We start from the raw sequence: 144,179 nt of genomic DNA on the forward strand, positions 1-144,179 counted from the left end.
GGCGTTACCAATATAAAAACCTAAACAGCCTACTTACATTTGAAACTTGTGGTCCGCTGTGAGCATTCGTGGAACCCATCGTGAGCACCTATTTGAATATCCTAGAGTGTAGATCACTGTAGACGCACTTCCAATACTGACCGACAACTGTAGAGCCAATTGTCGAGTTGTGGTGCGCCGGTCGGCGCGAATGATGGCATCCGCACGATTCAGCATGTCTGGAGCAGTGGCTGTGCAGGACGATCCGAGCGTGGCTGATCATGGAGCTCTGTTTCTGCATTTCCTGAGGCTGCAACTTTCTTTACCCATCGCCCAACTGTACTCCTATCAACTGCAGCATCGCCATACACTGCACACAAACTTTATGGATGTTCACCACGGTTTCTTTTCCTGGGCACAAGAATTCATTAACAGTAAGCTGCTTGTAACGTGAGTCGTATGTAGACGCCATTTTGACGCTGTACTATGGCTCTGCTATCTGCCAGAACGCTTCGAAACTTCACCGGCGCACAGAAAAAACATCAAATATGAAGCACCAACAAGGACCTTTATATATGTATATTAATTTTTTTGAAAAACGTGAGGTGTTTCTTATTGAACGTCCGTCGCATTAGTCTAGCACCTATCATATAAAAACCGGCTTGCACATTTTTCGTTCACTTAATCGAGAAGACGGCGAATAAAGTGTATTTCTTGCTTCTAGTCCACTCCATAACTAACCATTGCTGCCTATACAATATAATAAATAGAAATGAAATGAAGAGAAACATGATTTGATCCAGCTGAAAAACTTCAAAGCGTTGTGCTCCGTGGAGACTGGCAGGGATGAAATACATTGGACTAAAGGTTATCTACAACTTGCACGGAAACTAGACTGCCGTTGTAAGAGTCGGAGGAGGTATAAGGGAAATATTATTTGAGAAATGATGAGATATGGTTTTCACCCAGTGCCGATGCTGTTCAGCTTGTACTTTCAGCAAACTTTAAAAGAAACAAATGGAAATTTGGAATGGGAATTAAATTCCAGAGAGCAAAAGTAACAAAAAAATGTGTTTGGTGTTGACATTGACAAGTGTTTCAAAAATGGTTCAAATGACTCTGAGCACTATGGGACTTAACTGCTGAGGTCATCAGTCCCCTAGAACTTAGAACTACTTAAACCTAACTAGCCTAAGGACATCACACACATCCATGCCCGAGGCAGGACTCGAACCTGCGAGCGTAGCGGTCGCGCGGTTCCAGACTGTAGCGCCTAGAACCGCTCGGCCACTCCGGGTGACCTGACAAGTGGTACTTGAAGTTCTTGACAGTGATGATTCTGTTAGAGACATTTCCTTAGAATTGTCCAATGCGTCACACTGTACACGATAAAACACTATTGAGGAAACTAAAAGGGCTAGGTATAGGAGGGACAAAGAATGACCAGCTTCAGTCTCACTTGTAGAGTAGGCTGCAAAAGACGAGATAGTACACACGTCTGCAGGTGATAAATCTTTAGGAAAACAACTGTCAGACAAGAAATATACAAACACAAGTGTTCCTCAGAGTAGTGTATTGGGTTCAGAACTGTACGTAACATAATACACACACACACACACACACACACACACACACACACACACACACACACACACAGGTGAGACAAAACGTTATGACCACTGGCCACCGCAAAGTTGGAAACTGGTGGGGTTGTGGGCACATGACACGGTTATAAATATATGTAAGCAGAGCAGACACACCCTAGCGAATATATTGGCTGCAAATTGGGAGATTCAAGTTACTCTTGACAAAGGGCAGGTTATTATTATGCACAACATATGAATCAGTATCTCTAAAATGGCAAAGTTAGTCGAATGTTCACGTGCCACTGTCATGTACATCTAAAGAAAGAGGCAGAAGGACAGTGAAACTCTCCCCAGGGGCTAAATGGTTGGACATCCATTAGTCTTCACAGGACATGGGTTTCGGAGTCTCACCTTCTCTGTAAAGCAAGTCAGGTGGTGATCTGTGGCATCTCTACCAAAACAGCACAATGCTGGTGCACTCACAAGTGTTTCAGAGCACACCGTTTGTTGTATACTGTTGAACTTGGAGATCCGCAGCAGACCACTCCCTGTTCACAAGTTGACCCAACCACATCGTCAGTGCGACTGCAATAGGCATGGGACCATCGTGATTGGACTGTCGATCAATGAAGACTTGTCGGCTCTTTGGGTGAATTACATTTGTATGGTGCCAGAATAAATGAAGGTCAATTTCGCACCTTGCATAAGAGTTTTATGCATCATAATGGGAAGGTGAATATGACATGTAATTTACTCCAGCAGTAATCAGTGGATTTGCCTACAAGTATGTAACACCAAAGAGATGACAATCGACAGTATTAACACATTGCTCCTATATAATGCATGTCAATGAGCAGAAGGTGAAACAAGGAGCGAGAGGAAACGTTTTGTGTGGAAGCAGGTGCAGGCAGAAGCAAGGCCGCACGATGGGAGACACTATGAAAAGCTGTTAGGCCCATGGCCGGAGTCAGCGACTGGACAGGTGACGCATACTGGAGAGCAAGTAACAGGCCGCCAGAAGTAGGTCAGTCGATGCAGTTTAATGGTAAGGTTCCTACGATTGGCTGAGAGAGTTTCAACAAAAAATAAGAGGAACACTCTTATTGGCCAAAAGAAGCCATGACGTGGAGTATGAAAGAACCCAGGTGGGGAGACAGTTTGGCTTTGAGAAGGACAAGAGCAAAATTTTTGGGGACTCTTCTCTGAACTGGCATCAAGTGCAGAAGTGGGTGCATAATGCTCTGTACAATGGAGAGGGGAAAATTGTGTGAACGCTGCAATTACTGCAGCTGCATTCAGCTAGAAATTAGCTGTAGCGTTGTTGAGCTCCAAATGTCGAGAAAGGAACCCGCCAGTTAGTTAATTGTTCTTGCGAGGACTTAGAGGGCATTTTAAAATTCATGCTACTACAGCCATGCGCCTGCATGTCGCCATATTCCAAGACTAGGGATGAGTACATGTTTTCTCACATAGCGAGAAACATAGGGAGAGTTTCTGCTGGAAAAGTCAGAACAGGCTTAATTAGTTTTTAAAGGAATTTCAGAGGACAAGAGCAGCTATGAAGACGACAGCTCATCACAGCTAAGGTAAATACTGTGAGCAGAGGCGTAAACTTGTTGGTTCACCAGCTTGTGTCCACTCCAACCTCGAGCGACCTTGAGTAAGCTTTTGCTCAACTTGTCACAAAACTAACCTTCCTCCATACACTTGATTGTCACCCTAAATAGTACCGAACCTTGAACCAGAATCGGATGATTTATCATAGTACTGCCCAACATCATGACGTAGTCATAAGAATAATTCTGTAAAGAAACTTCTAGTTAAAATTTACTATTATTGTGTTTAGGATTATATCACTTTCCGAGGACAACTGTTGTAACATTGTCACTTTGTAAACTGTGTAAATGCGTGTAGTTCTGTGATAAGATTGCAACATTAAACCAAAAATATTTTCAGCTTGCACAGTTGTTCTTCTGTCCTCAAAACTTTACACTCTTTTGCCACACTGGGTCGATGGTCGTCTCCATAAACGTCTTCATCAAAGTGACCGGTGACTCAAAATGTGCGGTGTGCCATGGACTCCGGCTAACAGGAGCAGTATTGTAATATTGGAGACATTCTCCTGACTTGCATGGGACCTGTGGTAGTAATCGAAGACACACTGACAGATGCGAACCACCTGGATCCCTTCATGATTGTTGTCTTTCATGACGGCGATGTCATCTTTCAGAAGTATAATTGCCATTGTATTGGAGCCAGAAACGTGATACATTTGTTTAAGGAGCATTGTAGTGAAGTCACGCTGCTGGCTCAGAAACCAAATCTGGCTGATGTAAATGCTATAGAACCCATCCACACTATGTGATTAGAAGTATTTGGACACCCCCAAAAACATACGTTTTCATATTAGGTGCATTGTGCTGCTATCTACTGGCAGGTACTCCATGTCAGCGACCTCAGTAGTCATTAGACATCGTCAGAGAGCAGAATGGGCCGATCTGTGGAGCTCATGGACTTCGAATGTGGTCAGGTGATTGGGTGTCACTTGTGTCATATGTCTGTACTCGAGATTTCGACACTCCTAAACACCTCTAGGTCCACTGTCCCCGATGTGATAATGAAGTGAAAACGTGAAAGGACACGTACAGCACGAAAGTGTACAAGCCAGCCTCTCCTACTGACTGAGAAGAGACCACCAACAGTTGAAGAGCGCCGTAATATGTAATAGACAGACATCTATCCAGACCATCACACAGGAATTCCAAACTGCATCAGGATACACTGCATGTACTATGACAGCTAGGTGGGAGATGAGAAACTTGGATATCATGGTCGAGCGGCTGCTCATAACCCACACATCACGCAGATAAATGCCAAACGACGCCTCGCTTGGTGTAAGGAGCATAAACATTGGACTATTGAACGGTGGAAAAACGTTGTGTGGAATGACAAATCAAGGTACAAAATGTGGCGATCCGATATCAGGGTGTGGGTATGGCGAATGCCTGGTGAACGTCATCGGCCAGCATGTGTAGTGCCAACAGCAAAATTCTGAGGCGGTGAAGTTATGGTGCAGTAATGTGTTTCATGGAGGGGCCTTGCACCCCGTGTTGTTTTGCGTGCAGCTATCACAGCACAGGCCTACATTGATGTTTTATGCACCTTCTTGTTTCCCCCTTTTGAAGATCAATTAGGAGATGGCGATTGCATCTTTCATCACGATCGAGAAACTGTTCACAATGCATGGCCTGTGGCGGAGTGGTTACACGACAGTAAAATCCATGTAATAGACTGGCCTGCACATAGTCCTAACCTGAATTCTATAGAACACCTTTGGGATGTTTTGGAACGCTGACTTCGTGCCAGGCCTCACCGACCGGTATCGATACCTCTCCTCAGTGCAGCACTCTTTGATGAATGGGCTGCCATTCCCAAAGAAAACTTACAGCACCTAATTGAATGTATGCCTGCGAGAGTGGAAGCTGTCATCAACGCTAAAGCCGACACCATATTGAATTCCAGTATTCCCGATGGAGGGAGCCACGAAGTCACTTTCAGCTTGGTTCCGGATACTTTTGATCACATAGTGTATGTCACTGTTGTGCCCCATCACCGCTTACGTAGATCTGTTGCCCATAATTTATGTGAATTACATGATCTGTGCGAAGACATCTAACGCCACACATCTCCACGAACTTGCCAACAAGCTGTCGAACCCCCCACTCACAGAAGCAGTGATATTTTTCGTTCCAAAGACGAGAAATCAAGTTTTTAAGCTGTTGGGAGTGATGTTTTTCTTATCAGCGTAAATGACTTTCTAGTCAGTGTAACAGACAACATCATCATAGTCACTGATAAAACATCAGAACTCTTATTACAGAAAGAAATGAAACCTTCAAGGTTGTTTGCAACTAAACATTGTGTAATGATTAACGTAGAACATTATGGAAATCGAACACTATGCACCTGTTTGTGCTACAAACAGAGAAGCATATGTATCACTTTAAGTATGGATGATAAATGTATAGATTGAGAAGTAAAAACAAAGTGTTGAGGGAAGAACGTTGATTGTCAGCTAAAATGGAGTGAACAGAGAAACATAACGGCAGAAATAATCTCATCAGCCTGTTATACTCTTTGGATGTCAGCATCAGTTCGTAACAGCCGTCAGTGACAGAGCACCTCGAGTTTCTGCTGATAATAAGGAGAGTACACCGTTCGTTTGGTACATATTTTTGCGAGCTTCAAACAGGAGCGAATTACTTTCCGTTATCTGTGTAGTTTATTTTTGTAATTTCTTGCGTGTTTGAGTGATTACTGGGCACAACGTTTTATCTTAAAAACAGTGTAGCTTACAGTACAGCCATTCTTATTGACACTTGTATCGTAAAGGATTTTGTTTGTTTCAGTTAGAACAGCTCACTGTCGGTTACACTGTCAGTGACAGAGTACCTCGAGTTCCTACACCATTCGTTTGTTACATATTTTTACGAGCTTCAAATAGGAGCAACTTCAGTAATGGATAGGAACTGTGACTACTGTGTGCAGATAAAATGGTTCAAATGGCTCTGAGCACTATGGGACTTAACTACTGAGGTCATCAGTCCCCTAGAACTTAGAACTACTTAAACCTAACCAACCTAAGGACATCACACACATCCATGCCCGAGGCAGGATTCAAACCTGCGACCGTAGCGGTCCCGCGGTTTCAAACTGACGCGCTTAGAACCGCACGGCCACACCGGCCGGCTGTGTGCAGATATGAACTGATTAGGTGACCCTTCGTTCACAGCTCCAGGTGGTGTTGGCTTCCGTCACACAGCTTGAGGCTGCTGCCAAGGAGCATCACTGTGAGGGGCTGGACGCAGGGATAAGATGGACGTCGAGCACGTCCCACGTATCTCCCCCGATCGGTCCACTGCTTTGGCTGACCCCTCACCTGCGGTCAAGTAGGGGATAATTCCGAAGTCTGGCATGTAGCGAAAGACCTTCCTAGGGGCTGATCGTAGGACCTCCCAGGTTTGTTTGATGAACGGTTTTCGGGCGTTATCTGTAGCTCTAAGCTGGATGCAGTCGTCCACACTGTTCCATAGGAAGCTTCTCGGCCTGCAAAGTCTGGGCATCCACAGAGGGAGGGTTAGCTGGTAGTTGGGAGCTCTAACGTTAGGCATGGAATTGGGCCCCTTAGAAACATGGCTGCCAAGGAGGAGAAGGAAGCCAGTGTGTACTCCATGTGTGTACTGAGGGGAGACATTCGCGATGTGGAAAGGCTGCTTCCGGATGCCATGAAGAGTACAGGGTGCAGCCAGCTGTAGGTGGTGGCTCATATCGATACCAACGACGTGTGTTGCTTTGGATTGGGCAGATTCTCTCTGGCTTAGGCCAGCTGGCAGGAATGGTAAAGACTGCCAGTGTTGAAGCTGTACAATCCATCCAAGCTCTGTTTGACTCAATTTCCAGGCGTATCAAGGCCCTTATTACGGCCAGAGGTGGTTCTTCTGGGTACTGATTTTTCAGGATTTATGCACCCAAATTGCGTGAAAATGTAATATGTCAGTTCTAGTATAGTATATTTGTCCAGTGAATACCCGTTTATCATCTGCATTTCTTCTTGGTGTAGCAATTTTCAAGGCCAGTAGTGTATTTAGTTTACAAACCATATAATATATGAACCCGTCTTGCCTCTAGCGAGTCCAATACGTGAAGTGCAATTAACAACGTTTCAGCTGTTCTTCTTTTTTCTCGTTACAGTAGGCAATGAAATAAAAGACCATAAGATACACAAACACTCCTTTTTCTTCCGATACGGCTTCCGTGGTGCGAACGGCAAACACTTGTCGATACCGTTCGACCATCGCGTCTACCTTGTGCTCATGACTCGTTTCCAGCCTGTACCCACAAATATGTGTCGCGCAGTATGTACGTTCTCTCTCACTTATTCTTGAAATATCGTGTGTTCGAGGCGGCAGAAGGACGAGTGGTTCTAGAATTTACGCGGAAATTATCGAAGCACTACAGTACGCTAATGGCTTTGTTTAAGTAACCATCCCGGAATCTGCCCTAGCGATGTAGGAAAAGGTTAACCCAAATCAGGAAGTCCGGACGGAGAATCTCCATCCTTGAAAACAATAGGTCAGCGTCTTAACAGCTGCACTGCCTCATTCAGTAATTCCCCCTTGTATAATGTTCTTCGATTTACACACAATGTGTTTCAGGTAGCTTCTACATCTACATCTACATCTATGTGATTACTCTGCTATTCTCAATAAAGCCAGAGAGTTCAATGAACCATCTTCAAGGTGTCTCTCTACCGTTCCACTCTCGAACGGCGATCAGGAAAACGAGCGCTTAATTTTTTCTGTGCGAGCCCTGATTTCTCTTATTTTATCGTGATCATCATTTCTCCCTATGTGCCAATGCAGATGCATTGCCAATAGAGTGTGGCTGCCAACAGAATCTTTCAGAAATCGGAGGAGAAATCTAGTGACTGGAATTTCATGAGAAGATTCCGTCGCAACGAAAAGCGCCTATGTTTTAGTGATTGTCACTCCAGTTCACGTATCATGTCTGTGGCACTGTCTCCCTTATTTCGCAATAATAAAAAACGAGCCGCCCTTCTTTGAACTTTTTCGATGTCATCTGTCAGTCCCACCTGATACGGTTCCCACACCGCGCGGCAATACTCCAGAATATGGCGGACAAGCGTGGTGTAAACAGTGTCATTAGTAAGCCTGTAGCACCTAAGTGTTCTGTCAACGAATCGCAGTCTTTGGTTTGCTCTACCCACAACATTATCTATGTGATCGCTCCAATTTACGTTTTTTGATTGTAATCCTTAAGTATTTAGCTGAATTAAAGCCTTCATGTTTGTGTGACTTATAGCGTAATCGAAATTTAGCGGATTTCGTCTAGTACTCATGTGGATAAATTCACACTTTCCTTTATTCAGGGTCTATTGCCACTTTTCGCGCTATACAGATACCTTATCTAAATCATTCTGCAATTCGGTTTGGTCATCTCGTGACTTTGCAAGGCGGTAAATGACAGCATCATCTGCAAACAATCTAAGAGGGATGCTCAGATTGTCTCCTACGTCGTTAATATAGATCATGAAGAATAGAGAGCCTATAACACTTCTTTTGGGAACGCCGGATATTACTTCTGTTTCACTCGATGACTTTCCGTCTATTGTTACGAACTGTGGCCTTTATGACAGGAAATCAGGAGTCCAGTCGCACAACTGAGGGGATATTCCACAGGCACGCAGTTTGGTTAGAAGACGCTTGTGAAGAACGGTGTCGAAAGCCTTCTGGAAATCTAAAAATATGAAATCAATTTGACATTCCCTGTCGGTGGCACTCATTACTTCATGATTATAAAGAGCAAGTTATGTTTCACAAGAACGATATTTTCTGAATCCATGCTATGTGTCGATAAATCTATTCCAAGTTCACTACAAGGTAAACTACTTCTGACAGCAATAAATACTTCACCACCAACTGTATTTAATCAATACTTTCTGAACAATGTTAGATCATTTGAAAAAATTTCGGCTAAACTTATTTGAGGCTTTAACCAGCTTTCTGTACCAATAACTATTTGAACTCCAACTGCCAGTCTTGCTTGCGAGATTAAGGCGGAGCTCAAAATCTGCAGCATGATCGATAGAACCGACTGTGGTCCTTTGCTGCAAAGCCAAGTGGAGGGTCTGAATCAGAGGCTCAGGCTGTGACCGTGTAGGCTGCAGATTCCTTGACTTGTGCCATCAGGTGTGGGTTTCTGGGTTCTGCTTGATAGGTCACGAGTCCCCTGTACACAGGAAGCAGCTACACCGGCAGCGGAGGTGTGTGGAAGGGGCTGGGTGGTTTTCTAGTTAGACGGTCTCAGGGAAACACAGAAAGGCCGTCCATGTAAAAGGGGGCAGGTAAAACACACAAAGGTAGTTGTAGAAACGATCGTAGCTGTTTTTGGAAAGAACCAGAGCTCGAAGCCCTAATGGAAGTCCTTGGAGCTCAAATAGTTATTGGTACGGAAAGCTGGTTAAGGCCTCAAATAAGTTTAGCCGAAATTTTTTCAAATGATCTAACATTGTTCAGAAAGTATTGATTAAATACAGTTGGTGGTGAAGTATTTATTGCTGTCAGAAGTAGTTTACCTTGTAGTGAACTTGGAATAGATTTATCGACACATAGCATGGATTCAGAAAATATCGTTCTTGTGAAACATAACTTGGTCTTTATAATCATGAAGTAATGAGTGCCACCGACAGGGAATGTCAAATTGATTTCATATTTTTAGATTTCCAGAAGGCTTTCGACACCGTTCTTCACAAGCGTCTTCTAACCAAACTGCGTGCCTGTGGAATATCCCCTCAGTTGTGCGACTGGACTCCTGATTTCCTGTCATAAAGGCCACAGTTCGTAATAATAGACGGAAAGTCATCGAGTGAAACAGAAGTAATATCCGGCGTTCCCAAAAGAAGTGTTATAGGCTCTCTATTCTTCATGATCTATATTAACGACGTAGGAGACAATCTGAGCATCCCTCTTAGATTGTTTGCAGATGATGCTGTCATTTACCGCCTTGCAAAGTCACGAGATGACCAAACCGAATTGCAGAATGATTTAGATAAGGTATCTGTATAGCGCGAAAAGTGGCAATAGACCCTGAATAAAGGAAAGTGTGAATTTATCCACATGAGTACTAGACGAAATCCGCTAAATTTCGATTACGCTATAAGTCACACAAACATGAAGGCTTTAATTCAGCTAAATACTTAAGGATTACAATCAAAAAACGTAAATTGGAGCGATCACATAGATAATGTTGTGGGTAGAGCAAACCAAAGACTGCGATTCGTTGACAGAACACTTAGGTGCTACAGGCTTACTAATGACACTGTTTACACCACGCTTGTCCGCCATATTCTGGAGTATTGCCGCGCGGTGTGGGAACCGTATCAGGTGGGACTGACAGATGACATCGAAAAAGTTCAAAGAAGGGCGGCTCGTTTTTTATTATTGCGAAATAAGGGAGACAGTGCCACAGACATGATACGTGAACTGGAGTGACAATCACTAAAACATAGGCGCTTTTCGTTGCGACGGAATCTTCTCATGAAATTCCAGTCACTAGATTTCTCCTCCGATTTCTGAAAGATTCTGTTGGCAGCCACACTCTATTGGCAATGCATCTGCATTGGCACATAGGGAGAAATGATGATCACGATAAAATAAGAGAAATCAGGGCTCGCACAGAAAAAATTAAGCGCTCGTTTTCCTGATCGCCGTTCGAGAGTGGAACGGTAGAGAGACACCTTGAAGATGGTTCATTGAACTCTCTGGCTTTATTGAGAATAGCAGAGTAATCACATAGATGTAGATGTAGATGTAGAAGCTACCTGAAACACATTGTGTGTAAATCGAAGAACATTATACAAGGGGGAATTACTGAATGAGGCAGTGCAGCTGTTAAGACGCTGACCTATTGTTTTCAAGGATGGAGATTCTCCGTCCGGACTTCCTGATTTGGGTTAACCTTTTCCTACATCGCTAGGGCAGATTCCGGGATGGTTACTTAAACAAAGCCATTAGCGTACTGTAGTGCTTCGATAATTTCCGCGTAAATTCTAGAACCACTCGTCCTTCTGCCGCCTCGAACACACGATATTTCAAGAATAAGTGAGAGAGAACGTACATACTGCGCGACACATATTTGTGGGTACAGGCTGGAAACGAGTCATGAGCACAAGGTAGACGCGATGGTCGAACGGTATCGACAAGTGTTTGCCGTTCGCACCACGGAAGCCGTATCGGAAGAAAAAGGAGTGTTTGTGTATCTTATGGTCTTTTATTTCATTGCCTACTGTAACGAGAAAAAAGAAGAACAGCTGAAACGTTGTTAATTGCACTTCACGTATTGGACTCGCTAGAGGCAAGACGGGTTCATATATTATATGGTTTGTAAACTAAATACACTACTGGCCTTGAAAATTGCTACACCAAGAAGAAATGCAGATGATAAACGGGTATTCACTGGACAAATATACTATACTAGAACTGACATATTACATTTTCACGCAATTTGGGTGCATAAATCCTGAAAAATCAGTACCCAGAAGAACCACCTCTGGCCGTAATAAGGGCCTTGATACGCCTGGAAATTGAGTCAAACAGAGCTTGGATGGATTGTACAGCTTCAACACGATACCACAGTTCATCAAGAGTACTGACTGGCGTATTGTGATGAGCCAGTTGCTGGGCCACCATTGACCAGTGTTTTCAATTGGTGAGAGATCTGAAGAATGTGCTGGCCAGGGCAGCAGTCGAATATTTTCTGTATCCAGAAAGGCCCGTACGGGACCTGCAACATGCGGTCGTGCATTATCCCACTGAAATGTAGGTTTTCGCAGGGATCGAATGAAAGGTAGAGCCACGGGTCGTAATACATATGAAATCTGTTCAAAGTGCCGTCAATGCGAACAAGACGTGACTGAGACGTTAACCAGTGGCACCCCATACTATCACTCTGGGTGATACGTCAGCATGGTGATGACGAAAACATGCTTCCGATGTGCGTTCACCGCGATGTCGCCAAACACGGATGCGACCATCATGATGCTGTAAACAGAACCTGGATTCATCCGAGAAAATGACGTTTTGCCATTCGAGCACCCACGTTCATCGTTGAGTACACCATCGCAGACGCTCTTGTCTGTGATGCAGCGTCAGGGGTAACAGCAGCCATGGTCTCCGAGCTGATAGTCCATGCTGCTGCAAACGTCGAACTGTTCGTGCAGATGGTTGTTGTCTTGCAAACGTCCCCATCTGTTGACTCTGAGATCGAGACGTGGTTGCACGATCCGTTACAGCAATGCGGATAAGATGCCTGTCATCTCGACTGCTAGTGATACGAGGCCATTGGGATACAGCACGTCGTTACGTATTACCTTCCTGAACCCACCGATTCCATATTGTGCTAACAGTCATTGCATCTCCACCAACGCGAGCAGTAATGTCACGATAGAATAAACCCCAATCGCGATAGGCTACAATCCGACATTTATCAAAGTCGGAAATGTGATGGTTCGCATTTCTCCTCCTTACACGAGGCATCACAACAAAGTTTCACCAGGCAACACCGTTCAACTGCTGTTTGCGTATGAGAAACCGGTTGGAAGCTTTCCTCATGTCAGCACGTTGTAGGTGTCACCACCTGCCCCAACCTTGTCTGAATGCTCTGAAAAGCTAATCATTTGCATATCACAGCATCATCTACGTGTCGGTTAAATTTCGCGTCTGTAGCACATCATCTTCGTTGTGTAGCAATTTTAATGGTCAGTAGTGTATATTGCAGACGTATTTAATAGAGTCTAACGGTAGGCGAATCAGTTGACTTGGAAATATTTGAATATTAATGTGAGAACTAGTGAATAGGTTACTTGTGGAAGTTGAAATATATCATGACAGAACTAGAAGTATTCTTCGAGTACTAAATTATTTCAGAAGTAGAGAGAGTCTTTTAAATCCCCTTAACGAGCAGTATTCTTCTGAGAAGAAGTTTTCGGAATTCGACGTAGCCGGAAATCAAGAGAAGAAGATCGGCTGTGCAGATCAAGCAAGTCAACTGATGTGAAAGAGGTGTGAATTCTGCAATCCAAGTTCACATCGCTTCGGGTCATGTAAAGCGTTAGTCTACCTGTGCTATCCCCATAAAGCATGTTGTGTATGCTCTGTGTTGTATACATTGTCCTATTGATATACATTTATAAGCTTGACAAATGCTATCTTATTGTGAGATAATCCTTGGATGAATAAAGATAAATGAATAAATGAAGTTATCCAGTTTTGCGGCAACGGCAATAAGCAAGGGAATCGGGAAACTTAAAATTTAGCTATCGCTTACTTTGCGATGAGGAGTCTTATTTGTAAGTTTCTTTAGGTCTAGTCAATTCAGCTTCGAGTCATATTCGGATTTGTGTTATAAAGGTTAATTCGCAATTCGCCAGAAAGAATTACGATTAGGTATCGGCCGAAAGATAATTCATTTTTATTATAGTTTTTAGGAGCCCTGTAACAGACTGGTGAGTATCTGTAGTCGATAAAAACGTAAAACTATTTTGAGGAGGCATCTGTGGAGAAAGCACCTCAAACAAAATAAAACTATTTTGAGAGGCATCTGTAGAGAAAGCACCTCAGACAAATTAAAACTATATATATACAGTGGCTGACCGAGGCACACATTCGAACTTACTGCAGTCCAACACTGAAATAGGATTACAGATTCACAAGTGAACCTTTCTTTATCTTCAGACTGAACACTACACAGTAACGATAAAAGATATATGGCACTAACTTTTTTTGAACCCTTAGAACTACAATCACTGAAGTGCATACTACCGCAGATGCGTTGTTACAAATGAGTTAATACGATCCGTTATCGATAATCATTGTTAAGAAGAAGGGATGTAGTTTGCAGATTCATAAAGCATTAGCTCTCTTTCTGTTTCTTGACTTTGTGGATAATAGTACGAAGTCAGGCTATTTTCTCAGACACCATTGCATGTAGTGTTGGTCACTGACGAGTGTTTGCAAAGGGGTAGTGCATACCCTTGGTCTACCATTACTACTGTTAGTATGAGTCTAGTTTTTGACATGAAAAGAGAACGGCTTGTAAGCCATTGCATGTTTGTCAGGAATAAAAGATAATATTTATCGGAGAAATTGACCAAATTACACATTACATGGAGAAAATAAAAGGGGAGGAAGCAGAATTATGAAATCATTTTTGAATCTGAATGATGAAAGCGGACCGGCCGCTGTGACCGAGCGGTTCTAGGCGCTTCAATCCGGAACCGCGCTGCTGCTACGGTCGCAGGTTCGAATCCTGCCTCGGGCATCGATGTGTGTGATGTCCTTAGGTTTGTTAGGTTTAAGTAGTCCTCAGTCAAGGGGTCTGATGACCTCAGGTGTTAAGTCCCTTAGTGCTTCGAGCCTTTGAAACCATTTTTTTATGAAAACGGAGTGATTTAAGATTGTTTTACCACTCACAGAAGATTAGTATGTATCTATTGACAATGTACGAAATATGAATGACATTCAGCTTTGTAATGAAACAAACCTTAGCACGTAGCCTATTCAAATATGAGTGTTACTACTGAAACGTCCCCTTTGAACAATTATACACGACTGTCCTTAAACTGATTTTTTTTTTAGCGCAACGCAATCTGACTTTCAAAATTCCCTACAAAAGAATGGCCCTGACTATTAAACTATACCTTTCACAAATCACTTACCTCACAAAAATCTTTGCTGCTCAAGCTACTGCAATACAGCGAGCGCCACTACTACCAGCTAAATAAAAGATTCAAACTAGGGAAGGCACTAACTACTGATAGGGATAGTTAGCAAATGAAAGATATTAATAGAGAACAAACAATGTATTTACCTTAATATCATCATATATCTAGCAGTTCATGACAAATTTCAAAACTTCGCCATCTCTCTCCCCACATCCACCACTGCTGGCGGCTCACCTCCAACTGCGCAACGCTACGCGCTGTTCACAGCCAGCTGCCTAACACTACAATGGCGAGTATTACAACAATGCAAAGCAGACACAGACTGCACACAGCACAGCCTGTGATTTTCGTACAGAGTTGGCGTTACCAATAAAAAAACCTAAACAGCCTACTTACATAGCCCCCATGCTCCCCACAAAAAATTTTACAAATTTTTTTTTTTGGGCAGTGGCCAATAATGACTTGATAAAATTTTTCATAATTACAATAACAAAGAAATCAAATGCACACACTTATTGATACAATGTTGGTCAAAAGCTAAAATTTTCTCACAGTCCATAAAGATAGTCCTGATCATTCATCATAATAGTAATTACAGGTTTTTTTTTCACAAAGTCTCATTAGTAAAAGAAATTGCACACAGAAGTAGTGGATTTCCATGCAGCCTTGAAGAAGTAGTGTTGTCCTTCCAACGGAAAGACAGTGCTGACTCTTGACATGCTGACAGGTAATGGGTCACAATGGAGCAAACCCACAGCAGAGTCATTCGAAGTTTTGAAGAATATTGGTAGGTAGGTCATCACAGAGCAGACCCACTGGAGTCCTGGTAGAGATTGTGGTATTGGTGGGCCACCAGAGGTGCAGACCCACTGCAGTCCTTGTAGAAATAATGGTATTGATGGATCATCAAAGATGTAGACCAACTGTAGTCCTTGTAGAGATAATGGTACTGGTGGGTCATCAAAGATGCAGACCCACTGTAGTCCTTGTAGAGATAGCCAGCAGCCATCTGTTGTGACTGTGCAGGTGCACAATCACCATTGAAGAGTCTTGTGGATAATATAGCAAGTCCATAAACCACCACTTGTGCACTCACAAAGTTTTTGGAATTGTCCTTAGAACCAGCAATGCTGTTATCCAGTCCCTTGCTGAATCATTAACACCCGTGCAAACACTATCAGTCCCTACTTCTCACATATTGTCCACATACTATGACCAACAGAAACGTGTGCAGTGAACTGTAACTTAATTTGACGAACTGGTGTCTATACAATTATAAATTTACAACATGAAAATAAAATTACAAAGGTACAAAATACATCATTAAAGAACATAACAATACAGATAACATTTGTAGTACAGGCTTTACAAAAGAATCGAAATAACATATACGTCAGTGTTACAGGAATTATGACATGAGTACATACATAAAAGATCAGAATAACTTTCGAAACATCAACTTCACACATGAGCATTAACACAAAACAGAATAAATAATGTCTAAACATCTTTACAAAGTAAATAACACATTATTAATGCCAATTGTACACTCCTGGAAATTGAAATAAGAACACCGTGAATTCATTGTCCCAGGAAGGGGAAACTTTATTGACACATTCCTGGGGTCAGATACATCACATGATCACACTGACAGAACCACAGGCACATAGACACAGGCAACAGAGCATGCACAATGTCGGCACTAGTACAGTGTATATCCACCTTTCGCAGCAATGCAGGCTGCTATTCTCCCATGGAGACGATCGTAGAGATGCTGGATGTAGTCCTGTGGAACGGCTTGCCATGCCATTTCCACCTGGCGCCTCAGTTGGACCAGCGTTCGTGCTGGACGTGCAGACCGCGTGAGACGACGCTTCATCCAGTCCCAAACATGCTCAATGGGGGACAGATCCGGAGATCTTGCTGGCCAGGGTAGTTGACTTACACCTTCTAGAGCACGTTGGGTGGCACGGGATACATGCAGACGTGCATTGTCCTGTTGGAACAGCAAGTACCCTTGCCGGTCTAGGAATGGTAGAACGATGGGTTCGATGACGGTTTGGATGTACTGTGCACTATTCAGTGTCCCCTCGACGATCACCAGTGGTGTATGGCCAGTGTAGGAGATCGCTCCCCACACCATGATGCCGGGTGTTGGCCCTGTGTGCCTCGGTCGTATGCAGTCCTGATAGTGGCGCTCACCTGCACGGCGCAAACACGCATACGACCATCATTGGCACCAAGGCAGAAGCGACTCTCATCGCTGAAGACGACACGTCTCCATTCGTCCCTCCATTCACGCCTGTCGCGACACCACTGGAGGCGGGCTGCACGATGTTGGGGCGCGAGCGGAAGACGGCCTAGCGGTGTGCGGGACCGTAGCCCAGCTTCATGGAGACGGTTGCGAATGGTCCTCGCCGATACCCCAGGAGCAACAGTGTCCCTAATTTGCTGGGAAGTGGCGGTGCGGTCCCCTACGGCACTGCGTAGGATCCTATGGTCTAGGCGTGCATCCGTGCGTCGCTGCGGTCCGGTCCCAGGTCGACGGGCACGTGCACCTTCCGCCGACCACTGGCGACAACATCGATGTACTGTGGAGACCTCACGCCCCACGTGTTGAGCAATTCGGCGGTACGTCCACCCAGCCTCCCGCATGCCCACTATACGCCCTCGCTCAAAGTCCGTCAACTGCACATACGGTTCACGTCCACGCTGTCGTGGCATGCTACCAGTGTTAAAGACTGCGATGGAGCTCCGTATGTCACGGCAAACTGGCTGACACTGACGGCGGCGGTGCACAAATGCTGCGCAGCTAGCGCCATTCGACGGCCAACACCGCGGTTCCTGGTGTGTGCGCTGTGCCGTGCATGTGATCATTGCTTGTACAGCCCTCTCGCAGTGTCCGGAGCAAGTATGGTGGGTCTGACACACCGGTGTCAATGTGTTCTTTTTTCCATTTCCAGGAGTGTATTTGAGGATAACAATATTCCTCATCATAGTGAATGTAGCTTAATATTAAAAGAAGAAAAAATTCTATGAAACTACACAGAGACAGGAAGAAAACAAATACACAAGGGTACACAAACATATAGTGGGATAACACAAAAGGGAAAGGACAGGGTTTGTTTTACTGCAGTATTTTGCATGGAGATCTCCCTTTGTTCATCATTATTCCCAAAAAGTCCTATCTAAGCCTGCCTTCTGTATTTTGTTCATATCCTCTGTCAATAATAGTTTTTCTCCACTGTACAGTATCCTATTTCTTATAAATTTATAATAGTTAGTTTCTTATATAGTGTACCCCCTCTTAAGCTAACTTAAAACTACTGAGCTCAGATGCTAAACTAAGGGACGAGGCAATGCAGCAGCACATAAAACAATTAATATAAACAGCAATAAAAAAATTGGAAAATCGCAAAGCAAGCTACAGTGAATCTAAATTACCAAGCAATTCAACATTACAACTAATATGAGGCAATGCGCAGCAAACAAAAAAATAAATCTGGCTTAGCAGAGTAACACAAATTAAAGTTCAGTAGCACTATGCCTGGCAAACAGCAGCTTATATCTAAACATGACATAGCTCAAGCAGAAAAAATATTATGGTAAAGATAACAATGCAGATAAGGGAAATGTATAATCACATCTTAATGTCTAAGTAATTAAAGTGGTGCACCACAACAACTTATTGTGAAAAAAATATTACCATGTACTTGAAAAGAAAATTATGTGTCCAGTTACTGTTACTAGTCCCTTCTTATTGTTCTTTCCTTTCCAAGTGCTCCTTTTTTTAAAGAATGTGGATTACAAAATTATCATTTAATAGATCTGTTGACAGAAAGTGTTCACATTAGCAAATGCATCTAACTTTATTTTATAAAACTAATGCTGTAACACAGCTGGAAAACAGGTATCAAATGAAATAAGCAATTACGCAAACCAAAGCATACAAATATCATTCAATAGTCATGTGACATTTCATAAGTCAGTAGCCCTCAACTCTCGTAGAAAGACACTTGTCATTATCAGGTTTGCAGATGTAAGAATATTTCCCATCAGTTTATAAGCATTTCAGTAAGTAGCAGAAAGTAGGCGCTCCACAATATAATCATATGTTTCCAAGTAATGAGCGGGTCTTATTTGCGATGCTTTCCACAAAGGAATGTCAATAGCGAGGTTAATGGTCTCTCCCTTTTTTTTTCTCCACCTGCGCCTCTGAAAGGCTAATGGATTTTTTTTTCGGGCGGCCATCGCCCAGGTGGGTGCCCGCGACGCATTACGTGCAGGTGGTCACTTGACTTTCTTACGGAAATATTTACGACAGCAGTTTCCGCTACAGTGACAGTCTCACATAAAGGTATTTCACAGGTCAAGAATTAGCATTGCAAATCTGTAGAAAGAAAATCCTATAAATATAAGTGTCCAAATAAAATATTCGTCAGCATTGTGATACAGTCATGAATTTACGCACATTTCATAACTCTTAAAGTACGATTCTTGGTTTCCAACATACTTCTTATTCCTCATATATGGTAGCATCATCTTATTGATCATAAACATATCTCAACAGCATAGTACACATCGCCGTTGTAATAATAACATCATAACACCTCAGTCAAATCTCAAAAACGTCGTAGCTTTCTGCAATAATTTCAAAACCTAAAAAAAATTCTCAGCTCATTTCAATAGTGTCATCTACCTCGAACGTACTTTAAAATCATGCTCCCTTACCAAATACATCATTCAAAGCTCTCATAGTATCACAATGATTCCGAAAAAAAAATATGAACAGTTTACAAAGTACAGACAAAATACAGTTTCATAAGTGTGAAGTTACCCAACTGTGTATTGCGTAAACATGTGTCACTGATATAGTAAAAAAAATGTTTATCTCTCAGTTAAATGATCAGATAGCTGTGTAATTTGTGTGTTAGAGAAATATGGTACCAATGTGTAAATTTGTATAAGCAAATACCATATTAGCTAGGGCTCCTTGTGCCTGCCAAACACATGGTACACAAAGTAAGCGTGTACCCCCCCTGAGGATTAATGTAATTATACCCTCAGGTGTTACAGATTACAGCAATGAAATGAAATGTATCACTGAAAACCTTTGTATCATTGTACTTCAAATATCTTTAAAAATAAATGTTTTAAGTACAAAATTAATGACTCAAATGCGTGTCCTGTAGCGCTAAATGTGCGTCTTACTGTAAGATAATTCTGTGGAAGTGTCGTACTTATCGTCCTCCGAAAGCTAAGTTCTGCAGAAGTCAATTTACTTACCTCATGATTAACAAAAGTGAAATGCTTTATGTATAGATATCTTAGTTATTACGCTTATTGCCATGATGAAGAAAGTACTGTGCTGTAACGTATTGTGCTACGGAAAAGGCAATCTCATTGTAGCTATACCACAAAAGTTACTACTAAAACATGTTTTACTTTGCAGAATAAAACAGAAAAACTGTGCAGAAATAAAACAGAAACACTACAAAAGCAACATTGTAAATTGTCACTCATTAGAAGCGTCGTGATAAAACCGTGTAGTTGTCACTTAAACTAACCACTGTGTCGTCTGGTATCTCACAGAAAGTACATTAAACCCAGAATGTATTTCCAAGTAAACCAAAATGTTGCATTAAAATCTCATTAGCAGTACTGGTAAATGTTCTAAGTATGTGAGCCTTATAGTCGTTACGTAATCGTGCAACTAACAAGCAAGAATGTACAAATACAACACTGTGTCGTCTGTTCACTATAACAATGCATTCGTAATTTCTGTTTAAAAATGTTCTCTAGGTTCTAGACTGGATATTTAACTTCAAACATTGTTGTATGTTAACAGTTTCTTAAGTCTGACACAGCATACTTGTAATGTAAAGTGAAAAGTTTTATGGCAAAGACAAAGTTAAAAAGCAGATTATCTTTCAATAAACGGTTTTACATGTGAAATGTGGTGTAAACCTTTACTCTTCCTAGTACGCAGAGTTTCAACTTCAACGCAATTATCATGTGGTATACGTCGGATTCTGTAAGGTCCATTGTAAACTAGAAAGAATTTGTGACTCAAGTGTTTCTTCTTATGTGACAATGAATGAGCTTTAATGAGAACTTTCTGACCAATATACAATTTCTTTGCATTTGCTTTACCGTGTAGTTTTCTCCTTTTGTCTGCTGCAGATTTTATATTTTTAAGAGCCAAATCAATTATGTCTTTGTGTCGAAGTTTACGTGTATTCGGGAAAGGTACAAGCTCTCTGATTCTGTTCGGTGGTTCTTCATTCTTCAGTACAAGAGTAGGTGGTAAAGCAGTGGAATCATGAGGCATTTCATTCAGCACGTTTTGAAATAAGTGTAAATATCTGTCCCAATGCTGATGCTTTCTGTGACAATAAAGCCTGCAAAGCTTATTGATTTCTTTCATAATCCGTTCGGAGGGGTTACAATGTGGTGAGTACAATGAAATAAAAACAGGTTTGATTTTATGGTTGCGAAGCATGCGTGACCAAACAGCAGATCTAAATTGCGGTCCGTTATCTGAAATGACTTTAGCAACGTGGCCAACTTCACGTAAGAAATTTTTAACAAAGGCGTTGGATACAGACCGTCCAGTGGCTTTACGTAACGGTGTGAAAGAAACAAATTTTGAAGTAAGTTCAACAGCGACTAGAACGTACGAAAATCCATTAGATGTTCTGACAAGCGGTCCCAAGAGATCAACAGCAGCAAATTCTTTTAATTTAGAAGGAATGATAGGAAACAACGGAGCACGATGTGAGACAGTAGATGGTTTCGCCTTTTGACAAAGTTTACAAATAGACAAGACTCTTCGAATTCTCTTTTCCATATTGTTAAAATAACAAGTCGTTCGAAGAATATGATAACATTTTCGTGGACCAAAATGTGCGTAGCTGAAATGAATGTACCAAATGAGCTTATTAACAAAATCGTCAGGAATGCAAAGTACCCATAGCTTGTCATCAACAGTGCAGCGTTTGAACAGTATGTTGTTTCTAACCAGATAATAATGCCGAATCTGTGTGTGTGTCTTTTCATGCCTTGGAATCTTTATCTTGTTCATGAGCAATGTCCTTTAAAGATGTGGTGATGAAGTTTTCAAAGGCGACTTTCTGAATGTAAAGAATACTGAAATTTTTCTCGAGGTTGCCTTCTGTGGTACTTTTCTCAAGCCCAGCCGGTGCGCGTGACAGTGCGTCCGCAACAACGTTCTCCTTGCCGGGAATGTAGACTATTGTGAAGCGGAATTCTTGCAGAATCAATGCCCAACGTTTTAACCTGTCATGATTTAATTTTGGAGACATAAGAAATTGTAATGCACGATGATCACTGTATACTTTTACGTGCTTACCAGAAAGAAAGAAACGGAATTTGTTAAATGCCCAAACGATAGCTAAAGCTTCTAATTTAGTAACGGAATAATTTTTTTTCAGATTTTGTTAGCACTCGGCTAGCAAAAGCAATGGTTTTCTGAATGGTAGTGCCATTTTCTATGGCTTCTTGAAATAAATGGGCACCAAGACCGACTTTAGAAGAATCCGTGCTAAGGCAGAAATCTTGTGACAGATCTGGATGAGCTAAGATTGGCGCGTGAAGTAACGCTTCTTTCAAAGAATTGAATTCCAACTGTGCTTGTTCGTCCCAGTTCCAAATAGTATTTTTTCCAGTGAGAGAACAAAGTTTTGGTGTAACAAGAATTTGCATATTCAGAAAACGACGGTAAAAATTTACGAGATCTAGAAAACTGCGGACTTGTCTTTTTGTGGATGGCACTGGAATGGCTCTGATTGCTTCTAACTTTTCAGGATCCGGCTGAATCCCTTCAGAAGAAATAATATGTCCCAAAAACTTCACCTTTGTCCTACCGAATTCAGACTTTTCCAAGTTAACTGTAATTCCAGATTCTGCAAAAATACGTAACAAACTGTTGAGGATGCGATTATGTTGTTCTCATGAAGCTTCTGCTATCAGAATATCTTCCACATATAAGGTGATGTGACGTTTTAAGAACTCAGGTAATATGGAATTTAACCCACGAATGAATGCTGCCGAAGAAATGTTCAAACCAAAAGAAAGTTTCCGAAACTGATAACAAACGCCGAAACAAAGGAAAGCTGTGTATTTTCTACATTCTGGATGAAGTTCGATCTGATAAAAGCTGGATCTGAGATCAATGGAAGACAACACTTTTACACCATTAAAATTTTGAAGAAGTTCTTCTAACGTTTGCGGCCTGTCTGTTTCAGGAATAATGATCGTATTGATTTGTCTCGAATCTAAGACAAGCCTGATCGATCCATTTTTCTTCTCAACAACATGTAATGGATTGTTGTATGAGCTTACTGCAGGCTCAATAATGCCCTCATTAAGCATAGATTGTATTTCTGTTCTAACACGGTCCCTATAATGCGCCGGAACTACGTATGGTCTAACACAAAATTTAGTATGCTCACGAACACGAAATTGGTATTGAAATCCCTTGATTGTTCCTGTTTTATGAGTAAAAACTGTGGAATGTTCTTGTAAAATCTCAAAAAGGTCCTGCCTATCAGTGTCATTACAATTCTCAATTGTTTGAATTTTATTCTGAATTAACTCATTAATTTCAAATATGCCGTCGATATCATCCCTGTCAGTTCTTGCAGAGTGATTGTTAGTGTCTAGTTCCGTAGAAAATTCCGAATTGTTGTCCAACAGAAGGTAAAGCCGATTAATTTCCTCGTCATGGTTTGAGAGCCAATCTTCAAGTTTCAAAGCTATTGACTTACCTTCTTTCTCTAAACTTATTTCAGCATCGTGAAAGTTTAAGATTGCTTTGTATTCATTCAAAAAGTCTACTCCCAATATAATTTCCGTCGACAATAATGGAAGAATGAGAAAGTTCATAGAGAAGCTGTGGCTTTGACAAAAGAATTCTAAATTGGTTTGTTGGCGTACATCTACACTTTTTCCAAAGATTGCACCTTGTAATTTAACCTTACGTAAGGGAAGTGTGGGGAAATCATTCGATTTGTTGCATTTGCTAAAGGCTGTTTCACTGATTACTGAAATGGGACTGCCAGAGTCAAGTACTGCCGTAAATTTTACGTCATTTACAGTAATGTGAATCACAGGATATGCAATGTTGTTATGTTTTACGTCGTGTTCCTGGAGTAAGATGTCCCTAATGTCTTCCATTTTTACGTAATTACTAGCTACGGCAGCTGCGTCGTTAATGTCATAAGAACGTTTTGTGGCTGCCAGCGGTGTGAGTCATTGCCTATTGTCTCTTTGTTGGCGCGCGTCGTTATTGGGATTTGGAGACCTAACTTCTACAAATTCACCTCCTCGAGAGGGCCCTGCTCTGTTTGAATCCCGCCAGTTCTGATGCAATTCAGGTCTGTCGTTAGGATCACATCGTCTGTCGTCATGTCGGTAGTTCCTGTAGTTTCTTTCTTGTCGGTTAAGTGGTGGAGAATTTCTCCCTGAATCGTAACTGCGCGCTGAACTGTTGCGTCTGAAGTTATTCTGTCTCCCTTGATAATAATTATTTTGGTTCCCATATTGTCTGTTTCTCTGATTGTCTCTGTGATAGTCACTACCGCGGAGAGGTGATCTTTCCCTGTAATTATTACTACTCTGCCAATGGTCGTCGTACGGGTGGTGTCTATTTTGGTCACGATTTGCGTTGTAAGAATAGACCAGTCGTGTCTGGTTATTGTTTCTGTCGTCACGGAATTGTGACGGATGTGACCTGTTATTGTTGTGTCCTTGTTTTCGCGTTCCGCGATTATCAGTGTCAATTTCTAGTTCTTGTAACAGTCCCTGAAAAGCTTCAATCTCGTCTTTGCAACGTCCTGCTAAAATAATACGCCGTAAATGTTCAGGTAATTTGATTAAGCAAATGCGGATGAGTTCTGAGGAGCTGTATGGGTTTGACAGGTACTGATTCTTGTGCAACATGTCTTCAAAATATTTCACAAGACTGGAGAATTCAGATTGTTCGAAATGTTTCATCACTATGATACCATGTTTTACTCGGTCTTGTGTGGCTTGAGACCAATATGCTGAGAGGAAGGCATGGTAAAATTCTCCTTCACTGTGGCAATCGTGAATGACCGATCGCATTCTTACAGCTGGTTCATTCTCTAAGTAGCCACACACAAATTCTAATCTGTGTTCCAACGACCAGTTGGGAGGAAAACAATGAGAGAATTGATGGAGCCATGCTTGTGGATGAATGTCGTTGCCAGAATTCTTAAATGTTTTGAATTTACGTGTAGTAATGAACAGCTTATAGTCAAAATCATCATGTCGGCGAGTCGCATATCGGTCATTGTTAGGTCGTGTCGGCCATTCCATCTCAAAATTCGGTGCAAATTGCCAATTTCTTTCATAACTTCCGAAATGCCCTGTGTTATTATTTTGCGGCTTTTCCGTGTTTCTAAGTCCCTCTTCCCGTGTTGGAGCGCCAGTGTCCTCTGAAATACGTAATTCTTGTATTACCTGTGTCAGCTGATGTTGTACTTCCCGGATTTCTCTTTGGTGTTGTGTATTAATTTGATTCTGATTTTGTTTGAATTTTCTTATTTGTTCATACTCTTCTGTGTCAGTGAAGGCTACGGGTCTTGTGTCATTCAGATCATCATCTACCTTTGTAAATAAGTTAGTGACCTGATCCGAAAGTTTGGCTACTTTCTCCGATAGTGTACTTATTTCTTCAGTGTGTTTTTCTGAACCAAGTTTCAGAGTATCTACTGTGTCCTTAAAGTTTTCCTGAGTTTTTGCAAGATGCGTAACCAAATCGGTAGATGCAACTGAGTCAAATTTAGCTTGCAAGGTCTCATGATTTTCATGAACAATAATTTGCAGTTCTTTTATGGCTGCTTCGTGATTCTGTAATGCATTTTCATGCCGCGAAAAAATAGGTTGAAAATGCTCACAGATTTGTGTTTTTACGTCATTACAGACTTTTTGACATTTCGATTCAATGTTATGTAACTCAGTAGTTAAATCTTCACGTGTTTGTTCAAGTGTTTGTTCCAATGAGTCTAACTTTTTAAGATTTTGTTCCACTGTGTCTAACTTTTGAAGCTTTTGCTGTGTTTGTCTCTGATTTTGTTCCATTGTGTCTAACTGTTGCTGTGTTTGTCTCTGATGTTGTTCCATTGTGTCTAACTTTTCAAGCTTTTGTCCCATTTGTTGCATTAATTGTAATAACAATGCACTGGTGTCTGAAACATGTTCCTCAGTGCTTTTCGGCAGTGAAGTTGCACCGGCAACATTCACATTTTGACAAGTGGAAAATGTGTCTTGACTCATTTGAGAAAACGGTGGGAACCCAAAACCTGAGTCTGCAGTATTTGCAATATTGTGTTCTGTCATTCCCGATTCCTGAGGCGAGCTGTTGCCGACCAATCGATCGATAACGCTTCCCTGTTCACTACCTGTTTCACTGTCTACACCATTGTTTGCCGCCCGCTCCATTTCCCTATGCGCAATTACCAAATTACTACTTTGAACATTAGTTAATTCATTACTCTGCGGCGCTAACACACTGCTTTCGTCTTCACTGTCATTTCTCAGTTTACTTTGGAGCCTAGTATTACGTTTTTCACACGCCATTATTGTCACAGTATTTCACACGATAACACAGAAAAGCGCAATTTGAAGAGCAAAATAAAATAACATAGCAATGGAAATAATGTCTACTTAATTGCCAGCGCAGCTGCGAAATACTTGGTGCAAATCTACATGCATGCCACAACTGTTTTACTGTACAACAATGAAAAACTACAACTACAAAGGAAATTCTCTCTATAATTACGCGCTAGCAATAAACAATAGCTACACTAATTACACAAACTACAAGAAAAAAATCAGAAGATTCCAGTGAGGTATCCTAGGCTAAGGGTCGACATATGAAACGTCCCCTTTGAACAATTATACACGACAGTCCTTAACCTGACACACAATATTTTGTTAGCGCAACGCAATCTGACTTTCAAAATTCCCTACAAAAGAATGGCCCTGACTAACATTAAACTATACCTTTCACAAATCACTTACCTCACAAAAATCTTCGCTGCTCAAGCTACTGCAATACAGCGAGCGCCACTACTGCCAGCTAAATAAAAGATTCAAACTAGGGAAGGCACTAACTACTGATAGGGATAGTTAGCAAATGAAAGATATTAATAGAGAACAGACAATGTATTTACCTTAATATCATCGTATATCTAGCAGTTCATGACAAATTTCAAAACTCCCTCATCTCTCTCCCCACATCCACCACTGCTGGTGGCTCACCTCCAACTGCGCAACGCTACGCGCTGTTCACAGCCAGCTGCCTAGCACTACAATGGCGAGTATTACAACAATGCAAAGCAGACACAGACTGCACACAGCACAGCCAGTGATTTTCATACAGTGGTGGCGTTACCAATAAAAAAAACCTAAACAGCCTACTTACACTACCTTTATTGTTTTTTATTTTTGTTGGTGAGGTTCAAAAATGTTTGAAACAGTTAAAATGCAGGAAAAAGGGAGTTGTAGCAAGGTTGATAGGAGTTTATGACTCATGGACTGCCGTCCGTCGAATGTTTCGGGATCAATCTGCACGCGACTTACCAAGCAGTTTAACAATTCGATGCACCGGAGTTTGTGGAAATTTGATCAGTAGCAGACACCTATCAACGAAACGCAGGACACCCCAGGAAGTTCTTAAAGGAACGACGCTGAGGTACAGCAAAGTGTCGTGAAAAGTCCTCCCAAGTTAATGTTACCATTATGATTTGAAACTGGAACCAAACCACATTCAGATCGTCCAGTCTCAAATAATGGACCAAAACTTGTTAAGAGTTCAGTGTTGTCAGATATTTAGCTGAACTTATGAAGTTTCGGAATGGCTATTGGAAGGTATTGGAATACAACGAAGGGAATACATTTTTCCCAAGTGGATTTTTGAACGTACATAGCACCATTTTTTTTTTTTTTTTTTGGTATTGAAAACACTCTTCAAAATAGTCAAAATAGGGAATGTGAACGGGACTCCATGAAGTCGACTGTGACCGCCCTTGAAGTAATACGGCCCTACATCTTCCACCTTCTTACAGTGAATGCAGACGTGTAATGACAGATCCTGCATGAGTAGACGCGACTGATGAAATCTAGCTGTAAATACAACTCATGGGTTTCTTCCATTACATGATGTACCAGTGCATTACGCACGCACTGTGGGTGGATATCTTGACCAACCATTTCCCAGTAGATGGATGAGTGTTAGTGAAGCAATTTGCTGGCCTCCACAATCACCAGAGTTGAGGCCCTGTCACAACTGATTGTGGGGCTGGTCAAAGAGCGTGTGTGCAACTGGAAAATTAACATTATTAAGGATCGGAAGGATTAGATACAAGAAGTGCTATTTTCCATTCCCTGTGAAGTCTGTGTGTGAATTTTATGCGGTATTGTTAATTATTGGTCTCTATGTGATACACGTGATAATGTAGTAGTTTAGACCACTATGTAAATTTCAGATTACAACAAATTACATTTAGAATGAGTTAGATATATATTTCATGACCAGGAACACATGTACCATTTGATCAGTAACATCTGGTGTTTCCCCCTCTTTTGCTCCACCTGTTCCTCTCTCCTCTGTCCAGCTCTATCTGCGGCCCTCTAAATCGAACCCCACCCCGTAAATCTCCTTCTCATCCCCTCTAAGCGCAAATCCTCTTCTCGCTTGTCTCCAGCCATCTCTTACTCTTCCTTTTTTGTCCATTTGCCTCTAACCCTCTCTCTGACCACCTCTTCCTCCCCCATCTGTGACTATGTACTCTTTCCCGTTCTCTGTCTGTCCATAACCTTCTCCTCCAATCTCTCTCCACTTTATCAGTGGCATCCTAATAGTACGTTGCCAGTTCCTACTCTTACAGTATTGCTTTCTTGATAGTAAGTAATCTGTGTAACAAGTTTGTTTTAAATGGATCCAGGGATTTCGGAAAGGCTTGCCGCCTATGTCCTTACACATGTACGCACACGTTACATGTATTTCACATATATTTAACACATTTTACTCGTATTTGTACTCGTATTTCACAAGCATCTGTAGCGAATTTTTCCCTGTTGTTTCCTTTTCCCGCAGCACAATGTTTGTGAGATTATATCTCACGAACTGTGCGTCGTACAATGATATATTTTTGCATGTGCATTGGGTGTAATATGTAACACTGTCTGCAAAATGTAATCAAATAAAACTCGTAGTAAAGAAATAATAAATAAAAAGGTCATGCCAGATACGACAAGCTACTGCGTGAAGACGGAAAATGTAATAAGCGATGAAACGTTTTATCCTTTCATCGTCTTGTGATGCGCTTGAATGAGAAGAAGTCTCGTAAATGTTTCAACCTATGTGTGAAGTTGGTGGCAAGACATTAAGTGTTCTCATTCACAAAAACTTGGTGAATATAGTCTGGCTACTCGCGCGTTCTGAGCTACGCTCCTTTTCCACCACCAGCCTCACACTTTTCAGAGGTAGACGGGTCTTACACCGCCATAATACAGACATTGAGTGGTCCGTATACCACTTCGGTTGAATTCGAGACACTGGCTTAGGAGATGAGATGATAGAGAACCTCCTTACTTCCATACATACATCCAGTTTTATTCATTATCCAGTCACATAATAGCGAACACTGTCAATGCTTGTCCTCAACATGCAATAACTACTCGCATACACCAGATGGCAGCACTAGCAGTGGAGGGAATAAAGTCGAGGAAACGTGGAAAGTAGTGCAGTCATCGTTATAAGACAAATTGTCTGAAGTCCTATAGGACATTTGTAGTGTCCCTTAGGCGATTTTTACGGATAGTGCGTGTGCAATGAATGTAAAAATAGTGAATAACATAAAATAGACAAGACTTAAAAGACATTTGTGGAGAACCATATTAGTAATATTTATGAAAACCTGTAACGTAAATACTCTAATGCGGAAAAGACTTTATCGCCGATGATTAATATCGTAGTGAAAAATATAGCGAAATCAAACATTGGTATCTTTGTGTAATTATATATACGATGGACAGAACATATCTTCTTCTTTTGCTCATTACAGATGGTGGGTAGCGCTTAACGCTTTCAGATGTGCGTATTGTTTTCTCTCGTAGACGATGTTAAGATGTGTATGTAAAGTATTGCTTAAAATATATGTATAAAAAGAGCTCATGTTATTATTTCAAGGTAATATAAGCACCTCATCTCAATCTTTCACTTGCAGAGAAAGATTAATTAGCATATTCCAGATGTTACGACGCCCAAAAGCCGTTATCGCTGACAGGCAACAATTGGCCGCCAACGCGGCAGATTCAAATACTAAGTTATTTTGCAGATTTCATTCGTAGCAGAGGCTACTAAATCATTATTTACTTTGAAATTGAGGACTTCAGTAATCCGATTTTTAAGATTTCAGATATTTTCAGCGATATCAGTTAAGGAAGCTGAGTGAACTCTGGCCTGGACTTCATTTCGTGAAATTATTAACGTGTAGCGAGCCTAGCGCCCATCTAAAATAAAATCAAGCATTTCTTTGGCCTGCTACAATGTATTCAACTTATATTAGCCCCGCCTACGTAATGAAAATATTTAATGTTAAAGTCTTATATTACGTAGTTTAATGTAAGGAGCCAACATAAATGGCGCCCAATATAGGGCTCGAGGGAAAAAATGGTAGTCATGGATACATATGTATATTACTTAATTGTGCATGTACAGGGTGGTCCATTGATCATGACCGGGCGAAATATCTCACGAAATAAGCGTCAAACGAAAAAACTACAAAGAACAAAACTTGTCTAGCTTGAAGGGGGAAACCAGATGGCGCTATGGTTGGCCCGCTAGATGGCGCTGCCATAGGTCAAACGGATATCAACTGCGTTTTTTTAAAATAGGAACCCCCCATTTTTTATTACATAGTCGTATAGTACTGTAACGTTCCCTGGCAGCACACACACTGTTAATAAACTGAAATGACGTTTAATTGTACCATGTACGCCGCTTTTAAGCAATTCGTATGTACTGTAATTGTTTAACAAGAAATTTTATTTAATTTTGTATAAAGGACGTTGGTTATTATTTTAATATTTTCTGTAACAATATTCTCGATGTATTTATGATTGTAATATTTCTATACTCATAACGTAATTACAAAATATGTTAATATCTGCGATGAAAAAATGTAAAATATAGCCACAGAGGAAAATAATGTTGTAAGATTACAAAGAGATATTAATAACCAGCAATAGTATAAATAGCACTACATAATGAGCATTCCAAGGAACATAGAATAAAAGGTGCATTCTTTGTCGTCTTCCTCGAGAGCTGAGAGAGAGAGGAACCAGTGACGTAGCATTATATGCATGAATAGACTTCTTTTGTCTGTATCTGTCTTTAGCCGCCATTAGAGGAGAAATTACAAAGGTGTGTAATTTTAATTATTGTTGTGGTCTAAATACATTATAATTTATCAAAATTGTGCATTACTAATGTAAATTAGCTTACCCATGTCATCTATAATATTTCTTTAAAGAATTTTCAGCACTTTTAGCGATTATCGTTGGTGTTGCTGGGCTGTGCCGCGACCGAACGATTTGCAGCGGCGGCACATTTAAAAAATTGTTCCGCTCTAAAATTAACCAAACCCGTAAATCGGGAGCAGGTAAAATCAGCAGTGAATTAGGAAATATTTTTCTTTTACAGCGATCCTGAGGCTGACTGAATTTATTACTGGTTTTACATTTGTGCATTCATAGGCGGATAATTAACGTTGAAGTTGTTAATCTGTTGGTTCTTTCAATTTCTAAAGCAAATAACTTAAACGATAGTGAAGTGTGTTTTGTCAATGATAATTAAACGTTCAGGTCGGCTTGGCTTAACCATTTTATGATAACAGAGACAGTCTTGTGTTCCATAGTTAACGCCGGGAAAGAATTCAGTAAATATTTAAAAACCCACTGCATTTAGAAAATGTGTGCCAAGGCCGAAATACGTAAAAAATTTATTTTAAATAATTTTCAAAGTCATAAATGCTATTAATCAGTTAGTTTGCATTTATCAGCATGAGAGGGTTGCTAAAGTTCACGTAATTTTAAATGTGCTTAATTCTGTCTAAATGAATTTTTATTACCACATGTAAAAAAAAGGGTTCTACAACAAAGTTCGTACTGAAAGAGTAAATAACAAAAATATTTAAAGCCATTTCTTCCCCATTTTCATCCATTACCCATGAGATAATTAGGGAATTATTGTAGTCGAACTTTGTTGGAGAACAATTAATAATTTTTTCATCTATTGCATGTATTGCCTAACCAATATTGTGTGGTAATTCCTGTATATGATTTTTTGCATGAGAACACTATATACCCAGAGGCAAGCTGAAGAAGAGAGCTCAGTATATCAAAAAATTAATTACCTACCACAATACCAGGGGGCAGCTGCACCGAAGATAGATCACCAAAAGGTAAAGCTACAGTGTAGTTGTCCTGTGTGTAGTAAAGTAGCCTCAGTGCGGTGTTCTCGGATCATTAGTGGTGTGCTTGTTGTTAGTGTTTTTTTATATAACAGGACATTTGAGTAGCTAGTCATCGTAGTATATAATAAGTGTGTTTCAACAAATGACCATTTCTTGTGTGATTATGTCAGTGAAACCTGAGTGTTTTGATATTTAGTTTAGATTTTGTTTCTTTTGTTGACTATAGTTAGATTGTGTGGTCAGAAAAATATAAACATGGATAATGAACAACAGTCAGCAATCAGTGATACCGAGTTAGAAAGTGGGGCACAAAGTAATATTAGTGGCGTAGTTCAGGAAGTACAATGTGAGAATCTGGGGGCAGAAGGGCAAGAAATGTTACCACTGCCAGCCAGTGATTCAGTTGCAAGTAGAAATACTGTGCCACCCACACGCACTAGACACGGACCAGAGAGTGGTGAGGTGTCAGAAGTGCAATCTGTAAGAGTTATGTTAGAGCGCATGCTCAATTTCCAAGCTACGTTTGTGCATGAAAAAGCAGAGCGTGACCAGAGATTGGTAGCTGAATTTGCACGTAAGCAAGCAGAACACGATAAGGAACGTGATGCTATGCAAGCAGAACGCGATAGAGAACGAGAAACGGAACGTGATGCTAAACAAGCAGAGCGTGATCGATGCCAGCATGAGAGAGACTTGCAGTTAATGCAATCTATGGAAGCTATGCAAAGTGAGATTGTTAGTTTGAGACAAAACTATGAAACCATACCCAAAGCGGTGCAAGAACTGAGCGAAAGAGTAGATAATATCCAGGTGGCTAACCCCAGTATCATAGATGAAATCAGTGTACTGGCTAACAGGATGGAAAAATTAGAAATTGACACAAGTCAAGCAATAGAGCAGAAAATGTCCGAACAGGCGAATAAAATTGAAAAGGAATTTACGAACTGGTTAGAGGCAAAAGACACCGACCTTAATCAAAAAATAGACGAGAAGGTGCACACCGAGAATGAGGCTAAAGACTTGGGCTCGAGTGCGGAAGTGCAGGACCTAAGAAGACACTGACATTCCGCTGTGGCAGCGGAATGTCAACCGTCGTCTTGCGGAGCTGGAAAGCAGCTTGTTGCACGGCGACGCACAGGCGTGTGTTACGTTAGCCAGGTCCAACAATGATAGGCATATAAATACATCAGTGAAAAATTGCGACTGCGAGACAGAACAGGCAACCAATGTTAGCGAAACAAACAAATGTCACTCCAAAATAGTGATTGAAGAAAGCCTGATTAAAAACCGACAGTTTCAGATCTTTACAACGGAGAAGAAATCTGTTCGCCCTGTAGTATTTATCAAGGGATTTAGGAACATTTTGCTTAGTGCTTGGAGTCATACACAGAAAATACTGTACGTTATGTCTTACATACAAGGAGATGCTGCATTATGGGTGTGGTGTCACCGCCAGACGCCACACTTGCTAGGTGGTAGCCTTTAAATCGGCCGCGGTCCGTTAGTATACGTCGGACCCGCGTGTCGTCACTGTTAGTGTTTGCAGACCGAGCGCCGCCACACGGCAGGTCTAGAGAGACTTATTAGCACTCGCCCCAGTTGTACAGCAGAGTTTGCCAGAGATGGATCACTGACAACTACGCTCTCATTTTCCGAGACGATAGTTAGCATAGCCTTTAGCTACGTCATTTGCTACGACCTAGCAAGGCGCCATAGCATTTGATAATTAATATTGTGAAGCTTGTTCAGTAACGAGAGATGTTCACCAATTGTGGATTAAAGTTAAGTTTTATATCAACTACGTACTTTATTTGCTACTATTAATTCCCTTAACTGTTCCAGACCTCGCGCCAGCCTGCGTGAGCTTAAGCGTGTGCCTTTCGGCTTCCTCTCATAGTGATTTGGCTGTCTTGCCAAGTCACAACAATGGGCAACCGAAGCAGCTGACAGTTGCGACACATATGAGCAATTCGAAAATGCATTCTTGGCCAAATATTGGTCAACATGTATTCAGGAGAGATTACGGAAAGAGGTATATAATCCAGAGCCGTATTCTCCACGATTAGGCAATTGAGAAATACATTAATAACAACCGTTACTGGGACGAGCAGATTTCATCCCGGGATTTGATCAGACTTTTGAAATCACACTTGCCGATACACGTAAAGGAAAAACTTATACACGTACCGGAGAACGACATGGAACATTTCTTGTCTGTTCTGGACTCAATTGACCTGATTCAGGAGGATGTTAAGGCAGCCTCTGAACAGGCTAGAAGTAACGGAAACGGTTACAGAAATGGTCGAAATAACACGCCTCCACCAAATAATGGAAACGGCGGAGGTAACAATAGGAGACAAGATTATGTAGAAAACGGGAATAGAGGTAGAGACCGGAACGGCAATAGTCCGCCGGTGAACAATGACCGGAAAAGGAGGTTCGATGACCGATATGAAACAGGCCCACCAAGCAATAGTAGATGGAAAAATGCCAGGGGGCCATGGAACACCAATACCTATAACTATGCAAACCGAACTTGGCCACAGAACCAGAGGCCCAGTCCGGACCGGCAAAACAGTGAAAGATATGACAATAACCAACCGCCACCACAAAATGCGCCAATTGCGCAACGGTGGCGGCCGACGCAACACAACTTACACATAGTGGAGGTCAGCGACATAGAGCAGCCACACCCATCCACCAGTAATAATCCAACTAACTAGATTCAGCCGAGATACGCTCTCCATCGTCGGCTGAGGTTTGGAGTGAGAGCAGCCCGACACAGAACAAAACATCGGAAGTCTGTATCCTCACGTATAATGACGGGGTACAGATGGGACATGAATTAATAACTGAACCACCCACGTGCATAAAGGAGCACAAAGACAAAGTACAAGCGATAATAGAGATCAAAATTAACAATATTGATGTGCAAGCAATCGTAGATACAGGTGCTACTGTCAGTGTCATGAGTATGGACTTATTCAGAGTACTGGGGAAAGAAAAGCGTATGCTGACTTCTCCTGTGAACAATTGCAAAGTCACTGGAGCCATCAGTGCACAGCGACAAATAATTACATTCCAAGTGCGGGTAGAGATGTATACAGGGGGAGAAGCCATAGCGTGCTCGTTCCTGGTAGTAAAGGGTTAAAGGTAGCCTGCATTTTGGGGGTAGATTTTTTGAGAGAAAGGGACGCAGTAATCTACCTCTCTCGGGGAAAATTAAGTTTGATGAACACGGGTAGGAGGATAGAATTGTCCATGGTCAGATCTGGAGAGGTACCTGTGCCTAATTGTAATGCTATTAACATAAAATGTAGGAATCAGTGGATACTACATTTAGACAATCATTCTGTAGGACAAAATCTCTATTATCAAGACGTACAAGGTGATCAATTAAAAGCAAATGTGGACGTACTTGTGAGCAAAGTATCACAGTCCGAAAATTTGAACTCAATGCAACAGCAGGATTTGGTACAATTATTATCTGACTATGCAGATGTACTTTCAGAACGACCAGGAATTGTTAAGGGATATCAATACAATATCGAGGTGAAGCCTCACAAAACCTACTGTCGAGCCTCATAATCAATTCCTTGGTCCAAGAAGGAGATAGTAGCTAAAGAAATTAGAAAGCTGATCGAATGGGGAATAATAGACCCGTCTTTGTCCCCTTATAGTAGTCCTTTGGTGGCGGTGGCAAAAGCAGACGGACAGGTACGGTTAGTATTAGATGCAAGAGACATAAACGAAATTATTGTACGTGTCAGGACTCATCCGGAAAACTTAGATGAGCAAATTCCAAAATTCCATGGAGTGCAATATTTGACATCTATTGATATGAAAAGTTCATTCTGGCAAATCCTATTCACACCCGAATCGAGGAAATATACTGCATTTACATTTGGGGGAAGGAGCTACCAATTTAGGGTACTACCTTTTGGCCTAAGTGTAAGTGCAGGAGTTTTCATAACAGCCCTCGACGCGGTTTTGGATCCGGATTTGCTGCAGAGGGTAACAGTGTATGTAGACGATCTGGTGATTGCTACTGCCACCTGGGAGGAGCACGTAGAGCTACTGGGTAGAGTCTTAGAAAGGTTTAAGCAAGCGGGAGTAACAGCGAATCCTGAGAAATCCAAATTTGGACGTAATCAGATTAAATTTCTAGGTCACATAATAACACCACAAGGCATCAAACCTGACAGCAAAAAACTTGACGCAATTGGTGGGTTTCCGAGCCCGAGAACTAAGGAACAACTAGAAGCGTTTATAGGTGTTGCATCCTTTTTAGATAGTTTGTTCCAAACCAATTAATGAATAACGAGTCGTTATTGAGCGTAAAAATGCGCACTGGGTGTGGACAGAAGAATGTCAACACGCATTTGACACTATCAAAAACGCCTTGGTGAATGCAAACATACTGCGACACCCAGACAAGACAAAAGATTTTTTGCATAGCGACAGATTCGTGTTCATACGGTCTGGGCGCTTGTTTGTTTCAGAGGGACAGGAGCAACGACAACACAACAATCAATGTAATCGGTTTTGCCAGCCGCACGCTAAACAGCTGTGAGAGAGCAAATTCCGCTACCGAGTTAGAGGCTCTTGCAGTGGTTTGGGCGGTAAAGAAATTCAACTATTACGTCCATGGCAAAGAATTCAAAGTATTCAGAGACCACCAGGCTCTGAGCTATTTAATGTCTTGCAAATTGTACCATACCCGCTTGCTAAGATGGAGGTTAGCATTGCAGGAATATAAAATTAAGATTATGCACATAAAATGACAAGATAATGTTGTAGCTGACGCCTTGTCGAGGCTCCCACTAGGGCTATCCATAGTGTCAAAGATTTTAGAACAATCGGAGGAATATCGAATACTCTTAGTACAAGATAAGGTACATAGGAGGGACATTTTACATATGTGTAAGAATATGTCTACATTGCAGGAAACTGATACGATTTGGCGAGATGTCATTAGCAAAATTAAAGAAGGTACCAATCTGAAAAGTGTGCAGAACTTCAAAATAGCAGATAATATTCTGTATTATAAAACAAGTGTGTCAAATGACCATGGAGTCGTGTGTATACCGCAACAGGCTATCCCAACTGTAGTGCGGCACACGCACTTAGCATGAGGTCACGTTGGGATAGGCAAAACAATAAGGATTTTATCCAGATACTGTTACTTTAAGGGAATAAGCCAGCAGACTCGCACCATTATCAGGACTTGTCCTCTGTGCCAAAAAGCTAAGTTTCAAAATAAATCCACAAGGTTTGAACTGCACCCTATAGTGCCTCAGCGGCCACTTCAGTTAGTTTCTATAGACATAGCAGGACCCTACCCTCGAGTCAGGGGTGGGTTCAAGTACATTTTAGCGGTATATGACATTTTCTCTAAATGCTTAAAAATATACTGCCTTAAATCAGCCACCGCTCGTGGAATATTTAAATGGTTAGGGAAAGAATATTTTACACAGGTGGGTAAGCCTGAAGCGATAATATCAGATAATGCTTCCTATTTTACAGGTCATACCTAGAAGAACTATTTACACGAACAAGGCATAAAGCACGTAATAATATCCCGTTTTCATCCACAGGCAAGTTTAGTAGAAAGAACATTTGGAGAGTTAAATAAATTTTTCAGGTCATATATCGCTTATAAGCACACAAGATGGCCAGATCTGATATCTAAACTTTTGGAAATTCACAACGCAACCCCGCACGCCTCTACGGGGCATCCACCAACCGAGATTATAATGAATAATAATAGAGTACTGAATGAGTGGCTGCCACCTTTGCCTGAGGTCCCAGTCATTCCTGAGCCTAAGGAAGAGAGGATAAGAAAAGCAGGGTGCAACCTTACCAGGTGCGCTCAGGAAAGGAAAGAAATATATAATCGACATGTGATGAATAATCAAAAACTTAGTGTTGGGGACTTGGTGCTCTTACGCAATCATCCTAAGTCCTCGGCACCTTTGAAACAAAATAGCAAGTGGCAATTGGTGTACAATGGACCGTTTAGAATAGTAAGTGTGCCACATGAGAGTACGGGGACTGTATCCGCGTAAGGATGTGAAAATATTCCTACGTAAATGACTAATAGTCCTATGTGTTACGTGTAAAAAGGTACACCATCCTTTTGGAAATGAATGAACATTAATGATGTGTGATCTGTAGAGATAATGTACTAGTGTAGAAGTATTTAGTTATAAGAATATGATTGACTTTCTCTTTTGTTTATGATTATTTGTGTTATGTCTTCTTTTTAATTAGTGTTAGCTTAAACATGCTCTAAGTGTCTGCACAGATAACCTGATTAGTGCAATTATTTGTAGTGTTAAACTGTGACAGAGATCAGTCAGGAGGAACATTTTAATAGTGATTAGTTTGTGTACTGCATGATATTCTATATGTGTGTCAAATTTGAAATACTTCTTGGTACAGTCTTTTCTATTATATATATATATATATATATATATATATATATATATATATATATATATATATATATATGTATGTATGTGTGTGTGTGTGTGTGTAGCTGTCAGATTGACAGGTTCGAACCCAGAATAATATTAATAATATGAGACCCTGAGAACTTTATTTTCAAACCAGTATTATCAAAGAGAGTAATGCACCCAGTAGTGACCCGAGGGCACCATGGGAGGCAAAGTTATTGCAAATTTAAGTAACGCAAAGTTATGCACAAAGAAGCTTCAATTGAAGCATGTGCAGATCGAATCAGTAAAAAGAGCTAACCTGATACAGTCCAAGTCAATTTTAGCCTACAGAGACTACACTGTAGTTACGCAGGACCTTGCAAGTAAAGTGAGACATAATTTCAAAGGAGTTATTGAACAATATGCCTGAATCCGGCTGGAATGCACAAATAAAATCTACTCGAACATAAAAATAGATGATTTTTGGACAAACTAATGCGAAATTTTAATATTTGTTACAATGTACGCAATTATCACACACCTTGGTAAAGAGCGAACAAAGAAGTTACGATTGTGCTGTTACAAAAAATTTCACAACGGACATTGTAATTGAAAAAACTTAAACAAAAATGCAGTATTGTGTGGCAGAGACAGACAGTGACTGTTAAAACTGCAGCAATACGTCACGAGGTTGTTTTGAACAAGCAATAAGAAACTGTATCATCGCCGTGTGTGCAAATGGACAAGGAACTAACACGACACGAACAGTGAGCCGATAATAGACGGTGGACCAAGCTAGTGTCAAACTGTAACTTGTATTGTGCGTGTGTACAAAAAAAAAAATATTCTTTGTGTGAAGGGACGCCAGGAAAGTGCATTGACTACAGAGATACATTTTGTTTTAAGGTGAATTCTTGCGTGTGACTAATGACAAGTCATGACATGGTGAAAAAATATTGTGTGCCCATAAGACGCGTTACTGTGACAACGAAACATTGTGCAAACCAGACTAGTGAAGGCCTACTGAATAATAACTGCCAATAACTGTGTGCGTTCTTTCCCATAGCAGGAAAAATGCCCATTAGGATAGTACACTGTTTGTGAACTTGTTGCATGTTTGCTGGAGCACTGCAAGAAGATGTCACACGGGCGAGCTGATATACAACGCACATCCGGCTACTTCAGCCATGCAGCGGCCGCAGCGACCCGTAGCACGTCAGACAGCCACACGCCTCTCCGCGCCGTAGCTGTCAACACCGGGGGCGGTGACCTACACGGAGCCGACGCGCCGCGCCGAGCACCGCTCAACAATCACTCCGCACCGCTCACCAACTACAGCATTATTGACATATTCCAAAATATTTACACAAACTGCATAACATGTCAATGTACTCGATTTTTGACAAACATTGAACACTTATTATGTATACCCGTAAATTGACGAGAGAAAATGAACGCTAACAAGTGTAGGAAGTGGATTTGTAAGACGTAGGTAGTGAGAACATTATGAAAGTGACGTTGTACTAAATGATTTCAAAAAAACTAAGTGATATATCCTAGGACAAGTGACCGTGCAGTATATCGCAAAATGATAATTACGAGTTGTTAAACTCACACAACAGCCCATCGTTGAACTGTATGTGACTGTGATATTATGTAACCGTTGAAGACAAACTGCTAAATCATTTCAAAACAATTACTGTTAAAGAGACAATATTAATCATGAACCAACTGGGATAGCTGTGCTCCGGCACAGTTTTGCCCAGGTTTCCTGTCTGTCTTCGCCCAAATAAGGGAGCCATGAACATATATAACCCTGGGACTAATTAAAAGAGCCATTCCATAAAAAAAAACAGAATTGTAAAGAACGTTATGGCACCATTGTGTCAAAGTATAGAAACTCTTTGCCAAATGCTGCCAGGGGGCAATGTAACGTTCCCTGGCAGCACACACACTGTTAACAAACTGAAATGACGTTTAATTGTACTATGTACGCCACTATGAAGCAATTCGTATGTACTGTAATTGTTTAACAAAAAATATTATTTAATTTTGTATAAAGGACGTTGAGCCACAGAGGAAAATAATGTTGTTAGATTATAAAGAGATATTAATAATCAGCAATAGTATAAACAGCACTACATAATGTGCATTCTTTGGCGTCTTTCTCGAGAGCTGAGAGAGAGAGGAGCCAGTGCCGTAGCATTATATGCATGAGTAGAATTTTTTTGTCTGTATCTGTCTTTAGCCGCCATTAGAGGAGAAATTATAAAGGTGTGTAATTTTAATTATTGTTGTAGTCTAAATATACTATAATTTATCAAAATTGTGTATTATTAATGTAAATTAGCTTGCCCATGTCATCTATAATATTTCTTTAAAGAATTTTCAGCACTTTTAGCGATTATCGTTGGTGTTGCTGGGCTGTGCCGCGACCGAACGATTTGCAGCGGCGGCACATTTAAAAAATTGTTCCGCTCTAAAATTAACCAAACCCGTAAATCGGGAGCAGGTAAAATCAGCAGTGGATTAGGAAATATTTTTCTTTTCCAGCGATCCTGAGGCTGACTGAATTTATTACTGGCTTTACACTTGTGCATTCATGGGCGGATAATTAACGTTGAAGTTGTTAATCTGTTGGTTCTTTCAATTTCTAAAGCAAATAACTTAAACGTATAGTGAAGTGTGTTTTGTCAATGATAATTAAACGTTCAGGTCTGCTTGGCTTAACCATTTTATGGTAACAGAGACTGTCTTGTGATCCATAGCTAACGCCGGGAAAGAATTCAGTAAATATTTAAAAACCCACAGCATTTAGAAAATGTATGCCAAGGCCAAAATACGTAAAAAATTGAATTTAAATAATTTTCATAGTCATAAATGCTATTAGTCAGTTAGTTCGAATTTATCAGCATGAGAGGGTTGCTAAAGTTCACGTAATTTTAAATGTGCTTAATTCTGTCTAAATGAATTTTTATTACCACACGTAAAGAAAAGGGTTCTTCAACAAAGTTTGTATTGAAAGGGCAAATAACAAAAATACTTAAAGCCATTTCTTCCCCATTTTCATCCATTAATTTTACATAATAAATATTTAATATATATATATATATATATATAAATATATAAATATATATATATATACATATATATTCATTAAAGTACGTAAAAAAACATGACTGTTTGAGTTGGACCACTTTTTTTCGCTTTGTGATAGATGGCGCTGTAATAGTCACAAACAGGTAGGTTTTTTTAAATTAAAATACAGAACGTAGGTACGTTTGAACATTTTATTTCGATTGTTCCAATGTGATACATGTACCTTTGTGAACTTATCACTTCTGAGAACGCATGGCCGGCCGGTGTGGCAGTGGGGACTAGGCGCTTCAGTCTGGAACTGCGTGACGCTCCGGTCGCAGGTTCGAATGCTGCCTCGGGCATGGATGTGTGTGATGCCCTTAGGTTAGTTAGGTTTAAGTAGTTCTAAGTTCTAGGGGACTGATGACCACAGATGTTAAGTCCCATAGTGCTCAGAGCCATTTGAACCATTTTTTGAGAACGCATGCTGTTATAGCGTGATTATCTGTAAATACCACTATAATGCAATAAATGCTCAAAATGGTGTCCGTCAACCTCAGTGCATTTGGCAATACGTCTAACGACATTCCTCTCAACAGCGAGTAGTTCGCCTTCCGTAAAGTTCGCACATGCATTGACAATGCGCTGACGCATCAACGTTGTCAAGCGTTGTCGGTGGACCACGATAGCAAATATCCTTCAACTTTCCCCACAGAAAGAAATCCGGGTACGTCAGATCCGGTGAAAGTGCGGGCCATGGTATGGTTCTTCGACGACCAATCCACCTGTCATGAAATATGCTCTTCAATACCGCTTCAACCGCACGCGAGCTATGTACCGGACATCCATCGTGTTGGAAGTAGATCGCCATTCTGTCTTGCCGTGAAATATCTATTAGTAACATGGGTAGGACATTACGTAAGAACACAGCATGCATTGCACCATTTAGATTGCCATCGATAAAATGGGGGCCAATTATCCTTCCTCCCATAATGCCGCACCATACATTAACCCGCCAAGGTCGCTGATGTTCCACTTGTCGGAGCCATGGTGGATTTTCCGTTGCCCAGTAGTGCATATATTGCCGGTTTACGTTACTACTGTTGGTGTATGACGCTTCATCGCTAAATACAACGCGTGCAAAAAATGTGTCATCGTCCCATAATTTCTCTTGTGCCCAGTGGCAGATCTATACACGAAGTTCAAAGTCGTCGTCATGCAATTCCTGGTGCATAGAAATATGGTTAGGGTGCAACCGACGTTGATGTAGCATTCTCAACACCGACATTTTTGAGATTCTCGATTCTCACGCAATTTGTCTGCTACTGATGTGCGGATTAGCCGCGACAGCAGCTAAAACACCTACTTGGGCATCATCATTTGTTTCAGGTCGTGGTTGACGTTTCACATGTGGCTGAACACTTCCCGTTTCCTTAAATAACGTATCCGGCGAACGGTCTGGACACTTGGATGATGTCGTCCAGGATACCGAGCAGCATACATAGCACACGCCCGTTGGGCATTTTGATCACAATAGCCATACATCGCACGATATCGACCTTGTCCGCAATTGGTAAACGGTCCATTTTAACACGGGTAATGTATCACGAAGCAAATACCGTCCGCACTGGCGGAATGTTACGTGTTACCACGTACTTATGCGTTAGTGACTATTACAGCGCCATCTATCACAAAGCGAAAAAAGTGGTCCAACTAAAACATTCATATTTCTTTACGTACTACACGGATATGTAATAAACATGGGGGTTCATATTTAAAAAAACGCGGTGATATCCGTTTGACCTATGGCAGCGCCACTAGCGGGTCAGCCATAGCTCTATCTGGTTTCCCCCTTCAAGCTAGACGAGTTTCGTTCTTTGTAGTTTTTTCATTTGAAGCTTATTTCGTGAGATATTTGGCCCAGTCACTTTCAATGGACCACCCTGTATACTAAGACAATACAAATTTTTATTTCATGTATAACCGGTACGAACGTGTGTACCAGAGAAGAACCTTGATAGACCCTGAGAGGATAGAGAAACACATAACAGAAAAGACAAAAGTAAGGGCCACTAGACATCAATTCTTGCTGCATAGACTTCGTATCATCAAAGTACAGGAAAGTAGGTGGCACATGGTGCGTAGTGGAGTAGGAAATAGTTTGTGTTTGTGAAAACAATAGTTAAGCAAGTGATAGCAATTTGAGTTTAAAGATATTAACCATTTTTTAGAAAACATAGTCTGCTACTGTAGATCAGAACCAGTATTTGTAGTAAGTAGCTATACTGTAAAGCAGTAGCCAGTCAAAGTGTATACTGTTAAGGCGTGCGAAGCAATTTGTGTGAATTTCTTGTTAATATGAGTAAAGTTGGCCGACTTATGGAGCCACAACAGTATCAGGATACAAATATGCAGGATATTGTTACGTTATTAAGCGATATTGATCGTGATAAGGAGATGGTTGGTTGGTTTGTTTGGGGAAGGAGACCAGACAGCGAGGTCATCGGTCTCATCGGATTAGGGAAGGACGGGGAAGGAAGTCGGCCGTACCCTTTGAAAGGAACCATCCCGGCATTTGCCTGGAGCGATTTAGGGAAATCACGGAAAACCTAAATCGGGATGGCCGGACGCGGGATTGAACCGTCGTCCTCCCGAATGCGAGTCCAGTGTCGATAAGGAGATGGTAGACGTCACTAGTAACCATTGAAATGATAATGGTGATAAGCTATTTTGAGGGGAATCACCAAGATCTAGTCAGTACAAGGAAGTACCAGAACAGATAACCGCTACTAGAGCAAGTAGCAGTATCACAATGAACAGATTAAAGACGGCGCCTGTGTGTTCGCCGCTACCCAACCCGTTCGCGGAATTACTCAGAAAGTTAGAAGAAAGGGGTAGGTTAAGCGAAGAAGAAACGAAAGAAAGAGATAGAATCATGGAGGAACGAAAAAACCAGTCAGTTAAATAAATAAGGGAACAAGTCGAAGAAACAGACAAAGCATTAATAGAGGGAGAGTAAGCATTAATAGAGCGCATAAATGAACAGTGCGAAAAAGTACAGTCAGAGATAAATGAAATGAAAACGGAATACACCGAATTGTCGAACATAGTCAGCAACACGGCACAAGATGTGCAAACGTTGCAAACAGCACATACCGTTATAAAAGACGAGATCGAACAACTTACAAACCGTATGGAAAACCTTGAAGTAGTGTGAAAGGAAACTATAGACCAACATTTAGCCGAAGAAGCTAAGAAACTAGAACAGGAATTCCAAGATTGGCTAACTGAGAAGGACAGTAAGATATCGGAACAAATAGAGAATAAAGTAAAGGCTGCTATGCAGCAGGTAACCAAAGGCGTAGCTATTTGTAAACAAAACGCAACCGAAGAGCGTCAACTCGCAGGCGAAAAAACTGAAGCGAGCTACAAATCTCCAAAGCCACTGGAGTAATTACATTAGAGTGGGCAAACAGTACAACGTAAATTTCGAAACCCTGTGTCGAAACAGTAGAGCAGCTTGTGTTTTGTAATAGTATAGACCTACATCACCTTAGTGTATAAATATTGTTGTAAAAACACAAATGAGCGCGAGACCGCCAATCATATCGCAGAAAGTATGAAACTCTCACTTAGGCGTCTTTGTGTGCCACTCACACTTTTACTACTCACAGTTAAATTTTCCATTGTTTGTCACACAGAGCAGGATGCAAAGTGACTGGTGCCACACAGATCAAAAACTAACTGTAACAGACTGGAGGATATAGCACAATCGTCAAGTATGGCAGTTTCTCATCAAACATTCACAAGTTAACTGGATACATCTCATAGTAAGTACACTTGATAGAATTGGAAAACATTTCAAGGTAACTGAAATGCAGAGATAGGTATGTTTCCTTGAAATATAAAATCCAGACTAAAATTTAAAACAATTCATACAGTGTAATGCCTTTGTGATACCTATATCATGGCAGATCTGCCTCTACATCACTTATAGTTCTTGCTAAAGAAGTTTCTTTGAGGTACAGGTACATGGAGTTCCCTCAAGTACTCACAGCAAGCAGATGTATTACCATTTTATTATAAACTTTCCCAGAAAATCAGAGATGAAGTTACGTTGCTGCTGAAATGCAATTTTTATCACAGTATCTGAACGCCAAAACCAAAAGTATCGAAATACCATTGTTGATTTGCCTGAGAATTATTTATCATACAGAAGTATCAAGATGCCTATAGTGTCATAACCAAACACAGCACATTTACAAAAATACACAATCATATACATACACAAATCAGATAATTATTCTCCAACACATAAATGAATAAATAACATACTCAAAAAAAAAAAAAATTAAACTCGCTGAATGGTGAGCAAAAACGTGTCTTCTGTGTGCAACAAATTTGAGAGAAATGTTCTTGTAAGGTAGCTACATGCATTTCGAAACCCTGTGTCGAAACAGTACAGCAGTTTGTGTTTTGTAATAGTATAGACTTACATGACCTTAGTGTATAAATATTGTTATAAAAACACAAATGAGCGCGAGACCGCCAATCATATCGCAGAAAGTATGAAACTCTCACTTAGGCGTCTTTGCAGTTCCATGTTTCCTGTAGTAAATGCGCTGCTTTCGTGTCATGTGACTTTCACACTTCCCAATTGGCCGAGGTCAGACTAAATATGTTTGACATAACAGATTTTCCCAAACTCGTTTCCCTGTATTCTAGTGCATAATTTTGATAGGTTTTATGAGCGATAATCTGTATGTGCTCTTGAAAAGGCATATCATGAGATATAATTTATTGAGATAACATTCTGGGAAGCGAGACACTGAATTAACATTTATGAGTGTGCCACTCACACTTTTACTACTCACAGTTAAATTTTCCATTGTTTGTCACACAGAGCAGGATGCAAAGTGACTGGTGCCACACAGATCAAAAACTAACTGTAACAGACTGGAGGATATAGCACAATCGTCAAGTATGGCAGTTTCTCATCAAACATTCACAAGTTAACTGGATACATCTCATAGTAAGTACACTTGATAGAATTGGAAAACATTTCAAGGTAACTGAAATGCAGAGATAGGTATGTTTCCTTGAAATATAAAATCCAGACTAAAATTTAAAACAATTCATACAGTGTAATGCCTTTGTGATACCTATATCATGGCAGATCTGCCTCTACATCACTTATAGTTCTTGCTAAAGAAGTTTCTTTGAGGTACAGGTACATGGAGTTCCCTCAAGTACTCACAGCAAGCAGATGTATTACCATTTTATTATAAACTTTCCCAGAAAATCAGAGGTGAAGTTACGTTGCTGCTGAAATGCAATTTTTATCACAGTATCTGAACGCCAAAACCAAAAGTATCGAAGTACCATTGTTGATTTGCCTGAGAATTATTTATCATACAGAAGTATCAAGATGTCTATAGTGTCATAGCCAAACACAGCACATTTACAAAAATACACAATCATATACATACACAAATCAGATAATTATTCTCCAACACATAAATGAATAAATAACATACTCAAAAAAAAAAAAAATTAAACTCGCTGAATGGTGAGCAAAAACGTGTCTTCTGTGTGCAACAAATTTGAGAGAAATGTTCTTGTAAGGTAGCTACATGCACAATTTAGTGGACTGAACAAAATACAATCAAATATAAACTCAGTGCACTCGGTCCAGAGAAGAACAAAATCAGTTGAAATTTTACTGTTTCGTTTCTGAGTAGATCTGCTGTACCTGTTCTAAGTTGTAGTTTAGAAATATCATTTTTGAATTTTTTTCTCTTGAAAGACGGGATCGTCTGTCTGTTATTGTTTGCCCATGCTTTGAAAATATGTGCTCACACGAAACAGAAGTGACCATAATACAAAGACGTTGTTTCATTATTTCAAACAGTATAGGAAACAACACATGATTTTCTTTCCACCACAGCAATGGATCTTGTGATCTGTGTATTAGTGTCATCTTCATATATTTATCAAGCTCGACTATACTTACAGCACGTGGATAGTCTACACTTAGGATCAAGCCACCTACAGCTTGGTCAAAATCTTACCAAATGTTGCCACTGCTAGAGTTGCATCTTTTGTTTCTTTTAGTCGATGCCCAGTTTTTGGAAAACCATGCTCCCTGAAGCGAGGATCCAATAATGTTGCTTCGCAAGCAATTGCTTTATCTGCAAACTTTTGAACAAGGCAGGTACAGATTCCGTCCTCAAGTTTAGCAATTACTGTATTAGTGGCTTCATTGCTGTGATCTGAGTTTTTCAGTCTCAGACAATGACTTCGTAAACCTTTGCTTAATAAGACAACTTTTGACAAGGTTACGTTTCTTTCACTGCTAATTTCTGTTGTGACTTGTTCGAAAGGAGATAGTATTTCACAAGATTTTTCGATAACTGACCAGTCTTCATTGGACAGTTTTGTTTGTGAATCCACACTGAGGATGGCGAGGGTGCTTTGCAAAAGCTCTTTAATTTTCAAAAGCCTGTCAAACATTTGATACGTGAAATTCCATCTCGTAGGGCAATCTTGTTTCGGTGTTGAAATAGGGACGCCCATTTGCTTCTGAATATTGTGTAATTTCTCAAGTGCTTGAGGACTTCTTTTGAAAAATTCCGCTATTGACTTCACTTTTGCCCTTGTGTCTGTAATTGGTTCAAGGCTTGCTTGCACAATTAAATTCAGTGTATGTGCAAAACAAGGTACATACATACCACCATTTGCACATCATCACTGCCTTCACCATATTAGGTGCGTTATCTGTGGTGCAAGCTACAATTTTATTGGTAATACCCCAAGTTGAAATCACATTTTGTAATTCACTGGAAATGTTGGGGTTTTTTGGGGAAGGAGACCAGACAGCGAGGTCATCGGTCTCATTGGATTAGGGAAGGACGGGGGCCGGCCGCTGTGGCCGAGCGGTTCTAGGCGCTGCAGTCCGGAACCGTGGGACTGCTGCAGTCGCAGGTTCGAATCCTGCCTCGGGCATGGATGTGTGTGATGTCCTTAGGTTAGTTGGGTTTAAGTAGTTCTAAGTTCTAGGGGACTGATGACCCAAGATGTTAAGTCCCATAGTGCTCAGAGCCATTTGAACCATTTGAAGGACGGGGAAGGAAGTCGGCCGTGCCCTTTGAAAGGAACCATCCCGGCATTTACCTGGAGCGATTTAGGGAAATCACGGAAAACCTAAATCAGGATGGCCGGACACGGGATTGAACCGTCGTCCTCCCGAATGCGAGTCCAGTGTCACTGGAAATGTTTTCTGCTGTATGCTCGTCATGGAATTTAAAACTAGATAACAAATATGACTTCAGATTGCAGTTTTTATCAATGAAGTTGTAATGCAGATGTAGGATGCAGCTTGCATTGCAGATCTTACTCGCACTAGTGTGCAGTCGAACACTGTGGGAGAGTAAACTGTGGGAGAGTGTTTTTCTACTGGGAGGTACATAGTTTTCATTTAATAAATAAGTCATTTTTCTAAACTCTACAGTCTCAACTACATTAAATGGAAGGTATTCTTTAACAACAAGTCGTAAAACTGTTCTATTTTGGCTCATTTGGATGAAGGCACTGGTCTTGATGCAAATTCAGTAATCTTTGTTAGTCTACCACACCTACCCAGAACTGAACGAGTGGAAGTGCTGGATATTTATTGCACAGATTGTTCATCTTGACGCACAGGTACTGAAATGGCAGATTCCTGAACAGTTGCTGTGGAAACTGAACTGGCTTCGTCGCTGTCCAGATTCATGAGATCTGATATCGAACGAGTTTCACTTAAATTAACTGTTGGATGTTTGTGTCGCAAGTGTCTGTTTAAGCAAGAAGTTGAACTAGTTTTAAACGACAACAATGCCGAGCAAAAGTTACATTTAATTTTCTCAGGATTTATCTTCATAAAATAATCCCACACCGGGCTTCGTAATGCCATAGCGGAAGACAGAAGAACCAACGCGAACTGTACTGGAGGCGGGAACAAACTGCAGAAACAACGGATACGCTACTGGAAATCCCAGATTTCGTTAGTATGGATAATATATACCCGGCCTGCTAATATTCATACACACAAAAGAAATCATTGTGGAGAATATGCACATTGACTAAAGACTCACGAATGAAGCCACATAATTCGAAAAAATAATAAAATATAAGAGGAAAAAATTTTTGTCTCTCAAGGTTTTTCAAATCATGACTATAAATCCACCATGCTTCCCAGCCCTTCCCGTTCACCATTACATCATCAATGATCCGTCAGTCACATTATTTGAAAGTACATCCTATTTACGTATATGTCTAAAAACTGCCACTCTAAGCCTTTTTTAATTCAAAATGTTGTAGGTTTACTTGCGTTTTTTAATGTGATTACTGTACGTGAACAGAGAAGCATATGTTATAGGAGATGTGTAATGTAACTGAATGTTTTTCACACTTTTATTATTTTGAATGCGAATAGTGTGTTTTATTTTATTGTTTGTTAGTGTTTATAAGGCGTATATTACACCATTTCGAAATAGAGCAGTCAATTAGAAACGAAACTTTGTTTTCGGAAATCTTAAGCTTCATGCTGTTGTGTGTCAAAAAGGTTTCGCCACTCTTGAAAGAGTTTGATGAAGTAGTACATTAAACGTATTTCCGTATCTGTGCCGTTCCCGAATCTCGTCCGAGGCAAAGCGAAATGAAACATCACTGTTTCGATACAATCAGTCCGTTCCAAGCACAAGTGGACTGAAACAGCGTTATTTTGAAACAGCGATACAGTTTCTGTGGCTGGCTCGAGATCGAGTCTGGTCCCATTATCCCACACAGAGCGGAATGAAACACCACTGTTTCGAAACAGTGAAACATAGCAGTTTCAAAACAGTGAAACAGTTCCACGTATCGATACACTGTATCTAAGCAAAGAAACAGTGACCAAGTCTAACGTGTATCTTTAGTCAATCGTGCGTGTTCACGGGCACGGAAATATCATAACGGAAATTCATCGGGCTGAAATACTTAATTACGGCAACACAAGACATATATGTACAGAGGTGTATGCCAATGCATAATCATATGGGGGTAACTTCTTCAACTGAACTAAATGCTTTTAGATTAGACATAAATGTACAGAGGAGTATGCCAGTACATAATCATATGGGGGCAACTTCTTAAACTGTAACTACCACTATTGACGAGAGTCTAATCGTAACGGAAATTCATCGGGCTGAAATAGTTACGGCAACACAAAGCTAAGACATAAATGTACAGAGGAGTATGTCAATGCATAATCATATTGGGGCAACTTCTTCAACTTAACTAAATGCTTTTAGATTAGACATAAATGTACAGACGAATATGCCAGTACATAATTATATGTGGGCAACTTCTTAAACTGTATCTACCACTATTGACGAGAGTCTAATCAAACATCATCACTTTCTAGTTTACAACGCAGGAAAGAAATCGGTGTGCCCTGTGATATTTGTAAAGGGATTTCGGAATATTTTGCCCAGTGCGTGGAACGATCGACAAAAGATTCAGTTTGGTACCCTGCGGAATTATTTTGAAAAGTACATTAATAAAACGAGGTATTGGGATGAGCCCATATCTGCACGGGATGTGATACGTATTTTAAAACTTCGCTTACCAGGTCACATTCGTGATAAACTAATCAATGTCGCAGAAGACGATGGGGAATGATATTTAAAAGTGTTAGATGAGATAGACCTATCACAAGAGGAATGCCGGACTAATCGTAACCGAGAAAACGGGAACTTTTCGCCGAGATAACATAAAAACCGGAATTCTAAGCCCAACTCCGGGATCAACAACAACAGTAAAGAAGAACAGCACAACGAAAATAACAGGAGGAATGGAAGTGGTCAGATGCCGTGCAGCAAAGAACGTCCCTACGAAGAACGATACCACCCAGGATACAACAAGAACAATAACGGGAATCAGAATCAAGGCCGTAGGACGAATGAAGGGCAGGCCTAATCAAAATATCAGTCCGAATAATCATAACTATCCGGTGCAGTGGATGCACGGTTCAACGCAGCCACCACCTACAGTAAACAGTAATAATTATCACTTTGACAACCGGAATCCGATGCCAAACACACATGATAGTATCTGGTATGATATCTCGTCAAGAAGTGGCATCACTATGAAGTTGAAAGTAGTGCAGTCATTGTTATGAGACAAATTGTCTGGTTTCCAATAGGGCATCGTCATTGGCTTTTGCGCCAAGGGTGGAAGTTTTTTGAAATTGATAAGTCTGCGAACTGGTCGTACGCCACCATGGTTGAAGTACGCCGTGGTTGGGAAAGTGGCACTATCCAAAACTGGCGCGGAGGAATTTGTGGTGCACTACCAGACGTAGATGACAGGGATGAAGACGGCTGCCGAGATAGGCTATCAACACTGTGTCCTCAACAACCGCCAAGCAAACGTTTCTGCATATGGGCCTACACAGAAGGTGCACCGACGCTGACTGCTTTTAATCGTCGACGGAAGCTGGATGTTGCACGCCAATATCGCAACTGGACGTCAACTGAGAGGCCACAGTTGACCCTTCCATATGAACCACGTTTTATCCTCCGTCGAACAAATGGCCATTGGGGTGTTAAGATGTGAAATGTCTGAAAGCAAACATCTGCAACAATTGTCGGGAAGGTCCAGACCAAAGGGCTATCGCTATTAATCTTGTCTTTCTGGAAGACATAATGTATCAACACAAGTTTGCGTCTATTCTTGGACCATGTCGATTCGTACATGCAGTTTTTTTCTCCTTGGCATGATGGCATCTACCAGCAGGATAATGCATTGTGCGACGCAATTCACACTGTAAGTGTGCGGTCTGAAGAGCACCAGTACGAGTTTACCGTGTCCCCCTGTCCACCAAACTCCTCAGATTTAAATCCAATGAGAGGCTGTGGGAGCATCTTGATCGGGTTGTTTGCACCATGGATCCCCAACCGAGAAACCTAGCGGAGCTGCTGATGGCACTGTAGTCAGCATGTCTCCACATCCCTGTCGGTATCTTCCAGTACCTTGATGAATATCTTCCTGCAAGCGTCGTAGCGGTCCGCTTTGCAGAAGGTGCTTATTCAGGCTGGTGGCAGCTGGAGTGGTCAGTATATTATACAATCAAAAAAAGTTTTGCACCACCTCGGTTCCGAGAGTTCCGGAACATGTACAGAAAATTGGAACAGGGATCAACATAAATATCTTTTTCGCCCTTTTTATTGGTCATGAAAACCACACATTGCCTGTTGTAATACCATACAGCGAGGCCTTCAGAGGTGGTGGTCCAGACTGTTGTTCACACCGGTACCTCTAATATCCTGTAGCACGTCCTCTTGCATTGATGCATTCCTGTATTCGTCGTGACATACTATTCACAAGTTCATCAAGGCACTGTTGGCCCAGATTGTCCCACTCTTCAACGACGATTAGGCGTAGATCGCTCAGAGTGGTTGGTGGGTCACGTCGTCCATAAAGAGCCATTTTCAATCTGTCCCAGACATGTTCGATGGGGTTCATGTCTGGAGAACATACTGGCCACTCTAGTCGAGCGATGTCGGTATCTTGAAGGAAGTCATTCACAAGATGTGCACGCGAATTGTCGTCCATGAAGACGAATGCCGTTACTATATGCTGCCGATATGGTTCCACTATCGGTCGGAGGATGGCATTCACGTATGGTACAGCTGTTATGGCGCCTTCCATGACGACCAGCGGCATACGTTGGCCCCACATAATGCCACCCGGAAGCAGCAGGGAACCTCGACCTTGCTGCACTCTCTGGACAATGTCTCTAAGCCGTTCAGCCTGACCGGGTTGCCTCCAAACACATCTCCTATGATGGTCCGGTTGAAGGCATATGCGTCACTCATCGATGAAGAGAACGAGGTGCCAATCCTGCGCGGTCCATTCGGCATGTTATTGAGCCCATTTGTACCGCGTTGCATGGTGTCGTGGTTGCAAAGATGGACCTCGCCATGAACGTAAGGAGTGAAGACGGGCTTCATGCAGCCTATTGCGCACAGTTTGAGTTGTAACACGACGTCTTGTGGCTGCATTATTCAAGATGGTGGCGTTGCTGTCAGGGTTCCTCCAAGCCATAATCCGTATGCAGCGGTCATCCACTGCAGTAGTAGCTCTTGGGTGGCATGAGCGAGGCATGCCATCGACAGTTCCTGTCTCTCTGAATCTCCTCCACGTCCGAACAACATCGCTTTGGTTCACTCCGAGACGCCCGGATACTTCCCATATTGAGAGACCGTCCTGGCACAAGGTAACAATGCGGACGCGATCGATCCGCGGTATTGACCGTCTAGGCATGATTGAACTACAGACAACACGAGCCGTGTACCTCCTTCCTTGTGGAATAACTGGTACTGATCGGCTGTCGAACCACTTCCGTCAAATAGACGCTCCTCATTCATGGTTGTTTTCGTATTTGGGCGGATTTAGTGACAATTGTGCCCATGACATTTTTTTCGACGCCTCCTTGGATTTAGGGTATGCTGGCCGCCCTTGCTCCCTACTACCACCGGGAGTCCGCTTCCGTCAACTGCTCCATTCTCTTTCCTTCCACTTTCCTAAAACTTTCTTGACAACTTGGTGTAAAGCACCGCCTTGGCTCCGGCCCTGGACCTGCCTGCTCCGTGACCTTTGTCAGTTTCCCAAGGATGGTACCCCTTCTCTTGTTTATCGTCGGGCATTTGCTGCTCTCTGCGCACAAGTGAAGGATTCCACATTTCTTTACACTGATGGCTCAAAAACATCGTTTGGTGTTGGGAGTGCCTATATTGTTGGCGACACCCCAAATCGATTTCGGCTTCCCGACCAGTGTTCGGTTTATACTGCGGAGCTTTACGCTGTTCTCCAGGCTGTCCAATACATCCGTCGCCATCAGCGGATACAGTATGTTATCTGCTCAGACTCTCTCAGCTCTCTCCTCCAAGCTCTCTACCCTGTCCACCCTCTGGTCCACCGGATTCAGGACTGCCTCCACTTTCTCCACTTGGAGGGCGTCTCTGTGGCGTTCCTCTGGATCCCAGGACATGTTGGTATCTGTGGAAATGAGGCGGCCGATATAGCGGCCAAGGCTGCAGTCTCTCTTGTTCGGCCAGCTATTCGCATGATTCCCTTCGCCGATCTACGGAGTGTGTTATGTCGTCGTGTTGCTCTTTTATGGCACGCACAATGGTTGACACTTCCCAACAATAAATTGCGGGACATGAAAGTTCTTCCCTCTGCTTGGACCTCTTCCTGCCGAACTCGTCGTCGGGTGGATGTAATTTTAACTGGACTCCGGACAGGGCACTGTCTTTTTAGCCATCGACACCTTTTAAGCGGCGATCCTCCACCACTCTGTCCCCACTGCTCTGAGCTGTGGACGGTAAGACACCTTTTAATTGAGTGCCCCTATTTTACTCCGTTACGCGCACGTCTACAGCTGTCGCCTGATATAACGTCCATTTTAGCAGATGACACGCGCTCGGCCGATCGCGTTCTTGAGTTTCTTAGTGCCAGTCAGATGACGTGGGTCCTTTGAAGCTCTTTTTGAGGACAAGCAACCCCCCATCTATAGTGGTTTTTTAAGCTTTGCTTCTGTTTTAGGTTTCCCCACATTTTTCAGTTTTGCTCCCATTGCTGCTGGTTTCCAGTTTCGTCTTTTAGCTTTTCCTAAGTCACAGACCGGGCGCTAAGGACCGTAGCAGTTTTGCGCCCTAAAACCATAGCAAAACAAAAAAAAAAAAAAAAAAAACTGTGAAAGCGACTGTGTATGAGATACAGTATCCACAGCCAACGTCTATCTTCAGGATTTCTGGGATCTGGGGCGGTGCAAAACTTTCTTTATGTGTATTTATGGAATTACGTCAGATAGCGGATTTTTCACGGAAAGCAGAAGCCTTTGAAGTATGGCTTAATGAAAAGCAGTTGAAAGGTAAGAAATCTTGTATTTACTGTAGGAATTTACAGGTCAAAGGATGCCAGAGAGTTTGCCAACGGCTGAGCTGGACGCCTCTAGAGGCTGACCCTGCTAACCCTGCTGGTCCTGCTGGTCCTGCTGGCCCTATCGGTGCCCTCGGTCCTCTCGGCCCTGTCGGTCTTGTCGCCGTTGTCGGTCTTGGCTGCCGCGTCGCTGGCGGCGGGCTTCTCCAGGGTCTCCAGGTAGGCGAGCAGCGCGGCCACGTTGGGCGGCGGGTTGCCGCCGCGGTCCTTGACGCAGCGCAGGAAGTCCTTGGTCCAGCTGAGGTGCTCGGGCGAGGGCTGGGCGCCGCCAGTGGCCAGCAGCAGCACCGTGCTCACCAGCACGGACAGCACGCGGCTCAGCGCCGGCTCCCACCAGCTGGGCTGCCGCCGCTCCACCAGCTCCTCGGCCAGCAGCCGCCGCGGCGGGCTGCACGGGCTCCGCACACCTGCCGGCACACGCCTCTCCCTGCACTGCCGGCTCCCACAGCCGCACACACAGTGGTGCCACAAAATTCAGTGCCTGATACAGCGTTTGTTAACAGAATCTATCAACAGTAGTAGCACTTACACAGGGTATAATAATAATGTCGTGTGACTTGGGCCTCCCGTCGGGGAGACATTTCGCCTGGTGCAAGTCTGTCGATTTGACGCCACTTCGGTGACTTGCGCGTCGATGGGGGTGAAATGATGATGATTAGTGTGGTGTCACCGCCAGACACCACATTTGCTAGGTTGTTGTTGTGGTCTTTAGTCCAGAGACTGGTTTGATGCAGCTCTCCATGCTACTCTATCCTGTGCAAGCTTCTTCGTCTCCCAGTACCTACTGCAGCCTGCATCCTTCTGAATCTGCTAGTGTATTCATCTCTTGGTCTCCCTCTACGATTTTTACCCTCCACGCTGCCCTCCAGTATTAAATTGGTGATCCCTCGATGTCTCAGAACATGTCCTACCAACCGATCCCTTCTTCTAGTCCTGCTTATCTAGTCCTGCTTAGTGTGCTCATCTCTTGGTCTCCCTCTACGATTTTTACCCTCCCCGCTGCCCTCCAATACTAAATTGGTGACCCCTCGATGTCTCAGAACATGTCCTACCAACCGATCCCTTCTTCTAGTCAAGTTGTGCCACAAGCTCCTCTTCTCCCCATTTCTATTCAATACCTCCTCATTAGTTATGTGATCTACCCATCTAATCTTCAGCATTCTTCTGTAGCACCACATTTCGAAACCTTCTATTCTCTTCTTGTCTAAACTATTTATCGTCCACGTTTCACTTCCATACATGGCTACACTCCATGCTTGCTAGGCGGTAGTCTTTAAATCGGCCGCGGTCCGTTAGTATACGTCGGACACGCGTGTCGCCACTATCAGTGATTGCAGACCGAGCGCCGCCACACGGCAGGTATAGTCTAGAGAGACTTCCTAGCACTTGCCCCAGTTGTACAGCCGACATTTTTCTAGCGATGGTTAACTGTCTACATACGCTCTCATTTGCAGAGACGACAGTTTAGCGTAGCCTTCAGCTACGTCATTTGCTACGACCTAGCAAGGCGCCATATTCAGTTACTATAATTACATCAAGAAAGTATTCTGAACAGATAATATTGTGAATCATGTACCGTCAAGAGCGACATTCATCATTAATGGATTAAAGTTAAGTATGAAACTAATTACGTCCGCTTTCTGAATTCTCATTCCTTGTCATGTTCCAGACCTCACGTCAGTATAGTTCTTCCCTCCTCACGCTAGCCTGCTTGAGCCAAAACGCGTGCATTTCGGCCTCCATTCGTAACACGGTGTTGGCTCTTCTGCTAACACAAAAATTAGGATAACACAACACCCAGTCCGTGAGCGGAGAAAATTTCCGACCAAGCCGGGAATCAAACTCGGGCCCTGAGGATGGACATTCTGTCACGCTGACCGCTCAGCTACCGGGGGCGGACACTAACACAGGGTGAACATTAATAAAACTGACAAACAACAGGGACAGATTGCTCAGTGGAAACAGGGGAAAACGGTCCTATGAAATGTACGGTGTGCGCACTGCGACAACAAATCGCCTCTGAACGCAGTGTTGAGCGGCATCGCATCCATATCACGACAGATGTTCAAGGTGTCTGTGGTGTCACCGCTAGACACCACACTTGCTAGGTGGTGGCTTAAATCGGCCGCGGTCCATTTAGTACATGTCGGACCCGCGTGTCGCCACTGTGTGATCGCAGACCTAGCGCCACCACAAGGCAGGTCTCGAGATACGGACGAGCACTCGCCCCAGTTGTACGGACGACATTGCTAGCGACAGTACGGAAGAAGCCTTCCTCTCATTTGCCGAGGGACAGTTAGAATAGCCTTCTGCTAAGTCCATGGCTACGACCTAGCAAGGCGCCAATTGTAACAGTGCATGTATCTTACGAGTCTCATTTGTATAGCCAAGAGAGATGTATCACAAGGAGTAAATAAAGTTAAGTATATTTCCAGCTACGTACTTTTCTTGCTACCATTCAATAGTTATCCTGTTCCAGACTTCACGCCCGTCTGCGTTAGATAGCGTGCCTATCGGCCCCCTCAAAATAACACTATGTCGGCACTTCTGTCGACACATCAGTGTCCTCCATGGGATGCCATGGACGCGTTCACACTTCGCACGTTCCAGCCGTTCGCAGACGTCGTGAACATGCTGTTGAAGGGTCAGCACATCACGAACTATTTGAGCATACATAATGCATTTCAGTTTCACCCAGAGATAAAAATCCAGTGGGTTTAAGTCCAGTGATCTGGTAGGCCATGCTACAGGGCCTCCGTGTCCAATCCAACGTCCGGGGAAGATACTGCTGAGGTTGGGTGAACTACAAAGCAGAAGTAGCGTGGTGCACCGTCATGCATGACCCACATAACCTGTCGTGTTTCCAATGGCACATTCTCAAAAAATGGTTCAAGGGACTTAACATTTGAGCTCATCAGTCCCGTAGGACTTAGAACTACTTAAACCTAACTAACCTAAGGACATCACACACATCCATGCCCGAGGCAGGATTCGAAACTGCGATCGCAGCAGTCGCGCGGTTCCGGACGGAAGCGCCTAGAACCGCTCGGCCACCGCCGCCGGCGGCACATTCTCAAACAGCTCAGGCAGAGTATTCTACAGGAACTCCGGGTACGTTCCTCCGTCGAAGCATTGTGGATTAATAACCGCTCCAAGTCTGTAGTCGCTAAGAATCACTGCCCACACATTGATGCTGAGCCAATGATGATGATGGATGTGTGTGATGTCTTTAGGTTAGTCAGGTTTAAGTAGTTCTAAGTTCTAGGGGACTGATGACCTCAGATGTTCAGTCCCATAGTGCTCAGAGCCATTTGAACCATTTGAACCAATGATGATGAGACGCTTCAACCATTCCCTCAGTATTATCAGTAGCCATCAGATGACGGTTATTCTGCTGCTTCCATTATGTTGCATCAATTACGCACCCTGCGACACTCAAGGAACACACAGCACGTGGTAACAGGAACTTTCCTTCCTATGACCGTCTACCGCGGGAACGATGCATTTCCGGACTCAAGTTCAACGATCTTCTTTCCTCCATTTCCAGTCAGTAATCCGACCGTGCAGTTTGTACGTTTTATTAATGCTCACCCTCTATACGGCGACTAGTTTCAAACCCCACAGGTTCATTTTCAAACTTGGCCTACTGAAGCTGCACTGAAATAAACATCAAAATAGCAACACCTGCTACAAGAAACATTTGCAGAATGAATGTCACAATCCACACGTGCCTCTTAGCAAGTCAAAACCAAAGTATTGATTTTGAATTGGTAAGACGTGCGTGTGGAATGTAATATTCATTCCACAAACATTTTATAAAGCATGTGTTGCCACTTCGAGGCTTGTTATTAAGATCAGGCATTTTGAGTATGCCAGTTTTGAAAATGAACCTGTAAGGTTTGAAATTAATCGTCATGTATAAGTACTGCAACTATTCACAGGATTGTTAATAACCACTTTATGAAATTTAATAAGTTGCTGGTTCTCTGTCAACAAAATGTTGAAAATGAAAGAAAACATGATGGCGTTCTTTTTCTGGTTTGCTGAAATATTTGAGTGAAGCGAATGCAAGACTTCCTATAAATTACATTGCCCGAATTTTCATATCCAAACGAACAGTGAAGTACCAAACTGACTATCATTTCTTTGTTTAAAAGTAATCATAGTAATTAAGAAAAAAAAATAACTTTTCAAACTGAAAAACAGTCTGGGTTTCAAAGTAATTTAATTTCAATAACGGGTTTCGCCGCTCTTTTTAACCACTGATCCTCCCACACTTGTAACACTGGTCTCTATCAGATCACCAAAGTACTGCCGGGCTTGGCTAGCACTTGGATAGGTGACCGTCCGGATCTGCCAAGCGTTGTTTCCAAGAGGAGTGCACTCAGCCCTTTTCAGCCAACTGAGGAGCTACTTGATTGAGAGGTAGCGGCTCCAGTCACGAAAACTAACAACGGCCGGGACAGCGGCGTGCTGTTCTCATGCTCCTCCGTATTCGCATCGAGTGACGTCGGCTAAGGATGATATAGCGAACGGTCGGTACTATGGGGACTTTTAGAGGCTTGTTCGGGCGGAGTTTGGCTCTTTCTGGGCATCACCAGATTGTCTATAAGACCAGGAAACAGTCCATTAAGAATAAATGCAGAGAGGGGCGTGGTCCTATCTTTTACGACTACGCAAATAAATGAACCAAAACATATATTAAATCGTGTAGGGCCCCCGCGAGTACGCACAAGTGCCGCAGCACGACGTGGCAGGGACTCGACTAATGTCTGAAGTAGTGCTGAAGGGAATTGACACCATGAATCCTGCAGCCTGTCCATAAATCAGTAAGAGTACGAGGGGATGGAGATCTCTTCTGAACGGCACGTTGCAAAGCATCCTAGATAAGCTCAGTAATGTTCATGTCTTCGGAGTTTGGTGGCCAGAGGAACTGTTTAAACTCAGGAGAATATTCCTGGAGCCACTCCGCAACAATTCTGGACAAGTGGGATGTCGCATTGTCCTGCTGGAATTGACCAAGTCCGTCGGAATGCCCAATGAACATGAATGGATGCAGATGATCAGACAGGATGTTTACGTGCGTGTTATCTGTCAGAGTAGTGTTTCTGGAGCTACTTTGTAGCGTTTCTGGACGTGTGGGATGTCGCATTGTCCTACGGGAATTGCACAAGTGCGTCGGAATGCACAATGGACATGAATGGATGTAGGTAATCAGACAGGATGCTTACTTACGTGTCACCTGTGAGAGTCGTACCTAGACGCATCAGGGGCCCATATCACTCCAGCTGCACACGCCCCACATCATTACATAGCCCCCAACAGCTTGAACACTCCCCTGCTGACACATAGGATTCACGGATTCGTGAAGATGTTTTCATACTCGTACACGTCCATTCGCTCGATACAATTTGAAACGAGACTCGTGTGACCAGGCAACATCAGTCACCAGTCATCAACAGTCAAATGTTGGCGTTGACAGGCCCAGAAGAGACGTAAAGCTTTGTGTCGTGCAGTCATCAAAGGTACACGAGTGGGCCTTCTGCTCCGAAAGCCGATATAGATGATGTTTCGCTGAATGGTTCGCACGCTGACACTTTTTGATGGCCCCGATTTCAAATCTGCGGCAGTTTGCGGAAGGGTTGCACTTCTGTCACGTTGAACTATTCTTTTCAGTCGTCGTTGCTTCCGTTCTTGCAGTATCTTGTTTATGTCTGCAGTGATAACGGAGATTTGATGCGTTAGGGCATTCCTGATATTCACTGTACACTCGTGAAATGGTCGTACGGGACAATCCCCACTTCATCGCTACCTCGGAGATGCTGTGTCCCATCGCTCGTGCGCTGTCTATAACACCACGTTCAAACTCACTTAAATCTTGAGAACCTGCCATTATAGTAGCAGTAACCGATCTGACATCTGCGCCAGACACTTGTGTTATATTGGCGTTGCCGACCGCTGTGCCATAATCTGCCTGTTTACATATCTCTGTATTTCAATACACGTGCCTATACCAGTTGTTTTGGCGCTTTAGTGTATAAGAGCTATAGCTAACTACAAAGTGTCGTGGTTCTATGTGTGAGATCACTTGCAAAACCTGCATTGAAGGTGAAATCGACACATTCATCATCTAATTTTTCACTGTTGTATATATACCTAAAATATGCTGGTAGTTGAACTCACCCTCAGTATTTCCGAATTATAGCAAGACTGTGGGACCCGCTCAGATAGCTGAACGCTATAAAACGCCTGCATCTGGTACTCGCGCAGACGCGCTGGCTCGGATCGAACCCGCCTCACGGTTCCACGACGGCAGCGGGTATTACAGGGAGTAGGAATGTGGCTTTTAGGTGGTTTTCTACATCCACATAGGTAAATACCGGACTGATTACCGTGTCCCGCCTTAAGTACACGATGCGCATACATTATGGTAAAACAGTGTCACATTTGGCCCTACAACTACATTAGACACAGACAGTAGGGACAGTATTTCCTTCCCAAGAGGGGAGAGGAGGCAGCGTAATAACAGCCTACATACGGGTATCACTGGTCGTCCGCATAACGGGGAAGCACCATATCTGTCACAACCTGGAAATGACACGAAAAAAACCACTGGTGAGGAAGAAAGTAAGAAACTGGACAAATTGTTGCTGCACTTCCTAAATGAAACGTTGCAACAAGTGTTTAGGACCATGAAACGTCGTATGTAATGACGAGAATCGCAAAGGGAGTCGACTTTTAACAATTTTGATTACTTATCTGTTTTGCGTAAGGTGGCGTTATTTACAGCTGCGACATAACGTTTCTTAGGATATCTGACATACGCGTTTCAGTAGGACATAGAGTGGCAATGTGTGCGCTATATGCCGCCCTGGGAATGACACGGTGGCAGGAACGCAACGTACAGCGTAAAACTGACCAGGGTCTGTGTGTGGCCCAATACGAATTCCAGTTTTAAAGCAGAGAAAATTCAATAAAGGAATAATAAGAGCCAATGGAATAGAGTATTATACACAAATCAGCAACGGGCTTTATTCAAAGAGTTTCTAACGAATGTCTCTTTTGTTTCACAACTGCTATACAAACCCAACGCACGTATTACTAACGTCTTTAGCAACTGCGAGTCTTTGGTGTGTGGGAGTTTTTGTGTACGGAAGTTTAGTGTCCGAGCCTTTAGCGTCCGAGTCGTGCGTATTCGCGTCTGTTAAGTTCATGTGCCTCTGCGTGAAATAGTTAACTTCATTGGAAGCCGGGCTAATCAAAAGTAAATTTCTGTTCGTTTACTTTATTGTCAAAAATACGAAAACTGACAGAACACCTCAATCGATAAAAGGTGAATATCACTAATTTCAATTTCACAAATTCCGTAGTTGCCGAAGCCTTGTAACTTGACTTTCGATAATAGACCATCTTTGGACATTTATTATCGGGCTTAAGTGTGACCATTCATAGTAGTGCATCATATAAAAAACTGTGCTAATAAAAATCGAGTTAAGGAAGAACTACAGTGTCCCACGATTTCGAACGTGTATCACGAGAAGTGACACGTGTTTTGGACTCTCTCTCTGAATAATAATAATAAAAATAATAGTAGTAGTAGTTTATCCCATATTAATAGCCAGCCGGAGTGGCCGAACGGTTCTAGGCGCTACAGTCTAGACCCGCGCGACCGTTACGTTCGCAGGTTTGAATCCTGCCTCGGGATGGATGTGTGTGATGTCCTTAGGTTAGTTAGGTTTAAGTAGTTCTAAGTTCTAGGGGACTGATGACCTCAGAAGTTAAGTCCCATAGTGCTCAGAGCCACTTGAACCCATATTAATATTAAAGGGAATAATTTTCAAGGGAGAAAACATCGTGCTGTATTTAATGAATCCTGTGACGTTTGAAGGAATTAATTCGCTGTACATGTGGTACGCTGATCAAACATATCAATTCATTTCAAAACGCGAATCGGTCACCTGGCAACTGTTAATTAGCTTATTTGGCGGCAACCACTAAACAACGTAGCTAGCCGATGGTAATAATTTGAATCTAAATTTATTAATCAACAAATATTCACTGCAGTAACAGATAGTGTTGTATCGCCCTTTCACAGGAGGCGTCACAATGACATGGAAAGGTGTGATGGCATCTCAGGCAACAGGACGCAGAACGGTTCCCCCATTCTGTGGGTGAGGTTCTCCAGCGCGGTAAGCAGTACGTCTCCGTCTGTCACAGCGAACGAGACGACGACAGTGTGAGAGAAAGAGAGCGACACAGCGTCAGTGGAATATAGCTGATAATGATGGAACAGTGCTAGGAAAAATGTAAAGGAGACAGTGCCGGTGGGAGAGGAATAAAGAGAAAGAGAAAATGGAAGTGGTTGAGAGCCCATGTTAGTTTGAAACAGAGTCTATAATAATGACAACGAGGAAGTGGGAGAGGTAGAAGTACTGACAGCGTGAAAAGACAGCAGCAGTGAAGGGATGTATACGAAAGTACCAGTAAGCCAAAGAAAGAGGAGGGCAGTGAGAGGAGACAGTAGTCGTAGGATAGAACAAAAGAGACTTTATTTGTGAGAAAGGAGACAGTGAGAGAGAGACAGAAATAGATTATGATAATGATTTGGGTTGTATGAATAACCGAGAGCAGCTGGGAGTAGATGTGTATAGCGACTTATAGCGATGGCCTGGTCAATGTGAGCGAGTTACAGTTTGAGGAGTTTGTGGGAGTAAGAGATGACTTGTATGTTAAGAGAAGCGCGAAAATGCTAGCGTGCCAAAATTTTTAAAATAATTTTCAAAGTTGATGAGGAACGTAGACTGAGACAGCTGGTACTCCCAGTGTCTTTTAAACAGGAGTAAATTCGTCTTTTCAGTGCTCCGATAGGAGCATTTTTTCGCTGTTACTCCCCATACTTGCTTCTGGTGATCCTACTCTCAAAGGAATTGCGTATGAGAGCTCACGTGAGCTGAAACTGGTGGTGAATGGTTGTTTGATGAACGTTGTGGCATTCGCTATTTTGACCATATCATTCCTGCTTATGAGTAGTTATTATCGCTACATCTACATCTACATCTACATCCATACTCCGCAAGCTACCTGACGGTGTGTGGCGGTGTGTGCCGTTAAGCGCACAGACTATCATATCTCGTGCTTGACTCACGTTTTCAATGACTACACTTCCTCTTATTCAACTTCAATTTCTACGATACTGTCTGAACAGTACAGTAGAAATGCCTGTTCTCAACAATGTACAATACTCTATGTACCTATACATAACAAGTCCACCTTCTCAAAACCATTTTCTGTCTCAGAAATCCGGCTTTGGAACGATAGTCCTTGAAATATGAGGGAAATTAGTTTCGTTACAAACTTCAAAAGACAACTGATAGTCCACTTTGTATGACACCAACTGTCTCTTCCCCATCATTGTCTGCAGCTCAGTCTGGTCAACATCCCTCCCATTCTCCACAGTTGTTCTCTCCACTTTCGCTACAGAGTTCTTTATCTAAAGCGTGTGACAGCTATTGGTACCGTAATTTCAAACCTGTCTTCTTTCATTATCCCTTCCGCTTCTCATGATACTAAACACGGCTTCAATGGTGCTAAACTATTCAGTATTATCTTTGTTCTTAACGTCCATTGTTGTTATTATTGTTGTTAATATTAATGCGAATCATTATTATTATCCCATATTATTACTTGTGTTGGCAATTAGCATTGTTATCTAATAATGTATCAGATGTACGTAATTGAGCCAAAAGTACTCATAGATATTGAGAAATTTGTGCAAAAGTAGCCGAGTACCCATCGTTTCCCTGGTATGTATCTATTGCCATCTTCTGACAGTCCTGGTTGGAAAAGAATTGTTGATGCTTTACCTCCACGCTGTGACAGGGAATGGACAACTAGGAAGTCCCTGAATAGACTGAGATCCGGAGCTGAAAGATCAAAAGTTAACCTGGCAAAATGGGGATACAATGATCCAAATGATATTCGATGTGACTGTGAAGAAGAACAGACAGTCCAGCACTTGCTTGGGTGTCGATTGTGTCCAGTCTCCTGTATAGAAGATGACCTTCAATAAGCAACAGAAAATGCACTAGAAGTGGCCAAGATTTCATCAAAAGTAATTTAATCATAACTGTGAAAAATGTATGTACATATATCTGTATGATTCTGACACGAGAATAATAATATTAATAATAATTAGTCCATCTCCTCCTTCCTCCTCCTATCCTCCTCCCCGCCCCCCCCCCCAACACTCTCTGTACTTCATGTCATGCCCTACGTTCTGTCCTCCTTCTCCTTCCCCTCTCTGTGTCCATCTGCCACTCCCTCCTTGTTCCATCCGCACCTTCCCATTCAGTCCATCTCCTCCTATCTTCTCCAAAATCCGTCTCCTCCTCCTCAACTCTTTGCCCATCTCCTTCTCCCCCCTCTCTATCCATCTCATCCTCGCCTTCTTTCTGTCCACCTACTTCTCCCCTCTCCCAGTTCACCTCCTCCTCTTTCTCTCCTGAGTTCCCCTCTCTCCTCCCTCTGTCCACATCCTCCTACCTCTCTCTCTCTGCCAGCTCCACCTCCTCCCTATCTGTATCCATCTTCCCCTTACCCTTCGCTGTATATTCATCTCTTTCTCGCCCTTTCCCTCTTCCGTTAAAATCCTCATCCCGATAGGACGCTCGTGGTTCTTACTCCCACAATACTCCTTTCCAGATAATTACTTTGTGTACCAAATTTGACTGAAAAGCCCCATGGTTGAAGGACGAGATTTTCACCCATGGCCTTGCCCGTGTACATATGTGTCAAATATATTTCATACATATTTCACACGTACACTCCTGGAAATAGAAATAAGAACACCGTGAATTCATTGTCCCAGGAAGGGGAAACTTTATTGACACATTCCTGGGGTCAGATACATCACATGATCACACTGACAGAACCACAGGCACATAGACACAGGCAACATAGCATGCACAATGTCGGCACTAGTATAGTGTATATCCACCTTTCGCAGCAATGCAGGCTGCTATTCTCCCATGGAGACGATCGTAGAGATGCTGGATGTAGTCCTGTGGAACGGCTTGCCATGCCATTTCCACCTGGCGCCTCAGTTGGACCAGCGTTCGTGCTGGACGTGCAGACCGCGTGAGACGACGCTTCATCCAGTCCCAAACATGCTCAATGGGGGACAGATCCGGAGATCTTGCTGGCCAGGGTAGTTGACTTACACCTTCTAGAGCACGTTGGGTGGCACGGGATACATGCGGACGTGCATTGTCCTGTTGGAACAGCAAGTTCCCTTGCCGGTCTAGGAATGGTAGAACGATGGGTTCGATGACGGTTTGGATGTACCGTGCACTATTCAGTGTCCCCTCGACGATCACCAGTGGTATACGGCCAGTGTAGGAGATCGCTCCCCACACCATGATGCCGGGTGTTGGCCCTGTGTGCCTCGGTCGTATGCAGTCCTGATTGTGGCGCTCACCTGCACGGCGCCAAACACGCATACGACCATCATAGGCACCAAGGCAGAAGCGACTCTCATCGCTGAAGACGACACGTCTCCATTCGTCCCTCCATTCACGCCTGTCGCGACACCACTGGAGGCGGGCTGCACGATGTTGGGGCGTGAGCGGAAGACGGCCTAACGGTGTGCGGGACCGTAGCCCAGCTTCATGGAGACGGTTGCGAATGGTCCTCGCCGATACCCCAGGAGCAACAGTGTCCCTAATTTGCTGGGAAGTGGCGGTGCGGTCCCCTACGGCACTGCGTAGGATCCTACGGTCTTGGCGTGCATCCGTGCGTCGCTGCGGTCCTGTCCCAGGTCGACGGGCACGTGCACCTTCCGCCGACCACTGACGACAACATCGATGTACTGTGGAGACCTCACGCCCCACGTGTTGAGCAATTCGGCGGTACGTCCACCCGGCCTCCCGCATGCCCACTATACGCCCTCGCTCAAAGTCCGTCAACTGCACACACGGTTCACGTCCACGCTGTCGCGGCATGCTACCAGTGTTAAAGACTGCGATGGAGCTCCGTATGCCACGGCAAACTGGCTGACACTGACGGCGGCGGTGCACAAATGCTGCGCAGCTAGCGCCATTCGACGGCCAACACCGCGGTTCCTGGTGTGTCCGCTGTGCCGTGCGTGTGATCATTGCTTGTACAGCCCTCTCGCAGTGTCCGGAGCAAGTATGGTGGGTCTGACACACCGGTGTCAATGTGTTCTTTTTTCCATTTCCAGGAGTGTATTTGTACACGTCTTTCAGCCATATCTCAAGTGAATTTCGTCCAGTAGTTTCATTTTCACGGACCTCAACGTTTATGATGATGTATCTCCTGAACTCTGTGCTATACAGTGATATAATTTTGTGGGTACATCCAGTAGTATATTTGGCTACTGAATGGCAAATATGTTGTGAATAGAGCTGGAAGTGAAGAAGTAGTAAATAAAACGTCACCCATGATACTTCAGTCTTCACATACCTCAGTGTCTGTGACGTTATATGTCCTGAACTATATGCCAAAAAATGGTATAATTTTGCTCGTACTTTCACTGGACTATGTGAATACTGTGTGTGAAATTTGTCGCCAATACAGTTAGTAGTAAAGAAGTAATATATGAAAACATCGTGTTTCACGAGGCAGTTTCACTAAATGTACAGTGAAAATGTACTACGCCACACACTTTTTTCCTTTCATCATTTTGTGGGGGTTGCTAATGCGAAAAACTTTCATAAAGGTTTGAAACTACACCCGAAGTTTGTGGCTAGTCCCTAAGTGGGTTCGTTCTCAAATAATGGATGAATATACTATGGCTATTAGCACTTCATGGGTTACACTCCTTTTTCATCCAGCCCAAACCCCTTTAACAGATAGATGGATCTTACTTTTAGAGCGATGATTTCTACACAGTAAGTGACACGTATATCGAGTCTGATTGATATGGGCCAGGTGGTTTAGGAGGAGACGTGGAACGTATAGGTATACATACATCCGTTTTTACAATAGGTGTGGATCTTTTGGTATGTGTTGCTTCTGGTTCGATTTAGCACAGAGCCTTGAGGCCCTAATACGATCAAACAAAGTAAATAAGAAATAAATAAGTTAATGTGCGCGTCTGGTGTTACAGTATTCACAGCCATACAATTGATCCAAATTTGTTGAAAACGGAGATACATATCAACCTTTCCCAAATTCAAACTTTCACAAATAAGCTACATCAAAGAAATCTTAATTGCAGGTGGAAATGAACTGTTGTTACGAGTTGTTAAGACATGAAATTTCCGACTTCTCAGAATCCAGATCTCTAGGTATCCTGGTACGTGGTACCTGTAACCATCTTTTCCAAAGAAACTAATGGATCGTTAATGGTTTCTCAGGAACGGAGCACAGCACATGAACTTGTCGATAGTCTCTTGGGTGGTCGACTATGGTATGTGGCTGCAGCGTTTGCAATACCCTTACCCTGTTGTGGTTCACATTTCCACTTAAATGGGATGTATCGTCAGACATTTATACTTAAAGAGAAAGTGGCGTCATCAGTATACCGAATTCCACAAAATACTACATGCTGTTATCCATCATTAAGGGCTTGAATCCTGCATGGTCTGAAAGGCAAACGTCACCGCTGAACAGTTCAGTCACCCACATAAGGAATGACTAATTCGTGGCTGACACGATGGGTAGACTTCTATCGACTGCGTGCTAAACTCTGTGGAGTGAGGTCTGTCTCTTGAATGATCGCGGGGGATAACTGTGGAGTTACTCTTTAGATAAACTAGCAGTGCCTTAAAACCGCTGGTGTCATCACCGAATAATACGGGCTGTCGGAGGTGCAGTGCTGCACTCACAACGAAGGCCACGCCGCACAGCTGGGACTGAATTACTCCTGCAGAAACGTAAAACGCAAAATGTCTTTGATCGCCCTATTACTCTCATCTTCCCCTGTTGTACAATGATGACCCAAAACACTGTGACCACCTGCTTAGGAACGTAGTGGTCCTCCTTTGGAACGCAAATCAGCAGCGATTCTGCGTGTCATAGATTCGACAAGGCCCTGATATGTTTCAGGAGTTGTATGGTATCACACGTCTGTGCGCAGGTCGCACAATTCTGGTAAATTAAGGACTATATTTTACTAATGTGGAGCTGGCTCCTGATAGCGTCCAAGATGACTTTTACCGGGTTCAAATCAGGATAACTTGATGGCCAAGACAGCAACGTGAGTTCGCTATCATGATCTTCAAAACACTGCAGCACGATTATCGAATTGTGATACGCCACCTTACTAGAAGATGCCTACACTGTCGGGAATAACAGCGTGAAAGGGAAGCAGGTGTTCCGCGGTAATGTTCATGAGGTTCACAGTTGCCATGCGGACTTCGGTTACCACCACAGGTCCTATGAGAACACAGATGAATATCTCCCACAGCATAACACTGCCGCTACCAGCTCGCGTCCATTGTGCAGTGTATGTTTCGGGCAGCCTCGTGCAAGACAGTGTATCGGGACACGACCTTGGGCCTGATGTAACAAGTAATGTGATTCTTCCGACCAAGTAAGACGTTTCCATCGAAACACGTTTCAGTCTCGATGATCCCGTGACTATTGCAAAAGTAACTGACGATGTTGCTTGGTAAGCTGTCGTCTGATACGGAGCCCCATTCTCAGCAACGTACGTTGAACGGTGTGATCCGATGCACTTGCGCCTATACCAAAATTGCAATCTGTCGTCAGCTCGACCACAGATCACCGACGACCCTTCATTCTTGAGCGGGCCAGCTTCCGATCACCATGGTCAGTGAAGAGGCGTGGACGTCCAACATCTTGGCCGGCCGAAGTGGCCGAACGGTTCTGGCGCTGCAGTCTGGAACCGCGAGACCGCTACGGTCACAGGTTCGAATCCTGCCTCGGGCATGGATGTGTGTGATGTCCTTAGGTTAGTTAGGTTTAACTAGTTCTAAGTTCTAGGGGACTAATGACCTCAGCAGTTGAGTCCCATAGTGCTCAGAGCCATTTGAGCCATTCCAACATCTTGACGCCTCTTTGTTGTTTTACCGCACCTCAGCCACTTTTAATACACTGTCCAGTCACATTAACGTGACCTGTGGTATCGATGTTCGACACCACACTTGTCAGGGGTTGCAGTTATCGACCGCGATCCGTATGAGTATCGTTGGACCCGCGAGTTGCGACCAGCGCCGCTAGCGCCACACCGCGGCTTGTGACAAGTATCTAGCGAGCTCTCGTCCACTCTTGCACGGGACGTCAAGCAGTAAAGTAGCATAGCCTTCAGCTGATAGGAAGCAACCTCTAACAAGGTGCTTAGTAACGTATGGCCTAAGTGAGGCCTCAGTGCCTATCTGTTTATAATTACATGTTTTGCATCCCGCCTGGTAGGCGGCGCATGGGTCTGCTCCTGGAAACTTAAAATTTGGCCGAATGAAGGAAGCGAGTAGGAGCATGTGAGTTAAAACACGTCGGTACTGCAAGTAAGTAAAAGGGGTTTACTGGTGCATGAATATCTACAGAGGCATACATAACTTTGGACAGATGAGCACGTAGGTGCGAAGTCTTAGACCAGTCGTAAGTAGTGCAAAGTCTCATTCCAAGCGAAGCTGAAGTGTCCCGGCTGTCTGCTCTTGATGAACTGCCGAAAGTGGAGCGGCGCTCGTAGAGCTGCACAGCGTCGGCTAGAGGGCGCTGTGGTCGGCGAAGATCTTCCGCTCTCGTAGTGCCAACCTAAGAACGGACACCTACCTGTGGCACCGTAACTATCGATACCACAATATGTATGCAGCCAAGAAGAATACTGTACAACCAGTTAAGTACAATATCTATTACTCTTTACCAACGACTTCTAATTATTTTAGTCGTTGCAGATCCAGACCATGCAGTCAGCACCTTATCGACGTTACAGACAAACCTCCTGTGATTTATATGTTTCTATTTAGCATTGGACACCTATCAACATTATCGACGACTCGTTCGTTATCATTATAACATGACCACCTGTCAGAATCCACAATAACCGCCTTTTACAGATCACGCCATTGCGAGACGTGCAGGAAGAGAGTCAGTGAGATTCTGTAACGTACCGACAAGGGTGTGGAGCCACATCAACTCCAGTGCTGTGACCAGCTGCGATAGATTTCTCGGTTGAGGATACATGGTGCGAACAGCGAGACTGAAGTGGCCCCAAAGATTCTCGACTCGATTTAAATCTGGAGAGTTTAATAGCCAGAGGAGTACAGTAAACTTATCCTGCTGCCCGTCGAACCACGGACATACTATGCGAGCTGTGTGACAAGTTGCGTCGTCCTGCTGGTAGATGTCATCGTGTCGAGAAAAAAGTATGTGTATGTAGGGATGGACATGGTCTCCAAGGATAAATGCATACTTCTTTTGATCCACTGTATCTTCCAGAATGAACAGATCACATAGGGAATGTCCGCCAGCTTGGACTCTTCCGACAACTGATGCTGGGTGTTTGCTTTCAGACATTTCACACCCCACACGTCAACGACCATTGATCCAAAGGAGCATTCATCTGAAAAGTCCACCTGTTGCCGCTATGTTGGCGTCTAGTTTTGCTACTGGCGTGGGAATTCTAGCCTACGTCGCCGATAAACGGCAGTCAGCATGCGTGCATGGACCTGGCGCTTACTGCGGAGGCCGAAACGCAGTAACGTTTGCTAAACGGTGTTAAGGAGACGCTGTTGGCAGTCACTTGGTTCATTTGAGGGGCGGGGAAGTGGTAGGGCAGTTGCTCGACAGCTGCACTTCTATGATTTCGAAAAAGACGATCGCGTGAAACCCAGCTCGCGCTACTCGTCCACGAGACTCAAAGGGCCATAGACACGGGTTCTCAGGTAGATGCCGTGTTTCTTGGCTTCCGCAAGGCGTTCGATACAGTTCCCCACAGTCGTTTAATAAATAAAGTAAGAGCATGTGGACTATCAGACCAATTGTGTGATTGGATTGAAGAGTTCCTAGATAACAGAACGAAGCATGTCATTCTCAATGGAAAGAAGTCTTCCGAAGTAAGAGTGATTTCAGATGTGTCGCAGGGGAGTGTCGTAGGACCGTTGCTATTCACAATATACATTCATGACCTTGTGAATGACATCGGAAGTTCGCTGAGGCTTTTTGCGCATGATGCTGCAGTATATCGAGAGGTTGTAACAATGGAAAATTGTACTCAAATGCTGGAGGAATTGCAACGAATTAACGCACTGTGCAGGGAATGTCAATTTAATCTCAATGTAGACAAGTGTAATGTGCTGCGAATACATAGAAAGAAAGATCCTTTATCATTTAGCTACAATATAGGAGGTCAGCAACTGGAAGCAGTTAATTCCATAAATTACCTAGGAGTAGGCACTAGGAGTGATAAAAAGGGAATGATCATATAAAGTTGATCGTCGGTAAAGACGATGCCAGACTGAGATTCATTGGAAGAATCCTAAGGAAATGCAATCCTAAAACAAAAGGAGTAGGTTACAGTACACTTGTTCTCGTACTGCTTGAATACTGCTCAGCAATGTAGGATCCGTGCCAGATAGGGTTGGTAGAAGAGACAGAGAAGATACAACGGAGAGCAGCGCTCTTCGTTACAGAATCATATAGTACTCGTGAAAGCCTTACGGAGATGATAAACTCCAGTGGAAGACTCTGCAGGAGAGACGCTCAGTACGGGCTTTTGTTGCAGTTTCGAGAACATACCTTCACCGAAGAGTCAAGCAGTATATTGCTTACCCCTACGTATATCTCGCGAAGAGACCATGAGGATAAAATCAGAGAGATTAAAGTCCACACAGAGGCATACCGACAATCTTTCTTTCCACGAACAATACGAGACTGGAATAGAAGGGAGAACCGATAGAGATACTCAAAGTACCCTCCGCCACACACCGTCAGGTGGCTTGCGGAGTATGGATGTAGATGTAAATGTGGATTCACACGTACACGTCTCCATAGCCGTGGTTCACCCCTGCCATCTGTGCTCCTTGATGTAACACACAAGCCTCGGCGCAAGTTTTCGATAGCGATATTTAGCTATACATGTCATACTTTAACTGCTAATGCTTGCGAATAGCTTAGAAACTTAAGCCTTTCGGGTACGTTTCCAACCTTGGCTTCAAAGCCAATCATTATGCCCTTTTGGACGTCAGGTAAATAGCTCCATTTCCGCATTACGACAACGACTGCACGGTTTTCCACATTCCCACTCACAGCAATGCATATACGCTCCAGTGCTAGTGCTCACACCTGCCGTCTCTACGTGATTATTCCACGTTGGCTTCAAACTTCGGCGTTGATCATATTATAGTGCCTTGACCGTGTAAATGGTCACCAAAGTAACAGGGAGCGGGGAACAGCCTACCAATACGCCGCTTCCGAAGTATTCATTCCCAGGCGTCGGCCGATAATAATCTGCAGTTTGTCTAAATCGCTTACGTCAGTGGATTTCCCCACTGGCGCATGTGTGACTGACTCACTGACTCCCAATTACGCTTATCTGGCGACCATTCGATACTCGGCATGTGTGAAGGTTTAGCATTAAAATTTTTTTCCTGCTGAAACACTCGATGTGATGTTATGATCACTTGACTTGCTGAATTGGCCCAGGTCATGTGGAGATCCTTGTCCACAAGCTGCTGTGGAGAAAATTCTTCTCGCAGCACCACTGGCCTCTGGTAGTGTGGAGGTGAGGTGTCGTCAGTGGCTACGAACAATATTGCAAATGACGTTCAATCAGTAAAAGAACACTATCTTTTTTCTGAAAACAAGTTTTTTTCAGGATTCCTGTATTGTCTATTATTCTCCATTATTTTCGCTACAAAACTATTTTTTTGAACATAATTTCCGTTCAATTCGAAATCTTACATCACTGTATGACCCGCATGGTACCATTCTACTGGTCGCCGTCATAGCCCACGCTTTGCTGCGTAAATAATCTCCCCATCAACCATATACTGCTCTCCGCCTAGTGCAACCTGCACTGAGCAAAACAGATGGAAGCCGGAAGGTGCGTGATACAGGCCGTGGGGTGGATGAGGAAGCACAGTTCAGTAAAGTTTTGTGAGCTATTCTCGGCTGCGCATAATTGTATGAGGCCTTGCTTTGTCATGGGGAACGAGAAGTTTGCATGTTTACAGCGACGAATGCGCTGAAGTCGTTTCTTCAATTTGCTGAGGAGAGCACCATACCCTTCATTGTTGATCGTTGCTCCATGACGGAGGATATCAAACGGAATGCCCCATTTACTATTCCAGAGACCATCACCATTAGTTCACAGACTGAGGGTGCGGTTCATTTTTCTTCGGAGGATTGCCCTTTTGTTTTCATTTCGAAACGATGAACTCGCGTTTCATCGTCCGTGACAATGTTCGAGCCGGCCGTTGTGGCCGAGCGGCTCTAGGCGCTTCAGTCTGGAACCGCGCGACCACTACGGTCGCAGGTTCGAATCCTGCCTCGTGCATGAATATGTGTGATGTCCTTAGGTTAGTTAGGTTTAAGTAGTTCTAAGGTCTAGGGGACTGCTGACCTCAAATGTTAAGTCCCATAGTGCTCAGAGCCATTTTTGACTATGTTCGACAGCAAATTATCGCGATCAGCCTCACAAAGAGCGAGCAGTTCTGCGCAGATGGCCGTTTGTTGCTCTTTATGATCTTTTGTTAGGCGGCGAGAAACCCAGCCAGCCCGATTCTTTGAATACCCCAGCTGGTGGACAAGTGTGTCCGCACTACCTACATAGACCTCCCGTAAAGCAGCGAGATGTTTGGTGAGTGTGGTCCGTGGGTCATCTCGAATGAGAGTGTCCGCACGTTCCAACACTGTAGGAGTCACAGTTGTGCTCCGCCGGTCGGCACGCGGGACATCAGACAGGTTTGCGTGACCCTGTTTCGATGACGCCAGACGCTTCTCCCAGCGACTCACCGTGCTATTGTTCACTGACAGGTCACCATAGACATTCTGAAACCGCCTATGAATACCTGTGATGCTCTGGTTTTTCGCTAAAACAAATTCAATGACAAGTCTGTGTTTCGAACGCACCTTCGTTAGAGATGCCGTTTTGAAGGCTACGTATAGTACAGGCACCTATCAGAACTTCATGAAACTAACAGAGCTGTAGTGGGAATATCCCACGATGATCTGCAAATTGGCCGAGAAAAGAATGTGTAGCACTACTTACTGAACGCCCCTCGTGGAGATAACATTTTGGACCTACTGAAAACAAACAGACCCGAAATTTTCGACTCTGTAAGCGCAGAACAGGGAACCAGTGATCATAAGGCCGTTGCAGCATCCCTGAATATGGAAGTAAATAAGAAAATAAGATAAGGGAGGAAGGTTTATCTGCTTAGCAAGAGTAATAGAAGGCAGATTTCAGACTACCTAACAGATGAAAACGAAAATTTCTGTTGCGACACTGACAATGTTGAGTGTTTATGGAAAAAGTTCAAGGTAATCGTAAAATGCGTTTTAGAATGGTACGTGCCGAGTAAAACTGTGAAGTACGGGAAGAACCCACCGTGGTTCAGCAACAAAGTTAGGAAACTACTGCGAAAGCAAAGAGAGCTTCACTGCAAGTTTAAACGCAGCCAAAACCTCCCAGACAAACAGAAGCTAAACGACGTCAAAGATAGCGTAAGGAGGACTGCGTGAAACGTTCAGTGAATTCGAAAGTAAAATTCTATGTACCGACTTGACAGAAAATCCTAGGAAGTTCTGGTCTTACGTTAAATCAGGAAGTGGCTCGAAACAGCATATCCAGACACTTTAGGATGATGATGGCATTGAAACAGTGGATGACACGCGTAATGCTGAAATACTAAACACCTTTTTCCAAAGCTGTTTCAAAGAGGAAGACCGCACTGCAGTTCCTTCTCTAAATCCTCGCACAAGCGAAAAAATGGCTGAAATCGAAATAAGTGTCCAAGGAATAGAAAATCAACTGAAATCATTCAGCAGAGGAAAGTCCACTGGACCTGACGGGATACCAGTTCGATTCTACACAGAGTACGTGAAAGAACTTGCCCCCCTTCTAACAGCCGTGTACCGCAAGTCTCTAGGGTAACGGAAGGTTCCAAATGATTGGAAAAGAGCACAGCTAATCCCAGTCTTCAAGAAGGGTCGTCGAGCAGATGCGCAAACCTACAGACCTATATCTCTGACATCGATCTGTTGTAGAATTTTAGACCATGTTTTTTACTTGCGTAACATGTCATTTCTGGAAACACAGAATCTCCTCTGTAGGAATCGACACGGATTCCGGAAACAGCGATCGTGTGAGACCCAACTCGCTTTATTTGTTCATGAGACCCAGAAAATATGAGATACAGGCTCCCAGGTAGATGCCATTTTCCTTGACTTCCGGAAGGCGTTCGATACAGTTCCGCACTGTCGGCTGATGAACAAAGAGGCTACGGAACATCAGACCAGCTGTGTGGCTGGATTGAAGAGTTTTTAGCAAACAGAACACAGCGTGTTGTTCGCAATGGAGAGACGTCTACAGACGATAAAGTAACCTCTGGCGTGCCACAGGGGAGTGTTATGGGACCATTGCTTTTCACAATATATGTAAATGACCTAGTAGATAGTGTCGGAAGTTCCATGCGGCTTTTCGCGGATGATGCTGTAGTATACAGAGAAGTTGCAGCATTAAAAAAGTGCAGCGAAATGCAGGAAGATCTGCAGTGGATAGGCACTTGGTGCAGCGAGTGGCAACTGACCCTTAACATAGACAAATGTAATGTATTGCGAATACATAGAAAGAAGGATCCTTTATTGTATGATTATATGACAGCGGAACAAACACTGGTAGCAGTTACTCCTGTAAAATATCTGGGAGTATGCGTGCGGAATGATTTGAAGTGGAATGATCATATAAAATTAATTGTTCGTAAGGCGGATGCCAGGTTGAGATTCATTGGGAGAGTCCTTAGAAAATGTAGTTCATCAACAAAGGAGGTGGCTTGCAAAACACTCGTTCGACCTATACTTGAGTATTGCTCATCAGTGTGGGATCCGTACCAGGTCGGGTTGACGGAGGAGATAGAGAAGATCCAAAGAAGAGCGGCGCGTTTCGTCACAGGGTTATTTGGTAAGCGTGATAGCGTTACGGAGATATTTAGCAAACTCAAGTGGCAGACTCTGCAAGAGAGGCGCTCTGCATCGCGGTGTAGCTTGCTGTCCAGGTTTCGAGAGGGTGCGTTTCAGGATGAGATATCGAATCTATTGCTTCCCACTGCTTATACCTCCCGAGGAGATCACGAATGTAAAATTAGAGAGATTCGAGCGCGATCGGAGGCTTTCCGGCAGGCGTTCTTCCCGCGAACCATAAGCGACTGGAACAGGAAAGGGAGGTAATGACAGTGGCACGTAAAGTGCTCTGCGCCACACACCGTTGGGTGGCTTGACGAGTATAAATGTAGATGTAGATGTAGATATAGAACAGGTATTTCCCCATTCGTCTGCGCTGTGCCTTTATACTTGTAATGCGTCGTGTATCCGCAAGACCACCAGGTGGCATTTTCTCTTGCGGTGAGAAGTGGTTATACTCTTTTGATTTATCAGTCCTCAATGGGTAGTGAACGAGTCACCTCGAAGTACCAGGAAAAATCTTATCGGCAATAATGCGAACCAGAAACTTACAAATGGCGTCAGGGCAATTTTTTTTAATTTTGTAATTGTTTAATCTCAAGTTTCGGTCTTCATTCCTGTAGAAGATAACAGTATTGTGCAATCGTGCGAATATTTTTGGAACGCCCTGTATAGCAAACGGAAAGCTGTAATCGTGTGGCGCTGATAGATCGTGTCGCTCTGAAGCAGGCGGGGGGGGGGGGGGGGGGGGGGAATTAACGCGCACGCCGGAGTGGAAGCGTTTAATCCTGTCGGCGCGGCGGACAGGTGCCACGCTTGGCCACGCAATGCCCCGCCACGCCACGCCATGCCATGCCACGCGGCGCCGGCTGAGTGACAGCTGATTTGGCAGACGCGCTCGCCGCGCCGGCTGCGCTGCAGACACCTGTCATTTGCATATCAAAGCGGACCGCCCCCACCGTCCCCTCCCCCAATCAAAACGCCTGGCTTCCCTCTGCCGTTCCGCCACCCCCCCTCCCTCTTCACCATATACAGCTGCTCTTTGCGGCTATTAATTTTCCTTCCAAGAATCTTTGATTAATCAGGGCTGCTACAGTGAGAAGTGGTGCTTCGCGCTTGAGGAAACTCTCGTTAGAATCCCACGGCGTTTCGCAAATCGAGCCTCTTTCTGGAAACAGTTAGGAAATATCACGTGTATCCTTGTATTTGCAGCCTGAGTATAAGGGGCAAAAAGATGAAAACTGAGCACACAACACAATGAAACCACAGAATGGTTCCGTTCAAAAGTAAGCACCACACACGCCGAGGCGTAGCGCCTTACATAGTGCCTGTTGAGTTCTGACAAAACAGCGGCGTACAAGCGTACAGTGTGAGCCACGCGGTCACGCTCAGGACGGGTGGCGTCAAATGTCTCGGTGTAAGTACACTACTGGCGATTAAAATTGCTACACCACGAAGATGACGTGCAACAGACGCGAAAATTAACCGACAGGCAGAAGATGCTGTGATATGCAAATGATTAACTTTTCAGAGCATTCACATAAGTTTGGCGACGGTGGCGACAGCTACACTCCTGGAAATTGAAATAAGAACACCGTGAATTCATTGTCCCAGGAAGGGGAAACTTTATTGACACATTCCTGGGGTCAGATACATCACATGATCACACTGACAGAACCACAGGCACATAGACACAGGCAACAGAGCATGCACAATGTCGGCACTAGTACAGTGTATATCCACCTTTCGCAGCAATGCAGGCTGCTATTCTCCCATGGAGACGATCGTAGAGATGCTGGATGTAGTCCTGTGGAACGGCTTGCCATGCCATTTCCGCCTGGCGCCTCAGTTGGACCAGCGTTCGTGCTGGACGTGCAGACCGCGTGAGACGACGCTTCATCCAGTCCCAAACATGCTCAATGGGGGACAGATCCGGAGATCTTGCTGGCCAGGGTAGTTGACTTACACCTTCTAGAGCACGTTGGGTGGCACGGGATACATGCGGACGTGCATTGTCCTGTTGGAACAGCAAGTTCCCTTGCCGGTCTAGGAATGGTAGAACGATGGGTTCGATGACGGTTTGGATGTACCGTGCACTATTCAGTGTCCCCTCGACGATCACCAGTGGTGTACGGCCAGTGTAGGAGATCGCTCCCCACACCATGATGCCGGGTGTTGGCCCTGTGTGCCTCGGTCGTATGCAGTCCTGATTGTGGCGCTCACCTGCACGGCGCCAAACACGCATACGACCATCATTGGCACCAAGGCAGAAGCGACTCTCATCGCTGAAGACGACACGTCTCCATTCGTCCCTCCATTCACGCCTGTCGCGACACCACTGGAGGCGGGCTGCACGATGTTGGGGCGTGAGCGGAAGACGGCCTAACGGTGTGCGGGACCGTAGCCCAGCTTCATGGAGACGGTTGCGAATGGTCCTCGCCGATACCCCAGGAGCAACAGTGTCCCTAATTTGCTGGGAAGTGGCGGTGCGGTCCCCTACGGCACTGCGTAGGATCCTACGGTCTTGGCGTGCATCCGTGCGTCGCTGCGGTCCGGTCCTAGGTCGACGGGCACGTGCACCTTCCGCCGACCACTGGCAACAACATCTATGTACTGTGGAGACCTCACGCCCCACGTGTTGAGCAATTCGGCGGTACGTCCACCCGGCCTCCCGCATGCCCACTATACGCCCTCGCTCAAAGTCCGTCAACTGCACATACGGTTCACGTCCACGCTGTCGCGGCATGCTACTAGTGTTAAAGACTGCGATGGAGCTCCGTATGCCACGGCAAACTGGCTGACACTGACGGCGGCGGTGCACAAATGCTGCGCAGCTAGCGCCATTCGACGGCCAATACCGCGGTTCCTGTTGTGTCCGCTGTGCCGTGCGTGTGATCATTGCTTGTACAGCCCTCTCGCAGTGTCCGGAGCAAGTATGGTGGGTCTGACACCGGTGTCAATGTGTTCTTTTTTCCATTTCCAGGAGTGTATAACGTGCTGACATGAGGAAAGTTTCGAACCGATTTCTCATACACAAACAGCAGTTGACCGGCGTTGCCTGGTGAAACATTGTTGTGATGCCTCGTGTAAGTAGGAGAAATGGGTACCATCACATTTCCGACATTGATAAAAGTCGGATTGTAGCCTATCGCGATTGCGCTTTATCGTATCGCGCTATTTCTCCTCACGTTGGTCGAGATCCAATGACTGTAAGCAGAATATGGAATCGTTGGGTTCAGGAGGGTAATACGGAACGCTGTGCTGGATCCCAACGGCCTTGTATCACTAGCAGTCGAGATGATAGGCATCTTATCCACCTGCCTGTAACGGACCGTGCAGCTACGTCTCGATCTCTGAGTCAACAAATGGGGACGTTTGCAGGACAACAACCATCTACACGAACAGTTTGACGACGTTTGCAGCAGCAGGGACCATCAGCTCGGAGACCCGGCGTGATGGTATGGGGTGCCATTGGATACACGTCTCGGTCACCTCTTGTTCGCAGTGACGGCACTTTGAACAGTGGACGTTACATTTAAAATGTGTTACCACCCGTGGCTCTACCCTTTATTCGATCGCTGCGAAACCCTACGTTTCAGCTGGATAATGCACGACCGCATGTTGCAGGTCCTGTATGGGGCTTTCTGGATACAGAAAATGTTCTACTGCTGCCCTGGCCTGCACATTCTCCAGATCTCTCACCAATTGAAAACGTGTGGTCATTGGTGGCCGAGCAATTGGCTCGTTACAATACGCCAGTCACTACTCTTGATGAACTGTGGTATCGTGTTGAATCTGCATGGGAAGCTGTACATGTACACGCTATCCAGGCTCTGTTTGACTCAATGCCCAGGCGTATCAAGGCTGTTGTTACGGCCGGAGGTGGTTGTTCTGGGTACTGATTTCTTAGGAGATATGCACCGAAATTGCGTGAAAATGTGATCACATGTCAGTTCTAGTATAATATATTTGTCCAATGAATACCCGTTCATCATCTGCATTTCCTCTTGGTGTAGCAATTGTAATGGCCAGTAGTGTAGTTTCTATGCGATCTGATAGAGGTAGCTAGCTGACGGACACTGTTTCAGCTACAGTCAAAATACTGTCATTTTTATGTGCAGTTCTTTTTGTTTAACTTTCTAATTCTTTATTAATTACTGTTATTAATGTGCCTAGTTATTAGAGTGAATGAAGGTGTGAATGTGAAATAGTGTTTTATTTTAAGGTTTTATGCTATACGTTGAAGTATCCGGTTTCGTGAGGAATGTTCGAGAATGACGTCTATGTTAGTCATTCATACTGGAGGATTTGTTATATAGTATTTCTTCAGCTTATGCCACTGGGGAAATGAGATTATGATTTCGGTAAAGTACTGTTGGTAAGAGGGAGTTACTTTTATACTTGTGGGTTTTCAGTATTTATTTATGTTGATTTTCTGTTCTGATTCAGTGACAAAATTCGATTGGTTCTGTATACATGCGCGGGATTGAGCGGGTCGGATGATGCTTTTCAGTTGGCTATGATATTTCTCTGCCAATCAAAAATTAGCACATATACTCATATTTTGGGAATTAGATACTTCTTTTATTTAGAGAAATGAGTAGAGTCAGAGCTTGGATATTATAGTGATCAGACCTATTGATAGTGCTCCGATGAGGATTATTAAAGCCGCGCAGCGTAGCCGCGCGGCCTATGGGCGTCTTGCCACGGTCGGGACAGCTTCCCCCGTGGGAGATTCGAGTCCTCCCTCGGGCATGGGTGTGTATGTTGTCTTTAGCGTTACTTAGTTGAAGTTGCCTTAAGTAGTGTGTAGGTTTAGGGACCGATGACATCAACAGTTTGGTTCCTTAAGATTTCACACACATTTGAACATTTGATTTGAAAATTACTAATATTGTGATATTCCGGTAGAAAAAGGTATGAGATGTGAAATTCAGGACTGTAAGTAACATTTTTAAAAACTAAATTCCTCGTGGTGTGTTGCTTACTCGCGAACTTGAACATTTCTTACGTGACACTAATTATAACGACATTTGAGCGAGCTATTCTAAAAGAAACAATCCGTTTGTAAACTTTCTATGAAACCATAAACTGGTTACTGTTATGAATGACTGTGTGTGTGTGTGTGTGTGTGTGTGTGTGTGTGTGTGTGTGTGTGTGTTTGTGTGTGGACTTCTCAGACTCTGTACAGCTTAGATTAAGGCTTGGCTGTAAATGGTGTGCCGGCCGGAGTGGCCGAGCGGTTCTAGGCGCTTCAGTCTGGAACCGCGCGACCGCAACGGTCGCAAGTTCGAATCCTGCCTCGGGCATCGATGTGTGTGATGTCCTTAGGTTGGTTAGGTTTAAGTAGTTCTAAGTTCTAGGGGACTGATGACCTCAGGTGTTAAGTCCCATAGTGCTAAGAGCCATTTGAACCATTTTTTTGTAAATGGTGTATGCAAGTTTACGGTTACAGACTGAAATGTCACGCACATAGATGCTTTCATTTAACTGTTTCTAACCATACACCGACGAATCAGTTTTAAGTGCGACTTGAGGTTACGAAGTGTAGAGTCTTTTTCCTGTATGCATTTTCTTGCTGACAACTGCATTTCAGTAACTTCAAGGAGGCGTGTATGTGAGAAGAGATTCACCACAAGATTAGTGGAACTTCATTCGCAGCAGCATTGCATCGCGTCACCGCAACGCATTAACATGAGATGATCAGTTCCTGATTCGTAGAACGCAGTCGGCCGCTGACGTATCCACAGCTGTACCCAGTCTTGCACTTCCAAGTCTGGCGATCACGCATGTCTTCCCACAGGTCACCAACGATGTGGAAACAACGCAGTGGACGATCCAGTCGTTATGAAGAATGTTGCAACTCTTCAGGCTTTCCCGGCGAGATCGAGACATGTGGTACAATCGGGTCTACTGCCGGATGTTTGTGTCGCTCTGGCACAATATTTCGGCCACGTAACTCGTTTCCTTCTTCAGGTGCTACCTGAGATTGCCATATTGGAGGATCTTGTCCACTATTTGTGCCCAGAGGGCACTGGGTGCTCTCTCTGCCGTTCGCGCCCGCTTGGCGCTGCTTGTGATGTGTTGTGTCTTCCCCGGTGCTCCCTCGGAGGTCCGCGGCCGACTTGGTCGCCATCTGTGGCAGCTGTCTGAGGCCCGTGCTCTCTTGGGCGTTCCGTTCGCGGTCGGCGTCCGCCTGGTGTTGCTCCTGAGGTTTTGGCCCTTTCCTGGTGCTCCCACGGGCTTCCGCGCCCAGCACGTCCACCATCTGTGGTCGTGGCAGCTATCTGGGGCCGGACCCGCGTTTGGCGTTCCGTTCGTGGTCCGCGCCCACTTGGCGCTGCGTGGCCGAAATATTATGCCAGAGCGACACAAACATCCTGCAGTAGACCCGATTATATCACATGTCAAAAATGTTGCAGTTTGCCCCAACCAAATTGCTGAAGCGTAGCCTTCGGCGGGTTGGGGGTCTGGGAGCGGGCGTTGTCGTGAAACAGGATGATATTACAATGAAATGAACACCCTTAGCTGCTTACAGGCGTCGACATACGTCAACGGGGACAGATGAAAATGAATGCCCCGACCGGGACTCGAACTTGGGATCTCCTGCTTACATGGCAGACGTTCTATTCAGCTGAGCCACCGAAGACACAGAGGATACCGCGACTGCAGGGATTTGATTCTGGCACGCCACCCGCGAAACCCACATTCTCAACGTATAGTCCCGCACTACAGTCGTAGTGCCCCCGCCCATTACACTAAATACTCTCGTCGGACATGTCCGAAAGAGCAGATATCATCTTAGTATATAAACAGGATGATTCCATCCGCCAGCATTCCTGGTCGTTTTGCGTTTATGGCTCGTAAGTGTCTTCACACCATTACTCACTCACTGTGGTTCCACGCTCGAGGAACTCGACGAGCAACGGGTCCCTGCAGTCGAAGACGGATGTCAATTTGACCTTACCCGAATTTGTGTTAACAACTTCAAATTTCACTGGCGCGCGAGATGTAGGGTGTTTCCACTGGTGGCTTTGCCATTTGCCCTCAGATGATAACCCAGCATGACGAGCTCCCAAAGCATGGGCTATAAGACATCCACTAGGCTGCGCTCCTAGTAAACTACTGGCCTTTAAAATTGCTACACCACGAAGGTGACGTGCTACAGACGCGAAATTAAACCGACAGGAAGAAGATGCTGTGATATGCAAACGATTAGCGTTTCAGAACATTCACACAAGGTTGGCATCGGTGGCAACACCTACAACGTGCTGACATGAGGAAAGTTTCTAACCAATTTCTCATAGACAAATAGCAGTTGACCGGCGTTGCCTGGTGAAACGTTGTTGTGATGCCTCGTGTAAGGAGGAGAAATGAGTACCATCACGTTTCCGACTTTGATAAAAGTCGGATTGTAGCCTATCGCGATTGCGGTTTATCGTATCGCGACATTGCTGCTCGCATTGGTCGAGATCAAATGACTGTTAGCAGAATATGGAATCGTTGGTTTCAGGAGGGTAATACGGAACGCCGTGCTCGATCCCAACGGCCTCGTATCACTAGCACAGGAATCTTACCCGCGTGGCTGTAACGGATCGTGCAGCCACGTCTCGATGGGGACGTTTGCAAGACAAAAACCATCTACACGAACAGTTCGACGACGTTTGCAGCAGCATGGACTATCAGCTCGGAGACCATGGCTGCGGTTACCCTTGATGCTGCATCACAGACAGGAGCGCCTGCGATGGTGTACTCAACGACGAACCTGGGTGCACGAATGGCGAAACGCCATTTTTTCGGATGAATCCAGTTTCTGTTTACATCATCATGATGGTCGCAGCCGAGTTTGACGACATCGCGGCGAACGCACATTGGAAGCGTGTATTCGTAATCGCCATACTGGAGTATCACCCGTCGTGATGGTATGGGGTGCCATTGGATACACGTTTCGGTCACCTCTTGTTCACATTGACGGCACTTTGAACAGTGGACGTTACATTTCAGATGTGTTACGACCCGTGGCTCTACCCTTCATTCGATCCCTGCGAAACCCTACATTTCAGCAGGATAATGCACGACCGCATGTTGCAGGTCCTGTATGGGACTTTCTGGATACAAAATGTAGTGGCGTGGCAAGACAGCCAAGCCACTCGGAGGTAGCCGAAAGGCACGCGTTAATATCACGCAGATTGGCGTGAGGTCTGGAACAAGGTAAAGTAATTATCCTATAAAGAAAAGAACGTAGTTCTTGGAATACTTAACTTTAATCCAAAATTGGAGAACATCGCTCTTGTTTAGACATTATTACACTGAATATAAACTGGTAATGGGGCCTTGCTAGGTCGTAGCAAATGAAGTAGCTGAAAGCTATGCTAACTATCGTCTCGGCAAATGAGAACGTAGTTGTCAGTGTAGCATCGCTAGCAAAGTCGTCTGTACAACTGGGGCGAGTGTTAGGAAGTCTCTCTAGACCTGCCGTGTGGTGGCGCTCGTTCTGCAATCACTGACAGTGGCGACACGCGGGTTCGACGTATAGTAACGGACCGCGGCCGATTTAAAGGCTACCACCTAGCAAGTGTGGTGTCTGGCGGTGACACCACACAAAAAATGTTCGACTGCTGCCCTGGCCAGCACATTCTCAAGATCTCTCACCAACTGAAAACGTCTGGTCAATGGTGGCCGAGCAACTGGCTCGTCACGATACGCCAGTCACTACTCTTGATAAACTGTGGTATCGTGCTGAAGCTGCATGGGCAGCTGTACCTGTACACCCCAATGCAAGCTCTGTTTGAATCAATGCACAGGGGTATCAAGGCCGTTATTACGGCCAGAGGTGGTTGTTCTGGGTACTGATTTTCAGGATCTATGCACCCAAACTGCGTGGTATTGTAATCACATGTCAGTTCTAGTTTAATATATTTGTCCAATGAATACCCGTTTATCATCTGCATTTCTTCTTGGTGTAGCAATTTTAGTGGCCAGTAGTGTATTTGTGAGCGCTGCCTCATTGCTAGTGCGGCCCACGCCACCTGTTCCAGCCTGCGGCCACGGTATAGGGCTAGCAACACGGGGTCTCAGATCTTAGTCGTGTTCTGACCGTGCTTTCGTATTTCTCACTATACACAGCACTGTTTTGTTCTTTTTGCCTCTAGATTTGGTTTCTCTCTAGACCTTTCATTGCGTCATGTTTTCTTTGTTGTTTGTCCATCGCTGTTGTTGTCTTCCTGTTTTTTTTTCAGAGACTCACCGACGTCGCCCCCGGCTAGTCGGCCACGGTCTCCTGATCATGAGCGATTCTGGTCATTATGTCTCGGGCTGTCAGAATTCTGTCAGACGGAGGCATCCCCTTGCACGATAATGCCCGCCCCCGTTTTGCCAATCGAACACAAGCTACACTTCAGCATTTCCGTTGGGCAGCACTGCAACATCCTCCATACAGCCCGGATCGTTTACCATGTGATTTTCACATCGTTGGTGTCAACATGAATGACATGGGTGGATATTCGTTTCAGTCCGACGAAGCAGCGGAAGAGTGGGTGCGGATGTCCATCCATCAGCCACCAACCATGTACTACGAAACAGGAATTGATGGTCTCGTCTCCCAGTGGCATAAATGTCTTAACGTGTGTGGTTGGAAGCTTTCCATGCTCCCATTGTGGCGGGTGTTAGGTTTTCCCGCGACTACCTGTCATACATATGGAAGAAGGCCTGTAGATGGTGGTTCAACCTCTGACCACGTTGCTATCACATTCTAGTGTGGTGGTGCTCCACTGTACACAGTTACGCAATTGGAATCTTTCTACAGTAAGGAATTTTCATCACTAGGTGACTGCTCGCAAAGAGACTAAGATGGTGATGTCATCACTGGGATATAACGATCACAACTCTGTTAACAATGCAGACAACTACGTCTCGATGGTGATGTATTTTTATAAAAATTGAACAGATTTCAATGTCTTAGACACCATCATCAGCTATAAAATGCTTGGCTATGAATAGCAAGTCGATGTGAACTACAGTATCATGAGCAGCTGGCTGTAGATGACGGTGCTCAAGACATTAAAAACGGTCATATGTTAACAGGAAAGTATTAGGACAGAAACAAAATATTTTTTCGTTGCTAATGAGAATATTGTTCGCCTCGGACAGTGCCTAATTATGTATCAAAGAGACTGTAGCGTTTCATGGAGTGAGGAAATGTGAAACTGTACAGCAGTGGCTCTCGACCATGGTGTTACCTTCCCCCTGGGGACTACAAAGACGAAAGTGCTTTTAGCATTGTAAGTGACACTGTTGAACATACGTGTAACTACTAGAATTACAATGAATAATTTTTTCTCTCCTGTTTTACTGATACGGATATTTACCACTCTATACCTCATGGTTTACTTAAGATTCCAGACACATTGTAAAAATGGACGCACACATATATGTATGGATGGATGGATGGGTGGATATATGTACGTATGTATCTTCCACATTTTCTCCTGAAGCACTGGACCTATTTCCGTAAAACTTCTTACACATAATTCTTATTGTCTGGAAATGAAGAATCGCTGTGGTGGTAAGAACCACCCACCTATCAAAGTGGTGGGTATGGGGATAAAAATGCAGTGTATCCCAAGACCCGCTAAAACCAATACTATTGTCATACAGTATTTCAGAATAAGAGTACTTAGTGATTTGCAACAAACTTTACATGTAAATTGAAATCTTTGTTTAATTTTTACTCAATGACCACCCCCACAGAATCACGAAAGGATGTATTTTCGTTATTCATACAGTGGAACTACTGCATAAAGCATGACGTTTTAATTTAGTGCTTCTTTGCTAGTAACTGTATTCTGAGCGCATTTTGCAGACCGTATTCACATACCACACCGAATGTGGCAACAAAACTATATTACTGTATAACACACAGTCCAAGAGAGATGACGTTAAAAACAGTGAGGAGTTTGAAAAACCGCCACACCATGCATGGCGTTTTAGTTTAGTACTTCCTCACTGCTAATTCTATTCACAACACATTTCGCAAACAAAAGCCACATATATCACTAGATGTACAAACAAATTATATCATTGTGCAAAACATAGTTCAGAAATATGACGTCATAGGCTGCGGGGCGAAATTCTAAGAGATGCAGAAAATATATGTACAAATATGTATGAAATATGTTAAATAATGTCAAATATATTTGACATGCGCGTACGAGGGTAAAGCCGCAGGAAAACGTTCTTCCTAAGACCCTGGAACGATTTCGGCCAAATGATACACAAACTAGTTACGATACGGAAACCCGTTGGGGTGAGCGTGATAACGTTCAGAGAAAGGGAGGAAGAGAAAAACAAAGAGCGAGGGAGAAGGAGGGGATGGGCACAAATAGGGGGAAGGAAAAGGACAGAAAAGGGGATGGAGAAATGGGCACAGATAGGGGAGAGGAGAAGGTGGAGAAAGAAAGTAAAGAGAAGGAGATGGACAGGGGCAGAGGCAACGAAGAGCGAGGCGGAGAGAGTGGAGATGAGGACATTTGCAGATAGAGAAGGGAGAGGAAATGAACAGAAATAGGGAAGAGATGGAGAGAGAGTGGGGGAGGAGGAGAAGAAGAAAGAGAGAGGTCGGTCTGGGAGGTATGTGCGGATATCCGAAGTGGTTAGGCGACCGATCGCAATCAGCAGGAAATTCGGCTTCGAGTGTCAGTTCGACACAAATTTTCGTACGTCACTAACAGTGTGGTTCGTCAGAAAATGTTGTCGAATGAGTAGGAGAGTGCTGCTCGCATCTGCGATCACTGTGTTGCAGGTGCTGTTTTGCTTACGTGTTATTGCTGTTTCGAGATCTGGTTTAACAAGCCGATATTTCATTCATCACAAAGGGTTTACATTCTCTACGCCTTTTCCAAGATATGTCATCAAACTGGTTTATGTATGCCTGTGTTGGGAGTAGTAGGTTTTTTGAGTAACTTAAATTTGTTGGACGTATGTAAGACCTTTCTAATAATGGAACACAATAATAATTGTGTAGTTAATGCAAATCTCACACCTTTATTTCAAATTCCTAATTTTCATCAATGTAATTAACAAAAAAAACTATTTGTATCAGCAAGTAGAAGCGAGCACACACAGGTCGTAGCTCAGCGCCTACTTGCAAGTAATTAAAGTGAAGATTCTCGTACCTAATACTAATTAGAGGTTTCAGTCAAAGCTATTTATGTTCGTAATACATGTTACAAAAAACCACTCTTCGTATTGGTAAACTGTCTTCAGATCACAAACAGTAAATTACCTAGAAACTTTCGAGACAGCGCCTACTCAACATTTTATTCACTGGGTTTTTAGTACTGTGGTCTTACAAGGTCATCTCAGCCAAATATAAAACTTCACATATGACAGTATAGATATGGGTTTCTATGTTGTTGATTAGGCAAATATTAAATATCGTTATGAGCATTCAAACTGGATTCCGCAAAGGGAGGTTTAGCCAACGGAGAACACTAAATTATTGTAGATATTAAACAAAATTTTACTTTGCCGTATATAAAGTTGGGGGTCTCTAGAAAAATAAGTGGGAATAGTCAGACTGCATTTTGTTAACTTGGGCTTCATTCGTTTTTGAAGGAAGGGTAACCTTTATGTGGGACTTGGTGATGGCAGAGTGTTGCAATTAAATTACTAAGTAACATCCGTTCACTATACAGAACCCATAAACACTTACAGTAAGAAATTGCTAGTAAGAGGATGGTAAAGGTCTGAAGATTTAAAGGTGGCAAATGTGCAAAGATATAAAGGTGGTAAAGGTGTGAAAGTATGAATGTATTAAAGGTGCAAGGGAACATATGAGTTTGGCTTGATAAGTATGGTAAATTTCTGTGACAGAATGGCACAATTTTGTTGCGCTTTAATGGTTGGTAAGCTTGATTATTAAAAAGTGTCGTATAAATAATTTCAACAATGTACAGCGTGCAGTTCATTGCTGACAACAATCTGAATCGGTCACTGGATCGACTGCGACTGAAATTGAAGAAAATCGACTGTTATTATTAAACATTTTCATTCGAAGGGTTGGTCTTCCATACATGTCAGATCAGAATTGGATGAAGTTCACGCCGACTCTATACCATCATTGAAGGTCATTTACATTTGTATTAATAAATATAGTGGGGTAGGATGTGAAACGGGCCGACTAGGAGCAGGAGAGGCCCCACAGGGCATTTTAATGCCCACTCTCTATACTTTTACAAATAAATTCGTAAAACTTTGTCATGGAGGATTCATAAGTCACACTCACAGCAGCGGATGTTCAGAAACATAACAAAATAAATTTTTTTGTATGCGAATTCTCATCATTTTTTCACTTACTATTGGCTGCACTTGTTGCTGTGGGTACACTTTTCTTCATAAGTAAGGGAGATTCTTCGATGAATTTTGCACAGCATGCAAACCATACTTACAGTTGTATGAAACTCTAGAATTTATTTAATTTATGAAAAAATGAATGAGCTGTTACATTTTAAAATTCATGTATAGAAAAAAATCAAATTTCGTAATTAATTATCTCTATATTTACCACAGTTTTTAATAGATTTGGAAAATTCTAGAGTTTCATACAGCTGCAAGTATAATTTGTATGCTGTGCAAAATTCATGTAAGAATCACTGTTACTTATGAAGAAAAGTTTACCTATAGCAACAAATTCAGCCAGTAGTAAGTGAAAAAAGATAAAATTTCACATGTAAGAAAGATTATTTTGTTTTGCTTTTGAACTTCCACTGTTATGAGTGTGAATCCTGCATCCTTCCTGGTCAGGCTGACAAAGTTATATGAATTTATTTGTAAAAGTATAGGGACTGATCATGATACACCAGAGTCAAAACGGTAGTCAAAACAATAGACAAATGCTGATGGAAGTGCACTGAAGAAGACAAAGACCGTTTTGTCCACTAGGAAAGCGATGACCACTGACTTCTAGATTGTTCAAGGAATAATCTTCATAAATTACGGGGAAAAATGTTGAACCATAACTGCAGCCTATTATGCTTTATTGCTGAATTGTTTGAAGCATTCATTCGCTGAAAAAAGATCGAATTCGTCACACAAAAAGTGCTTTCCCTCCAGGATAATGCACCATCCCCCAAATCAGCGATAATAACGGTGAAACTACATGAACTAGGCTTGAATTGGTTCTTCATCAGCCTTATTCAGCCCCAAGTGACTTCTTCCTGTTCCCTAAGTTCAAACTTTCGCTTGCTGGGGAGAAATTTTCATCAAATGAGGAAGTGATATTTGCAGTAAACGAGTATTTTGCAGAATTTGTCAAAACCAATTATTCTGATGGCATTTAAAAATTGGAGGATCGGTAGACCAAACGTATATCCGTCGAAAGAGATTATGTTGTGACGTAAGATGAGTTGTTCACGAAACAAGTATTTTATCCTGCTTTTTTTATCACACTTACCGAACGACTTTCGCAGATTGTAAAAGGTTGAAGATATAAAAGTGATAATACTGTAAAGGATAAAGTTGGTAGAGATGTATATATTTAAATGTGGTGATACTGTAATACTAGACATGTAGTAGGGTAAGGTGCCCTATTTTCGGATAGGTAAGGAAATCTTACGATATGTTTGGTTAAAAATCACCTAAAAGCTCCCGAAAGTAACTTACGTACACAAAACATAATAGATTTTGGTTATATATAACCATATACAGCGAAAGTCAACAATTACATTTCATAATTTGTATCAAAGAAACTTGTACTTTTTGGAGACTATACTAAAGGGTGTACAATTTTGGATCGTGTGGTTGTTAATTTCCGACAGGGTCGTATCATAAGGAAAATTCAAGATTGCTTGCCTATGTGATTATTGTTTTATTTCAAAAACTAATGCCGAGATATTCCAATTTGATTGCAATATTTATATACTTATAACTACCTTGACTCTATATTTGCAGTTTTAACATTTGTACGCCTTCGAGCCATGTTTCTCAGTCCTAGCGGACAATTCATGTACCCAACACAAACTTCCTAAACACCTTTTATCCAATCTTCTCCAGATTTACCTTCGCGGTGTGGGACAGAACTATAGATACAGCCCTAATCTACGCTGTTTCCATCATCTGTCGAGACAAGGGAAACAGAAATTATGGAATCCTCAGCAGATGATAACTCACCCCTCGATTTTCTTTGTCGCTTACTCATTTCAGCCACTGCTCTGTTATCCTGGCTGGCTTTTTGGGTACTTTGGTGTTTTCCCGTTCTTAAAGAGTCTCCTAGTTCTTCTGAAACTGCCCTCTTGCATTTTAGCTTGTCTTGAGCCGAAGGCTGAGCATTTTTCGCAGAAATCTCTTTCTGACTTCTAAAATTGCCCTCTTGCATGTTAACTTGTCTTGAGCCGAAGGCTCAGCATTTTTCGCAGAAAGTTCTTTCTGACATTGTGGGGATGTCAACACTGCTGGCTTTCCGCTCTGTCGTCCACTTGTCGAAGAATGAGTTAAGATTGGCGGTAGGCGTATTTGAAATTATGAAGCAGTGGCTGCAGTATAATTTTCTACATCTTCAAAGCAGTCAGCTTAAACTCATTTTTCTCCTTCACTGGTTCCCTGTGGTAGGAAGTCTGAAGCATCAAAAATGTTTGGGATGAATGGAATTATTGCACTTTTCTTGAGACCACTTACAGCTGTTTGCATTTTTACAGCTCACACATAGGCTTTCTCCAACTCCTGCCACAGTGACAGCTTCAAATGGCAGAGATGAATTCCTTGTGAGTAAACCCTTTTGAATGGCCCCGTGAAACTCACGTCTAGTGGCTGCTGGTTATGGGTACTATGGGGTGCTTGGCATACTAGTATTACTCCGCACTGTCTGTCCAGCTGAATAACGTCCAGGTTTCTTATATGCGAATAGCGGCCATCTAAAGCGAGCGCAACTGAATCCCGGTAGAACGGTTTCGCAATTCTGATAAAATGTGCACCCAGTGTGTGAAGATGTGAGCCCATATCCAATCAGATGGGTGGCAGGCCATTACTGTCATTGACGGTGTGCTTTACAAAAGTTCTGGCCTCATTCTCACTCGTGGAAATACGAGACATGGTGGAACAAAGGCCCCTGCAGTATTTATAGAGGTAACAACTGTAATCAAAGGAGTCTCTCTTAGCATAAGGTAGTTTAGCAACTTGCTTTTTACCTTTCACAGTCAGTAATTTGGACTGAATTCTCTGAAGTACACTCATGCTGGTTTCATCCATACTGTGAACTTTTGAAGCGTCAGAGTTCACTTTTAGTAGTTCAGGTCTCAAAATATCGACAATTGCAGATATTTTTCTGTGGTAAAACCCTTTCCTATGGCTACTGAGACAACCACAGGTTTCCTAAATCAATACATTGGATGCTTTTCAAAAAGCACCGCTGCAGTTTTTACTAGCAATGAGTTTGTCTGGAGCAAAAGGATGTTTAAGATTATTTCGAACAGATAGTTGATATGCTAAAGTTACAATACCTCTCAACCGTAACCCATAAAATCTCTCATCCATTACTTGGCAATATCCGGAAAGATTTTTCTCAAGATCAGTTTCTCCTGCCTATGCTAGAGATTAGTTTCTCTTCCGAGTTTCCTGCCTTCAGGTAATCTAAGTGTTTGGAGTTGGGCAACTGGTATATTTTGGACACCTTTAAGACTTCCATTTCCTTTTTTCTAACGCCCTCCGCTCTCTTTCCCAGATTCTCCTCTGGCCAACCCTTTCTTTTCTTCTCAGGCGTCTCGTGAAAAGAGATAAAAAGCGTCATCTACAAAAGAATCCATCAGTCGGAGAGTCGAAATTAGGCAACTTAGAATTTCCGAAATTAGGCACCTGTGCCACTCGACAATCACGGTTGAACTACCGAAACCTGTAAATAATTACTGTATTTAAAGGCTAGTCACAAATTTTATAAAATATATCACTAATACAAGACACTAACATTCCGTGCAGCTGTGATGCTTACGTTGTGTCTATGAAAAATTGCATTCAGGTATAATCCAATAAGAAAACCTAAAATGCGAGCAAGCAATGCGACTGATGCGTTTGGCGGTTAGCAAGATAATAAACTGGCGGAAGCGCAAGGAATTCAGCCAGTTTCCTCATCGACAGCACTGTCCAGGGAGCAAATATCCACCTCTCCGCAATTAGGCCACCGCCCGAAAACAGGGCACCTTACGCAAAGGGTGTAAAGTAATATATGTGGTAAGGAACCGAATGTACACTGAAGCGCCAAAGAAACTGGCGTGGGCTTGGGTAGTGAAATACAGAGATATGTAAACAGGCAGAATACGGCGCTGCGGTCGAAAACGTTTATAAAAGACGAAAAGGCTCTGGCGCAGCTGCTACAACGGCAGGTTGTCAAGGTTTAAGTGAGTTTGATCGTGGTGTTATGGTCGGCGCACGAGCGATGGGATACAGCGTCTCCGAGGTAGCGATGAAACGGGTATTTTTCGATACGATCATTTCACGAGTACACCGTGAATATCAGGAGTCCGGTAAACCATCATATCTCTGATATCGCTGCTGTCGGAAACAGATCCTGCAAGAATGGGACCAACGCCGACTAAAGAGAATCGTTCAGCGTGAGAGAAGTGCAGCCCTTAAGCAAATTGCTGCAGATTTCAATGCTGGACCATCAAAAAGTGCCAGCGTGCGAACTATTCAACGAAACATGATTGATGTGACCGCCCGACACAAAGCTTTGCACCTAGTCTGGAACCGTCAACGCCGACATTTGACTGTAGGTGTCTGAAAACAGGTTGCCTGGTCGGACGAATCTCGTTTCAAATTGTATCGAGCGGATGGACATGTACGGGTATAGAGACAACCTTATGAGTCCAAGGACCCTGCACATCATCAGGACCACGCGGGGTAGCCGTGCAGTCTAGGACGCTTTGCACGGTTCGCGTGGCTGCCCCCGTCAGAGGTTCGAGTCCTCCCTCGGGCATGGGTGTGTATGTTGTCATTAGCGTAGGTTAGTTCGAGTCAGATTAAGTAGTGTGTAAGCTTAGGGACCGATGACCTCTGTAGTTTGGGCCCACAGAACGTATGACAAATTTCCAAATTTCCATGTCAGCAGGGGACTGTTCAAGCTGATGGAGACTCTGGGGCGTGGGTAGTTAGAGTGGTATGGGATCTCTCATACGTCAAGATACGACTCTGACAGCCGACACATACCTAAGCATCCTGTCTCAAATGGCTGAAATGGCTCTGAGAACTATGGGACTTAACATCGGAGGTCATCAGTCCCCTAGACTTAGAACTACTTAAACCTAACTAACCTAAGGACATCACACACATTCATACCCGAGGCAGGCAGGATTCGAATCCGCGACCGTAGTAGCAGCGCGGTTCCGGACTGAAGAAGCCAGAACAGCTTGCCCCAGCGGCCGGTCATCCTGTCTGATCACGTGCATCCATTCATATCTATTGTGCATTCCGACGGGCTTGGACAATTCCAGCATGAGAATGCGACACTCCACATGTGAGAGAATCAGGTTTTAGGCGACACCATGTTTTTTAAAAAAAAACTCACTATTTATACTTATTTCCTTTCATTCTAAGTATAATTATATTCTTTTTATTAATTATATTAACTTTGGTAACCACTTATCTCTAACAATTGATGATTTGTATGTTATCTCACATTTAAATTTAATTTTTAAATTTTGAATAGAGGAATCCTACTTTGTTTAAACATATCTACCTGAATACTTCCTGTATCTAAGATTGTTTATGCAAGAATTTACCAATACCATTATATCTTAATTTTCATTATGTTCTTATGTTTCATGTGAAATTCTAACATCATTTATAATCTCACATAGAGAAATCTAGCTCAGTTTAATTATTGGGGCACATGTATAGCCTTGCACTCTAAAACTGCTTCAGGGAGAACTCGGTTCTTGGTAGATACCATATAGTTTAGAATTCTTTTTTTTTTATTTTCTTTTGTTTACATATTTTTATATCTATTTTGTTTTATTTTATACTTAATTAATTATATTAGTTTTTATTAATTACTTTGCATATAAACATCACTCACTGTATTAAAGAGCGTACCAACACAGAACAACAGCCAGGGCAGGAACATTAGAAAAAGGTCCGCCTCCACGTGGCAGGGACGGTAATGGAATGAGGGCTTGTCAAGCTAACCTAATTTGCAAGCAGCCATTACGGCTAAGAGACCTAACACTGCCTGGCTTGTCACTTGTCTTACGTAGCACACGGCCCACCTTAGTTACCCAGGTGGTGGGCTACTATGTAGTTATTAAATGAAAACAAAAACTCCACACATCCAGAATTGCTAAAGAGTGGCCCCAGGAACACTCTCTTGAGTTGAAACACTTCCGCTGGCTACCAAACTCCTGACACATGCAAACATGAACATTGTTAAGCATATCTGTGATGCCTTTCAACGTGCTGTTTAGAAGAGATCTCCATCCGCTCGTACTCTTAATAATTTATGGACAGCCCTGCAGGATTCATGGTATCATTTCCTTCCAGTACTGCCGGCCGGAGTGGCCGAGCGGTTCTAGGCGCTACAGTCTGGAACCGTGCGACCGCTACGGTCGCAGGTTCGAATCCTGCCACGGGCATGGATGTGTGTGATGTCCTTAGGTTCGTTAGGTTTAAGTAGTTCTAAGTTCTAGGGGACTGATGACTTGAGAAGTTAAGTCCCATAGTGCTCAGAGCCATTTGAACCTTCCAGTACTAAGATTAAAACTGTGTGCCGGACCGAGACTCGAACTCGGGACCTCGGCTTTCGCGGGCAAGTGCTCTACCAACTGAGCTACACAAGCAGGACTCACGCCCCGTCCTCACAGCTTTACTTTTGCCAGTACCTCGTCTCCTACCTTCCAAACTTTACAGAAGCTCTCCAGCGATCCCTGCAGAACTAGCACTCCTGAAAGAAAGGATATTGCGGAGACATGGCTTAGCCAAAGCCTGGGGGATGTTTCCACAATGAGATTTTCACTCTGCAGTGGAGTGCGCGCTGATATGAAAATTCCTGGGAGATTAAACTGTGTGCCGGACCGAGACTCGAACTCGGGACCTTTGCCTTTCGCGGGCAAGTGCTCTACCAACTGAGCTACCCAAACCAATTACAGACCAATATCATTAACATCGGTTTGTTGCAGGATTCTCGAACATATTCTCAGTTCGAATATAATGAAATTCCTTGGGACAGAGAAGTTGCTGTCTATGCGCCAGCACGGCTTTAGAAAGCATCGCTCCTGCGAAACGCAACTGGCCCTTTTTTCACATGATATCTTGCGAACCTTAGATGAAGGGTATCAGACGGATGCCATATTCCGTGACTTCCGGAAAGCGTTTGACTCGGTGCCCCACTGCAGACTCCTAACTAAGGTACGAGTATATGGGATTGGTTCCCAAATATGTGAGTGGCTCGAAGACTTCTTAAGTAATAGAACCCAGTACGTTGTCCTCGATGGTGAGTGTTCATCGGAGGTGAGGGTATCATCTGGAGTGCGCCAGGGAAGTGTGGTAGGTCCGCTGTTGTTTTCTATCTGCATAAATAATCTTTTGTATAGGGTGGATAGCAATGTGCGGCTCTTTGCTGATGATGCTGTAGTGTACGGGAAGGTATCGTCGTTGAGTGACTGTAGGAGAATACAAGATGACTTGAACAGTATTTGTGATTGGTCTAAACAATGGCAGTTAACTCTAAATATAGATAAATGTAAATTAATGCAGATGAATAGGAAAAAGAATCGCGTAATGTTTGAATACTCCTTTAGTAGTGTAGCGCTTGACACAGTTACGTCGATTAAATATTAGGGCGTAACATTGCAGAGCGGCATGAAGTAGGACAATCACGTAATGGCAGTTGTGGGGAAGGCGGATAGTCGTCTTCGGTTCATTGGTAGAATTTTGGGAAAATGTGGTTCATCTGTAAAGGAGACCGCTTATAAAACGCTAATACGACCTATTCTTGAGTACTGCTGGAGCGTCTGGGATCCCAATCAGGTCGGATTGAGGGAGGACATAGAAGCAATTCAGAGGCGGGCTGCTAGATTTGTTACTGGTAGGTTTGATCATCACGCGAGTGTTACGGAAATGCTTCAGGAACTTGGGTGGGAGTCTCTGGAGGAAAGGAGACGTTCCTTTACTGAATCGCTACTGAGGAAATTTAGTGAACCAGCATTTCAGGCTGACTGCAGTACAATTTTACTGCTGCCAACTTATATTTCGCGGAAATATCGCAAAGATAAGATAAGAGAGATTAGGGCTCGTACAGAGGCATATAGGCAGTCATTTTTCCCTCGTTCTGTTTGGGAGCGGAACAGGGAGAGAAGATGCTAGCTGTGGTACCACATACCCTCCGCCACGTACCGTATGGTGGATTTTGGAGTATGTATGTAGATACAGATTTAGACGTGGACAGGGTAGGGGAGAAGGGAGGGGAAAGGATAGGGGTCACTGCTGTCAGCTGAATCGGGACATTACGCGAAATCAGCGACGAGGAGTGAAACTGTGTACCAGTCTGTGATTCGGACCCGGCATCTCTTGCTTACTACACAGGTGCGCTAATCAACTGAGGTACCCAAGCACGACTGACGCCCCGTCCTCACAGTTGGTACACCACTTGCCCGCGAAAGGCCAAGGTCCCGAGTTCGAGTCTCGGTCCGGCACACAGTTTTAATCTGCCATGAATTTTCATATCAGCGCACACTCCGCTGCAGAGTGAAAATCTCATTCTGGAAACTTCCAGTACTACTTTAAACACTAGTTGAGCCCATGCCATGTCGTTTTGCGACACTTCTGCGTGCTCGCGGCGACCCTACACGATATTTGGCAGGTGTACCACTTCTCTGGCACTCCAGTGTATAAAATTGGTGGAGACCTTCGTGAAGAACGTCTTACCGGCCTTGGGTGCAGACGCTTCCGTGGACGAGGCGCTAAAGTTGACAGGGTCGTTGGACGCCACAGAGCAGGTGTGGCGCGCCCGCACCGGGCACGGCGACTTGGAGCGGGAGCGCGACGGGTAGAGGTACTCCACGTCGGCCGCCTTGCACGGCGTGAGCGAGTCGCAGCTGCACGAAGACGGCGTCCGCGCGGGGGCCGCGGGCTTCCGCGCCACCGCTCCGGAGGGGCACAGACAGTCCGAGAGGGAGGCGGAGGCGGTGGCGGGTGCCGGGGTCCTCCGCGGGGCGGGAGTCGGCGGCACCGTGCGCGACGGGGTCGACAGCGGCAGGTCCTCTTCGTCGGCGAACCTGACGCGCCGCGGACTCGGCGACTTGGCTTTAGGCGGGCAGGAGCACGACGAGTAGGCCCCGTCGTCGTCGTCGGCGTCTGCCGGGTCGTTGAGCGGCACCAGCTTGCGCAGCTGGGTGCTGGCCCGCGGCTCGCCGTACACGTCCTTCGACGACGACATCCCGCCGCAGCACCTGCACGTGACCGTACGTCGCTGAACAGCGACTGTAAGCTACAGGGTGGGTCAAAAATGTCTTTACAGCTTCGGAATTATAAAGTAATTTATTGAGGTAACTTACAGTATCGGTAGCTTCGTCATTTTGTAGCAAAACGCCTCAAGTTTGTCAGTCGATGGTGGACGTCTGCCGGGTGTCCTCGATGGTGGGTGTTCATCGGAGGTGAGGGTATCATCTCGAGTGCCCCAGGGAAGTGTGGTAGGTCTGCTGTTGTTTTCTATCTACATAAATGATCTTTTGTATAGGGTGGATAGCAATGTGCGGCTCTTTGCTGATGATGCTGTGGTGTACGGGAAGGTGTCGTCGTTGAGTGACTGTTGGAGGATACAAGATGACTTGGACAGGATTTGTGATTGGTGTAGAGAATGGCAGCTAACTCTAAATATACAGGGTGTTACAAAAAGGTACGGCCAAACTTTCAGCAAACATTCCTCACACACAAAGAAAGAAAATATGTTATGTGGACATGTGTCCGGAAACGCTTACATTCCATGTTAGAGATCATTTTATTACTTCTCTTCAAATCATTAATCATGGAATCGAAACACACAGCAACAGAACGTACCAGCGTGACTTCAAACACTTTGTTACAGGAAATGTTCAAAATGTCCTCCGTTAGCAAGGATACATGCATCCGCTCTCCGTCGCATGGAATTCCTGATGCGCTGATGCAGCCCTGAAGAGTGGCGTATTGTATCACAGCCGTCCACAATACGAGCACGAAGAGTCTCTACATTTCGTACCGGGGTTGCGTAGACAAGAGCTTTCAAATGCCCCCATAAATGAAAGTCAAGAGGGTTAAGGTCAGGAGAGCTAGGAGGCCATGGAATTGGTCCGCCTCTACCAATCCAGCGCTCACCGAATCTGTTGTTGAGAAGCGTACGAACACTTCGACTGAAATGTGCAGGAATTCCATCGTGCATGAACCACATGTTGTGTCGTACTTGTAAAGGCACATGTTCTAGCAGCACAGGTAGAGTATCCCGTATGAAATCATGATAACGTGCTCCATTGAGCGTAGGTGGAAGAACATGGGGCCCAATGAAGACATCACCAACAATGCCTGCCCAAACGTTCACAGAAAATCTGTGTTGATGACGTGATTGCAAAATTGCGTGCGAATTCTCGTCAGCCCACACATGTTGATTGTGAAAATTTACGGTTTGATCACGTTAGAATGAAGCCTCATCCGTAAAGAGAACATTTGCACTGAAATGAGGATTGACACATTGTTGGATGAACCATTCGCAGAAGTGTACCCGTGGAGGCCAATCAGCTGCTGATACTGCCTGAAAACGCTGTACATGGTACGGAAACAACTGGTTCTCCCGTAGCACTCCCCATACAGTGACGTGCTCAACGTTACCTTGTACAGCAGCAACTTCTCTGACGCTGACATTAGGGTTATCGTCAACTGCACGAAGAACTGCCTCGTCCATTGGAGGTGTCCTCGTCGTTCTAGGTCTTCCCCAGTCACGAGGCCGGCCGAAGTGGCCGTGCGGTTCTAGGCGCTACAGTCTGGAACCGCGCGACCGCTACGGTCGCAGATTCGAATCCTGCCTCGGGCATGGATGTTTGTGATGTCCTTAGGTTAGTTAGGTTTAACTAGTTCTAAGTTCTAGGGGACTAATGACCTCAGCAGTTGAGTCCCATAGTGCTCAGAGCCGTTTGAACCAGTCGCGAGTCATAGACTGGAATGTTCCGTGCTCCCTAAGACGCCGATCAATTGCTTCGAACGTCTTCCTGTCGGGACACCTTCGTTATGGATATCTGTCTCGATAGAAACGTACCGCGCCACGGCTATTGTCCCGTGCTAATCCATACATCAAATGGGCATCTGCCAACTCCGCATTTGTAAACATTGCACTGACTGCAAAACTACGTTCGTGATGAACACTAACCTGTTGATACTACGTACTGATGTGCTTGATGCTAGTACTGTAGAGCAATGAGTTGCATGTCAACACAAGCACCGAAGATAACATTACCTTTCTTCAATTGGGCCAACTGGAGGTGAATCGAGGAAGTACAGTATATACTGACGAAACTAAAATGAGCTCTAACATGGAAATTAAGCGTGTCTGGACACATGTCCACATAATATCTCTAGCGTGTCTGGACACATGTCCACATAATATCTCTTCTATATTTGTGTGTGAGGAATGTTTCCTGAAATTTTGGCCGTACCTTTATGTAACACCCTGTAGATAAATGTAAATTAATGCAGATGAATAGGAAAAAGAATCCCATAATGTGTGAATACTCCATTAGTAGTGTAGCGTTTGACACAGTCACGTCGATTAAATATTTGGGGGTAACATTGCAGAGCGGTATGAAGTGGGATAAGCATGTAATGGCTAGAGCGTTTGGGATACCTATCAGGTCGGATTGAGGGAGGACATAGAAGCAATTCAGAGGTGGGCTCCTAGATTTGTTACTGGTAGGTTTGATCATCACGCGAGGGTTACGGAAACTCTTCAGGAACTCGGGTGGGAGTCTCTGGAGGAAAGGAGGCGCTCTTTTCATGAGTCGGTGCTGAGGAAATTTAGAGAACCAGCATTTGAAGCTGACTGCAGTACAGTTTTACTGCCGCTAACTTATATTTCGCGGAAATACCACAAAGATAAGAAAGATTAGGTCTCGTACAGAGACATATAGGCAGTCATTTTTCCCTCGTTCTGTTTGGGAGCGGAACAGGGAGAGAAGGTGCTAGTTGTGGTACGAGGTACCCTCCGCCACGTACTGTATGGTGGATTGTGGAGTATGTATGTAGATGTAGGTGTAGACGTGGACAGTGGAGGGGAGAATTGAGGGGAAAGGATGGGGGTCACTGGTGTCAGCTGCATTGGGAAATTACGCGAAATCAGCGACGACGAGTGAAACTGTGTACCAGTCTGTGATTCGTACCCGGGATCTCATGCTTACTACACAGCTGTGTTAATGACTGCGCCTTCGGGGATACAGCGTCATCACAGTTCCGCGGACCATCTGGGCACGCCTTATGGCCGATCTACATTCCCATCGAGCTCCACCTATCCTCCATCCCTGTCCATTTCCTCCAAGTTAGCTCTCTGAGTTTCCCACAGAAGGCTGGACGTATTTGTCCATCTGAACAGAAGTTAGGTTCCTTTCAGAGTATGTTGATACAACAGCTCCATACATAACAATCTTATGCAACCGTTGTGAAACACAACTAGCTCTTTAATTCACACGAAGTGTTGACTGCTATTGCCACGGGATTTAATACTGATTCTACAGTACTGGGCACTAAAATTTCTGCACCATCAAGATGACGTGCTACAGACGCGAAATTTAACCGACAGGAAGAAGATGCTGTGATATGCAAATTATTAGCTTTTCAGAGCATTCACACAAGGTTGACGCCGGTGGCGTCTCCTACAACGTGCTGACATGAGGAAAGTTTCCAAATGATTTCTCATACACAAAAGGCAGTTGACCGGCGTTGCCTGGTGAAATGTTGTTGTGATGCCTAGTGTAAGGAGGAGAAATGCGTACCACCAAGTTTCCGACTTTGATAAAGGTCGGATTGTAGCCTAGCGCGATTGCGGTTTATCGTATCGCGACATTGCTGCTCGCGTTGGTCGAGATCCAATGACTGTTAGCAGAATATGGAATCGGTGGGTTCAGGAGGTAATACGGAACGCCGTGCTGGACCCCAACGGTCTCGTATCATTACCAGTCGATATGACAGGCATCATATCCGCATGGCTGTAACGGATCGTGCAGCCACGTCTCGATACCTGAGTCAACAGATGGGGATATCTGCAAGACAACAACTATCTGCACGAACAGTTCGACGACGTTTGCAGCAACATGGACTTTCAGCTCGGAGACCATGGCTGCGGTTACCCTTGACGCTGCATCACAGACAGGAGCGCCTGCGATGGTGTACTCAATGACGAACCTGGGTGCACGAATGGCAAAGCGATATTTACTCGTATGAATCCAGGTTCTGTTTACAGCAGCATGATGGTAGCATCCGTGTTTGGCGACATCGCGGTGATCGCACATTGGAAGCGTGTATCCGTCATCGCCATACTGGCGATCACCCGGCGTCATGGTATGGGGTGCCATTGGTTACACATCTCGGTCACCTCTTGTTCGCATTGACGACACTTTGAACAGTGGACGTTACATTTCAGATGTGTTACGACCCGTGGCTCTACTCTTCATTCGATCCCTCCGAAACCCTACATTTCAGCAGGATAATGCACGACCGCATTTTGCAGGTTCCGTACGGGCCTTTCTGGATACAGAAAATGTGCGACTCCTGCCCTGGCCAGCACATTCTCCAGATCTCTCACTAACTGAAAATGTCTGGTAAATGGTGGCCGAGCAGCTGACTCGTCACAATACCCCAGTCACTACTCTTGATGAACTGTGCTATCGTGTTGAAGCTGCGTGTACCTGTACACGCCATCCAACCTCTGTTTGACTCAATGCCCAGGTGTATCAAGGCTGTGGTTGTTCTGGATACTGATTTCTCAGGATCTATGCACACAAATTGCGTGAAAATGTAATCACATGTCAGTTCTAGTAGATATATTTGTCCAATGAATACCCGTTATCATCTGCATTCCTTCTTTGTGTAGTAATTTTAAGGGTCAGTAGTGTATATTTCTGGATTTCCGCGAGGCTTTTGACACTGTTCCACACAAGCGGCTTGTAGTGAAATTGCGTGCTTATGGAATATAGTCTCAGTTACGTGACTGGATTCACGATTTCCTATCAGAGAGGTCGCAGTTCGTAGTAATGGACGGAATGTCGCCGAGTAAAACAGAAGTGATTTATGGCGTTTCTCGAAGTATCGATATAGGCCCTTTATTGTTCCTTATCTATATAAACGGTTTGGAAGACAGTCTCAGCAACTGTCTTAGGTTGTTTGCAGATGGCTCAAATGGTTCAAATGGCACTGAGCACTATGGGACTTAACACCTGAGGTCATCAGTCAGTTAGAACTTAGAACTACTTAAACTTAACTAACCTAAGGACATCACACACATCCATGCCCGAGGCAGGATTCGAATCTGCTACCGTAGCGGTCGCGCGGTTCCAAACTGTTTGCAGATGACGCTGTCGTTATCGACTAGTAAAGTCATCAGCAGATCAAAACAAATTTCAAATAGATTTACAGAAGATATATGTATGGTGCGAATATCGGCAGTTGTCAATAATTAACGAAAAGTGTGAGGTGAGTGCTAAAAGGAATCCGTTAAACTTCGGTTAAACGGTAAATCAGTCAAATCTAGAGGCCGTACATTCAACTAAATACCTACGAATTACAGTTACGAACAACTTAAATTGGAATGAACACATAGAAAATGTTGAGGGAAGGCTAACCAAAGACTGCGTTTTATTGACAGGACACTTAGAAAATGTAACAGATCTACTAAGGAGACTGCCTAGACTACGCTTATCCGTTCACTTTTGGGGTAGTGCTGCGTGGTGTTACAACCTTACCAGATAGGACTGACGGAGTACATTGAAAAAGCTCGAGGAAGAACACTACATTTTGTATTATCGCGAAATAGGGAAAAGAGTGTTACTTAAACTATGGAGGAATTGGGGTGGATATCATTAAAAGAAAGGAGTTTTTCGTTGCGGCGAAATCTTCTCACGAAATTCCAATCACCAACTTCCTCTTCCGAATGCGAAAGTATTTTAGTGACAAAGACCTACATAGGGAGAAGCGATCACCAGAATAAAATAAGAGAAATCAAAACTAGCACATAAAGATATCGGCGTTTGCTTTTTCTGCGCGCTATACGAGATAGGAATAAAAGAGAATTGTGAAGGTGGTTAGGTCAAATCATCTGCCAGGCACTTCAGTGTGACTTGCAGAGTAGCCTTGTAGATGTGGAAGAAGCTGGATTTAATGCCCTGCCAGTCCAATCAGTTATATGAGTGAGTGGTGTCTGTTCTTTCGGCCGTGAGGCGTGCCGAGATATTCCACGCAGTTGCGATAATTGTGTTCCGGACAGTGCAGTGGTTTTCGCACCTGCCTAATAAGCTGGAGATTTGCAGGTTCGAATACCGGTCCGGTACACATTTTTACTCGTCGCCGCTCACTCCGCGTAATATCCCGATGTGGTTCACAGCAGTATCCTCTCCTTCCCCTTATCTTTCTCCCCCACTCAAACTTCAATTTAGAAATTGTTCTTTTGGACAGACACCACGCATTCATACAGGGTTATTACAAATGATTGAAGCGATTTCACAGCTCTACAATATCTTTATTATTTGAGATATTTTCACAATGCTTTGCACACACATACAAAAACTCAAAAAGATTTTTTAGGCATTCACAAATGTTCGCTATGTGCCCCTTTAGTGATTCGGCAGACATCAAGCCGATAATCAAGTTCCTCCCACACTCGGCGCAGCATGTCCCCATCAATGAGTTCGAAAGCATCGTTGATGCGAGCTCGCAGTTTTGGCACGTTTCTTGGTAGAGGAGGTTTAAACACTGAATCTTTCACATAACCCCACAGAAAGAAATCGCATGGGTTTAAACCGGGAGAGCGTGGAGGCCATGACATGAATTGCTGATCATGATCTCCACCACGACCGATCCATCGGTTTTCCAATCTCCTGCTTAAGAAATGCCGAACATCATGATGGAAGTGCGGTGGAGCACCATCCTGTTGAAAGATAAAGTCGGCGCTGTCGGTCTCCAGTTGTGGCATGAGCCAATGTTCCGGCATGTCCAGATACACGTGTCCTGTAACGTTTTTTTCGCAGAAGAAAAAGGGGCCGTAAACTTTAAACTTTGAGATTGCACAAAACAAGTTAACTTTTGGTGAATTGCGAATTTGCTGCACGAATGCTTGAGGATTCTCTACCGCCCAGATTCACACATTGTGTCTGTTCACTTCACCATTAAGAAAAAATGTTGCTTCATCACTGAAAACAAGTTTCGCAATGAACGCATCCTCTTCCATGAGCTGTTGCAACCGCGCCGAAAATTCAAAGCGTTTGACTTTGTCATCGGGTGTCAGGGCTTTTAGCAATTGTAAACGGTACGGCTTCTGCTTTAGCCTTTTCCGTAAGATTTTCCAAATCGTCGGCCGTGGTACGTTTAGCTCCCTGCTTGCTTTATTCGTCGACTTCCGCGGGCTACGCGTGAAACTTGCCCGCACGCGTTCAACCGTTTCTTCGCTCACTACAGGCCGACCCGTTGATTTCCCCTTACAGAGGCATCCAGAAGCTTTAAACTGCGCATGCCATCGGCGAATGGAGTTAGCAGTTGTTGGATCTTTGTTGAACTTCGTCCTGAAGTGTCGTTGCACTGTTATGACTGACTGATGTGAGTGCACGACATACGCTTTCTCGGCTCCTGTCGCCATTTTGTCTCACTGCGCTCTCGAGCGCTCTGGCGGCAGAAACCTGAAAGCGGCTTCAGCCGAACAAAACATTATGAGTTTTTCGACGTATCTGTAGTGTGTCGTGACCATATGTGAATGAATGGAGCTAAAGTGAATTTATGAAATCGCTTCAATCATTTGTAATAGCCCTGTATAACCTCAACTGTGATTAGAGTAGTGAATCAGTACATCATTTCGCCACCAGGGGCGCCACCGTAGTGCACAGTTAAAATGGCTACTTTCACTGGTGCAGAGCGTGCGTCCCATGTTTTTTGGTTTCATGAAACGAACTCTGTAACAACTGTTCGGCGCAAATTTCGCACCGAATACGCTGAAACCCAATCAGGCCTGCAATTTATTCTTCACAAAAGAACTTTCTTGAGACGGGTTGTGCCCTTAGCATAGTGAAAATATGTGGTCCTTTCTTCCTAATGGAGAAAACTGTCACTGGAAGATGACCGAAATAGGATGGTTTACTGCCACCGAGACGCAGCACCATCTCATTTCCTCACGGATGTTCGAGATTTCCTTGGTAAACGTTTCACAGGTTGGTGGATTGGACGTGAAGGGCCAAACTCAAGGCCTCCTCGCTCCCCAGACTTGACACCACTGGATTTGTTTCCCTCGGGTTTCATTAAAGATCTTGTGTACATTCTTTCCCTACCAAACAATTTAGCCGACCTGTAAAATCTAATCCATGTTTCCATTACACTAGCTACGCTAGATTTGGTGCTACGAGTGTGGAAAGAAATTGATTATCTGTGGGATGTTTACCACATCACAAATGGTAGTCACATCGAACGAAAATGACACTTGACAGTTTTACGTGAAACTTAAGATTATTTTCTAAAAAAATGATACATCTGCCGTTTCTGTAGCTTATCTTAATAAATTTCTATATCATTCCAAAGTTGTAAAGTCATTTTTGAAGCATCTTGTACGGTATCTACTGTAGAAGGGTAGACGGCGAGTGTCATAACCGGATTTCCCAGAAATTCTGTTCAATGGAACGCGGGTCAAAGTAAACCTACACGTCTCGACTTAACTGAAGATAGTTGACCGTTTCTGAGAAAACGACGGTAAAAGTTTTCGAGGTACTTTATGCGCCTTTTAATGACAAAAAAGTTCATCTGAGGCGGAGGAAAGATGTAGACATGAGGCTTCACGCTTTTGCGGCGCGTCTTCGGAACACGATTATTATTTTCATTTTTGTTTCTCATTTATCTACCCATGTCCGTAGGAGATTCCTCCACGAAAGTTTTCCAGTATATAATGAAATATCGTTGTCGTTATTCGTCAACCAATTGCTTGTATAGTGAATGAATTAAATAAATAAAGATAGAAAGAAATGAGAAAATTATTTGAAAAATTCCAGTGGAATGTCTTTGGTGTATTCTGATTTATGAAAAATTGCAAACAGTAGTTTTCGTTAAAATGATTCGTCAATGCGTGTACTGCCGCGAAATTATTGCCAACGCGTGAAATATTCAGCAATGTTAACGACGTTTCTTTCCCGAGTGATATTCACGCGATGAAACGTCGCTGTGGCAAACCTGCCTTAACGTGACTTTCGTAGCGTTCAGAATCTCTATGTTGCGAATGTTTCTACGATCGGTTCATCCAAGGGAATGTGCCAGTCTTCCTGAAGAATAAACATAAGAATAGAATAAAATAATTCATGTAAGAATGAAATATAATAATATGAGACTTTAAAAATATTTAACTCCTCAAAGAAGCATGTACACATACCCATATATCATAAAACAAATATATGACACATATAGTGAAACCCTGTTGTAACTGTTAGCGACGAAGTGGGGATTTTCCCGTACGACCACTTCACGAGTGTACCGTGAATATCAGGAATCCGGTAAAACATCAGATCTCCGACATCGCTGCTGCCGGAAAATATCTTGCGAGAACGGAACCAACGACGACTGAAGAGAATCGTTCAGGGTGACAGAAGTGCAACTCTTCCGCAAATTGGTGCAGATTTCAATGCTGGGCCATCAACAAGTGTCAGCGTGCGAACCATTCCACGAAACATCATCGGTATGGCCTTTCGGACCCGAAACCCCACTCGAGTATGCTTGATGACTGCACGACGCCTCGCCTGGACGCGTCAACACCGACATTGAACTGTAGATGACTGGAAACATGTTGCGTGTTCGGATGAGTCTCGTTTAAAATTGTACCGGGCGGATGGACGTGTGCGGGTATGGAGACAGCCTCATGAATCCATGGACCCTGCATATCAGTAAATGAATGTTAAAGCTGGTAGAGGCTCTATAATGGTGTCGGACGTGTGCAGCTAGAGTGATATGGGATCCCTGATATCTCTAGATACTACTCCGACAGGTGATACCTACGTAAGCATCCTGTCTGATCACCTGCATCCATTCGCGTCCATTGGGCGTTCCGGCGAAACTGAACAATTCCAGCAGGTCAGTGCGATACTCCACACGTCCAGAATTTGTACGGTATGGCTCCAGGAACTCTCTGCTTAGTTTAAACACTTTCGCTGGCCATCAGACTTCCAAGACATGAAAATTATTAAGCATATTTGGGATGCCTTACAACATGCTGTTCAGAAGAGATCTCCACCCTCTCGTACTCTTAGGGATTTATGGACAGTCCTGGAGGACTCATGGTGTCAGTTCACTCCAGCAGTACTTCAGACGTTAGTCGAGCCCATGCGACGTCATGTTGCTGTACTTCTGCGTGCTCGCGGGGGCGCTACACGACATTAGGCAGGTGTGCCAGTTTCTTTGGGTCTTCGGTGTATTTGCACCAGCAGACATTATTCAAAATTGCATGATCACATTGTACTCGCAGCCGTAGATTACATACGCTACTGCAGTATTCAGTTGATCTTGCAGTGAAGTTTCTGGAATTGGAGTAGAGATCATGTTATTTCGAAGTTATCCAACTTCTTTTCAAGCAACTAAAGTTGCGAACCGTAATTTGTTAATATTTTCATATCAAAAGGTATTGTAGTTGAATGGGCTGTAATTGGCAGTCTCCGTAGCGACGTTTTTATGTTTCCCCATTTCGTTTCGGCAGTAATCGGAACTGATTGCATTTCGTCAGAAATCCGTAGGTACGTGATCACGCGGTCGAGTAGTTTAACATATCAGGATAAGCGGGACGTTACACAACCTTTCCCTGATACAGAGAAGCTTTTTCTTTGTTTTCGGCTGTTGGATCATGGTGTCGTTCACGTTTCGCCAAGTGGACCACTGAAAGAAGAGTGTGAAGAAGACATTTTGCTTTTCTTTTTGGCTTTGATGGGGTTTTAATTCGATCGACACTGAAGCAATGAAAAACGACTCACCTTATTTTTCCAAACAATCCGACTTTGTGCGAAGTGTTGTTCTACTTTTTGAGATGTAGCGTACTATAAAGAAATTCCAGGGGACACTGAATGCTGCTTTGAAACTCAATGGCAGATGAAAGCTGTGTGTCGGACCGGTCTTCAATGACGGAATCTTCCCTTTCGTAGGTAATGGCCGTTTAGCAGTTGACGATCCGTCCCCACGGATTGACATACACCAGTATCTCTCACTTGCTTTGCAACTTTACAGAAATTCTTCTGCATAACGTGTAGGAAGAATTATAGAAATGTGTACACTCTTTACTTTAGTGTTAAGTCAAGTTGATCTGAATAAACAGGCTAGTTAGCTACTAGGTTCTAACAAAAATTTGTGAGGTGTCTCCACATGGGGAAATGGGGACGGAAAGCCGACGTTTGTACAAATTTACATGCGTAATGGCGTGTAAGGCTATTTTCAATACCTGAATCCCATTGAGGCTCTTTAAGTGCCCAGCCTGACGTTAAACCAGACCAGACACTATCTCTAACCATGTTACGTCGGTAGACCGAGATAAACGACAAGGCGATAGCCGAAAAGGCAGTAGTCACAACTACAGTCTATTGTCACACAGTCAGTACGAATTCAAAAAATGTCGTTCTTGCGAAGCAGAACTAGCTCTCTATTCGAACGAAGAAATGGGAGTTATAGGCAAAAAATCTCAAACTGATTCCATACTTCTAGATTTCCAGAAGGCTTTTGACTCCGTTCTTTGTAAGGGGTTACTGATCAGACTGCGTGCCTATGGAGTATTGCTTCAGTTGTGCTACTGCATTCGTGACTTCCTATCGATAGTAATCGACAGATAATCATCGAGTAAAACACAAGTGATATTCGGCGCTCCCCAAGGAAACATTATAGAGGCCGTATACTGTTTCTAATGTACATAAACAATTTAGGAGGCAAGAGGCAATCTGAGTAGCTCTCTTAGATTGTTAGCAGATGATGCGGCCATTTGGCGTTCCTCAAGGAAACTTCAGAGGCCGTCTACCGTTCCTTGATTTAGGAATCAACCTGAGCAGCTCTCTTAGACTGTTAGCAGATGATGCTGCCATTTGGCAATTACTGGTAAATGTCTTAGACACGTTATCTGTGTGGTGCGAAAAGTGGATTGCCTCTCAGTAAGGAAAAGTGTGAGGTCGTTCACACAATACAAAAATAAATCCGTTAAATTTCGGTTACACGATAAATTGCACATATTTGTAGGCTGCCAGTCCGAATAAATACCTAGGAAATACAATTGCGAACAACTTCTATAGCAGCGATAACATGGATAACGTTGTGAGGAAAGCAAACCCAACACTACGTTGACAGAACACTTAGAAGCTGCAACAGGTCCGCTAAAGAGACTGCTTTCATGGGGGACATCGAAAGTACAAACAAGGGCAGTTCGTCTTGTATTACCACGAAATAGAGGGCAATGTCATGAATATGAAAAGTGAGCTGGAATGGTAATCATTAAATCAAAGACGTTTCCGACGAGATCTTTTCACGAAATTTCACTCACCAATTTTCATTTCTGAAAGAGAAAATATTTTACTGTTGCCAATCTACACAGGGAGAAATGATCATCATAATAAATTAAGAGGAATCAAAACTCGCGCAGAAAGACTGAAGTGTTCAATTTTGCCACATGTTTCTAGAGAGTGAAACGGTACAGAAACAGTGGGAAGTTGGCTCGAAGAACGCTCCATCAGGCACGTAAATGTAAATAGCAGAATAGTCATGTAGATGTAGATGCAGATGCACAGCTATTCCGAGCTCCGAACCCGTACTGATGACAGAAGGTGAGAATTGTCATACACCACAATTTACGCTGCGATAAGTTCCAAATAATGCTCCAATCCAGAAAAGGAAATAATAGCTAAGTTTTAGACTCTGTGGTAAATGCGACTTCAATAGCGAAATGCAAACTTCTGGATCAGCTTATCCTGCAGAGAATTTACCTTCGTGACAGAACTAACGGCCATGTGGCTTGTGTTCTACGACCCATAGGATTCCGCAGCCAACGTCGGAACTATAAGCCATACAGAAAAATATGCCACCAATCCGAACGTCTTCATATCGCTGATAGAGCGGCGGGATGTGGAGGAAAGATGCACATCTCCAATGTCGGTCTGTTGTAGGGTTCAGGAAAATGTTTTGTGCTCGCCTGTTATGACACATCTGGTTCAAATGGTTCAAATGGCTCTGAGCACTATGGGACTTAACATTTGAGGTTATCAGTCCCCTAGAACTTAGAAGTACTTAAACCTAACTAACCTAAGGACATCACACACATCTATGCCCGAGGCAGGATTCGAACCTGGAACCGTAGAGGTCGCGCGGTTCCAGATTGAAGCGCCTAGAACCGCTCGTCCAGAGCGGCCGGCTACATATCTGGAGATCGAAAATTTCCTCTGCATGAATCTAAATGGGCTCCGAAAACAACGGAACAACGATCGTGCCAAATCAAGTTTGCTCTTTTCCTCCACGAGACCCAACAAGTGATGGTTACCGGAGCCATGATTGATGATATACAGTGGTCAGAAACAGACTGAAAAGCTTGTAAGGGTGTAGACGGTTGTATTCAGAAACAACTGTTAAGAAATAAATTCACAACGTTGCGCCATTTCCGAGTTAATTCTAAAGTTAGCCAATCAGGCAGTCGCACGCGCAAATTCAAGTGGCCCACCAGGTACAATTGAAGACTTGCGCGGAAGAGCGGGATGACTCTCAACTGTAAACACTTAGACATAAACGTTGACTTCTGTTGCTAGGTACAGGACCTATCAAAAGTGGCATTGGGCTCACTCATAAATATCTAAATATCCTAATGTGATAGTTAAGGGTGAGACCATGTTGATACTGATAGTTCCCGTACCCTGCAGCAGATGGCAGCTCTGATCTATAAGCTTTTACATTTGAGGGTTTGCCCATTTTCAGCGCATGTGTTCAATTTGTGTCAGTTGTTCTCGTAGCGTAGAAGATAGCGTACGGGACTGCTCAACCTTTGGTTCGGGATCGATCGTAACTGCCGTCCCACTTCCAGTGTTTGTATCGCTCTCTTTTTTTGGTTTCATTAAATCGAGCGAGGGATACGTTTGGCATCTGTGCCTGGCCGTTTGAAATTGCACACACAACGGATTGATTACCTCAGCGGCCTGATTAGCTAAATTCAACATTAATTACAGCACAAACAGCGTACGTATCGGTTTTTTTAACAATTATTTATCAGCAAGGGGGGGTTTGTGAACGTGGTATCTGCCTTACCTGTGGTTACTTTTAGTTGGTCGTTCCACTTTAAATCAGTCCCAACATGTAATAGTAGGTAACCTTGGATGTTCCATTACTTTTCGTGGATGATGCTGTTGGGTACAGAGAACTCGCAACTATAGACACTTTAGTGAAACTTAGGTAGTTCTGCAGAGGATGGACACTTCGTGCAGGGAGTACGATCGGCTGTCAACATAGCCAAATGTAACGTAAGTCTCATAAACTGATAGAAAGACTCGCTATTGAATGATTACACGATTGCAGAACAACCGTTGGAGTCATTTACGTGCATAAAAAGCTGGGAGTATATGTACGGACCTATTTAAAGTGGAAGGATCACGTAAAACTATCCACAGGTAAGGCAGATGCCAGACTGAAATTCATTGACAGAATCATAAGAAGTGTATCCAACCCACATCAGATGTAGCCAACAAAACCCTCGTTCGACCAATAGCTGAATATTGTTTGTCAGTCAGAGCTTTACGAGATGGGATGATAGAAGAAATAAATAAGATAGACAGGGAGGAGCGCATTTCGTTATAGGTTCACTTGGTAAGCACGAAAGCGTCACAGAGATGATCACCCAGCTTTTTATGCACGTAAATGACTGCAACGATTGTTCTGCAATCATGTAATCATTCAAGAGTGAGTCTTTCTACCGGTTTATGAGACATACGTTACATTTGGCTATGTTGACGGCCGATCGTACTCCCTGTTCGAAGTGTCCGTCCTCTGCAGAACTACCTACATTTCACTAAGGTGTCTATAGTTGCAAGTTCTCTGTATCAAACAGCATCATCCACGAAAAGTAATGGAACATCCACGGTTACCTACTAGTACATGTTGGGACTATGCAAGAGAGGCATTATGCATCACGCCGTATTTCGCTATTAAAGAACCAAGAGAGGGCGTTCTTAGTACCGTCAATCAACATACTGCTTCCCTCCGTAATAGATCTTGCGATATAGTCATTAAGGAAAAAACTGAAAGAATGAAGCTCACAACGAGGCTTACGAGCGATCGTTACCACCTTAGTAAAACAGTGACATTTGTAAGGCAGTTCACTAACTACGACTGAACGTCACATTAGTCTTGACGTGAGTACAATGTAGTCACTTTAATATAAATGACATTCACATTTATACACGTTCTCACCAAAATTGCATTTGCAGGTACTTGACGGTGGCGATAAATGCCGAAACACTCTGTCGCAAATAAAGATTTGTTATTATAAGCAGCCACTTTGATAAGTCTATTCTAATAATCAGGCATATACTACGCTGCTGGCCCTAAAGAAGAAAAATTGTTGACAATATCGCCTTATGAAATAAAGGTGAACATTAAGCACTTTATTCGCTTAAAAGTCAAACTGGTGAACATAATTGAAGACATCAAGTATAATAAGCGTTGTCTTCGATATAATGTCATTCCCACATGCGCCTACATAAAAGTGACTACAAGACCAAATCTACCTCAAATCAATAACTAAGCAGCAAGATTCTGGATAAGACAATAAATACAGGACAAATTACATCGATAGAAACTGTGTATCATGAACTCTATCTAGCACATCTAAAGTTTACTAGCAATGCAACACCTTTTATTATACTGGACATTTTGTTCATAGATATTTATGGAACACAGGCGGACACATTCGTCACACCCATAACAAGAAATTCACAAAACATTTGCCCATTCAGCTTCACATACTACAATATACACGTGAATATGAATCTGATTTTCAATTTTACCCACGTTTAGAGAATTTCACAAACATAGAATCTACAGATAACGAACAAACCTCCGCACAAATCGTTATTTCCGCTAACCATACTTCAGTGGGATAGGGAAACGGGCAAGACACAGAAGTATACAAAGTGCTCTCTGCTACATACCGTAAGGTGGCTTCTGGAGTATTGAAGCACTTATAACTGATGAAAGATTTTTGTGAAATTTTATTCATTCCTACAGAAGATAACTTGTCGTAACCTATTTATTTTTCAAACGAAACCATGACCAATAAGTGACATCGATCAATTAGCTCCCCACAGCAATTTACCTAGCAACTTCAATTCATACTTACCCAACAGTTGTTTCTCTTAACAAACTTTCCCACCTTTTCGTAGTAATTTACCACAGTAATCTATTCTCACATAAAATTTCTCATTGCATTCAAAACAAGCAATTAGGAAATGACTAACCATTGCACCGGTTGCCAGCACGTTTTGAATCCCTCACTCGATCGATTGTTTAAAGCAAACGAACGACCGCTTGAAGTAAAGATAAGACCACACTGAGCAGAACTGCAATGCAGCAGTGTGACGCGGCACGTCGCGATCAAATTTTGTTTATATGAAAATGTTTGAGACAGAACGCCCTACCCAGCAACGGAAGTGTGTGCAGCAGCAGTGCGTGGCAAATTTGACCAACTGGCCAACTGCGATGCACAGTGCGGTGTTGCGTAGTTCCGTTACCGTTAGTGTCACGACGCTGCACATCATTCAGATTTCCTTTGACGTGCGAAACGAATGATTGTTTACCAAAATGGGGTTAGACGATGAGAAGTTAATTGGATGTACAAGTCGAAATCCAGAGTTCATATCACCTGCAAATGAACCTTATATGAATAGTAGCCCCCCATGAAGCATGGAACTTGCCGTTGGTGGGGAGGCTTGAGTGCCTCAGCGATACAGATGGCCGTACCGTAGGTGCAACCACAACGGAGGGGTACCTGTTGAGAGGCCAGACAAACGTGTGGTTCCTAAATAGGGGCAGCAGTTGCAGGGGAAACAGTCTGGATGGTTGACTGTTAACTGATCTGGCAGTAGTTGCCGGGGCAACAGTCTCGATGGTTGACAGTTAACTGATCTGGCCTTGTAACACTAACCGAAACGGCCTTGCTGTGCTGTTACTGCGAATGGCTGAAAGCAAGGGGAAACTAAAGACCTAATTTTTCCCGAGGGCATCCAGCTTTACTGTATGGTTAAATGATGATGGGGTCCTCTTGGGTAAAATATTCCGGAGGTAAAATAGTCTCCCATTCGGATCTCCGGGCGGGGACTACTCAAGATGACGTCGTTATCAGGAGAAAGAAAACTGGGGTTCTACGGATCGGAGCGTGGAATGTCAGATACCTTAATCGGGCAGGTAGGTTAGAAAATTTAAAAAGGAAATGGGTAGGTTAAAGTTAGATATAGTGGGATTAGTGAAATTCGGTGGCAGGAGGAACAAGACTTTTGGTCAGATGAATACAGGATTATAAATACAAAATCAAATACGGGTAATGCAGGAGTAGGTTTAATAATGAATAGGAAAATAGGAGTGCGGGTAACCTACTACAAACAGCATAGTGAACGCATTATTGTGGCCAAGATAGACACAAAGCCCATGCCTACTACTGTAGTACAAGTTTATATGCCAACTAGCTCTGCAGATGATGAAGAAATAGATTAAATGTATGACGAGATAAAAGAAATTATTCAGGTAGTGAAGGGAGACGAAAATTTAACAGTCATGGGTGACTGGAATTCGTCAGTAGGAAAAGGGAGAGAAGGAAACGTAGTAGGTGAATATGGACTGGGGGGAAGAAATGAAAGAGGAAGCCGCCTTGTAGAGTTTTGCACAGAGCATGACTTAATCATAGCTAACACTTGGTTCAAAAATCATAAAAGAAGGTTGTATACCTGGAAGAATCCTGGAGATACTAAGAGGTATCAGATAGATTATATAATGTTAAGACAGAGATTTAGAAACCAGATTTTACATTGTAAGACATTTGCAGGGGCAGATGTGGACTCTGACCACAATCTACTGGTTATGAACTGTAGATTAAAACTGAAGAAACTGCAAAAAGGTGGGAATTGATGGAGATGGGACCTGGATAAACTGAGAGAACCAGAGGTTGTACAGAGTTTCAGGGAGAGCATAAAGGAACAATTGACAAGAATGGGGGAAAGAAACACAGTAGAAGCTGAAAGGGTAGCTCTGAGGCATGAAGTAGTGAAGGCAGCAGAGAATCAAGTAGGTAAAAAGACGAGGCTAGTAGAAATCCTTGCGTAACAGAAGAAATATTGAATTTAATTTATGAAAGGAGAAAATATAAAAACGCAGTAAATGAAGCAGGCAAAAAGGAATACAAACGTCTCAAAAATGAGATCGACAGGAAGTGCAAAATGGCTAAGCAGGCATGGCTAGAGGACAAAAGTAAGGACGTAGAGGATTATCTCACTAGGGGTAAGATAGGTACTGCCTACAGGAAAATTAAAGAGACCTTTGGAGAAAAGAAAACCACTTGTATGAATATCAAGAGCTCAGATGGAAACCCAGTTCTAAGCAAAGAAGGGAAAGCAGAAAGGTGGAAGGAGTATATAGAGGGTCTATACAAGGGCGATGTACTTGAGGACAATATTATGGAACTGGAAGAGAATGTAGATGATGATGAAATGGGAGATACGATACTGCGTGAAGAGTTTGACAGAGCACTGAAAGACCTGAGTCAAAACGAGGACTCGGGAGTAGACAACATTCCATTAGAACAACTGAGAGCCTTGGGAGAGCCAGTCCTGACCAAACTCTACCATCTGGTGAGCAAAATGTATTAGACAGGCGAAATACCCTCAGACTTCAAGAAGAATATAATAATTCCAATCCCAAATAAAGCAGGTGTTGACAGATAAAACTACCGAACTATCAGTTTAATTAGTCACAGCTGCATAATACTAACGCGAATTCTTTACAGACGAATGGATAAACAGGTAGAAACCGACCTCGGGGAAGATCAGTTTGGATTCCGTAGAAATATTGGAACACGTGAGGCAAGAAAGGTTAAGGAAAGGCAAACCTACGTTCCTAGCATTTGTAGACTTAGAGAAAGCTTTTGACAATGTTGACTCGAATACTCTCTTTCTAATTCTGAAGGTGGCAGGGGTAAAATACAGGGAGCGAAAGGCTATTTACAATTTGTGCAGAAACCAGATGGCACTTATAAGAGTCGAGGGGCACGAAAGGGAAGCAGTGGTTGGGAAGGCAGTGAGACAGGGTTGTAGCCTCTCCCCGATGTTATTCAATCTGTATATTGAGCAAGCAGTAAAGGAAACAAAAGAAAAATTCGTAGTAGGTATTAAAATCCATGGAGAAGAAATAAAAACTTTGAGGTTCGCCGACGACATTGTAATTATTCAGAGAGAGCAAAGGACTTGGAAGAGCAGTTGAACGGAATGGACAGTGTCTTGAAAGGAGGATATTAGATGAACATGAACGAAGGCAGAACTAGGATAATGGAATGTAGTCGAATTAAGTCGGGTGATGCTGAGGGAATTAGATTAGGAAATGAGACACTTAAAGTAGTAAAGGAGTTTTGCTATTTGGGGAGCAAAATAATTGATGATGGTCGAAGTAGAGAAGATGTAGACTGAAAATGGCAAGGAATGGGTTTCTGAAGAAGAGAAATTTGTTAACATCGGGTATAGATTTAAGCGTCAGGAAGTCGTTTCTGAAAGTATTTGTGCGGAGTGTATGGAAGTGAATCATGGACGATACATAGTTTGGACAAGAAGATAATAGAAGCCTTCGAAATGTGGTGTTACAGAAGAATGTTGAAGATTAGATGGGTAGATCACATAACTAATGAGGAGGTATTGAATAGAATTGGGGAGACGAGGAGTTCGTGGCACAACTTGGCAAGAAGGAGGGACCAGTTGGTAGGACATGTTCTGAGTCATCAAGCGATCACAAATTTAGCATTGGAGGGCAGAGTGGAGGGTAAAATTTGTAGAGGGAGACCAAGAGATAAATACACTAAGCAGGTTCAAAAGGACGTAGGTTGCAGTAAGTACTGGGAGATGAAGAAGCTTGCACAGGATCGGGTAGCATGGAGAGCTGCATGAAACCATTCTCAGGACTGAAGAGCACAACAACAACAACAATGAATAGTAGCAAGAATAGCACCTTTCGGGAAGAAATTGCCAAGGAGATGGGCGTAAACATAATGTAAGAACAGTAACAAAAAATATTTTTTTTTAATCTTGTGGGACTGATGATTACCTCTATTTTTTATTACTATATGCTTAAAACTATATTTTTACTACTTATTTTCTCTTCAGCAACTTACGCTGTTTATCATTTTATTTTGCAAGATGAAACTCTTTATGTGGGGAATTGAAATAATACAGGGTGGTTACAAGTAATACCTTGGGTTTTGGATGACTGCCCATTTAAGAAGCAATGAAACTGGAACACATGCCTTACATGCTGTAGGGCACACAAAGTGCCGCAATACGACGTGGCTCGTAATGTCCGAAGTACTGTTGGAGGTATCTGACACCATGAATCCTGCAGGGCTGTCCAGAAAACCGTAAGAGTACGAGGTGGTATAGATCTCTTCAGATCAGCACGTTGTAATGCATCCCCGATAAGCTCAATAATGTTCATGTCTGGGGAGTTTGGTGGCCAGCGAAAGTGTTTAAAATCAGGTGGGTCGTCCTGGAGCCACTCTGTAGCAATTCTAGACGTGTGGAGTGTCGCATTGTCCTGCTGGAATTGCCCAAGTCCGTCGAAATGCTCATGAATGGACGCAGGTGATCAGACCGGATGCTTACGTATGTGTCACCTGTCAGAGTCGTATCTAGACGTATCAAGGGTCCCATATCACTCCAGCTGCACATACTCCACTCATTACTGAGTCTCCACCAGCTTGAACAGTACCCTGTTCACATGCAGACTACATGGATTCATGAGGTTGTCTCCACACCCATACACGTACATTCGCTCGATACAATTTGAAACGAGACTCGTCCGAACAGGCAACATGTTTCCAGTCATCGAGTGTCCAATGTAGGTATCGACGGGCCTAGGCGAGACGTAACGCTTTGTGTCGTGCAGTCATCAAGGGTACACGAGTGGACCTTCGGCTCCGAAAGCCCATATCGATGATGTTTAGTAAAATAGTTCGCACGCTGACACTATTTGATGGCCAAGAGTTAAAATCTGTTACAATTTGCGGAAAGGTTGCACTTCCGTCACGTTGAACGATTCTCTTCAGTCGTCGTTGGTCCCGTTCTTGCTGGACCTTTTTCTGTCCGCAGCGTTGTCAGAGGTTTGATGTTTTACTGGACTCTGATATTCACAGTACATTGGTGAAATGCTGGTACGGGAAAATCCCCACTTCATCGCTGCCTCAGAGACCCTGTGTGCCATCGCGCATGCACCGAGCGTGACTTCGCGTTGGAACTCACTTAACTGTTGGTAACCTGCCATTGTAGCAGCAGTAACCGACCTAACAACTGCGCTAGACACTTGTCTTTTATAAGCGTTGTCGATCGCAGTGCCATATTCTGCCTGTTTACATATCTCTGTGCTTGAATGCATATGCCAGTTTCTCTGTCGCTTCCGTGTATTTCATAAAGTATTGCATACAAATTAGTTATTGGTACACTGTATGAAAAAGCAAATTTTCAAGTTTCTCACACATCAGTACAAGTGTTCTATGTGCTCTCCTGGTGTTATACGCCACACATCCGTGCGGTAGTCAAGCTCCACCTACACATGTTGGAGCGTATCCGTCTCAAGTTTCACCAGCGCAGCAGTGATACGATCCTGGAGTTCAGCCATTGTTTTTGGAAAAGGTGGTGCGATAACATTGGTTTTCACGTAGCCGAAAGAAAAAAATCGCGAGCTACAAGGACGCGAGACCTTGGGGGCAACTTAAAGAAGGCCAAATCATCCTGAGCACATGGCCTAAAAAAGGTTCAAGTGGCTCTGAGCACTATGCGACTTAACTTCTGAGGTCATCAGTCGCCTAGAATTTAGAACTAATTAAACCTAACTAACCTAAGGACGTCACACACATCCATGCCCGAAGCAGGATTCGAACCTGCGACCGTAGCGGTCACGCGGTTCCAGACTGAAGCGCCTAGAACCGCACGGCCACACAGGCCGGCCCACATGGCCCACCCCACCTGTTTGGAAGTTCCTTGTTCAGATGGCGACGCACTTTTCAATGACAATGAGGCGGAGCTCCGCCTTGTTGGAAGTGTGGTCTATCATCTGTCAGTCTTGGAAACAACCAGTCGTGTAACGTCATACTCGTCACAGTTTTCCAAGGAAAAAGGTAGCACCCGTAAACGTTGTTACGTGCCACAGCACGGAAGACATTCACCTTTTGAGAATCTCTTTCAGTCTCCACTATAACATTGGGATTTTCCGTGCGTCATATGCGGAAGTTGTGACGATTCACTTTACCGTTTAGCTGGAAAGTCGCCTTGTCTCTGAACACTAGTCTGCTGGGAAATTCCGTCATCTTCCATTGCTTCCAGTTAACGTTCACAATATTCGCGTGTCATGGTGCGGTTGTTTGGCAGTAAACGTTGTAACAGCAGCATGCGATATGGTTTCTCACTAATCGCTTTCTCAGACTCTTCAACACAGTTGGCTGACGAATGTCCAGTTTGCGAACTACACGAATTGTGGATATCTTTGGGCTGTGAAGGAACACATGTCGAACACTCTCCACTGTTTCCTCCGCGACAGGTGGTCGACAAGAGCTTTTTTCATTAGAGAGGCAATCTGTGTCCTTGAACTGTCGATACCATCACAAAAGGCTTTGGTGCCTTGGAGCCTGCATTTTGCACTATCTTTGGATCGCACGCTGCAAGGTAGCGAGGGATTCTGTATTCTCATATTGCAACACACAAAATGCTTTCTGTTGATCAGTCGCCATTGTGCGAACTGATATCACCCTGCCGCCTAATGGTTCAAAATGAAACCTGCAATGACATATACAAATGTATGCCCTTTCGACTCGTTACTAGTACAAATGGATGGACGCTAAATATTTGAAGCTGTAAGACGTCAAAACCCAATGAATCATTTGTAATAACCATATTTTTGAATCTGTCCTGTATCTGGATAGCAATACATATGAAAGTGCCTCCTATATGAGGAGGACCTCGTAACTGAATATTTTTTGTCTCTTAGTTGTCAAACAGCACTGTTAGTGTCTGAAAAACTGTGCAATACCCAAGTGACAAGAATAACGTTATCCAGGTGTTCCAGACAGTGACAGGTATGCTGATAGTAAATCCTGAATTTTTGGCACACTACTCCTAAATCCTTGTCTGAAACATTCCGAACTCGGCTATGTCTGTAACCATGAACTTTTTTCTATTAGTCATCTAATAGTGTAACAGGATAAGTTCTCATCAAATAGATTTTTGATTGAAAAGCTTCGTCTGCACGATCACGTGAGGCAGTCGAAGTCTCGTGTCCGCTAATTCTTTTGGGCCTGATATATTCAAGGTTGTTCCTAAATCTGGCAGTGAAAATATTCCCTCATTGCTATTCTTTCTAAGGTTACCAATGTTCGTACATACAAATTTATAGCGTACCTTCTCAATACAAATAAATTATTAATACATTCATGTCACTTTCGTCCATTTTGCTCAGAGGTTGGTAAACGACTTGTGAAAGATTCTGGAACTGTTAATCTTTAGTAAAGCAAGTTCTCAATAAAAGTTTTAAATGTTTCTTAAAAACATAAAGAGAATAATTATATTAATAAAGTAACTTTTGTTGTCGTTTGGCTAAGCTGGTGTCCAAAATAAATGCATTGTGGTTCAAATTCAAATGGCTAACTAACCTAGGGACATCACACACACCCATGCCCGAAGCAGGATTCGAACCTGAGACCGTAGTGGTCGTGAAGTTCCAGGCTGAAGTGCCTAGAACCGCTCGGCCATACAGCCCGCAAATGCATTGTGACTATGGAAAATCAACACTATGTTATTGTGATGTTCTTACAAGTAAATGTGTAATGTAAATGTCAATTTGTGTGAAATGGGCCATGTAACCGCGCAGTTACTCTTGTTGGTAGCGCTATATTGATTTAAGGGTGGCCTAGTCCAATGATATGGTAACCCTGTGTACTGGTATAATTTTTTTAGATTTCAGTCGTAGGTTTCTTTATGAAAAGTGAGCAGCAGAATTAATGATATATGCAAAACAATGGTAGCTTACTGCGACACATCCGTAGGAAAACTAAACTAAAAGAAGACTGAGTTGTTACAGTCAAAAACAGGGTGTCAAGTGTTATCTCGGAGATGTTTTTTAAGAGAAGAAACAATAAAAATAATGATAATTGAATGGATACGCCGAGCTCTCCCAACAAGAGCTAAATATTAGCGCAGATGGAACATTACAAGATCTCACTCATTGGCAACTAAATGTTGTAGTTATACACCGGTAATCCTTCATCCTATCGAAAATTTGCTGCATTGATATCTCCAGCACTAGTAATTACAGTACAGATACGTCATGTCTGTCTTGGATTCAGCGTGAAAATAAATATTGCAATGTCATCTGTAGACATAGGCCTAACTGGTGTAAGAAATAAACCGAATCCACAGTTAGATAACAAGACGCAATTAAAAGAGGAGTTTCAAAATAATCTGTACACCGTACTTCTGCAAGCATTTGGAATAAACTACAGGTTAAATCCCCCCCATCAGTGGCATTTATACCTCTCAGTACAAGATTATCAGTGAGATAAAAGACGACTAAGGAAGAAACTAAATTGATATCATATAACACATAGTAACGAACATCAAAATTGTAACGTATTAGATAGCCTGCTGCACAAGTTCGTACGTGGAGAAACTCAAGGTAGATTGGCGATAATGCAAAGAACAATCTCGCTCAACATTCAGGTACAGACGGCTAGAAGAAGAGGTTTATCCTGGCACCAAAGCAGGCGCTGTAGCAATAAATGAGCATGAGGAAATGCGGAAATCTCACAACTGGAAAACACACAAAAAAAATCGATAACGGTATCACTACGCCGGCCGTTGTGGTCGAGCGGTTCTAGGCGCTTTAGTCTGGAACCACGCCACCACTACGGTCGCACGTTCGAATCCTGCCTCGGGCATGATTCTGTGTGATGTCCTTAGGTTAGTTAGGTTTAAGTAGTTCTAAGTTCTAGGGGACTGGTGTAAGTAGTTCTAAGTTCTAGGGGAGTGGTGACCTCACATATTAAGTCCCATAGTGGTTCAAATGGTTCAAGTGGCTCTGAGCAGTATGGGACTTAACATCTGAGGTCATCAGTCCCCTAGAACTTAGAACTGCTTAAACCAAACTAACCTAAGGACACCACACACATTCATTCCCGAGGCAGGATGAACCTGTGACCGTAGCAGTCGCGCGGTTCCGGACTGAAGCGCCTAGAACCGCTCGGCCGGCGTAAGTCCCATACTGCTCACAGCCATTTGAACCATGTTTCGATATCACGGCGTACGTCAAACAATAATGTAGAAGAATACGATGATGTCTGGCCGCTGTGGAAGGGCGGTTCTAGGCGCTTCAGTCTCGAACTGCGGGACCGCTATGGTCATAGGTTCGAATCCTGCCTCGGGCATGGACGTGTGTGACGTTCTTAGGTTAGTTAGGTTTAAGTAGTTCGAAGTTCTAGGGGACTGATGACCTCAGATGTTAAGTCCCATAGTGCTCAGAGCCATTTGAACCATTTGAATACGATGATGGCCAAAATACAAAATTAATTACGAAAAATATTTGTACGTTCTTTATTTTGAAAAATAAAAAGCTGTAGAGTGAGAAAGGTGGTGAAACGTCTCATCCGAATGTATGGAGTCCTTGATCCGTAGATAAACAGGCTGCTTAAGAAGCAGAAGGTATATTTCAACAATTCTTTTATAATGGAGTCTTGCAATGTACGCAGCTATTTTGGAATTTACTTTACTTTTCGTTACTGTGATGTATTTGTGAGAAGTCTGTTAAAAAATAGCGCCAAATGGTAATTTTAATGCTACACCGGTCTGAACACATCTCGTTTCTGTGACCCTTGTGGACCAACCTGCAGATGAAGCAGAGCGGAGGCGAAAGGACCACCTGCCGGCAGGCTGTCACGTGGTCGCAGAGCGCGGCGACGTGTTTGTGGTGGCAGTACACGGCGTGGGCGCAGGAGCAGCGCTGCGCGGTTCCCGGCAACGGACCCATTGTTAACGCCGTCTCCAGTCAACCAGCCAAAATCCCACCTATGTGTACGTTATACGAGTAGCTGACTCGCTGTCCAACAAAATGCTGACTGATTTTAAAATTTAATTACACGAAAACAGAGATCGATATAAGGAGGTCGAACGGAACGTTTAGTGTGGAAAATGTAACATGAAACTTCCTGGCAGATTAAAACTGTGTGCCGGCCTGAGACTCGAGCTCGGCAACTCTGCCTTTCCCGGGCAAGTGCTCTACCGTCTGAGCTACCCAAGCACGACTCATGGCCTGCCCTACAGCTTCTGCCAGTAACTCGTCTCCTATCTTCCAAACTACACGAAGCTCTCCTGCGAACCATGCAGAAGTAGCACTCGTGGAAGAAAGGATACTGCGGAGACATGGCTTAGCCACAGCCTGGGTGATGTTTCCAGAATGAAATTTTCACTCTGCAGCGGAGTGTATGCTGATATGAAACTTCCTGGCAGATTAAAAGTGTGTCTTTCTTGTATATTGGTGTGACTTGAGCAAATTTCCAGTTTTAGGTACAGACTTTCATCGAGTATGTTTACGATTGGTAAGGAAACTTTGGAAATATGTGGTAAGATCTTATGGGACCATAATGCTGAGGCCATCGGCCCCTGAGCTTACACACTACTTAACCTGACTTAAACTAACTTACACTAAGGACAACACACACACCCATTCCCGAGGGAGGACCCCAAACTCTGACGGTGGGAGCCGCGAAAACCGTGACAAGATTCCCCTAGACCGCGCGGCTACCCCCGCGCGGCGATTGATAAGTATGGTGATATTACGAGGGAGTGCTCAAATGTAATGCCTTCGAATTTTATATTCCGTGCGCGATATCATTTGAGGTACTATGAGTCATACCGATTCCTGTCATATATCCGAAGTTATGCGCTGTCGGGCTTCGCTAGCACTTAGATTAGTGACCATGCGGTCTGCCGAGCGCTGTTGGCAAGCCGAGTGCACTCAGCCCTTGTGAGGCAGACTGAGGAGCTACTTGATTGAGAAGTAGCGGCTCTGGTCTCGGACACTGACATACGGCCGGGAGAGCGGTGTGCTGACCACATGCCCCTCCATATCCGCATCCAGTGACGCCTGTGGACTGAGGATGAAACGGCGGCCGGTCGGTTCCTTTGAGCCTTCATAGCCTGTTCGGGAGGAGCTTAGTTTTTTTTATTATGAGCCATGCATATTAGTCAGTTAAGTTTCCCGGTTCACTGATGTAAGTTCTAACTCTCCGTCGCTAGAGAACTCTGAACTGTAGCGTGTAATATGACGATGTCTAACGTTACCGGTGTCAGTGCGTGAGAAACAGCTTGCTGTAATCGAGTTTCTAACCGAATTCGAAGATGCAACAAATCCACTAAAGTCACTGCCTACCCTAAGATTGTCCATCCTCTGACAAAGTACTGCGGTGCGGAGTGCAATTTTTACCAGATAGGATTCGGGAAGGACATCTAGAATTTTCTAAAAATGTCATCTCGTTTTGTACGCTTATCGTTGTGAAATAAAGTAGCGAACGTCAAAGGGTATGATACCCAAATTAGGGCAACAATCATTAAAACTAAAAGTTCTTCCTCGCGGTGAGATCTTTTCACGACATTTCCATCTCCATCTTTCTACCCAGAATGCGAAAATACCTTGCTGATGCCCATTCGGTAGCGGAGTTGTCTTGTGACAGCCAGAGCGAGAGCACCAGCAGCAGCGAGTACTGTTTGTATAAAGCGTTTATTTTGCATTTTGTTTACGACCTTCCACTAAGGAAGGGATTCTATTTGTGTTTATCTGCTCTGCATAGTAACTAACAGCTCTTGATAAAACTTTACGTAGTTTTCGTGTTAGATTTCTTAGTGTTTTCTTGATCGTTTAGAACAGAAAGCGCCCTAAAACCGTCTTTTGTTTGTTTCGCGGCCGTTAGCCACTAGTCACTTGAATCAGCAGTTGTCTTGTGACAGCCAGAGCGAGAGCACCAGCAGCAGCGAGTACTGTTTGTATAAAGCGTTTATTTTGCATTTTGTTTACGACCTTCCACTAAGGAAGGGATTCTATTTATGTTTATCTGCTCTGCATAGTAACTAACAGTTCTTGATAAAACTTTACGTAGTTTTCGTGTTAGATTTCTTAGTGTTTTCTTGATCGTTTAGAACAGAAAGCGCCCTAAAACAGTCTTTTGTTTGTTTCGCGGCCGTTAGCCACTAGTCACTTGAATCAGCAGTTGTCTTGTGACAACCAGAGCGAGAGCACCAGCAGCAGCGAGTACTGTTTGTATAAAGCGTTTTTGTACTTATTTGCTGCGCTTAGCTTTTAAATAGTTTTTCTGGGAAAACCTAGCGTAGTTTTCGCGTCTCGTATTTCAGTGAGTGTTTCTTGATTATCAGAGTAGCTCATCAGAAGATTATCTTGGGAATTTGTCACCGTATAGAGTAGGGTAAACATAGTCATGTGTAGGGACTGTGGTTGTTGTGAGCGGACGCAAGGAGAATTGGCCACTCTTCGGGGGCAGGTGGAGGCTTTGTCTGTTAGGCTCATCGAGCTCGAGGCGCAGGCGTCGGCTCGTAGTGGCGTTGGGACAACTGTGGTGAGACCTATGCCTACTTCGGTGGCCTTGGAATCACATGGAACCCCTGATGTCGCTGCGTCTTCCGGCAGTGAGCATCTTACCGGTCAGCCATCACTCCAGGGTGAATGGCGGACAGTGGTGGGCTCGCGCGTGCCTGGCCGAAAGGCGAAGGTGGGATCTGGCCGCGTGGCAGCTGCCTTACCCCTTTCCAACAGGTACGGGGTGCTTCCTAATGGTGATGACATCGTTTCCGAGCCACCACAGGATGCCTCGCCTGTTGGGCCAGTGGCCGATTCTCCGGCAAGGTCCCGACAGTCACAGAGGGCGGGCCTATTAGTTATAGGGAGCTCCAACGTTAGGCGGGTTATGGAGCCCCTCAGGAAAATAGCGGGTAGGTCGGGGAAGAATGCCAGTGTGCACTCGGTGTGCTTGCCGGGGGGTCTCGTCCGTAATGTGGAGGAGGCCCTTCCGGCAGCTATTGAACGCACTGGGTGTGACCGGCTGCAGATAGTAGCACATGTCGGAACGAATGACGCCTGCCGCTTGGGTTCTGAGGCCATCCTTGGTTCCTTCCGGCGGCTGGCTGATTTGGTGAAGACAACCAGCATCGCACGCGGAGTGCAAGCTGAGCTTAATATCTGCAGCATAGTGCCCAGAGTCGATCGCGGTCCTCTGGTTTGGAGCCGTGTGGAGGGTCTAAACCAGAGGCTCAGACGACTCTGCGACTATAATGGTTGCAAATTCATCGACCTCCGTTATTGGGTGGAGAACTGTAGGGCCCCCCTAGACAGGACAGGCGTGCACTACACACCGGAAGCAGCTACTAGGGTAGCAGAGTACGTGTGGCGTGCACACGGGGGTTTTTTAGGTTAGAGGGACCCCCCCTTGGGCGAAACGATAAAATACCTGACGGCTTACCAGAGAGGACATTATCATCGTTGATAAAGAACGTCCGTCCTCAGAGACCAAAAACAGGAAAAGTTAACGTAATATTGGTAAACTGCAGGAGTATCCAGGGCAAGGTTCCTGAATTAGTATCTCTTATTGAAGGAAATAGTGCGCATATAGTATTAGGAACGGAAAGTTGGTTAAAACCGGAAGTGAACAGTAACGAAATCCTAGACACAGAATGGAATATATACCGCAAGGATAGGATAAACGCCAATGGTGGAGGAGTATTTATAGCAGTAAAGAATTCAATAATATCCAGTGAAGTTATTAGCGAATGCGAATGTGAAATAATCTGGGTTAAGTTAAGTATCAAAGGTGGGTCAGATATGATAGTCGGATGCTTCTATAGACCACCTGCATCAGCAACCGTAGTAGTTGAGCGCCTTAGAGAGAACCTGCAGAACGTCGTGAAGAAGTTTCGTGATCATACTATTGTAATAGGGGGAGACTTCAATTTACCAGGTATAGAATGGGATAGTCACACAATCAGAACTGGAGCCAGGGACAGAGACTCTTGTGACATTATCCTGACTGCCTTGTCCGAGAATTACTTCGAGCAGATAGTTAGAGAACCAACTCGTGAAGCTAACGTTTTAGACCTCATAGCAACAAATAGACCGGAACTTTTCGACTCCGTGAATGTAGAAGAGGGTATCAGTGATCATAAGTCAGTGGTTGCATCAATGACTACAAGTGTAATAAGAAATGCCAAGAAAGGAAGGAAAATATATTTGCTTAACAAGAGTGATAGGGCACAAATCGCAGAATATCTGAGTGACCACCATCAAACGTTCATTTCTGAGGAAGAGGATGTGGAACAAAAATGGAAAAAATTCAGGAACATCGTCCAGTACGCCTTAGATAAGTTCGTACCGACTAAGGTCCAAAGCGAGGGGAAAGATCCACCGTGGTATAACAATCATGTACGAAAGGTACTACGGAAACAAAGAAAGCTTCATCATAGGTTTAAGAGTAGTCGAATCATAGCTGATAAGGAAAAGCTGAACGAAGCGAAAAAGAGCGTAAAGAGAGCAATGAGAGAAGCATTCAACGAATTCGAACATAAAACATTGGCAAACAATCTAAACAAGAACCCTAAAAAGTTTTGGTCGTATGTAAAATCGGTAAGCGGATCTATATCCCCTATTCAGTCACTCGTTGACCACGATGGCACCGAAACAGAGGACGACCTAAGAAAGGCAGAAATACTGAATTCAGTGTTCCGAAACTGTTTCACTGCGGAAAATCGTAACACGGTCCCAGACTTCAGCCGTCGCACGGACGCCAAAATGGAAAATATTGAAATAAACGATATCGGAATTGAAAAACAACTGCTATCACTTAGTAGCGGAAAAGCAACCGGACCAGACGAGATACCCTTAAGATTCTACAGTGATTATGCTAAAGAACTTGCCCCCTTTCTATCAGCAATTTATCGTAGATCGCTGGAAGAACGTAAAGTACCTAGCGACTGGAAGAAAGCGCAGGTCGTTCCCATTTTCAAGAAGGGTCATAAATCAGATGCGAATAATTATAGGCCTATTTCGCTTACGTCAATCTGTTGTAGAATAATGGAACATGTTTTGTGTTCTCGTATTATGACGTTCTTAGATAATACAAATCTCCTTCATCATAACCAACATGGATTCCGCAAACAGAGATCATGTGAAACTCAGCTCGCCCTATTTGCCCAAGAAATTCACAGTGCCGTAGACACTGGCGAGCAGATTGATGCCGTATTCCTGGACTTCAGGAAGGCATTTGATACGGTCCCGCACTTACGTTTAGTGAAAAAAATACGAGCTTACGGAATATCGGACCAGGTTTGTGATTGGATTCAGGATTTCCTAGAAGAAAGAACACAACATGTCATTCTTAACGGTTCAAAATCTGCAGATGTAGAGGTAATTTCGGGAGTACCGCAGGGAAGCGTGATAGGACCTTTATTGTTTACAATATACATAAATGACTTAGTTGACAACATCGGTAGCTCCGTGAGGCTATTTGCAGATGACACGGTTGTCTACAAGAAAGTAGCAACATCAGAAGACTCGTACGTACTTCAGGAGGACCTGCAGAGGATTAATGCATGGTGCGACAGCTGGCAGCTTTCCCTAAACGTAGATAAATGTAATATAATGCGCATACATAGGGGCAGAAATCCATTCCAGTACGATTATGCCATAGGTGGTAAATCATTGGAAGCGGTAACGACCGTAAAATACTTAGGAGTTACTATCCGGAGCGATCTGAAGTGGAATGATCACATAAAACAAATAGTGGGAAAAGCAGGCGCCAGGTTGAGATTCATAGGAAGAATTCTAAGAAAATGTGACTCATCGACGAAAGAAGTAGCTTACAAAACGCTTGTTCGTCCGATTCTTGAGTATTGCTCATCAGTATGGGACCCTTACCAGGTTGGATTAATAGAAGAGATAGACATGATCCAGCGAAAAGCAGCGCGATTCGTCATGGGGACATTTAGTCAGCGCGAGAGCGTTACGGAGATGCTGAACAAGCTCCAGTGGCGGACACTTCAAGAAAGGCGTTACGCAATACGGAGAGGTTTATTATCGAAATTACGAGAGAGCACATTCCGGGAAGAGATGGGCAACATATTACTACCGCCCACATATATCTCGCGTAATGATCACAACGAAAAGATCCGAGAAATTAGAGCAAATACGGAGACTTACAAGCAGTCGTTCTTCCCACGCACAATTCGTGAATGGAACAGGGAAGGGGGGATCAGATAGTGGTACAATAAGTACCCTCCGCCACACACCGTAAGGTGGCTCGCGGAGTATAGATGTAGATGTAGATGTAGATGGAGCGGTGGATAAATAGTCTAAATCAGTTTGATGAGTCCACGGACAAGCACATAAGTGTTAACTGCAGTTAGTCATGTAGATGCAGACGTAGTTTTAGGTGTAGTTGTAGAAAGGATAGATATAATTTCTACGGAATTTCTAAAATAATTGAGGGATGTGGTATTCAAACTGCTGTTGAAGCTCCTGTGTAGAATGTATGAGACTGGAGTCATAACATCTGACCTTCGGAGAAATATCATCCACGCAAATCCAAAGCTGTAAAGGGCAGATAAGATCGATAACTGTCACACAGCCATTATAACCGCGTATATCATCCAAGTTTTTGATAAGAACAATATCCAGACGAACGGAAAAGAAAATTGAGGTTCTATTAGATGACTATCAGCTTGACTTTGGAATAGGTAAAGGAACCTACGACGGGCAACTGACAGTATTCTTATAATTTAATCTGTACTGAAGAACTATAAAGACACGTTTATATAATTTGTCGACGCAGAAAAAAAAGTTCGCCAATGTAAAATGAAGCAAGCTGATCGATATTTTCTGAAAAACAATAGGAGTAAACTACTGGGAAAGGCACTAAATACACACTATAAGGGAACGATAAAAATGAAAGTTCAAGAACAACGTACTTGGATAAAAAGTGTGTAAGACAGGGACATAGTCTTCCTCCTCTACTGTTCAATTTACAAATCGAAGATGCAATCACACAATAAAAAATCTGTTCCTCAGTGAGATTAAAATTCATAGCGAAACGGTATGAGTGATAAAATTCACTGACGGCATTGCCAAAGTAAAGAAGTATTACAGTATATGTTGAAATGAATGACCAAGCTGTTGAGCCCGACTCTCCTTACTGTTGTGGTCTAAGTCGTACAGAACAGATGAAGTTAAGGAACGTACTACCTTGGAAGCAAACTGACACATTCCTGACTAAGCAAGGAGGACATAAGAAGCAGACTAGCTCAGGCAAATATGGAATTCAAGGCCAAAAGCAGCCTATTAGTATTAAACATTGTACTCAATTTGAGGAAGAAATGTCAGCGGATGTTTGTTTGAAGCACAGCATTATATGATAGTGAAACATGGGCTGTGGAAGACTGGAGCGGAAGAGAATCGAAGCGTTTGAGATGTGTGAGGAAGGAAAACCAGATACAACGTTGTATTGAGAGAACATTTAGAGGATGCCACAGATCTATTAAACAGACTTCCTACGCTACGATTGTTCGACCGCGGCTAGAGTACTGAGGTGCTGCATGTGATCCTTAACAGATAGAATTAACGGAATACATTGAAAAAGTTCAACGAAGGGCAGCTCATTTTGTATGAACGTGAAATAGATGAGAGTGTGCCACAGATATGATAAGCGATTTGGGATGGCAGTCATGAAAACAAAGACTTTTTTCACTGCGACGGGATCTTTTCATGAGATTTCAATCACCAACTTTCTCCTCTGAACGTGAAAACAACCTTATTGTAGCCAACCTACAATGGGAGAAATTACGATCATAAGACAACAATATAAATCAGAGCTCGTATAGAAATATTTAAGTGTTCATTTTTCCCCAAACGCAATTACAAAGTGAAACGGTAGAGATATAGTCTAAAAGTGGTTTGAAGAACCTTTGTCCGGGCACTTAAGTGTGAAATGAAGAATAGTGATGTAGCTGTGGATATAGGGACCATATTTTTCCATTTACCCTGGGAACGTTTAGACAAGGAAATATTAGTTAAAAAGTAAAAGGAAAATGATATTGTCAGAATTCCAGATCTGGTACAAGATGATACAACGTCTATTCTGCAAACAGAATATGCTGGCATTATCCGTAGGTATAGTGCATAAGTGGTCACTGTAACTGATTAAATAACGTGCAGGCTTTATATGTAGTGACTCATATTCAAATCCACGTGATACTTTTTCCGCCATTAGAGAAACATTCCCCTAGTTAAACAATTTCTTGCCTATGAAGCCTCCATTGTACTGTATGAAAAATAGTTTAATGCTGTACAATTATCTTCCCGCAGTAGATGGGATGAGTTTTTGGCTACAAATCTATGAGAATCATTTCTGGTGGAGAAAGACCTCCCGGAGTGAAAACTTAAAGGTAACACCTTTATTTGACTTAATATGTGAGGATTATTCAGACAGTTTCATTTGTTTTACCCAGGGAGACACAGACAGTCTTTTGTAGCCGGTTAGGTCTACAAGCACACCATTTGTTCGATAACAGCCGATGAGAGTATATGTGAAAAGTCAAATACCCGCACAATATCGATTTCAGTCGAATCACATAATTCATGCACCATGCCTAATCGTCAGCGGGTTACTCGCGACCGCGTCATTGCTGTTGTGGGGAATCCGAAGGCGTCGGAGACCGGAGCACGTCAAGCTTTTCATGAGTGCACTGAATGATATTGGACGAAGCGCAGTCGAGATACTAGAGAATCCCGTAGGTTTGTACAAACACGGCTCTGGCGTTTAACAACAGATGCCCAGGATAATGGACCTGTCATCACGTCACGGCAAAATCCTTTTTTAACGCGGCGCAGTTGAATATTGTGCTGCGTTTCCCGGGTCGGTCGATATGGTTCGGCGCCGGCTTCCGGAGACCGGACTACTTTGCGAACGTCTGGCCGTCAAGGAGTGGCTCCGTGATGATGGGCGACGTTACGGACTAGTGTTTGCCGAGAACTGTCAATCGTGATTACCGGAATTTAGCGAGTGACGCGAGGGCAGTCGACCGCGTTTTACTTTTTATCCACCAAAGCCATATGGGGAAGGCCATTTAGTTTTTAGTTTTGGACCACCGTTTCTGTATGGTGTCTTTTTTAGCCCTTTTTCCAAGTGGCTGGTTTTAGCTGTCCTCTATTATATCAATTGAGACTGACATCTAGTAATTTTTTAACTGCTTTGTCATCGTGATCTATAGTTTTTGACTTCATCTACATCTACATTTATACTCTGCAAACCACCCAACGGTGTGTGGCAGAGGGCACTTACGTGCCACTGTCATTACCTCCCTTTCCTATTCCACTCGCGTATGTTTCGCGGGAAGAAAGACTGCCGGAAAGCCGCCGTGCGCGCTCGAATCTCTCTAATTTTACATTCGTGATCTCCTCGGCAAGTATAAGTAGGGGGAAGCAATATATTCGATACCTCATCCAAAAACGCACCCTCTCGAAACCTGGACAGCAAGCTGCACCGCGATGCAGAGCGCCTCTCTGGCAGAGTCTGCCACTTGAGTTTGCTAAACATCTCCGTAACGCTATCACGCTTACCAAATAACCCTGTGACGAAACGCGCCGCTCTTCTTTGGATCTTCTCTGTCTCCTCTGTCAACCCGACCTGGTACGGATCTGACACTGATGAGCAATACTCAAGTATTGGTCGAACGAGTGTTTTGTATCAGCCTCCTTTGTTGATGGACTACATTTTCTAAGGACTCTCCCAATGAATCTCAACCTGGCACCGGCCTTACCAACAACTAATTTTATATGATCATTCCACTTCAAATCGTTCCGCACGCATACTCCCAGATATTTTACAGAAGTAACTGCTTCCAGTGTTTGTTCCGCTATCATATAGTCATACAATAAAGGATCCTTCTTTATATGTACACGCAATAGATTACATTTGTCAGTGTTAAGGGTCAGTTGCCACTCCCTGCACCAAGTGCCTATCCACTGAAGTTCTTCCTGCATTTCGCTGAAATTTTCTAACGTTACAACTTCTCTGTATACTACAGCATCATCCGCGAAAAGCCGCGTGGAACTTCCGACACTATCTACCAGGTCATTTATACATATTGTGAAAAGCAATGGTCCCATAACACTCCCCTGTGGCACGCCAGAGGTTACTTTAACGTCTGTAGACGTCTCTCCATTGAGAACAACATGCTGTGATCTGTTTGCTAAAAACTCTTCAATCCAGCCACACAGCTCGTCTGATATTCCGTAGACTCTTACTTCGTTTATCAAGCGATAATGCGAAACTGTATCGAACGCTTTCCGGAAGTCAAGGAAAATGGAATCTACCTGGGAGCCTGTATCTAATATTTTCTGTGTCTCATGAATAAATAAAGTTAGTTGGGTCTCACACGATCGTTGTTTCCGGAATCCATGTTGATTCTTACAGAGTAGATTCTGCGTTTCCAGAAACGACGTGATACGCGAGCAAAATACATGTTCTAAAATTCTACAACAGATCGATGTCAGATATATAGGTGTGTAGTTTTTCGCATCTGCTCGACGACCCTTCTTGAAGACTGGGACTACCCGTGCTCGTTTCCAATCATTTGGAATCTTCCGTTCCTCTAGAGACTTGCGGTACACGGCTGTTAGAAGGGGGGCAAGTTCTTTCGCGTTGTCTGAGTAGAATCGAATTGGTATCCCGTCAGGTCCAGTGGACTTTCCTCAGTTCAGTGATTTCTGTTGCTTTTCTATTCCTTGGACACTTATTTCGATGTCAACCATTTTTTAATTTGTGCGAGGATTTAGAGAAGGAACTGCAGTGCGGTCTTCCTCTTGGGAGGAAATGACCCCAGTTGTTTTTGCGCCCTAAAACAAAGCAAAACAAAATAAAGAAAACTCTCAATTTTCCGACAAATCGCTATTGCCCTCAGCGAATGATGGCGCAGCACGAGAATTCAAGTCGCAAGGTGTCCATTTCGGCCACGAATACCTCCAAGAGTCTTTTCGAAGTGGCCGTTTTTCTGTGACAGTTTGTGGCTGGATGTCGTCCAGTGGACTTAGCACGGTTCACAGGTCGACGTGATGTTGGCTAGTGTACTCATATTATGAGTAGTACACGGTCCAGTCCCGTTAATGTGACCACTGCCTACGTTTGACGTCAACGTACAACGACCACTGAAAGCCGGCAGGTGTCAGCACTAGCAATAGAGGGTATATAAAGTGTGTCCAGGGGGACGCGGGAAGCTGCGCAGTCTTAATATAGAAACGGAGCGAGTTATCTGATTTCCAAAAGGGCATAATCACTGGTTTTTCAGGCCAAGGGTGGAAGCTTTCGGGGAAAGGATGGAAGAGTTCCAGAAACGCCTAAGCTTTTAAAGTCTTATCGACCCGCATGGCTAAAACAACAGCGTGTGTCGTAGAATGTCGCTATCCAAAACCGACGCCGAGGCAGTTGTGGTGCAACATGGGCCATAGATGACAGTGTGAACTACGGCAACGGAGTTGTGTACGAGTGCATAGAGGTGCAACAGTTGCATATGGGCCTCCGCAGCAGGTGTCTGCTTTATGCACCCATGCTGGCTGTTGTTCATCGACGACGAAGGCTGGAATTTTCATGCCAATACCGCAAGTGCACATCCATTGAGAGGCGACAGGTGGCCTTTTCAGGTGATTCACGTTTTATGACCAGTCAGAAGATAGCCTTAGGCGTGTGCGCCGTGAAACGCCTGAAAACAAACAAGAAAAGTGTGAGATCATCCGCATGAGTGCTAAAAGGAATCCGTGAAACTTCAGTTACAAGATAAATCAGTCGAGTCCAAATGCCGCAAAGTCAACTAAATACCTAGGAATTACAATTACGAACAACTTAAATTGGAAGAAACACATAGAAAATGTTGTGGGGATGGCTAACCAAAGACTGAGTTTAGTGGCAGGACACTTACAAAATTAAAAGGCAGGTCAGTGTTGGTTATAATATTGGTGTTTTACTGATAGCAGAATCGATTTTCGATCACATAGTGATCATCTTCGGTGCTGTACACATTAAACTCTCAGTTTTGGTTATTGATAACTTGATACCAGTGTCTTCGTTTAATGTGTACGGCACCGAAGATGATCACTATGTGATCGAAAATCGATTCTGCTATCAGTAAAACACCAACATTACGACCAGCGCTGACCTTCCTTTTAATTTAACATATATGGTCGTTGTGCACACAGCACTCCATGGAGTCGCCAATCACTTACAAAATGTAACAGATCTACTAAGAAGACTGGCTACATTACACTTGTCCGTCTTCTCTTACAATATTGCTGCGTGCTGTGGAATCCTTACCAGATAGGATTGACGGAGTACATCGAATAAGTTAAAATAATAGCAGCACGTTTTGTATTATCTCGAAATAGGGGCGAGAGTGTCACGGAAATGACACAGTATTTGGGGTGGACATCAGTAAAGGAAAGGCGTTTTTCGTTGCGGGGGAATCTTTACTATTTACTTCCAGATATGGGTGGGCAATATAAGAATGAATTGACTAAGTGGTATGCGAAATATATAAACGATTATAAATATACTACAGACTTGACGATTGCATACCGGAATAGGCCGCAACTTGGCTTCTCTACTTTCAAACTGGGATACTTTCCGCGGAAGTTAAAAACCAGTTAAAAACAAGCAAGAGTCGCAGAGCGAACCATTCGTGGAGAAAACTGAAACGCTATTAACACCAATATGCTCAGTACCAAACAGGAATAATCTGGTTCATGTGGGATGAACGATCTGAAAAATTGTTGTATTGCAACTGATATTTTTCCACTTTCTAGAGTGCAATAGTTTCGCTCCGAACTGCATCATGGAAACGTTAAGAAATTCTTGGTAGCTCTCTTTTGCCACCGCTTACCCTTTAGATGTTTAATCAAGATGTTAAACGAAACGTACAGCACCATCTTGGATTTGGTTGGCAGTAGTTGTGATTGATTCGGCCTTGGTAACTGTTTTGGGGTGGAGGTCCTCCTTGAGCTAAATACAGTTTCTTCTTTCCTTCTCTTACCCAGACATGTTTCGGTGAAGTTTCAGCATTTAGTGGGATTTTCTATTCTTCTATTAAACAAGAAAAATGTTCTTTACTACTTGTGCACAGATAAATTCGATAATTTAAGAAAATACATGCAAATTTGAAAAACAGGCAAGTTTTGTACCTCCGAATACACTTGCTATTTATTTTGCATTACAGTCGTTTTCCTTTAACAGACTGTCATTAGCAAGAACATAGAACTTAACGTAGAAAAGTTATTTACCTCTAAATTTTAAAACTGGGAATTTATTGTTAGTCCTAACATTGATTAATTCTAGTTGGAAGATTGTGTGTGTATGTCTGTGTGTGTGTGTGTGTGTGTGTGTGTGTGTGTGTGTGTAGTTCAAGATTTCTCTTCAATTATGAAAGTATTAAGAAACTTCTGGTCAGTGCTGACAGTATCCACCACGTCACGTGTAACGTCAAGAAAGGGTGGTTCCGTTAACAGCATCTGTGATATGAATTTCGGACAAACTACACATGCTGAAATTCTTGCAAAAATTAAATGAGCAAAATATTTGGTGATTCCACCATCTTCGTCAGTTTCCTGTAGGGCAAGTATTATCAGATTTCTCACCCGCTGAAAACCAGTTGCGCTTACAGCAGTTTGTCGTCTTTGCAGATTGAACGTAAATCTCAACCAAAACTCCGTGTTTGGGAACCAACTGAAGCCCATGACATCGTGTTACAAACACTTAACACGTTTTAAGTATCGCCTCTATCAAACGCAGCAATCTTCATGTAACATCTAGCCAAACGGACATCGTACGAATACGTGCACCACACGAACCCGCTAACGAAGCAGCGATTAACGCGAACGACGAAGCTGTGAAAAACTGAAGCACGCTTCTGACTCTACCTTCCTACCGTGCAATCTGGTGCGGTCCTCCGACTACTTCCCATGAGGAAATTTATAGTCGGACACTATTCAATCAGACTTTGTACAAAAAAGTTGATGTCAGGAGCAAACCAATCAGACACGACGAGGAAGACGAAAAAACTAATGGAATGTAGATTATTATCATTCAAAGGTGCTCAAAAGTCAGAGCAGTGAATGGAATTGTATAGTCGTTACTCTTAATATCCGGAATGTGTTAAGTATCACAATGAGTGGGGCAAGTCTCCGATTTCGCTTGGACGAGGTTTCAGACTGTCGAGTACAACGATAAAGTGTGAACTGTGGTCTTACATACAGTTAACAATATAGTTGGTAATGTGGCCCTCTAGATTGCTGGACAGCTGAATTAATGGTAATTTCGTCAACTTCGACCAAACTGAAAAAAAAAAAAAATTAACTCCGTCTACCTATTTTCAGCTAATCGCAGTCGCTCTCAGTCGTTTTACATGTTGTTGTGGTTTTCCCTTTGAGCTTGAGAATTTTACCGTCTATCTCTCTGTCTCTCTCTTTAAATCTGTCCCTCTCTCGCGCTCTCTCTCTTTCTCTCTCTCCCTCTCTCTCCCCCTCTTTCTAAACTTTTGCGTGCTCTGTGCTAGGAAGATATACAGTTGCTGCTCTTGGTATCGCTTGCCTTTTAATTTACATCTCAGTCTGGTTCAGTAGGAATTTTCAGGACGAACACGAAGGGAAAATTCAAAAAAGAAAGCACGACACAAGAATGTGCCCTGTTCCCCTATATTCAGTGCTTACATTCATAATGTTATAGAGCATGTTCGTGAAACAAATCGATAGAAAACAGACATGTAGCGATATGCATAAGAGTTCCCTGTGGTCGTAGAGACGAAGCAAGATGTGGTGAAGGTCGTCAACACAGTGAACTGGATTCTCGATAACCAACTTGGCATGAGAATAAACAAGAGAGAGACAGAAGTAATTTATGACATACTAAAGAAAAATATGGACCTTTAATATTGGGAATTGTAAGATATAAATTATTTAGAAATGAATTTGCCTGTCAGGGAAGAAGGATCAAGAGGGATAGTCGAAACCAGAAAGAAACTGGGAGCAGACTACGCTAGACTAAAATTGCATTTAATTTGAAAAAGAATTTATTCATCAGCAAGTACTTCAGTCTGTGAATAAGAAAAGGTTCACAAAATCATTTGTGTCAAGTGTGGCGATATAAGAGTGTGACAACTGGACAGTAGGAAGGAAGAGAGGAGGGATAATGGCCCTGGAAACCTGGTGCTACAGAAAGATGTTAAAGATCAGATGGATAGGTGCTGAGAGGAGTATAGTAAACCAGATCTCTATAACTGCACATGCAGACAAGAAGAGACTAGCTCGTACGACTCATTTTAAGGCACAATAACATCATTGGAACAATAGCAAAGCGATGTACTGACGAAGTAATCGTCGGGGACCAGCAATGATGTCATACAAGCAACAGATTACGATTGTTTTAGGGTGTACTAAGTATGCAGAAATGAGGAGGAAGGCAGACAGAAGAGTGTAAACCCACCTCAAGGCTGAACATTAAAGAAAATGGAGAAGAAAATATGTTTCTATACAGTTCAATACGTTCAATGTGCCTGATTTACAGAAGTTTTATGCACGAGGCTTAATCTTCGTGTAATACATTGTGTATAGAATTTGTCGGTAGGTTGATTATAAGCTGTCATGTTTATGCAATGAGGGTTGTACTGATGAACTAGTAACTACGCTTTTGAAAGTGAAGACAATATCAAAATTGTACTGCTAAGCTTATGTAGGAATAAGTATGTAAAATAAAGTGCACAACGTATCCCCTGAGTGAAGTAGTTGTTTTTGAAGTTTTTAAATTTGTAGCACATGCAAGGTGTCAGAAATAACAAACGTAAGGGACGAATTAAACCGTGCGACACACAAATCCTGTAAGTCCACTTCATGTCTCTTCTTCCACTGTTGGTTCACACCCTATTCTAACACTGCAAGACCGCCTACAAATGGTCACTGTTGTCACTTGTAATGGTGACTCAATGGTTATGTGAGAGACTATGAACACAAAGGTATGTGATTCGATCTCCAGTTGGACATGGAATTTTGATGTCACTTATTAATCTTCACCTCTGAAAATTTATATAACGTGAAAAATCCCGAATTCTGCTACCAGTGTCCAAGTCGAACTGCAGGTCCCGCTATATGGCTGGGTATGCCAGGTTATTAACTCGAAAGAAGAAGGGCAAATAGGAATCATGCCTAGTAGAGCTCTATGACATTGAAACTGCTGGATGACAACTTCTCCTCGACAGACATGTAACTATGGATTGAGAGCAAACCGAAGGAAGAAGAAGATGAGGAGCATCGTAATTGAGATTGGCCATAAACTTAACTTCAAAATTGGTGATCATGAGGCAGCCAAGGTTAAGGAATTCTACTAGTTGGAAGCAAAGTAACACATGACGGATGAGGCAAGGAGGACATAAAAGCAGACTACCGCAAAAAATGGCAATTCTGGCCAAGAGAAGTCAATTAGTATCAAACTTAAGCCCTAATTTTAGAAAGACATTTCTCATAATGTCCCGTTGGAGCATGGCATAGTATGTTGGTGAATCTTGTGGCGTAGGAAATCGGGAAAACAAGAGAATCTTTGTTCATGAGATGCGGTGCTTCAGAACGATGTCTGAAATTAGGAGGCACATAAAGTAAGTAGTGAGGAGGTCCTCTGTGGAAATGGCGAAGAAAGGAACATACGGAAAATACCGACAAAAAACAAGAGACAGGATGGTGAAACACTGTCGTGTTCCCAAACTGGTGGCATTGTTAAAATACCGTGGCGTCAAAAATAATGTCACAATCATCATACTTAGGCATAGATATGTGCATACGTGATATTTGTACTAGTTGAATATCTAACACTCCACCCCTCTTCACATTCATCAGACATAAGGAAAAACACCATGTGAGTGTGATAACGCCACTAGAATAACTTTTTGTTTTGGTTTAGGGGTGGACCCTTATTCTTTGACACAGCACAACGGTGTTTAGCTGTAAAATTGATTTATTCCTATACTGTAGTTACAGAAGCACACGAGTTTACGTAGATTGTGACAAGACAATTTCAAGACAGTAGTCAAGATAACGCATTGCATCGTGTTCAGCAGAAATAACACTGAACACACCAATATCAAATTTAAATAGAAGGCCCTCTACTATATTATCTTATGTCTAGACAGTGAAGTTGGCCAATATTACGACATATCATTCGATTCCGGTTATAAGTTTGGGCTATTTAGGGTGATAATCAAGTCTATGTAGGATGGTTAGTTTTTGTGACTAAATGAACCAAAAACTGCTCAGTGCTGCTAGAGTTCACAGTGGATGCAAGCTGGTGATCCAACATCTTTATGCCTCTGCCAGTGGCATTTACCTTTAGCTGCAACGTGCTGTCGGCCGCATGACTGCTCTCGCCCTCTGAAAATCCTATAAAAAGCTAATCAAAATCTTTACTGATTTTATCATCTGAAATTGTCCTGTGTTTCTCGTTAGGCGAGAAAACATACGCTCATTCCTACTCTGGAAAATATGGCGATATACACGTGCATAGGAGCAGTGTGTATGTTTCAACGCCCTCTCAATTCTCTCAAGAACA

Source organism: Schistocerca piceifrons, chromosome 2 (assembly GCF_021461385.2).
Source record: "Schistocerca piceifrons isolate TAMUIC-IGC-003096 chromosome 2, iqSchPice1.1, whole genome shotgun sequence".
Taxonomy (NCBI): domain Eukaryota; kingdom Metazoa; phylum Arthropoda; class Insecta; order Orthoptera; family Acrididae; genus Schistocerca; species Schistocerca piceifrons.